Genomic DNA, 144,179 nt, shown 5'->3' on the forward strand with positions numbered 1-144,179 from the left:
TGGACCCCTGTCCGAGGGAAAAGAGGGACGAAAGATACCAGAGGGACAGTCAAACTCATTGATCGAAAACAAACTGACAACGCCATGGCCAAAAATAAAAAGACAAACAGACAAATAATAGTACAGATGACACAACATAGAAAACTAAAGACTAAGCAACACGAACCCCACCAAAAACTGGGGGTGATCTCAGGTGCTCCGGAAGGGTAAGCAGATCCTGCTCTACATGTGACACCCGTCGTGTAAAAAAGGGAAGTTATGGGGTACCCCACATTACTAGTCATTAGAAGTTAACGATAAATATTTTACTCCATTTGACCCTAACGTGGGTACGAAATTAGATTTTACGAATGACGATATAAAATCAAGACTCATTTGACGCTAACGGTAGCGCATAAAGGACATTGACGATGCTGAAAATGACCATCCCCTCCTCTTTGACTGTTTGACACGGATATTTTTCAAAACAGGCTATACTTGTTCACAACTTTCCAGTTAAGGGTCAAATAAACACATAAATAAAATACCAGCCATAACGATTATACAAAAAACAGAAATTTAGCCCATGCAAGGTTTCAGCCGCAGTGATTTTCTACAGTAGCGAGTATTTTGAGATAACCCCCCACTTTGTATTTTACGTGATACTGATAACATTTGGCTGTCTAATATAGTAAAATTTATGTTTTCTTATGTAACGACTCTAGCTTCATCGTTGTCTATTCGCCACTATGTCTGTTATTCCTGTACATGGTCGTATTTATCAGTGCAGTATGCTGCTCGGCAATGGCGACCCTGAAATTTCTGTTGTCCGATTATGGCGCCAAATTAGAGGGAAGCAACTCGCGCCAGACAAAATTACCGTATTTCACCAAAATAATAAAAATTTCGCTTTTTTATAACAAACAGTAAAATGTTAATCACATTTATATTCAGCTATCGTCCATTGATATAATTACAAACATTATTTTATTAAAGACATCAATCAAAACTTCACAAGAAAGTAATTAATGGAGTGAATCGAAATCAGACCTCATGGGGTAGAGGGGTTAAACAAAAGCTCGTAACTTTTTTAAAAGCCTGGTGACCCCCATTTTATTTTACTTTAAAATGCTCGAAAAGTTCATGGCTTTGACATATCTGTTTTTAAAAAAAATCTACCGGGATAATTTTACAAAAAATCGATTTAACCAATATTTTTAGCCTTAAACTGAAATTAGAAAAGGCACAATTTAGACATAAATCTGAAAATAAAAGGATTTTTAAGTCTAAAACATCCAAGGGGAACATTTACATCTCAAATCTAATTGTTTTTTCACATAATAATCATACTGACATGGTTCTAAAAGTCTTTGAATTTGACGTAGTCGTTATTAATGAAAGAGTGGAAAGGTTTGGAAATAGGGTCAAAGTCGCACATTTCGCTTCCATTTGAGGGGAAAACGAGTCTGGTGATCCCCTTTTTTCTTTGCATTTTTGGATTCAGCATAAAAAAATCTACAAAATATATGAAAATAAAAAAATTCTACCGGGGGTCCTTATTGGGGTGAGCCACCTTAATACCTCAGAATGGACTGTTAGACATAAAAGTAAAGCAATTTGAGTTTGTAATTACATTTGTTGTCACATTAAAAAGAAGGGCCAATATTTTCCATTTTGTAAGAGTATTATACAACAGCATTGTAATTTTTATACACAAACTGATTGCTCTATCAGTCCACGGTTATTAATGTTTATGTCGATAAAAATAAAAAATGACAATGTTTCTTTTTTTATTAATTTTCTAGTACCGGCCTGCTAATTGAGTTTGGTTTATACCTCAGGATGGACTGTTAGACATAAAAGTAAAGAAATGTAAGTGTCCGTATGTCTACAGGAATGAACAGGTTTAACAAAATTGACATTATACATCCTGAATATAAATGTTGATCTACTAAAGAAAAATTTAAATGCAGTCAACCATAGACATTATAAATTCCCATTTTGACCGCGTTAACGCAATTGTAGTAAACTAAAAGTAAATCCAGAAAATTAAACATGAATATATTTTTCCTATTTTCTCTATTAATTATGTAGTTTAATGTGTCTATAAAACAAAGTAGGTCGTAGATGTAATACAATTTATGTAGATGATATTCTTATATGCGCATGTATGTAGCTGTATTCATCTGTTCATCTTTGAAGGCTACCAAAGCTACCAGTCAGAACAAATAACAGGAAACCAATGTGAAGCATACATATCAACAGAGACCATATACAGGTATGTATCATGAGCAGAAAAAAAAACAATATTCAGAATCTTACTTAAACATCAGAAGCAAGTATGCAACATACATGACATAAGTGACAATTAAACATGTATACATACCAACATATTTACAGATTGTAGTAATAAGTTCAAAATAATATATCCGACACTCCATTATATAACAGGTTTTCTTTTGTAAGCATAGCAAATGTTGTTCCAAGTAGAATATTTTATTGCATCAGCTAGCGAGTGAAAACCAGACATTTTACTGCCGACGATTGACATTATATACAGTTTGTTTAATGGTTAGGTTTATTAATTGCCATTGCAATAGTTGTAAGATATTGCTCGCTAATGTATAGCTACAATCTACATGGGACGTTACTTTGTTATCAAATACATGAATGCGATGTTTGTACTGAAAAACAAATCAGAATGTTGTTACTTTGTGGTTTTATTTACATTATTGAACTTAAAATTAAAGATACCAAAGACACAAATGTATGTGATTCATACCTTGGTATACACACGATAGTTTTAATGACATTTAGAGTTCACATTCATTATTCGTGTTATTTCAATTTAAAGTAGTTTTGTGCGGGTTTGTATTTTGTTTTAATCGTTTTTTGTACATGTCTTATATCTGATTCTTGGAACCAACAAAAATGCTTTGATCAGACAAAGTTAATGCAAATGAATAAGTCACTATCTTATAAATAATTTGCAATATGAAAGTCTCGGTCTTATACAAGTAATATTTTCACCACTACATATTGCATAAGCTACAAAGTTGTTAAAAAAACGATTATTCTGTGCTTTTGAGATAAACATATATTGTGTGGGAATGAACATGAAACTATTGATAAATTGTAAAACTGTTTTAAAAGAAAGTAAACAAGAATTTTAAAAGGCTTTACAAATCACGTGTTTAAAGATTTCAATCGAGTGTCTGTGGAAGTTAATATCATTGTATAGATTAAGGAAAAACAGAAACGTTAACATATGTGATAATCGATTGTAATTCTTATTTGTTTGCTATTACCTGTCTTATTTATATTTCAGTCATGAATTTTACAGATCAAGATTGGAATTATTGGCAAGTCCCGGAAGACTATGACCCTGCTAACCATTATACTGGGGTATTTCTATGAATTCGTGTATTACACACATACAGACACACACACAAACAAGGAGAAAACAAAAAAAAAGTTATGTTTTTTTGTTTTGTACTTGAAAAATTAAATTGCTAAGTTGATTTTATGCTTGCTGACAAGTGTAAGGACTATTATCATATTAACGTTATGTACGATGATACACAAAAAAACGACAATGTTAATGTACCGTTTTTTTGTTCTTAATTATTAAGTTGAATCATTTCGTGCACCAACCTGTTTTGAATATTCTTACCCTTTTATTTTCCCCATATGCAATTTTTCTTTAATATCCATTTTTTTCAAATGTGATTCCCATTTTCTAAAGTCATGTTCTTTTATATCTTAAAATACGGTATGGTTTTGGATTTTTATTTTTTGACTATACAGTGCCTGATATTTGTTTGCTTCAACGTAATGGTATTGCTATATTAGCAATCATTCATTACCTCATTAAATCTACAATAAGAGATCTCTATTATCCTCTTATGAAGAAAAAACCTGGCTTATTTGAATGCATGTGTGACATTTGGACGTATTTTCAAAAGAAACCAACATTCCTATGTGAACCAACCAAGCGTATCAAAATAGTAGAAACAGAGTTTCAATTATCCACTAACGTTCATTCCGCTTTATCACATTATCCTATAACTAAATTATTCAGATATGACTTTGTCGACTGGATCTACCCTATCGAATTTGAAATAAAAAAAAAACACACAAATACAGTCAATTTCTTTTTATATTGGCTTGAAAACTAGGCTTAACGCCAACATATTTGAGTTCTGCGTTTTCATTTATATTTAGATCCTTTCTATATTGAGTAAACAAGCTGAAGCAATATTCGACAGCTGGTTAGTCTATCATGGTTTACTTAATATTTTGTTGTTTCTCACATAGAAGGTATTGAATAAGGCTCTAATTTTAACCTTAATTTCTCATTTTGATCTTGATATCATCTTAAAATTCTGAACAATACATAATTTAGTCATATTGAGTACTGCAGTCCACTACTGTTAGTTCAGTACTTTCCAGACAATTTGCTTGCAGTCAGTTATGTACTGTTTAGTATGATTTTGATATGTACAGGTAAATAAAACAAGTAAACTTTCTGACAGGAGACTGAGCAGATCTAAATTGACTGCAAGTAAATTGTCTGAACAGTGCTGAACTTTCCGAGGTTGATAGGAAAATTAACCGCGACACTGAAAATTACTAAATTATGTTTTGTTCAGTTTTCTTTTAGCTTTTCAGATGATTATCAGATAACCTCAAATATATTTACACACGAATATGCGGTGGTTAGTCTTTTTTCCATTGTTTGTGCAAATGTATTGACGCATTGTCACTTGTGCATGCTATAAATGTATAAAAATAAAGGTTTGATATTGGTATGCTAATGTTAAGCCTCGATATGAAAAGTTAGTCTAATTCATCGGATATATCATACGCCAAAAACACTACTCCTGAACATGATATATTATTATGTGACAAATGATCGCAAAAAAGAACAAGTTCTTGATGTACTAGTACATGTAGTAGTATATGTACAATCAGGGAATTGAACACAATGATGTAGATAATAGTCATACCAGAAACAATTATCCACTTTCTGGTTTCATTCTAATACCATAGCAACACTGATACCGATAATGCTAAGATCGGTTTGGTGAAGAGAGATGCATTGTTTTTATTAAACACATTGTCTCGATTTGAACCGTTTTATTTTTATTATTAACTTCGTATTTTATTGACAGTGATGCATAATTTTCTTAAAATGTATTTGCAGTCAATTTCTGGCGTTTTAGCTGCCACCAGATGTCCTGAAATTTTACCATTACCTATACAGCTGCCAGAATGGGTAAATTTTCTTTCAACTACTAACTTGACGCTTTCAAGCAACGGCAGTATCAATTTTCTTATTGACTTCAGTAAAATGGACTTAACAGTGGCAAACAAAACATTTCTGCCAAGAAATATAACTACTTATGTAGATATGAGTTACAAGTATTGCGAACCGATGTTTCAAAGTAAATACCTTGTAAACGCTTACATAGGAATGTCTATTTTTTTCTGTAAGCTTATTATTTTTGGTAACATCTTGGTTTTAGTCCTTCCTTCCATTTCGAAAGCATTTAGGTCACCAATATTTACTACACTTTTAAGTTTTTGTATTATATCGTTGATTCATGGTATTGACCTGTCATTTTACAGCTTAGCGCAATGTTAACTCGTGTTCATATTTGAATTAGAATCAGCATTCCAATGTATGCTTATTAACTGTGGTAGGGGATTTATTGTAAATGTTAGGAGCTTACATCTATGTCTTCTAGCTTGTCAACGTATTTATCTGTCTCTATTTCCCCTCAAATCACTTGTGCATCATACAAAGACAAATGTTTGTCGCTGTATTTTCTGTATTTACTTTTCATGTGTACTAATTGAATTATAATGGGGTTTCAAGGTTTAAGAGATTGCGCTGTCAGTAGATCTAATCCTGATTGGTCAACTATTTTCAAAACAAATGCGGATTTCATTGTTCTCAACCTCATTGTAGTTGCTTTATTGTCAGCAGTAATGTTATCCGGGATAGTTCAGAAGTATACATTGCCAAAACTTACCCAGTCTGCCAAACAAAGATCACAATCTCGCATTGCTTCAATAGTTATAGTTTTATATATCAGTTTTTATTGTCCACTTAAAATTGTGGTTCTTGTTCTACAGTTCACATGTGTAGATCCGACGTATGTAGGGCCTATTTCCTTAACTGTTTCTCTGGCAAAATTTCTTCTCAATGCGTTAAATCCATTGATTTTGTGTCTTAGGGTTCCAGAAGCAAAACGTGCTTTGAAGGACAAATGTTGTGTATGCATCGGTAATCAAACTACAAATCAGAAGTAGATGTGCGTTTTTTTCTTGCATAAGGACTACAATTTTATTAAATACATTTTTCCATAAAATAATATTTTTTTGTAAAAATTAGTATTTTTGTAGAATAGTTCTGTAAACTAATGTGTATGTATACTCTAAAAAAAGATAATTTCTTTGTATTTAATCATGAGTTAAATAGCATTGATTAGATGATCGTTTTTGCTTAATTGAAACAATATTTAGATTTTTGAGTTTTGAATGTCCCCTTGAAATCTTTCGCCTTAATTTGTCTCCACAAAGAAAACAATTGATGCAATACTGGTGTCCAAAATGCAAATTGAAAAACAATATGAAAACACACATTTGTAAGTATTACCAATTAGTATTGATTGATTGATTGATTGTTGGTTGCTTAACGTCCAGTGGCAAATATTTCATGCATATTCAGGACGAGAACAAATTAACAATAAACACAATAGGTAGGTTCTGTAATGGAGGCGTCCGGGATTTAGGTCGGAGAAATTTAGACTGCCACGGGAAATGAGGGTATATTGGATAGGGACAGAAATTTGGCCTTGCAACAGGTCACCTACGGACCCCTCAAAGAGTTGTTTCAAGGGTTCTTAACGTGCAAAGAGCGTGGCGATCTCTTTACACGAGGCATCGGATTTAACGTCCCCATTCTGACCGGACGTGGCTGCAAGTTTGTACATCCCGCACAGCCAAACGGACGCCCCACTTTAGCACGGGTTTTACTGCCGGTCGGAGGAAGACCAATAGTGACCATACTTCTATTCCCCAGTCACCCTTGGGGGCTTACCAATTAGTAATATAATCCTCTGTTACAAAAGCATTTTCTTGAAAAATCTCAGGTATGTAAATTTAATTTGCACAATCTCTTGTTTTTCCTTACAAAAAGGCAATCAATGTATACTCGTATTTATTAGAGATGCAAAAATTGTATTTTGGTGTTCGTAAAATATTCGTTCTAGTTGCTCTTACTTTACCGAGTACTAGGATGTTTAACCACATAGTAGGTAACCTGTCGAAAAACTATTATCCGGAGTCAAAAGTCGGTATTTGAAAATGGTCTATAGAGCAATCATCGAATTGGACATTTCCAGGTTCGTTAACCACAAGTTGAACGTTGATAAAATTGTACCTTAAATGCGTGTTTCTATGCCATTTTTACATATTGCGTCTGTTTGATATGCTCACACGTATTTGCTTTTACAATGGAATGTGTATGCGGCTGTCGTACGAGTGAGAGACTTAGCTGGCTAAAGAATCCGTTTTTTTTTCTACATAACGAAATGCCAGAACAAAGCCAGAATCAGGACAGTTCTTTTTTGCATTCATTTGAAGTGTTTGAACATTTGATTTTGCCATTTGATAAGGGACTTTCCGATTTAGAATTTCTGTATTTCTGTTCTAATTTGAGCTGGTAATGAAAAAAAGTTTGCTAGGCCATTGCGTGTGAATTATGCCATATGTAAATGTAAATGAGTGTAAACATGTAATTCATGATTGTTACATTTGTGTTGTATGATAATTATTAAAATATGATATGGAAAATGACGGATGTCAGAGTATTGTCAGTGTGTTTTGTATTTTCTAAACGAAATGAACAGAAGAATACTAAACATGTTGTCCATTGTTTTTTCTAACATTGTAGTACACTACAAATAAAATGTGTCTCATAAAAAAACATATCACAGCAAAATGGCATCAACCAATATATCAAAGAACTACACACACTCACATATAACGCATTGCTGAAAACCAGTTTTAGTTTTTTTCAAAACGTTTTAACGCTGTCAAAGTTTGTTGATACTTTTACACTGAAAACAACGATACAGCGCACACTTACCGTCCAAGCTCACCCAGCATGACATGGTACGTATCAAAAAGTTAAAATCAGTTATCATCATCTGGGTTTCAATAATTTGGATGTTAAACCAACTTAAAAATATAGTTATAGTACAACCAAACAAACATGGCAATAAAAACATTCGAAATCAAATATCTGTGACAAGACACATCAATAAAGTAGGCATCACCTTCTCAGCATCATCTGACTCACTTTTTTTTATTGAAATCTGAACTTAAATTTTTTTGCGAGACTTAGGTTTACTATCTGGCGGCTGCGGCGGCGTAAACTATGTGGATAAAGCTTTATATTCCATGAGGTAGAATACTTGATTGCTTGATATCTTATTCAAATTCCTAATGTTTAGAAGTTTCCGTCTGTCAAATGTCTCTTGTCCTTGACCTTATTTTCATAGTTCCACGATTGCTTGCCAAAAAAATGAAGTTTTTTTATCATTTGAATTTCGAATTTCTTACTTATTGTGAGAAATAAAATAACTATATTATGTATAAAGGTTTCCTTGCAACGTCTACATGTCCGCCAGACAGGATTCATCTGACCTCGAACTCATTTCACGCATCAGTGATCAAGGTTGAATTTGCAAGATTATATTTGCCTTCAAATACTTTAAAGTAATAGGTCAACTATATATATGTTGTGTATGGAATGATTGTAATTAGTTCAAATCAGTATAGCATGCTTTATCTGACCTTGACCTTATTTTCATGGTCCATTAGTCAATGTCTTTTTTTCCCTGTTTTTCAAGTACTACAAGCAATACGTCATCTATAATTGGTGTTTAGAATGATTCATGGTACACAAGTCTGTCTGGAAGGTATTACATGAAATTGATCTCATGTATAGGTTAATTGTTTATTGTCCCATGTTTTACATTTTTTGTGTTTTGGTCGGTTTTCACATACTTCTAGTAAAAGCCAGCTATTGTTGGTGTATTGAATAACTGTAAGGTGACAACGTCTGTGTGAAAGGTATAGTCTTACCTTGACCAAATTTTGATTATGCATTGCTTAATGTAAAGTTTTTGTGTTATCGGTCCGTTTTTCAATTACAATAGTAAACAATAGACGAACAATATTTGGTGTTTTAAAAACATGTAAGGTGTATATGTCTGTCTGTCAAGATTTATCTGACATTGGCCTCATTTTCATAGATCTTTAAATTTGTTAGGTTTATGTGATACTTTTAATAAATCCTTATATCTTAAAGACTTAAAAAATGATTAGTAAAGTAAACAATATATATCAGTATGTGCATCCTTTGTCATTTCATTAATTTGATGTTAAGAAAATTTTACAATGATAGCACAATACATGCACTGTCAACGTATCGAACAAGTCTCTGCTTCGTTTGCCTGTACTTAAATGAAAAATATATGCAGTCGTAGAATTTTAAGAGTTGGTCATCCTTTGTTGCATAAAAAGAGAATTGCAAACGTAGACACAAATATCTTGTGTTCTAGAGAATCTCACCGATGAAAACACAAAATTCTATTAAACTAACATTATATTAAACATGATTAAAAACACTTAGATGAGAGGGTGAAATCATGCGAAGCCCAGGTTGTCAATGTTTTGTCGAGGGTACTAATCTGCTTTATCACCCTTTCAGCTATCAGTAATTTTATCAATAAAATTGAATGTTCTGTCATTATTGTCGTTTACTGTTAAATTTTAGATTTGAGTCACATACATATTACATATATAAGAAAAATAACAGACGGGAAGCATGATATATTTTTCATTTTGACGCCTTGAGGGCAACGCGTAGAACTTGATCATTGTCTTAACATGAAACATTTATTCGAGTTTTAAATTGACTTAGGTTTTGATCCCCCATCCTTTTCTATTGTAATAAAAATGAGAAGGGCAATGGGGAATGTGTTAAAGAGACGACAACCCAACCAAAGAGCAGATAACAGCCGAAGGCCCACTATGCATAATAAAAGCAAAATACAAAAAACAAACCAAGATAATAAGTCACATATTGTTGATTTTCTTTAGGAGAAACTTATGGATTTAAAATTATTTTCTGACTCTTTATATAATTAATTGTTTAAAAAATATAATAAATAAATCTAAATCTAAACCAATCTTAACACATACCTTCTCAAAACGTACAGTGACATAAAAATTGATGGTAGAGCATTATATGTATACATTTTTTTCCCTGCTGGTAATATTTTTATATTTTGAAACTATCACAAATCTATAAATAAGAATATACGTAATTTAAATGTTCCTTTCCATGTTAGCAACCATCGCTTTAGAATAATCGATAAAGAACCAATTTTTGTATGCAATGTAATTAGCAATGAATATATATCCGACTGCTTATTCGTTCCCCTGTTTATAATAAAATAGAGAATAGAAATAGGAATTTGTCATTTCTTTTTTTAAATTTACTGTTCGGAAAAGTATGAATTATTTGAAATACTTAGGATTTTCTTTCCAAGGCAAAGATTACAGTAGTCATATTTGGCACAACCTTTTAGAATTTTAGGTCCTCAATGCTCTTCAACTTTATACTTGTTTGGCTTTTATAACTATTTTGATCTGAGCGTCTCTGATGAATCTTATGCAGACAAAACGCGCTTCTGGCGTATCAAATTATAAGCCCGGTATTTTTGAGAACTATGAAAGAAACAACAAACAGATCAAAGAGCAGAAAACACCCCAAGGCCACAAATGGGCCTTCAACACACCGAAAAAAAATCCCGTACTAAAAAGCCCTCTTAACAAAAATCAGTACTAGTTAAGTGGGAATGAACTTCACACTCAACAAAACATACAAATGAAATGAAATTAAAGCAGATATACATCACTAACAAATACATCAGTGTAATCTTCCTACGAAACATCATTGTATGTGTCTGTTAGTTTTAGATTGTCAATGAACAATTTAATCAGCACTTTAAATATTGACAAGGTATCATATGTATATATGTCTCTAAAGTAAATACTACTAAAATGTGAATTTTATGAAAAGGGAAATATGTAAGGATAAATTAAAAGAAAAATGAAAAAAATTGTTGAAATATTCATAGGACTAAATGAATCTACATTTGGTCTTGTAAGAACTATTATATTTTAACCAATTCTACAGAATATAGACTAAACAAGGACAATTCGTGACATGAGCAAAATCATATGAAATATTCTGGTATAACAACTTCTAAACTGCACAAAATTGATCCAAATGATAACATCTTTGAACGGGCACATCTAAAGTTTGCTTCAAGAAGAAATCGCAATAGATGAGTGGTTGATTGTTGGATGCCTAATTTCCATAACTCATTGATAACTGTTAGGTTAAAAAATGATACCTAATAACTTAATAGTACTGGAATATCCATCTAATATGAGAGATGAAAGATGACAATCGGAAATTCAAACTTATCAATCGAAAAGAAAATGACAATGATACTGAAACAAACCCCGACAAACAACAGAAAACAAACAAAAACCAACATCCAAAACTGACGGTTGAACCTCTTGAAATACAGGAGGCGATCTAAGGTGCTTCGGAAAGGTAGACAGCTTCTCTTGCACTAGTGGCATCTGACGTGATGATTAGGTAATTTCTAACATGGTGAAAACATGGAAAATTCCTATTTGGTAGGTCATCCTCGTGGAAAGAAGAAAGAGATTGAGGTAACGACAATATCTAAATACAGGAAAGAACAGGGTAAGCTGTTTGTTTTACGTGTATTTAAAGTAAGTTAATTTGGTTAAATTGCAGCAGTATAATCCTTGAGTATTACACGAAAAAATATCATCAAGTTAACGGTAGGTGTTGTTGAACTTTCTATTACTTTCGTTCTGTTTCTAAAAAAGTTCATCGGAAGGTACCAAGAACTTGTTGATAGTTATTCCGTATCAACTTCACAAATAATACACGATGTATAGATGTTGCGTACTGACGTTGTTTATCATCTTAATAACGTGTTATAGTATTCTTTTATTTATCTTTATTAATATTACTTTTACTGTTAAGTCTGTTTTTTTGAGATATCCATTTGACGTGACTCTGTGCTTATGTATCCCGTCATACTTTGAACGACAAAATTATTTTATTTATTAATATTACTTTTACTGTTGAGTCTGTTTTTTGTGATATACATTTGACGTGACTCTGTACTTATGTATATTGTCATACTTTGTACCACACACTTATTTTATTTTATTTATTAATATTACTTTTACTGTTAATAGATATAGGAACATGTGGTATGAGTGCCAATGAGACAACTCTCCATCCAAGTTACAATTTATAAAAGTAAACCATTATAGTTCAAGGTACGGCCTTCAACACGGAGCATTGGCTCACACCGAACAGCAAGCTATAAAGGGCCCCAACAAATTACTAGTGTAAAACCATTCAAACGGGAAAACTAACGGTCTAATCTATATAAAAACGAGAAACGAGAAACACGTATGAACTACATAAACAGACGACAACTACTGTAATCAGTTTCCTGACTTAGGACAGGTGCAAACATTTGCAGCGGGATTAAACGTTTTAATGGTACCAAACCTTCTCCCTTTCCTGAGACAATAGAATAACATCACAACACAGAACAACACACTATAAAATATCAATTGGAAGGCTTAACTCAATCAAAAAACGTAAATTAACACACAATAAACGAATAAATTTGACCTGTGACACTTGAATGCAAATACACAGTTAATAAAAAATTATAAGGGATAAATAATTAAAGTCAAAGGTAAATAAACAGGTTTAAACAAAGTTAAAGTATGATATCACTGTGAAATTTCAAACAATTTATAGAAAATCATCACTTTTGAAGAAACCTGCGTCATATTATACACAGGTAAATGAAAATAATTTTGTTGTTAAGTATACTTCTTCTTCTGTGTGTATAAAATCTTCCATTTAGGAATACCAAGAAATTTCTTTAATATCAATAAAACTAATCTAACACTTGGTACATATGGGGTGAATATCAACAATAAAAATATACAATTAGTGCTAGATAAAACTTCCTGTACAGGTCCAAGAACAGCATCTAAGGAAAAATTAAATAATTTTGATGTTCATAGTACGAAGAAGTGAAAATTTGTAGTAATTAAATACCAAATAATCAAAGCTGGTATATAGACAAGATCCATGTTAACATTAAATAACAAAAAAGCATTACAAATAGTATCAACAGGTCAAATGAAAAGTCGGTTTTTTGTTATTTATGTATCCCCTCATACTTTGAACGACAACATTATTTTATGTCTACCAGTGCGAATTTCAAACGCGCGATTTTACGCCAGTACTTAAAACCTTCCATCCTTTATGGGTGGATTTTACATAGATAAATAAAATCGTATAATATAAGCAAAATGAGGATTTTAAATTTGATGTATGCCTTTTTGTGCTTCTTCGTTACATTTGTTTGCTTTTATAGGGTTTAAGATGATAACACAATGTTGACTGCTGTACCCCTATTTTTGACATTTTTACCTATTGTGTCTGTTTGTTTTGTTCACGCATCGTTGTCAATATAATGGAATTTGATGCGACTGTCATACATGTGAGAGGTTTAGCTAGCTATAAAACCAGGTTCAATCCACCATTTTCTACATAAGAAAATGCCTGTACCAAGTCAGGAATATGACAGTTGTTATCCATTCGTTTGATGTGTTTGTTTTTTTGATTTTGCCATTTGATTGGGGACTTTCCTTTTTTGAATTTTCCTCGGAGTTTAGTATTTTTGTGATTTTACTTTTTACTAGTAAAAGGTCTTTATAGAGTTTGCTCATAAACTGTGATTCATAACAGAAAACGACCATGTCTGCTATTAAAGATGCACACTTAGTATTCGTAGGAATACCTACAATATTTCGATAAACGTTATTGCTGAAATGACTATACATGTCGTCAAGGAGAAAATGTAGTTCCTCCAGTAAGCATATCTACCATATTAGCCTTTCTCAACAGAGAAAAAAAAGACTGTACCCTTCAACCCCACCGTACATGTTGCACCTGTCCCAAGTCAGGAGCCTCTGGCTTTTGATAGTTTTGTATGTTTCTTTTAATTAAAGTTGCATTTATATGTTTATGAGTTTAGCGTGACATCCATTTTCACTGAACTAGTACATGATTTTATCTAGGGACCAGCTGAGGACCACCTCCGGTGCGGGATTTTCTCGCTGCTGCGTTGAAGACCCATTGGTGGCCTTCGGCTGTTGCCTGCTCTTTGGTCGAGTTGTTGTCTTATTGACATATTTCCCATTTCAATTCTCAATTTAATTTTGATGTATATGAGTTGCAACAAATAAACTTGCATCCAGGTTTATCGAACGGCCATACATGTGTGTTTAAAAATTCTTCCCTCAGTTATAGTTTGTAACCCCGATTTGTTTTTTTCTCAATCGATTGATGAATTTCGAACAGCGGTATACTACTGTTGCCTTTATTTATACAAATATTGTTAAAAAAAGTAAGCCTGTTTATTGTATTATTTTAATAAATATCATACAACACAAATGCAACAATTAACAATTGCAATCTAACATTTATAAAATGTTTACTGACATTAACATACATATATATATACAGTATTACACACACATAGCATAAAGATTGAGTTACAGTTATAAGTTACTGTATTATTCATGTTCGATTACAGATTCGCGTTACTGAACCTGAAAATGTTGAAACAAAGATAGTTATATTGCATGCAATGCTTTGAACCAATAAGGGAGATAATCCAATAGTCAGTTTTGTATCATTGCTTTATGTATTCATACATAATAACTAAGAAATAAAATACATTGCTGCTGTATTCGCATGTTTTCTGCTCCAAATATGAAAGACACGTTTATTTTGACAATTGACTATGACCATTGTCTCTAACTTAAAACCTTTACACACATTTATGAAAGTAAGACATATATAAATATTTAAACCTTTTTGTATAAGTTTAATAGCCTGCAGTATGAATAAAAATAATTTGCAAAAGGCCTTTCGTTTACATGCGTTGATAAAACATATCTCTTTGGATATTTTTTTTTACGACAACAGGATAATTATGTGAAACATTAGGGTAACCTTATAACACACAAGACAAATAAATATATAATTAAGTAGTTTCCTCAACAATAACGCCAGTTATTTTATCTGCAAATGTATAACAAGATGCATGTACAGTTTTAAATATGTATACTACTGTATAACTTTTCATACATTATCAGTCTGATTAGTAAGGGCAGTTTTGACTGGTTTTGGTGTCTAGATAAACAACAACGAACAATATGTTTTGATTGGTTATGAAGGCTTATTATATCAAATCTGATAAATATACAGATATGCAAATGCCGATCTAATTTCTTGCACAGTGTGCGTGATGAATTAAAAAGGTTGTGTAATGTAAAGTCTGATTGCTACGCAAGATGAAGCAATAGAGGTGGTTCCGGTATGATCTAGCAATCAAGGTTATATGGAACCAAAACTTATGTTGTGTGAACGCCCTGGCATAATTCGAAAGTACCAATGATGCAGATCGTGGGCAGTTAATAGTTAATCGTAACATAACCGGTTGACGACAAAATAGCGGCAGATGTTACAAATAAAAACAGTAAATTTTCAGCAGGGAAAATCTCAATGCCTTTGCAAAACTCAAAACACGATTTCAACACCTCTAACAAAAGAGAGTAAACATTGTTTGACTGTTTTAAAGTTAACACCACAACAAAATAATTTAAAATGACTTTTTTTTCAGAATAACGATGTGGGGAGTATACATACCATTTGTTTTCTCACAGAACTATTCTGCATAATGGCAATACATACGAATGTTTGTTATCCGATTGATTTTCAGTTTGTTTTCTATGAACACATTTTTTTAACCAGCTAGTTTTCATATACAGAAAAACCCTGCACATCTACTTCTGATTATTTTGTTATTTGCGTATACATAAACAGCATTTGTCACTAAAAGCCTGTTTTGCTTCTGGGACCCTAAGACATAAAATAATAGGATTAAGCGCATTAAGAAGGAATTGTGCCAAAGACAGGGGCATCAGAAATTGGTCCTACATACTGCGGATCTGCACACGAGAATTGTAGAAAAAGACCGACAATCTTAAGGGGACAGTAAAAACTTACATACAAAGCTATAACTATTGAGGCGATGCGAGATTGAGATCTTTGTGATGCAGACTGAGTTAGTTTAGATGATGTATATTTGTGAACTATTCCGGATAAGATTCCTGCTAATAATAAAGAAACTACCATAAGGTTAAGAACAATAAAATCCCCATTTGTTTTGAAAATAGTTGACCAGTTTGTTTTCTATGAACACATTTTTTAACCAGCTAGTTTTCATATACAGAAAAACCCTGCACATCTACTTCTGATTATTTTGTTATTTGCGTATACATAAACAGCATCTGTCACTAAAAGCCTGTTTTGCTTCTGGGACCCTAAGACATAAAATAATAGGATTAAGCGCATTAAGAAGGAATTGTGCCAAAGACACGGCAACAGAAATTGGTCCTACATACTGCGGATCTGCACACGAGAATTGTAGAAAAAGACTGACAATCTTAAGGGGACAGTAAAAACTTACATACAAAGCTATAACTATTGAGGCGATGCGAGACTGAGATCTTTGTGATGCAGACTGAGTTAGTTTAGATGATATATATTTGTGAACTATCCCGGATAAGATTCCTGCTAATAATAAAGAAACTACCATAAGGTTAAGAACAATGAAATCCGCATTTGTTTTGAAAATAGTTGACCAATCTCGATTAGATCGATCGACTGCGCAATCTCGCAAACCTGTTACCCCCATAATTAGTTCAATTAAAATACACAAAATGTAAATGATAAAAATACAGCGCCAAACGTTTGTCCGTGTGTGATGTACATATGCTTTGAGTGGAAACAAAGTCAGGGAAATACGCTGAAAAGCTAGAAGACATAGATGTAAACTCCTAACATTTGCAATAAATACCCTACCACAGCTAAATAGCATACATTCGAAAGCTGAATCTAATCTGAAATTAAACACCAGCGAACATTGTGCAAAGCTGTAAAATAACATATCAACACCATGAATTAACGATATGACAGAAAAACTTAAAAGAGTTGTAAATATTGGTGACCTAAATGCTTTCGAAATTGAAGGAAGGACTAAAACCAAGATGTTTCCAACAAACATAAGCAGAAATAATACAACAGAAATTCCTATGTAAGCATTTTCATAGAATTCATTTGGAAACATCGAGTAACAATACTTGTAATTCATGTTTCGATAAGTAGTATAGTTATGTGCTGTTCTGTTTGCCATAAAATCATCATATAGAGAATCATATTCGTAACCATAGTTAGGATCAAACCAGCCGCCAACTGCCATATTTTCACTGCTGTTTTCCGAAATGGATTCAACTTGATCTAACGCTCCATGAAGCTTCATAGGTATTCGAATTTTTTCAAAACAATAGGCAGATTCTAAAACGCCAGCAATTGACTGAAAAACATGAAAAGAGATTTGTACCACACTATCAATACGGGGGATGACAATAACAATAACTAGGTACAAATTAAGGCAAATTTTAAACATTTTAAGATTTTTTTTAAGAAAACAGCAGTTCTGTTTAGTGATATATATTATCATCATCATTATCATTACTATTATTACTACTACTATTATTATTATTATTATTATTATTATTATTATTATTATTATTATTTCGACGCTTTTGTGTGACACTGGAAGCAGAGTTATATCAATTTTCCTTTTTCTTACGTCGTAAGATAACAGTAACATAATGAATCAGATCTGTTTCTAATAGGATCTCATTTTGTTTTGTAAAACAAAAGTGTCAATTGTTTTATACCTTGATTTTGTTACTAAATAACTAACAATATGATGAATGATTACTTATATAAGAAATAGCTACAAGGCATCATCTTACGTAACTATTTCCTACTATTAAACATTATAAATACCACCTTCAAGATTTATCCAAAAGCAGCGGACATTACTGAATGTTAATGGATGTTGAACATTTAAGACATGTCTATTAATGAAACAAAATACACAACATGCTTAACCCCGCTGCAGTTTTGCGCCTGTTCCAAGTCAGGAGTCCTAGGCTTTTGTTAGTGTTGTTTGCTTGTTCATAAGTTTAGTTCATGTATGTGTCTTGGAGTTCAGTGCGACGTCCATTTTCGCTGACCGAGTATACATGTTTGAAAAAAGGCCAGTTGAAAACCCTTCTGAGTGCGGGATTGTGTCACTGTGTTAAAACCTTTTGGTGAATTAAGGCTGTTTATGCTCTTTGACCGGGTTGTTGTCTTATTTACACACTCTCCGTTTCCATGCTCAATTTATATAGGAAACATAAAAGGGTAGTAAAATGTATGTATGTATGTATTTATTCATGTATGTATGTATGTATGTACATGTATGTATTTATGTATGTATGTATGTATGTATGTATGTATGTATGTATGTATGTATGTATGTATGTAAGCTATAAAGGTCCCAAAACATGACTAGTGTAAAACTATTCAATCGTGAAAATCAACGGTATAATCTATATAAAAAAAAGAAACGAGAAATATTTATGAACCACATCAATAAACGACAACTACTGAACATCATGTTTATACATTTATGTATGAATGTATGTTTGTATGTACAATGTATGTATGCATGCATGTATATTGCTATGTGTTTCTTTATTCTACATTGGCTATTGGCTACATTAGAAGTGTGGAGATATCATCAACATGTTTACTCCGCCGCATTTTCGCGCCTGTCCCAAGTCAGAAGCCTCTGTCCTTTGTTTGTCTTGTCTGTTTTCTAAAATTTGTTCATTTATATGTTTTGGATTTTAATGTGACGTCCATTTTCACTGAAGTAGTACACAATTTTATTTTGGGGTCAGCTGTGGTGCACCTGCGTTGGAGACACATTGGTGGAATTCGGCTATTCTTCGGTCGATTTGTTGTCTCTTTTACATATTCCACATGTCCATTCTCGATTTTTATATTGTATATATGTACAATGTATGTATGTATGTATGTATGTATGTATGATATGCACGTAAATATGCAGTATATAGATACCCAAGTATATGAAGCAGCACCAAATATAGATTCTCCATCATACATTTCCCGATAAGTCCAATCTTGATCCGTCATATTCATTACTGAAACATAAAAAAGACAGGAAATATTAAACAGAATTGACGGATGGTCGATATTTAAATAAGTTTAAAAACTTGTTTTCCTAATCAACATGATCAATGCAATGGTTTTGTGTTCACAAACACATGTTTGATATCTTAAAAACACAAAACCATATTTTTTTTAAACCGTATGCAATTTTTTTTTCTCTAAAAAAATACTTTTACTATTATTTTGCACGTAATATCAATGTTCTATTTTCACAATATGCTGTTATCTCAAAATGTGCAACAGATTAATTTTTGATTCATTTTTTGTACATAAATAAGGCCATTAGTTTTCTCATTTGAATTGTTTTACATTTGTCATTTTGGACCTTTTATAGCTGACTATGCGGTATAAGCTATGCTCATTGTTGAAGGCCGTACGTTGACCTATAGTTGGTAATTTATGTGTCCATTCGTCTTAGTGGAGAGTTGTCTTATTGGCAATCGTAACACATCTTTTTTTATAATTATTTATTTTTAACAATTTTCACCCTATAGAACATGAATTGATAAACACAGTACTCGATACAAACTCAATAGACTACTCGTTAAGACTGAATGAACTTTCATAGTGCAAATCGTTTATAAGATTGGTAACATCATTGTATGTCAATAACATAAATATTGTGTTATCAAAGGAAATTGGTGTGGTTCCATAGGTTGCAGATAACAGATTTATAAAAAAGAAGAAATAACACAAACCTAGACAAAATTACTTCGGAAACCAGTAAATGATCACTCAAAAATGCCACCAGAAATGTTATTTGTATATCTAAAAATTTAAAGAAATGTTAAGTGGCGTCTCAAGAGATTATATTCGACTTTGGAATTTCCAAAATGGCCGCCGTTACTGTGGAAACAGCAAACATTTCAAACAAATTCAAAATCCTCAAAACTTAATAAAATTTTACAACAATGTCAATTAGCATGTATACATACACTTTTTGATTTTGGAATTTCAAAATGGCTCCCGTAACCTTGTCAATAGGGAGACGTGGGTGCCATCCCTTATTGCTAGCAATTACAAATCTAGTTGTTATTTGAAATTAACATATGCATGCTGGTGTTTAAAGATTTGTTCAGATTCTGTATGTTGTGTCTTCCTGGTCGTGGTACATACCTTATGGTGGTCTGTGTTCACACGTTTGCCTCAAATTGGTTTCCTGCCTTTACTTGTTCTTATTGTTGGCTTTCAAATATGAAAAGGTGAATTAAACTATATACTGTAAATTCAGAAACTATTGCGTGCATACAGTATTGCAATTTTGTCATTTTAGACTATAATGCAAATTTACTGTTTTTTAAAAATTCAAATTTAGAGTTTAAATTACTACGATTATAACTCTTTCGCATTATTCGCAATAATAAGTACATCGCAAGAAGAGATATATACATTTAAGATAAAACGAATAACCTACACAGTGAAAAGACAAATTAAATAACACCAAACTTATAATGCGTCGAAGATTTGCGTACAAATATCTGGAAGCGCTCCATTGAACTTGCTGTTTTGAAGACCTTTTTGGATCCTATGGTGTTGTTAGAACAATAATCACCTTTAAAAAAGTGATAGATGATGAAATTAATTCTAGAAACCGAAAATAAATAAACTCATAAAAGGTACCAGGATTAAAATTTAGAATTTAAGTATTTTTAGACGCGCGTTTCGTCTGCAAAAAACTCAACATTGAGGCTCGAATAAGAGAGTGAATAAGGCCAAAATAAGTACGAAATTGAAGAGCAATGAGGACGAAAAATTCCGAAAAGTTTTGCCAAATACAGCTAAGGTAATTTATTCCCGAGGTAGAAAAGCCTTAGTATTTAAAAAAAATCAAAATTATGTTAACAGTTAATTTATAATTATGACCATACCAATGATATTTCATGTCAACACAGAAGTACTGGGCTTGTGATACACTCGAGAAATAAACACTTCATTACCAGTGACATCGACCCACTGGTCGTAAATGAACTCATTACAGAAGCCAGGATTACAAGTTAGTATTTGCACCAGACGCGCGTTATGTCTACAAAAGACTCATCAGTGACGCTCGAACCAAAAAATTGGAAAGACCAAATAAGTACGAAGTTGAAGAGCATTGAGGACCAAACATTACTAAAAGTTTTGCCAAATACAGCTGAGGTAATTTATTCCTGAGGTAAAAATGTCTTAGTATTTCAAAAAGGTCACAGATTTGTAAACAGTTAATTTATAATTATGACCGCTACTCTATTAGGTTAACTTCGAAACAAGATTGTCATGAGTTTACTCTGATTTTGAAAACTCACATGGAACAAGACCTGATCTGAGTTAACTTTTGTCTGATCTTTTTAACATTTAGTTGCAAACAGGAAAGCTCTCAATCTATTTCTTTTTTTAATTATTTCTAAATGTCTTTGTTTCATGATATTAACAATACAGATTGAAAACATATATTTGTAAATAACGTACGCATAAAACTGTGCTCGTTATAAAAAGATATCCGTGATCTGCTTCTTTACAAATTGAAAATGATATGGGTATAAACGCTAAAGGGCATTGACTTTATCTTCCAAAACATATATAATACTTTAAGTCGTCTATACATGTTTATTGTATACAAGTAATAATTTGTAATCGGTTTTAAATGTAGCTTTAAACTTACAAACTAGGTTATCAGATACAGTCGTTAAAGAATGGCAATAATGAATTGTACTTAGATTTTATAAAATTATCATGATAAATGAAAACAAATTTGGTAGACATTTACTAATGTTTGTCATGTTTATGGTTAGCTTAAATTTAGAGTGCTTATATTACCAACATTTCTTTTCTGCACCAATTGACAGTGCCAGCATGTCCTCTTTTTATTCAAGTATTGAAATCATCAACAACTATTAGCAGTTTTCAGATCTCAAACTGGTTCAAATGTAACAAAATTAGTTGACCGCAACAACCAATACTGACCGTTTATGTGATTACTACTGTAAATTCAGAAATTATTGCGATGTTTTTATTATTGCGAAAAATGCAACATAGTTATATCTGCACTAATTTAAACTTTTAAAAATAAAATTTTTGCAATCTTTAAACAGATTTGTGTGTTTCCTAGATTATGATCTTAATATAGCAAAAATTTAAATCGCATTTTAGACTGAAATGACAAAATCGCAATAATAAATACAGCAATAATTTCTGAATTGACAGTATTAGCAATGCATGCATTTTTTCCTGAGAAATTATGTTTTGTTAACACGTTAAATTCATTGTCAATCATATCAATCTATGATAAAGGCACTAATTGTTTTATATGGTATACATATTTCAATTGATGCTTTAGATAAAGAAAAACCACACAACATCGAAAATAACTCTAAAGCATCGCGTGGGAAGAGGTAAAACGTCGATTGTTGTAATATTCATGGGCATGAAATTATACACAATTGCTTTCTGTTTGAAAATAATATATATATACCATACGGGAACATATAAATAAATCAAAAGAAAAATCATGGCATTTATCTCTTTTTATAAGAAATATTTCGCCGTGCTTTCTCTACAATTTAATTTTTTTTTTTATGTCAAAAAATGCATCCTTTATTATTTTATGCTCAATTTTAACATACCCAAGCTGTATGTTATATTTGCAAAACCTTGTTAAAAACAAATTTAGTGTAGTTTGACCTAAACATTCTATAAAGCTTGGATTTTATTAATATGATTGCCTCGAGTATGATCAACGAAAGTTTGATTAACAAAACGCATTATTCAATGCTGTAAAATTTATAATATTTTGTTTGTAATTCAGAATACTGGCTTGTAATTAATTATTTTAGTGAGAAAAATTTGAATGTTTTTTTCTATCCCAGGAACAGATTACCTTAGCCGTATTTGGCACAACTTTTTTGGAATTTTGGGTCCTCAATGCTCTTCAAATTTGTACTTGTTTGGCTTTATAACTATTTTGAAATGAGCGTCACTGATGAGTCTTATGTAGACGAAACGCGCGTCTGGCGTATTAAATTATAATCCTGGTACCTTTGATAACTATTAAATCACCAACATGATATAATTTTGAACACCGCTGTTTATGTTTTTATATCTTTGTGCAGACACGGACAACTCATCGACACATTTCGAAATGATTACTTATTGTTAAATAATTTCTAAGCAAACAAAACATTTCCGACTAAGATGTTCAACATTCGAAGCTATTGTTACATTACTTTAGATTTATACAAATAAAAAAAATAAATAATTTAAATATAAACAACTTACAATGACTTGATATTTCCTCTCCTTGTTCGCAAGATCCCTATTAGGGAAAAGACACTTTGCTCATTTTTTTTTATACAATGTCAGAAACAGAAACAGAAAAAAAATTGATGACTTTTTATTCGTGTTTTAATGATTTATCTTCATGACATTTGAATATAATTGGTTTAGAAATAAAGTCGACCTTGAAATGTCTTAGTTCAAATTAACCTACGCAATGCTTATCGTCATTTGAAATAAGAAACCGTTACAGATTTCTAAAATTTGTAAATGTACAGTGTACATATCATTCAAACGTGCGTTATTTTTAATCGGAGGTGTGTGATGATAGATCACAAGTTTAAAAAATGGATACATGGCGTTAAATGAACATGTGTTTTTCAAGAACCATTGAAATGATTTTAATTTTCTCCAAGTACTAATACGACAATTATTCCCGCACAAAAGTAATACAAATAAACACAGAAAAACAAAATCCGTGAAGATAAAGATGGTTGCATATCAAACTAAACACACGTTTATGCAGTTTCATTTGTAAAGTCTAATTTTCGCGTTTACCAGTAAACGCGCGTTTACTACAATTGTGGTAACGCGGTCCAAATGTCAATTTTAAATGTCTACTCGAGTAAACGTGCGTTAACTCTATATCCGTTTTGTCAGTAGTAAACGGCTGTTACTACAGATTTGTCATCTTTACCTTTGCGTGCTCTTAGAAAACACACGATACTGCAGTTTACTATTAGTGGAAATTAAAAATACACTTATTTTCTGGCTAGTTCATCAATTGCAAGTAATAAATAAACAATGTATCGCTAAAAATATTCTTATAATTTAAAACGCCAGACGCGCGTTTCGTCTACATAAGACTCATTAGTGACGCCCAGATCAAACTAGTTAGAATGCCAAACGGTTGGAGAGCAGTGATGACCCACAATTCCAAAAAGTTGTGCCAAAATACGGCTAAGGCTATCTATGCCTGGGATTATTTAGAATAATTCATACTTTTGCAGACAGTAAATTTATAAAAGTGACCATATAATTGACATTCATGTCAACACCGCAGTGCTGACTACTGGGCTGGTGATACCCTGGGAATAAAACGTCCACCAGCAGTGGCATCGAACCAGTGGTGTAAATAGTTATCAAAGGTACCATGATGATAATTTAATACGTAACTGTTACAGATGTATATGAACAGAACAAAACCTAAACAATGGCTCAATTCCATCCAATATCAACTTAATGTTATTGTTGTTACACACCAACCTCAATCAATCCTTCAATTGTCTGTGTATCGGTTATAGAGAAAAAAAAGTTTATGATGGATACTACAATAATAATAAATATAAAAACAAGAAATCAAATTCTAATTAGTCTGACAAAAAACGAGATTAAACTTCATTTGATTGGTTCATATTACTTATTTTTATTTGGTGATAATGTAACTTTTCAGCTTAAAGAGAATTATAAAGTATAAAGAAATATTGTTACATTGACTTTAATGATTTATTAATAAATAATATGAAACAGACAATTAAGATGTATGGAAGACGAAATTAACTAAAACAGATCGACGAAGAAATTGTGTCTGTACGAAAACAACGACAACTCCATCATTTTACGATATTGTCGAATCGTAACGAAATTTGGCACATTAATTTGATGCACAAAACAGAAACTAACTATGACGAACTATGACGAAGGGTTTTAAATCAGAATCACAAGTGTTCATCCGATTTAGGATATATTTTATCGTTTCGTGTCTTTGGAGTGTTTCTCAATAGACCATTTTGACCACTGATATATACCTCTTTTGTCTCGTGATGGAATTTGATTACTGATAGCAGAGCTTCCATATCATAATTCATTATCACTGAACCAGTAAACATTTTTGTTTAGGGGTGAGCTGAAGCACGCCTCCGGGTGCGGGATTTTCTCGCTGCATTGAAGACCAATTGGTGGCCTTCGGCTGTTATTTGCTCTTTGGTCGGGTTGTTGTCTCTTTGACACATTCCCCATTTCCATTCTCAATTTTATCTTCATAATGTTTAATTTGTCTTCTTTTCGTTACTTTCGCTGTGGTAAAATGCGAGACACAGAAAATATAAACCGGCATAAACAGATATATAGAATTGTATATAGCATAAGAGGTCATATCATGCATAACAATATAGATTCATCTTTTTAATGGGGTGTTGATCTAATATGGGAATAATATCTCTAATTTTGATAATCAAATAACTTCTTTTTTTTATCAAAATTGTAATATGAATAGAAATGCCATTAAAACTGTGTTTTTATGAAAAACATTTTTAAGGTATATGTGGTGATATGTTCAAACATATTTATCTCGCTAGCTTAATTTCAATATATAAACTACTCTATTAGTATACCCACAAGTTCAAGAATACATTTCGTTCTGTTTGTGAGTTGAATATATGTGCAATTGCATTCGGCAGTCAGGGATGTGTATGTGAACGTGTATCTAAATGTAAGAAATATTTTGTTATTCTTAAATATAAATATGTATCAGGTATTCAGACTTATTCACTCCTGCCAAATCAGTACTTTCCAGACAATTGTCTTATCATTCAATCACTACTGTTCATCAGCGTTTCGGAAAATTGAGCATGATGTTGATTTGTACAGGTATAAACATTATAATCAACTATCTGAACAGACGTTGATAGACCATAATCAAAGTGTCTGACCTGTACTGATTCTACCGCGGTGAATAGGTATTAAAACTTTCAGATTGACTGAAAATGACTTACCAATTAATTATTTTACATAGCTGCTCAGATCAAAATGACAGTGCTGATCAAAGTTTGATTTCTATTAAATTGTTTTAAGATTTTCGTATTCAATTTGGATGGAAGTATTATTATCTATTACAAGATTTAATTTAAATGATTATCTATTAAAGCTTGTTCAATATCATTAAATACAACTAATCAGAATCAATATTCAGAAAAAAAAACATATGAGTATACATTTTGATGAGGACAGTAAGAATGACTCTAGACGAAATCAAGAAATTGATATCAATAAAAAACTAAAGGACATCTGATTTATTATGTTACTAGATAAAAGTACTGACTATCGTTTCAAACATATTATCTAATTTAAAATTTTAATATAAGCGGAAGGTTTTGATAGACATAAAACCAGTTTCAATCCACCATTTGTTTCTTATAATGGTCTGTACCAAGTCAGGCATATGGCAGTTATTATTTACAGTGCGTTTCCATATATGTTGGCGTTTCCTTGTGTTGTAGTTCAATGTCTGTTGTTCCGTTGTATTCTATTTTTGCATAGTTGATTTGTTTTAATCGGTTTAAGTTTTTTACACGGATTCGTTTTTTGCTAAATCGAAATATGACTATTGAACAGAGGTACAATTCTGTTGGCTTAATTTACAAGTAATTCTGTTATGCCATGCTAAATGTTTATTTTAACATTGACAGTCGTTTAATCTATTCATACCAATCGTTCGCGAGTTGTAAAATGTTGACAAATGCAATGCTTATCCTATCATGAGGATATAACACGGTTAAAAAGAATTATTTCGATTCTCATAGAAATATTTAAAGTCTTTATGGTTTGACGATGGCAAATAATACACTTTCGAAAGGAGTTTTTTCTTGTATAAAGCCAAAACTAGCAACACCAACACCAATATCCAATTTCATCTCCAGTGTTGTACAAATTACAACTGACGTTGTAGTTTTAATTTCACGTCAGTCAATAAAAGCTAAAGATGAACGTAATAGTAGAATTAAAACCACATCCCGATATCGTACATTTAATGGAATAAACTTCAGACATTGTTTATTTGACATAAATACCCTAAGGGATATATTCTGACTACAATAACGAAGTAATACAAATCTAGCTGATTTCATCATGTGGTAAATGAAATCTGTAGTATAATCTAAATACCCTGAATGTTTATAATTGAGAAACACAGTTCATATTACTATACATATTGCGTAAGTGAACAATGTTTACACATGTTGTTCAAACAACGGAACATATAATACACTAGTTATTTCGTATGCAAGTACAAAACTATGTTCAATTATAAAAATCTGTGTATGTTTTACAAAAATACGTAAAGAGGTACCTTTGCCTTTTAATGATACGTCTACATTGTATGTGTTGTGGTAGCATTGGTACACAGAAGAGGCATGAATTGACATACATGATGTTAGTAAATATATGTTTAGCATGAAACATAAACGCAAAAATAAAGCCTTGTAATTCATTAAAATGCATTTCGGTTTGACGGACGTGTTTTAAAAAACAATCGAGATTCTAATCAAAACAAACTTATCTCTCTTTTTTGTCATTCTTTTCCATTGTTCATATCAGTAAAATTTCGTAAAGGAGTTTTTAAATGTTCTATTGAAAAACAATCAGAATCTATCATTATTGTGACATTGTATGTTTATGGTTTCGTAGGTAACATTTAATGAATGGCTAATATTTATTTTGAATTTATTGAACCATAAAATTAATTTTTGACTCTTCACATTGAATAATCCGCGAAGCGGATGATGTAAAATGTGAAAAGTCAAAAATTAAATTTATGGTTCAATAAATTCAAAATAAATTATTGCCATTCATTATAAATAAATTTCTATAAAAAAATAAGGCTCAAAGAACTTTTTATATTATTTATATTTACAATAACAACGTACACACATGTTGGCGTATGAATAGTAAAAGAATTTTCGAATCGATAAAAAAGAAGTTCCGGTAAAAGTGGGCGTGTCGCCATAAAAATTGACAACATTAAAAATAAAAGTAATACTTTTAACCAATCAGAAGACAGTTAATACACCAAATGTATTTATATGTAAGATACTACAGAACAGAATACTATAGCTTATGGATGTACCTGATTATTTGTTTATATTTCTATTTGTGTTTCCTTGAACTTGTAAATCCTGTTTTTATATTACATATAGGCTTAATAACTTAACATTTTGAAACTGTGAGAGAAAAACACCCCTACCTCCTTTAATTTGTGATTTATATTAAATGACAAGAATGATGTGAACAAAGTTTGAAAAAAATCCCGAACTCAAACACAGTTTAATGTTGTGAAAGGTTGGTTTCGGAATTTAGGTAGCATTGTACACATATATGCTTTAGCTGGTTTGAACAAATGAATTTTAAAATTACAGTTTTTACAATTCTTTGACGTGTTGGTTCATGTTGTTTTCTCTGGCTAACTTATTTTTTGTGTTACATTTTGCTTGAATCAAGTGTATAACAATGCAAGACAACCGGGCAACTGTTATTTTCATTTTATTATGAAAAGACAATATTTAATTAACACATATACCGGATTTGCAAAGATATTCAAAATGGACGTCCTTTACAAAATGACAAAATTCGTTTTGAATTCTACTTAGGTTTCGCTTTTTTTTCTTTTTTCAAAACTGCGGCTATTCATATAATTGATAGAAGTAAGCTAAGTTGTTTTTATGTTTTTATTGAGAAAGTTAGAATACATCACAATTCAAACAAATACAAATTTCAAAATAACATTGACAAAATGTTTACTGACAATTACAACACATGTACTGACATTTACATGTATATGTATATCACAACACACACAACGATAGTTTCATTTTGATTTTTTGCATAATCAAGGTACTGTGTTATTCACTATTAATTTTAAGTTGACATTACTAAACCTGAGAATATACTTCTGTTGCATGCATGCAATGCTTACAACCTAAAACGGAGATAATTGTCTATTCAATATCACTGCCTCTTGTATTCACTAAAAACGTTTAGAATTGAAATACATGCTGCTGTAATTGCATGTCTTCATTTCAAAATGTAAATGAAATCGCTCGTTTGACCATAGTCTTACTTGAAACCTTTACATGGAGTTGAGTTTAATATACATTTATAAAACTTGTATTGTTGGGCTGATATTTAGACGAATTATATATATATATGCGGAAGCAAATTTTATTGTTCTTCCCTGACCGAGATTCGAACTCATGCTACTGAAATATCGTGGCACCAAATCGGCTTGCACTGTGCCCGATGCGCTAGACCTTCGACCGACAAGTCTCTACATAACTTTATATGTGTGTTTGTGTTGAATACCATGTGGTATGCATTTACATTTTTTGAAAATGGCCCTTTTCGTGCGTTGATAAACATTATAGTTGGATTTTGTTTAGCAAAAGGATTTTTTTGTGATACTTGATAGTAACAACAACAGAACAACAGATACACAAACGCAATATAGAGGCGAGGCTCCTTTTAAATGTTGTTTAAGTATTTTAAACTAGTCTTGCTATTGTAGCTTGGATTTCAGTGCATGCTTATCTTAATTACATTTTGCGTAGACAAAGGTTGTTTCCTACATGATAAAACCAATAATATTATCTGCAAATATATAAAAAAATGTACGATGCGTTTGAATTATATATGAAGTATACCTATAATATATCTCTTTTCAATGGGACACGTTTGTATGATGTAAGTGTATAAATAAAACATTGACATACAAACTTTTTAAAAGTGTTTAAATAACAACAATTGTCTTCCAGACTTTGTAAATGCAATAATTTTTTGATACGTTTTGCTGCTGGGCATCTGATCATAAGATATGTTATCTATTAAACGGTAGGTTTGATTTAGTTATGAAGGCTTTGTAAAGCTAGGTCTGATTGGTTATGAAGACGTTGTAAAGCCAAAGGTCTGATTAGTTATAAAGGCTTTGCATTGTCAGGGCTGGTTTGTTTATCAAAGAGTGACGAAAGACACCAGAGGAACAATCAAACGCATTTGTCCAAAAAAAAAAAAAACAAAAAAACAAAATGACATCGCAATGGCTTCAAAGAAAAAAAGATAAACAGACAAACAACTATGCAACAAGAACCCTACCAAAAACTTCCTATCTACATTTACAGCTGATTATTGGTTGGCTTGTTGATGCATCTACACAATCTGTCTTTCAGAGCCTTTTTCCCTTTTGGTACCCTTAGACACAACATAATTGGATTGAACGCACTGAGAACAAGGACTACAATTTGAAGTGGACAATACAAAGTGAAATACAGAATGATAACTATTGAGGCGATACGCGATTGCGATTTTTGTGACGCAGACTTTGCAAGTCTTGATGATGCATACTTCTGAACTGTCCCGGATAACATAGATGCTGATAATAGAAAAACTACCATAAGATTAATAACAATGAAATCCGCATGTGTTTTCAAAGTGGTATACCAATTATGATTAAATCTACTTACAGCGCAATCACGGACACTTTGAACCCCCATAATCACTTCAATCAAAACGCATGCAAAGTAAATACTGAAAATACACCGACGAACATTTGTCATTGTGTGATGCACACGTGCCTTCAAAGAAAAAATAGATATATAAATACGTTGACAAGCCAAAAGATTTAGATGTAAGCTCCTAATATTTGTAATAAATCCCCTTCCACAGCTTAATAACATACAATCGAATGCTGAATATAGTCTGAAACTAAATAAGAGCGAACAATGCGACAAACTGTAGAATTACATGTCGATACCATGAAACAACGATACCAGTGAAAAACTTAAAAGTGTAATGAATATTGGCGACCTCAATGCTTTTGAAATATAAGGTAACATTAAAACCAAGATGTTCCCAATAAAGATAAACATACTGAATAAAATAGACATTCCTATGTAAGCGTTGGTATGGTAATAAGTAGGAAACATCGAAAAGCAATATTTGTCATTCATGTCTTCATAAATACTTTGTGACGGAGATGTTCGGTTTGCTGCCGCTAAGTCATCATATTCAGAATCAGTATTTACATCAAAGGTGCCTTCAAATATTATACCAGAACTGCTGTTGCTGAAAAGCTCATCTAGTAATTTAGCATTTCTTGCATCCTTATAGGCAGTCGTATATTTGCAGGACACCAGGCCGAAGCTAAAATACCAGTAATAGACTGTAAAGACATTAAACATGTTAAAAGAAAATGTGTATAACTATGAATAAAGACTAAAATTTAAAAGAACAATATCAACTCTATGCAGCAAACGGACATAATCGTTTTATCGAAATATAATGTCAACAAATAAACAGACATAATCGCGGTATTAACTTTCTACTTCTCTCCATTAATATAACTATCATTTGTTGTATGATAACTATTATTATAATTATTATTGCTATCATTTTTTAACTATTATTATTATTATCATTATTATCATTATCACTATAAATATTATAATAATAATTATTATTATTATTATTATTATTGTTATTATAATTATAATATTACTAGTTTTACTATTACTATTATTATTATAATATTACTATTTTTACTATTACTATTATTATTTTCATTATTCTTAATACTAGTATTAGTATTATCATTATGTTATAGTTATTGATCAAGCAAGTCGGTATATATGATTTAATCTGCACGGCTCTGGTGACCCTAATTAACCCGAACGACGTAGGAATTCGGGTTAAAGGGTCATCCTGAGTGTGCAGATTAAATCATATATACTGATTTGATTGGCCAATAACTGTTTTAACACATGACGCCATCAATTTACGTGAACATTTAGGAAATATGCGGACCATATTCCGCAAACCACGGCTCCTATGGAAGTTTCTTGTAGGGCAAAGAAAGGGGGAAATACTCTTTTATGAAGTTATTAAGATTGGCAAGTGTTTTTTTTTATATTTAGGCTTCTTCCATAATTGATATATTATTTGGAGGATTGCTATTTAAGGTTTTTTTTTTATCATTTCTCTTTAATTTATTCTCAATTTTTATATAAATTAGTGACGATATTGTGTAGACACCTATCTATTGTTGAAAACTATACTATATGTTGCCCTCTAGATGTCCTTTATTGTAATTTGGGTTTTGATTGCTGTCTTATTGACGTAAAATCTATATCTCCTACATTTTTAGTTCCGTTTGGTGTACTTTTTAAAATGTGTAAGAAAAATCAAAACTGAAAGGGTTATTGATAAAATTGAGAATGGAAATGGGGAATGTGTCAAAAAGACAACAACCTGACCATAGAGCAGACAACAGCCGAAGGCCACCAATGGGTCTTCAATGCAGCAAGAAACGCCCGCACCCGGAGGCGTCCTTCAGTTGGCCCCTACACAAATATGTATACTAGTTCAGTGATAATAAGTATAAATTGCTTGCCTTTCTTTCTCTCAAAAATTTGCTTAGAGGAAGATGAACCGAGGAGAATTTAACCTAAATATAAAATGTTAAGTAAACTGAAGTAAAAAAATGTTTCTATTTTCAATCTTAAACTCCCCCCTCCCCCTCCAAATTTTGTTTTCTACTGTATCAATTTTTGAAGACATGTCTCATCTAAGCAAAGTCTGATTGATCTTCTACTTATCCCCCCTTAAATATGATTCACATCAAATTCGATCCTAGTCACTAAAAAGGCGTACTTATCTAATTATTCGTAATAAAATCTATTGAGCACAAAACTTATCCAAATCAATTTTATTTACTTGTATATTCTAAAATACATACCTTTTTGGCAGAAGTTACAAACAAATAACTTTTATCCGGTTTGACTGTGAAACACTGATTTAATATTTACATTGATATTATTAAATATTTTATTTTATGCCCCATCCTTTGATTTGAAAACATATCATGTTTTAGCATAAAACCATCAAAAAATGTTTTTAGTCTCGCTCCACTCGATGATATCTTTTTAATTTTATGGAATTACACACCTTTCAAAATCTAGGGTCCGCCCCTAAGGTCAGAGTACTTTTGAACTGTGCAGTATATCTGAGTTAGTTAATGCACACCTTTGCGGTGCATTATCCAGATTATAGCACAGTAAGAACAAAGAGATTTTAACCATGTCATGTGTTAAAATAATAATAATTATTATCATAAGTATAGTAAAAAAAGCTTGCTAAGGAATAATCTCAGTTCTGATATTGTTAATAACGTGCAATACAATATTTATCCACTATCGACACTTACAATTATCTTTTTTACCTCGCTGACAAGCCTCGCTTTTTGAATTTGAAAATATAGCTGTCTTTAGTGAATAAATATGGTATCACACTCGATGCAGTTGTAGAATCTATAATTATACGAAAAAAAATAAAAAAATAGGAAACCTTCTAGTGTCTTGCGTATTTATTAATTTACAGGGACTATTATTGGCAACGATGTTACAGAGGTTTTGTGACGTTGTGTCATTGTTTATATAGTGTTTGTAGTTTAGCATTTACCATCGGTGTGAATGCTTTAATAAAGTAATGTCTATTACACTTAATGAGCGGCATACACGGTATAATCTAAATGTTCAAATTCCACAGCGATCTAAATGTTCACTTATTATTATCATTATTATTCTTATTATCATTATCATTTTTATAATCATTATTATTAGTATTTATAATATTATGATTATTATTATTATGATTATAATTTTTACTATATTATTATTATCATTATTCTTAATCATATCATTAGTATTATTATAATAATAATAATAATAATAATTATTATTAGTATTAATATTTATATTATAATTATTATTATTATTATTATTTTTATTATTATTATTATTATTAGTATTAGTATTGTATTGTTTTGACGGTAATTTCTATATATTTACACCTAAATATACTATTACTCTAAAAAAAAAGTGGCAAAATGTTCATTATGTGAGGTTATTTGTATAAAAACAAACATATCATGTTCATGAGCGGCATTTTTTATTCATTACCCTCGTGAATATGATATATCTGTTAAATAAAACAAATATGGAATTTTTCGAAATGAATTGCGAATTTGTAATTTGTTTGTTATGAACAAGATCCAGTTCACAGAGCGTTTTACCGGTCTGAGATTTATAATATTTTCTGGCAATCATTCAAGTTATATCACATTGGATGACTCACATGTAATGTTTGCATTTAAACAGATTTTGCTTTTTTTGGTAACACCGGTTTCTAAATAAGTGTCTTCCTTTGAGCAGGATCAGCATCTAGTGTTACAACACATTTTTACTGAAAATTAAATTGAGCTAAACATGCTAATTTAATTGAAGTTTTTGTGTTCAAGTGTTTCTTAGATATGTTTCATTGTCAGCGACTGTTTATCAAATTTTCCTCTTGGCCTTGGACTACGTTAAATTTAGTTTTGTATAAGAAAGATGACATGAATGGAATCTAAATTTTGTTGTGGTTATTTTATCGATTTAAAGTATTTTTTATGGTAAATTTCGGTTGTATTTTATATTTGTTTTTATCTGAGCCATCTTCTCACCTGATTTGAATCGTTTATATTGAAGTTAAAGCTATAAAGCAGAAATGGCTGAATCCTTGCTATCCTTATCCAAGTTCGAAGTGGTAGAATTAAAAAAAAAATATTTGACAAATATGTCCAATAACTAAACTCATCATAAATACCAGGATTAAAGTTTAGTATTTACGCTTGACGCGTGTTTCGTCTACATAATACTCATCCGTGACGCTCGAATCAAAAAAGCTTAAATGACCAAATAAAGTACAAAGTTAAAGAGCATAGGAGTTTCCTAAAGATTTTGCTAAATACAGCTAAGGTAATCTATTCCTGAAGAAGAAAAACCTTAGTACTTAAAAAAATTCAAAGTATTATATATAAATGACAATTCAAATGACGCTAACACTAGAAGTTCATGCATGAACTAATAGTAAAAAATTAGTTCGATGGATATGTGATGTGATAAATATTGAAAACTGCTACATCGGTATGCACATTTATTCCATTATAAAATTGAGAATGGAAATGGGGAATGTGTCAAAGAGACAACAACCCGACCATAGAACAGACAACAGCAGAAGGTCACCAACAGGTCTTCAATGCAGCGAGAAAATCCCGCACCCGGAGGCGTCCTTCAGCTGGCCCCTAAACAAATATATATACTAGTTCAGTGATAATGAACGCCATACTAAACTCCAAATTGTACACAAGAAACTAAAATTAAAAATAATACAAGACTGACAAAGGCTAGAGGCTTATGTATTGTTTTGTTCATAAGATAAATAAAATTCATTTGAGCTTAGCGAATAAGAATGTAAGATTTGGTTACTTTCTTACTGTTAAATGAAATAGAAAATTACTGCCATTACATCAATTATCAAATGATACCTCATTACGTGAATGTAACCAACCATAGGGCATTGTACAAACTCTAATGTTTATCTCAAAAACGATACTGTATAGTGAGCTATAAAAGGACCAGGCATTACAAAATATGAAACAATTAATAAAAGGGTATTAAAGAAAAATGACATATAGGAAAAATTAAAAGATAAATTCAAGAACAAAACGTTGGCACAAATAAAACGTAACAGTGCAAGAACTGATTTAAACAATATTGGTCCTTATTCTGCCAGGGAGCAGATATGAATTTTAAATTTGAAAAATGTAACAGTAATATGCGATAACATGTTGGATAGCCAATAGAAGGATTTCATTTTTAGATGTGTCAAAAGTAAAACTTTAAGTTTAAGTTCAAAAGCAGACGATTACAAGTTTTTTCATATTGGCCATTGAAAATCTAAAAAAGTCACGAACATCGACAAATGGATATCCTCATTGGTGTGTATGTGTGTACTATACAAGAATTTATAAATACCCAAGTGTACGTGGCAGGAGGCAAGTTGCTGTCTCCATCGAAAGTTTCCTTATAACTCCAATCTTGATCCGTAAAATTCATGACTGAAATATGAAATTAGACAAGAAATTACATTAAATTTAATGGACAACCAATCATTACTTATAATGAAACGTCACAAAACTTTCTTATTCTATAAGTTTTCCCAAACACCCGTATCATTTCTGAAAAACAATACTAAAATATTGTTTGTTAAACCGTTTGTATTTCTTCGTTTTTATTCTTATTGAAACCGTTTACCTATCAATGAGTCATTTCATTTCCATGCAATAGTATGGTTTCTAAAATGCCTGTATCTCAAAAATAGCACTTAGAACTACATGTAATGTTTGGCCTTTTTAAGTTTTTTTTTATTCAAGCGTCACTGATGGGTCTGTTGTAGACGAAACGCGCGTCTGGCACAAATATAAAATTTCAATCCTGGTAATTATGATGAGTTTATTTTATAAATTTGTTTGCTTGTACACAATGTATTGCAAAAAATATAACGTTACTTGTAAAAAGAAAAAAAAAAAACGTTCTAAGTGCAAATTGTTCATTTCTATTTTATTTCAAGGATTATCGCCATTGCCTCTGTTTGATAAACATGAATCAGTTTGATTTCAACAATTAAATATAATACATTTGCAGACAGATGAATAAATAAAAAAACCAGACAATTCGACTATCGAAAGTAATGAGTAGAGACTCTTAATGCCATCAACATTGGTATATGAATCCAAATGCAAAAACACATTTATATATTTTAATGCAATTATTCTTTTAACGAGATTATGTTAATTTAGTGAGTGTTTTTATACATGTATGCTATACATACATGTATATCTGGTATTTCTAATTAAAAGTACAACCGTCTACAATAAATCAGCCTAACGGGATAATTTCAACGTACGAAATAAATATATAATATATGATAAGACCAGTAGCGTAATATATCATCAAACTACATGATATGCAAATATCATAGATAGATGTGATTGAGATACATAGAATAATCATAAACAAACATTACAAATGCAGGGTAATTATAGTGCACTTTACTCTTAATTTTAAACTGATCATCTTACCTGATTATATAATCAAAAATTATACACTTCAGTTTGATAATGTTGGATAACTTGATAGGTTGGTAGTAGAAATTGGATTAAAATTTCAAATGAATCAACGGCGTAAGTTTTTGGAAACGATTTTCATTGTATTGACAATGTTAAAGGTGAAAGCATTTAACATTGTAGACTACATAATTGAAATAACAAAGGCTATTACACAATAACTCTGAATTGTATTGCTATGTTTGGAACTCAGAGAAAAAGTTGTCTGCTCACGTCGTCCATATTGTTGTTCAGAATAACGTTAGTACGCATCAATCTTTAATAATTGAACTTTACTCAAATCGTGTTGCCATATTGCTAAATTCTCAACGTTTGTTCATTGTCGTGTTTCACAATAGATACTCCTTGTGTTTACGTCAAAACTATTTTTCCATTTGTATATAAAAAAAACTTGATAATGACAAACTTTAAACTTTTAGATTCTTAATATTCTGTTTAAAATATTTGTATATTATAACACTTTACTTCACTTAAACGGTGGCCTCGGTGGCCGAGTAGTCTAAGTAGTCGAACTACTGTATCACTAGCCAGTTTACACCGAGGTACTGAGTTCAAATTTCGTACGGGGCATCTGCACTCGTCTCCAATCTTAATAGACTAGAATTGTAAGTTTCCTCCCGAAGGTCGGTGGTTTCTCCGAATACTCCGGCTTTCTCCACTAATAAACACTGACCACTACTAAATATCACCATAGTGATAGACATGATGTAAAACACCAAACAATCAATCAATCAATCAACAATTTCACATAAACGGTCATCCACCTTTTCAAATGAACTTTGTTGATTTAACATTTAAAATAAGTTCGTTAAACAGGACTCATTTAGTACATATTATTATTTTTGATTTTAAATGTTATCTTTAAATTATTTAAAACACTTTCAATTCGAAATATTAACTTGTACGTTGTATTAATTGAAAAAAATCAATTCCAATAACTTAAAATAGTGGATATTCTATATTATTTCTTTAAAATTTACATGTAAAAATAATGAATCACAAAATTATTTCATCTATGACAGAAGCCACGTAGAAATACATTAAACCCTTTCTAGATACATTAACATTATATGATCGTATCGACTAATCTATAGCTTCAGTATTTTTTTGCCAGATCTTCTTAAACTTATGACAGTTGTTTTCCATTTGTTTAAGCTTTTGATGTTGACTTTTGATTAGGGACTTTCCGTTTTGAATTTTCCTCGGAGTTCAGTATTTGTTTGATTTTACTCTTAGTTGCTTTTCATTCATTTCGAGAGACTTCATATTGAACTGATAGTTGAGCAATATCATTTACTAGGTTTTTAAAATCTCTATAATATCTAGCTGATACCTTTTTCATGTTATTATATTAGTTTTTAAGGGAGTGTAAAAAAGTTCAAACATATGCACCTGTACTAAGTAAGGAACCAGTTGTTCAGTGGTTGACGATTGTTGGTGTGGTTCATATGTGTTTCTCGTTTTTTTTTTATATATATAAAACCGTTGGTTGTGCTGTTTGAATGGTTTAACATTAGTCTTTTTAGGGCCCTTTATAGTTTGCTGTTTGGTGTGAGCCAAAACTCCGTGTTGAGGGCCGTACATTGACTTATAATGGTTTACTTATTGAAACATCGTACATATCTTTTTATTACAGTATAAGTCATTGATAAAGAATTAGTGCTATCCCGGGAAGAAGAAAAAAGAAAAATGGATAGGGCGAAACCAGCGTTATCTGACATATCTCCCGGCCTTTTCAGGATGAAATTAAACTTAATGTATACATCAGGCCAGGCGCAAGTTGAAAACAGAAAAATGGCTTTAGATACTGCAATAGAACGGGAGCATGAGATAGTTCATGGAGTTGTTCATTTAATGCAAACTTTACTCGATAATCCATTACGCAAACATAGGTACATCGCTCGCAATACTAAAAAGCTCGAACAAAATATCAAAAATAACACAAAACACTTGAACACATTAGCTGACCTAGCAGACTTGTATAGATGCAACAATTTGAAAGAACAAGCTAAAATAATAGAAGATAAAATAGGTGAAATCTTGCAAAGCAGTGATCCAGATGATATCAAAGAAAAGGCAATTTGTATCGTCGAACAAGGTTATGCTGTACTTTTTGAAGAATTTAAAGAAAACGAGCAAGAAGCACAACAAAAGCTAGCGGATTCATTTGAACTTATCAAGGCTGAACAGAACAGTTATATTGAAGAAAGAAAAGATTGGCTCCGCCTTGCCTTGAAATATACGGTAAATGCACGACGGCTTTTGTGTCTTGCGATCAACTGTAAAAGTGACGATAAAGTCGCCGAGGAAAAGAAATCAAGCATGGAAATGTTTCAAAAAGGGATACAGTACCTTAGAAATACATCGTATTCTGTGGACAATATTTATATATGGACTTATTATTATGCAATGGCTTGCAATAGAATGCCAAACAGTACAAACGAAATCGGTATCCATGCGGTTAATATGTTTTGGTCAGTTATTGCGAATTTACCAACAGATAATGAACGATTTTCCATTTATAGAGCGCGTGCATACGCCTATATTGGTCATAAGATAATTACACGGAATGAAGTCTTCAATGCTTCATTGTCGAACAGTTCATTAAACAGTGATGAAAATTTTCTCGCTCTCATAAAGGCCCCTCTTTCTGCATTTGAACTTGCAATTTCTGAGCTCCCATACGATGAGGTTATTCTTAATCGAAAAGGCATAAGTTTGTGGTCGATGTTTAAGTTTCGGTCTGTTAGAACACACAACGAAAAAATTGAATATTTGGAACAAGCTGAGAAAACGCTTTCACTGTCTATATCCCAGAACCCACGTATGCATCTTCTTGCTTTTTCAACAAGAATGAAAGTCTATATGGATTTATCCACATTGAAAGTTTTTTCTGAAGAAAAAAGAAAAGACTTCTTACACAAGGCCCTGCATGACGGAAAAAATTCTATTAAGTATAATATGAGCCCTCGCGATGTCTGCACACTAGCTGAAGTATGTCAGAAACTTGCTAAATTTCCAAACTTTTATAGGTATGGACCTGAAGCCGTTTCAAACAGCGAATACTTAAACGAAGCACTAGATTACCTAAATCATTGTATAAGCGCAAAGGGCCAAACTTATTTCACAGCGTTCACAATTGGAAAAATTTATTTTGACATGACAGAGTATCGTATGGCTACAGAATGGCTAAAAAGAGCGTTCATGTTCTCAGATCGAACGCGTGCTTTTGAAAATGTTAAATCATTATGCATGTCAGTACTGAATCTTGGTGATACATCAATCATTCATGCTGAGCTTATCCATGTCTTAACATTTATTGCTAACAGATTGAATGGTTTAGAGTTTCTAAATTATTTAGTACCAACAGGTCTTTGGAAAGACTATCTTGGAAGGCTTTGGGAATTCATTAAGTTTTTAGAAACATTTCACCTTACAGCACATCAAGTTGAAATAGCAGAGTATTTGAAAACCGTTTTAATTAAGAAAGATTTCTTAACAGCACGACGGTTAAGAATATGCCAGTTCCAACCATCAAACAGATACGAATTAGAATATGACTTAAATGCAACTAGCTTGCTTCAAGCAGATATTGGATACGCAGGTGTTTCACAAAATTGTAGATATGATTATTTTATCATCGTGAGTGAAGTAAATTCTGGTTGGATACAATGCTTTTTACAGCATCAGCTCGGCATACAAATGATCGATGATGACATTATATTTACAGGTAGTGCTACAATAAAGAGCAGTGTAATCTTTTAAAAATGTTTCATTTATAAAATTTCAGTATTTTTTTAAATAACTCACATTAACTACCTGATCTTGAATTTCGGTACTTGTTCAACTGTGCCATAGAAACAGGGTCATTTTTTGTTGTCAACCTCAACGATGCCGGTATTTGTAGAAACATGGTTCTTAATTAATTACATAAAATCGATCTTAATGAAATATTTTGCAAATTATCAAAGGGAACACATACCTAAGATATTCTTTAATTCTTGACATGTATACCCTTCAAATCTAATAATGTCCAAAAATTTGTTGATACTTAGTAAAATCGATTGTTTGGCAAAGGTCATTAGGTCAAATGTTTTAAAAGGGATGCTAGACGTGATAATACTCCGATACCTATTACTGATGACGCTAGTTAAATGATATAACTAGCGGACTGAATTGTGTTACCGTGGGTCATTGTAAACTGTCAATGTGTTGTGTTTGTTTGTTGGTAAATTGTATACATATAAACATATTTCTAATTCTTTTCAGGTTGGCCTGGTATTATTGATTATGACTCCTCTTCCTCGTTATTCGAGACAACAATTGAGGGCATGAACGAATGTAGGAAAAGCTTACTTGTCTTATCCAAAGACTTCATCAAGAGAGATTGGTGCGTCTTAAAGAAAATAATTACAGAAACAATGAAGAGAACAACGAACTTTCTACGGATTATTCTGCTAGAAAATTGCAATATCCCACCGGAAATAGACTGCGACCGTTTATCGTTCTTTGATTTCACAAATGACAAAAACATTCCTACCGAAATTCAACATTTGAAGTTAGCTTTAATAGAAAATTGAAACGTTCCTTAATAGAAAGAAAGAAAATCTGACAATCTTTGCAAAACTTTATGAGTCTTTGCATCTGTACACTTATAACATCATATCATAATTTGAACTCATTTAAATCCATGCTTTTGCTTGCAGATTTAACAAGTATTTGACTTTTTTATATATATAACTGTTCCGATTGATTGCACTGATTGTATCATCTAATAGAATATTATTTAATTTTATGTTTTCACTTTGCTCCATGTATGTGTAATCCTCCAATACAGGAGAATAGTTAGATATGTACGTAGCACAATTTCATTCAAACGTATCCAATCGGTACTCCTTGGTTAGAATGACTTGTAGTTTTATAACAGATGTAGTTCAAATGTGACCATAATCATGATTATTGACACAAAAAGAATGATGCAGCAGATTACCTCAAGCTTTAAGAGCTTAATTTTTGCATATAGGTTTCTACAACATTCAAACGAATTGAGAAAAAAAGATAAACCCTTTTGTCAATCAAAAACCATAAGTCGGAAAAGTCAGAAAAAAACCCTTAACACCTTAACCACCAATAAACATAAAAAAGGTGGTTTACAAAAAATACCACTGTAAACACCGAAAACTAAAGTTGAATAGAATTGTTCGCACAAGAGCTATATTTACAAACAGATTCATTTAAATGTATTGTTGTACTTGGAGGCAATTTTGTATCATACAATGTACTTCGTTAAAGATTAGACACACATGAAATGTATTACGAAAACCTATTGACTTCATGCAAATCATAATTTTCGGTTGCATGTTGTCACAAACAATCTCTAAACTTTGTTAAATATGTCAGCAATCATTGTGTCAATACTTGTTACTGATATCTAAGTTCATGATACGTATTGTACACCAAACCTGCAATTGTGAAAGTAAATTGTTGATTTTCTGAAAAATTTACGCATAACTTTAGAAAAAAAGAAATACAAACACCAGAAAATTAATCATCAACATAGAAAAAGCAAAGAATATCCAATGAATAAACTGGAGAAACAAACTTAAATAGCTGTTCAAAATAAACCTCTCATTTACAGACTGCCTTAAATGATTTTTAATGTTTGATATTCTTGTATAGCAGACTTTTATGGAATCTTATACCTGAGAGAATCATAAAACACTTGAATGAAGCCTTTAGACAAGTTTTTGACACAAAGTCCTAGAACAGATATCTTAAGTTTTAACCGTCAACAAATTCAGAATCTTCTAACCTAGAACTGTTGTTTGCCGTTCGATTCTATGACTGATACTGACATCTTAAACTTAACACAGACTCTGACAACAACAATAAGACTAATGCCAAATGAGGAGCAGTATCTGCTTACCTTTCAGAAACACAAAGGATCAGCATTGGCTTTAGGGTTTTCATTTCATTTTAAGTGTTAACTCTTTAGTTTATGCTATGTTGCATTTTATATACTATCTCTATATCTGTTTACCGTTTACGTTCTTTACCATAGCATTGGCATTTTATTTTCGACTTCTGAGTTTGAATGTCCTTTTATTATAGGTTGCCTCTCTCTTATGAAGTCCTTTGTTTATTGGCCTATATCTCCAAGCGAATTTATTTTATTCAATGTTGTACTTGATGCCACATTTTCTTTGTAGTTCGATATAGATTGAACACAGATGGAATATATATAGTATAATTTATGAAAAGCTAGACTAAATAAAATCGAGAATGGAAATTGGGAATGTGTCAAAGAGACAAAAAACCGACTAAAGAGCAAACAACAGCCGAAGGCCACCAATGGATCTCCAATGCAGCGGGAAACTCCCACACCCAGAGTCGTGCTTCAGTTAAATGTAATCAAATAATATCTATTTGCAGTAATTAATTTGTCAACAATCATTGTGCCAATACTGCTAACCGATTGTAAAACAAAATGATTTTTTTCTAATATAAAAAAACTGCAATTGTGAAAGTAAATGGTTGATTTTTGAAAATCGTCAGTTTATGATTCAATATTAAAAAAAATACACAGAGTAGCTATTAAGTATACAGAAGTGAAAATAAAACGTAGTATATATTTAAAGTAAGACGTCATCAAAACACTGCGCCTTTGATGAATTTAACGGTTTGGTACATCTGCGTAGGAGTCCTCCTTGGAAGCCTGTATCTGATAGAGACACAAACAGTTTAACGAAACCTTTCGAACGGTGTCTTAAAACAAACATTGACAATTAATTTTGAAATCAGTTTATCTAGTATGTGTTATGATCATTTTTTTTTTATTAATTTCCTTTCTTTTCTATCTTTCTATTTTTCGATTTGTTTGATTTAATGTTATTTCATCTTTTTTTTTCTGTGGCATCTTTTTTTTGATAAAAAATGCTATAATAAATGTATTACTTTTAGGATTTTATAACATTGTTGTATTGCATTGTGTATATGTTATATGTACCATAACTTGTCAGTTATTATTTTGCTTAAAAACGTTATGGGCAGTTGAACTAAGCATTTTTAATAGTATACATGCAAGGTTTTGAAATGATATTTAACAATGTTGGTAATCATTACAGAAGAGTGTCAGATGTCAAAACGTTCACACAGATAATAACATGAATCATTTCACACTGTAGGATAAAATAGGTTGCTTGTAATAAACTCTTAAACATAATACTTCATTTAGTGTTTTCTCTCTTTCAGTTACTAATGTGAAAGAAATTCTCAAACGGGAGAAGGTAAATTGTGTTTTAGAGTAACACACAAGGTATATAATTGTTGTAAGCATACAATATGAAAATAATGGTTTATAATTGCAGTAAGCAAATACAAATGAAAATATAAGTATATAATTGTTGTGAGTATATAAATATGAAAAAAGGGATACAAATTGTTGTAAGCATATACATATGAAAATATGAATAAAACGGAGTATAAGATGAACGATGTTTGTTTTCTTATTCAGCCTTAATCAGTATAAAATATACCCTACTCTTCAAAACAAATGTCACTTCGGTTTTTTTATGCAATGACGTAAATGACAACAGTAACACTTTCGTATGTTAGATATTTGTAAGTTATTTTCTTAACATATGATTATAGGTCATACCTATCTGTATTTCAATGTGTACTCATTGAGATGATACGTATAACTGCAACGTAGGTCTAGTGATGTTTTTTATGGTAACATATGTCAGAAATGAAAGTCATTTGTCGATGTAAACATGTTAAATACAATGAACTCTTTTGCCATTTTGTGAAGGTCTTCAAGTTTTGAGTTTCCCTTGGATAAGATTTTTTTTTTTTTTTTTTTACTTTTTCTTATTACTTTTAAGTGAAGGCAATATACTATTTATATCAGTATATTTTTTCTTGCAAGATCTCGATTTTACTTTCAAATGTTTCTTGTGTTTCTGTAGGTCGAGGACATATTTAACACAAAATGGACCATTTTGAATTTGAATTATATCTTATTGTCTTTGAAACACCCTTGACAAATTGTAATTTAAAAAAAAACAAAAAAACTTAAAGTTATTTCATTTAAACACAGATTATGTTTATATAAATTGATTCAGTGAGGACATCACTAAACCATGATTTCTTCATTGTTATGTTTAAACAATATAAAAAATAAAACAAAACAAAAAAAAAACAAAAAAACTAAGACTTAATCAAATAACTGCGGTGTCCCCAATTGTTAAGCCAACCATGATAATACTTATGTTATATATAATAATAGCAATGCTAAACATTTTTTGCGATTTAACTTAGCAAAAATATTCACAACATATTTTTCAAATATAAATTTTCAGATATTATATTCTGATTATTGTTTGAATTTTTCGGATAAGAAGTATATTTAGAAGGACATTCATTTAAATTGTGTGTTGTACTTGACGGCAAATTCCTATTGTATTTCATGAAAGATTAGACACACATGATACGTGTTAGGAACACTTATTAACTTTATGCAAAACCTAATTTTTGGCTGCATGTTGTCACAAACTATCTCTAAACTGTGATAAATATGTCAGTTATCATTGTGTCAATACGTGTAGATGATATCTAAATTCAATATACGTTTTGTATACCAAACATGCAATTGTGAAAGTAAATTGTTGATTTTCTGAAAAGCCAAGTATAAATAAGAAAAAACGTTGAAAAATCCAGATAATTATCAACATAAAAAAAATCAGAGAATATCTAAAGAATGTGAAGGAGAAAACGAACTATAATTACATAATAAAAATGAAATGTCATCTAAAAGATTACCTTGACTGCAAGTTACGTTGTATTATACATACATGAGATTCCCCCTTAAAACCTTATACCTGAGAGAATCAAAAACAGTTAAATGAAACCTTTACAGCAGTGTTTGGCACACTGTGATCTAACATATAACAATTAAAATAAGTTTTGGCCGTCAACAAATTCAGAATGTTCTTAATCCTAGAATTAATACTAAAATTTCAAACACAACACATACCCTGATAATTTAATCTTTATTGAGCAAAAAGACGGATGACATTAGAGGACCAGAAGATTCTGAGGTTAGCTCTGGTTTTAAAGTGGATTTCTTGTAGATCAGTCTTTAGTTTTTTCTATGTTTCATTTCATATACTATGCTACGACCTTTTGATATTTTATATCTTTTGTCATGGCGTTGTCAGTTTATTTTCGTGTAATGAGTTTTGCGGACTATTGCTTTTCTGTTTGACCTAGTGATTTTTAAGCCATGTCATTGCCAGTTTATTTTCGATTCAGGCGTTTCAATGTCCCTTTAATATTCTTCTCCTCTCTTCAAATGTCACTTTGATGGCTTTCGCCTATTTCAGGTGGAGTTGTAGTATTTGTTGTTAGACCTCAGCAAATTCAGTGTAATGTATTGTAGTACGTGGTTACAATTTTCTTTGTATTTTCCTATAGATAAGACACAAAAGACATATATTGGAAACACTTTAGTTAAACCAATTAAGATTAATCGGTTACATGTATTCACATAATATCTCTTAATCGTAATAAATATGTCAACAAACACGAGGTCAGTACTCGTTACTGACAGTAAACAAATTATACTTTAAATATAATTTCATAAAAACTACAATTGTGAAAGTGAAAGTTGATTTCGGAAAATTCAGGTTTTACAGGAATTGTTTAAAAAAACGACATGTATTTATCAATATAGAAAAAACTCAGAATATCTATTGATTATATAGGAGAGTTGTTTATTGTTTTGCTTAAAAGGTTATGGGCAGTTAAAATTAGCATATTCAAATATATACACACAAAATTTTGTAAGGATACTTCACCAAATTTATTAGCATAACAGAGTATTGTCAATTGTCAAAACGTTCAAACAGATAATAATCAGAATAACTGCACACTCTGAAAAGTTATATGGTATCATCACACTGTAGGATTTAATACTGAACTTGTAATAAACTCCAAAAAGGTAGTCCTTAGTCGGTGTTTCCAGATCATTTTACTTCAGAAACATTTCTACAGATTTTACTTAGAACATGTTTATAAAAGTGTCTGATAGTTCATCCTCGCACATGTGTAAATCTTATTAAAAGTATGATTAAAAAACATTATCATTTGAAAACTCTCCAGAATATATAGACTTAAGGCGATATCAGAATCAGAAGTGACTACAAATCAAATCCAATTACATGATCTGATGTCTAACTAATTTTCTATATAATTGCTGAAAGAAACAGACTGTAAGTGATTAAAAAAACCTGTAACTTAGCCAGAATTATAAAATATAAAATTACGTTTAGTAGTTCTGAGTATTTTACTAATTTAAAATAATAAAACGCATTCTCAGGCTAAGATTTGTAGATTATTTTTTCTTCTATTTTAACTAACCGGTTTATGGTAAAATAATATTTCACAAATTTCATTTCCTTATGTATCTTTTTGTGAGATATATCTTACAGATTATACAATGAGTGTTTTATCGTTATGTAAATATTTGAAACTGATATGAACATGAAATGATATTGTGTGGTAACAAACTACAAGTAAATGTATTACTGAAAGCACATTACCTTTATCAAAAGATAAGGGCTTTTTATCTAAATTTACCATGCAGATAGAGACTGTTTACGTCAGTATTTGAGCAGCGTCAGACAAAAATCAACTTCATACAAATGAATATCAATACACGGGTTAGAATATATCGGGTAGAAAAATAAAATATGTGCAAAGTCTGTAAGTTGTTTAAAATTCAGTTGCTATAAGAACCTGCAAAACGGACCAAAATCCATCTGTAATTTTGGAATTGGGATTTGAATTTCAATATTCAATCAAAGTATTAAATAAAAACAACTAAATGGACACTTGAATAAGGTAGATTTTTATCCTACGCAGTTCAATAATTATTGCAGTAAGTAGATAAAAATGTATTTTAATGTTCATGTATATGCGGCAGTTTCTGAAACACAATATCTAAAAATGTTTAAAACAATCTATATATGCTATAACAATGTGTGAATACAATAATCTGATGATTTATGTAAATCAAACTCTGCTTTATCACATTCAATTGCATTTGTGATAGTCAGGGTTGGCTTTCAGAAACTCATATATCATTAATTTGTATTACAATTTTGTACAAACTTTAACTTGTCGGCCAAAGAATGAAAGCATATATGTATTTGATACAAACTTTTTATTATAGTATTCTCAATTCTAGTTATGTCCAATACGTCAAAGGAACAGGGATGCCTACCTTTTCACTGTTTAAAGGTCATCAGAAATAAGTGAAAAGGCTAATATTTAACAGCAATGTCCAAAAACTTACCGAACTGACATCCACACACACGGATACTTATCTATATTATGTATTTGTATCCCGTGATACGTTATGTGTATGGATGTGCGCACTGGTCAAAAAAGAAAATATGAATTCAAAGTAAAACGGGAAAAACAGTCACTGGAATAAGCGTATTACTATCTTTTACTTAAAGCTGTTTTTTTTTCTAAAAAGATTGGTTAACATTTATTTCGTAGAAACTGTGTTATTCTTGGGTAAAATCGCAATATGCATGTATCGCTTAGATCTGCAGATTTTTTTTTATTTTCAATTTATTGTGTTGTTGAACACGGACGCACAAGTTTTTTTCATAGGTAGCTTCCAAGACGTGCATCTTAGAGATTAGAGATATGTTTGCCATATTCTGTAATATTTCGACGACATATACGTTTAGGACAAGTTTTACCGTTTAACTCACTACACATACTGAAACGTTATATACTACTATTTAAGAAAGTTACATTTACATCTGTATGTGAAGGGGCTAATATGTAAACCGATGCCAAACAGTAAAAAATAAAAATATCCGAACTCCAAGGAAAATTAGAACGGAACATTCCTAATATGATGGCGAAAACAATAGCTTGAACACACCAAACGAATGGACAACAACTGTAATATTCCTGATTTGGTACACGCATTTTATTACGTTAAAATGAATTAAACCTGGTTTTAAAGCTACATAAACCTCGCATTTGTATGACGGTTGCATACAATTCCACTACTGTGAGAACATAATAGGTAAAAGAATAAAAAAATAGGGTACATCAATGTTATAATCTTAATCACAAGTCTACACAAAATATCCACAAATAAAACCAAAAAGGCATCAAACAAGGCACATAAAAACGAAAAAAAAAATACAAAAATTTACCATAGAACAATAACACAATGACGAATTGAATAGGTACCATGCCACGTTAAAGTGATTTTACCAAAAGTTGTATATTGAACATGTCGTGAAAAAAACATTCGTCGTAACAAAGGATGCCCTTAAAGTGAAGCCAAATAGATTAGAGTGTCCTCTGAAAAAAAATTACCTTGCCCTTTTCAAACGCTGTATGAAACACTAAGAAACACATTAAATTCATCCTAATTAACTATTGTTTTCTTTTTACATCAAATCGCCATCAATGCAAATACTTAATACAGCGTACTATTTCAGTTACTAAAAATGTCTGTGAAAAACAATAAAAAACCCAGCAATATTTACAATTATTGTACATACATCATTAGTAATTGTGTAAGTACCCTTATCTGATATGTAAAAGTGAAATTAAAATTCTACTTTATAAAATTAACTTGCATTTGAGAGTGAATAGTCGCTTTTCAAAATTACTATAACATGCTATAACTTGTCAACAATCGTAATAAAGGATGTATGTTTTATCACTTTGCTGTGTCTTCTACTCTATCGATGTCTACACAAAATACTTTAAAAGCTTAAATTTAATAGTTACCTGACCTAAAGATTATTACTGGTCAGTCGTATTGTTTTTTTCACGAATTTGGGTGAATCTGGCTTCTTCCCTGAATAAATTTTTAGATACGTTCTTCAGAAAAGAAAGATTCTATTTCTTAATGTCATTACCACCTCTTAAACAACTTCGTTTAATTTTTCTTTTTTCGTGAAAGATTTTGAAATTGTCTAAATCTGTTTATAAATAAAAAATCCTCAATGTTGACCTTTTAATGTTGCCTTGCTGTTTATCTCTGAGAATTGATATAAATCATGATAGATGTTTTCCCATTCTAAAGCATTTACATTCACTCTATTTGTGTACATTATAATCATGACAATATCTAAATTATCTAGGAAGTTTAAAAAAAAAAGTGCAATATATTTCATTGAATACTATTAGAATCTTACCGATTTTACAGTTTGTATTTGTCTTTTATTTGTTTTTTTTTTCATAATGTGACCAATATAAACATATTAATTAATGTCTGAATGCTGAACGTCAAGTCGGTAATACTGAATATATTAGTAAGCAATGAACACATTTACAATCAAACATATGTTATTCAAGAAAGGTCCATTGTGAAAACTTGGCTGAAACTTAGGTGTTAATAAAAATTCAAATGTGTAGGAAAGTGGATGTTTATGGCTAAACCATTTACAAACCCACAGATGTTGAAATGATGCTTAATCTACAAAAAACGTAGATGTCTTTATTGTTCTTCCTTAACAAGGCATCGAATTAAATATTCGACGTTGCTGCGTCTGTTCACCCCTAAAACGGACGTCCCACTTTACCTATGATTTGCTTGCAGGAATTTAAGGAATCCGTGGATAATCAAATTCATTTATCACAAAATTCATATTCAGGTACAGCAAAATATTAAAATTGCGTGTAATCTTATCAAACCAACCTTGTTATCTAGTGTTTATCAATAAAAATAAACACATTTTTATATCTCTTTATAGGCATCAGGTGACTTTAAGGATACATATACCATCAAGTGCATAACATTTTCTAAAAATACAAATAATAATCAGAAACAGATATCTTATTTTTGAAAATGCATCAACTGAATTTTAGACTTTGCTCCTTAAACATAGTAATGTTATATCAGTATAAAAAGAGAAGTGTGTAGTTTATATCGGTGTGCTGATTAGTACTGTATATGTTATGCTAAACAAAACGCGTCTGAAATATCAGTTCAACCAACTGATTCCACATGGTGTGATTACTGGTAAGTCGATGAGAACGCAGTAATAAGATGTGTAAAATATGCAAAAAAAAGGATTGCATGTATTTTAAACGATTTTACTATTTCCTAGTTTATTAAATGTCAACTAAAATCATCGAATCATTTTGATTTGAGCGTCACTGATGTGTCTATTGCAAATAAAACTTTGCGTAACAATTTTAATCATGGTATCTCTAATGATATGAATTACCTATAACATGTATAATAAGATATACGTGTTTAATCTATAATAAATGTATTTCGATTATTGGAAAACGGAAAATGCTGCATAAAATGATAAAATCAACATCTGAATTGAGTTTTGATTTTTACAACATTTTGTCGTTACTGTTGCGATATTAAAAACATCACACATATTTCTTAATTCTCTGTACGTGATGTCAGACACTATTCAAACAAATAAAGTGAGTTTTAGAATTAACCAAAACTTCCGATGACGAGTGATCTTTTTGTTTTGTTGATTTTTTTTCATCTGAAAGACAATCTTTTAGTTAGTAAATTGTCAGAATTTGCTACGGTATTCTTTTCACTTTATATTCACACCAATCTAATGTTACAATGGCATAACAAAAATGGCTGAAACAACACAGAAAAGGCAAATTATATACTGTCCTCACGAACAATAAGTTGCTAATACAATCTTTATTATACTTTTCCGTGTCATTGTTAAAACAGAACAGGCATACGAAAAAATGTAACGTAGTTAGTGCATACTAGGTAATTATTCTAAAATGGGAACATTAGTGTCGTATTTACTTTTCTGATATTCGACCGAGTGTCTCGTTGAATCGTGTGGTGGGAGATGCATACACGCTTTTCTGTCAATGCATTCAATGTAGTGTTTGTTAGGCTTGAATAATTTCTTAATTTATGGTTCTTGACAGGATCTTATAAATAGATGAATTAAATGTTGAAGTCATTCTATGGTTTTGACTGAATCTGAATAATGAATTTAACGACATCAAAATATTTCTGGTTCTTATTAATTTCGTTTTAAAATAACAAGTTGTTGTTATTTTCACAGAAAAAAATAGTTTAATAAAGATTTCTATCCGTAAAATTCGAAACACGAAATGGAGAAACATGGCATAGGACCAGAATTGAATGATATCCAACCTGGTCTTTTCGGGACGAAATTAAACTTAGTGTACATAACAGACAATGCGCAAATTGAAAATGCAAAAACGGCAAAACATGCTGCAAAACAGGAAGAACATCAAATAGTTCATGCTGTTGTAGATTTGATGATAACTTTACTAGACAATCCATTACAAAACCGCAGGCACATATCTCACAATATTGAAAAGCTTCAACAAAATATCAAAATTATTCCAAAGCACTTGAATACATTAGCTGACCTTGCAGTCTTGTACAGTTATACCACTGCAGACGATAAGGCTTTGACGATATATGAGACAATTAAAGAAATCTTGATAAGCAATGATCCAAATGATATCAAAGAAAAAGCAGTGTGTGTTCTTGAACAAGGTTATGCGGTCTTGTGTGACGAATTCTCCCAAAACGAATTTGAAGCTCAACACAAATTGGCTGATTCTTTTCAACGTATGCAGTTAGAAAAAAATGTATCTGTTGGTAGGAAACACGACCATCTTTGCCAGGCCTCGAAACACACAATCATTGCGCAACAATTGCTGTATCGTGCACTCAACTGTAAAACTAAAGACGATGTTTGTTATGAAAAGAAATCAAGCATGAAGATGTTCAAAAAAGGGATACAACACATAAGAAATACTGCATATCCAAAGGAACTTGTTTATATATGGAAATATTATTATGCAAGAGCTTGTAACAGCGCGACGCTCATAACGAGTTGTAACGACATTAAAGCAGTTAAACTGTACTGGTCAATAATAAAAAAATTACCAACACATAACAAACAATATACCGTATATAGGGCACGTGCATATGCTTGTATTGGTCACAGACTCGTTACACCCAATGAGGTCTTCCATCAAAATATAAAGCATAGTAAATTATCACATGAGAAAAGATTCCAAGTTTTTATGAAAGATCCACTGTCTGCTTTTGATTATGCAAATGCTGAACACCCAGACGACGCGATTGTTCTAAATCGTAAAGAAAAGAGCTTGCTCTTTGTGTGTAAAACACCAGAACATGAATATCTTGGATATCTGACCGAGGCGGACAAAGCGCTATCCTTATCAATATCACTTAACACTCGTTTGGACCGTCTCAACTTTTCTACACGAATGAACGTCTACTTCGAAATGTCTTCTTTGAAACATACTTCTGCTGACAGTAGATACGATTTGTTACATAAGGCATTGGAAGACGGAAAAGCAGCAATACCGCTCAATTTGAAAGGCAAAGATGTCTGTAAAGTTGCTGAAATTTGTCAACGACTTGCGAAATTTCCTAAATTTTTCTTGTACGGACCACAAGCTGTAACAAGCAAAGACTACCTTCATATTGCTCTGGACTATCTGAATCAATATATCTGCGCAAAGGGTCAAACATATTTCCTAGCATTCGCAATCGGAACTATTCATTTTGACATGGGAGAATTTCGAACCTCTTTAGAATGGCATAAAAGAGCAGTCTTGCTGTCTGATTACAAACCTGCAATTGGTAATGTTAGAAAATTGTGCCTTTGTATTCTGAGATTAGAAGAGACAGCATCTGTTTATATAGAGTTTATCAATGCATTAACCTTTATTGCAAGCAAACTGGTTGATTTAGAATTCGTGAATGAACTAGTACCGGACAGTCTTTGGAATGAATATCTTGACAAGCTGTTGAGATTTCTTGACTTTTTAAAATCATTTCCACTAACAACGAAGCAGGTTGAAATTGCAGATTATTTGAAGAATGTTTTATTAAAGAAAACTCTCATTTCAGGCCAACAGTTGATACAAATATATAGAAAATGCCAGTACACACCGTCTACAAGAAACGACTTAGATTATGAAGTGAAAACTGCAAGTTTGCTTCATCCAGTAATTATGTCAGCAGGTGATAACCAGGACTTTGAATATGACTATTTTTCCATATTGAGTTATGAAAATTCCGGATGGATTCAATGTTTTCTTCAGAAGCAGCTGAGCACTCAGATGCTTTATAATGATATGACATTTACAGGTATATTTAAGCCTAATTAAAGTATTATGTTTATAAATATTACCATTTGAAATTTGTAAAAGGATATACATTGTAATCTTCGAAATTTAAAAAAAGTATTATTTTTGATGTTTTGAAAGAGTACATAGTAATACAGATCTGATCAACCCACCAACCAGTAATCTTAGTTTAGATAGGGACGACAGAGTTACTTCGTCAGTTGTTTGAATATGCATTGTTTTATTTTTATTAAAACGCAACAACAGGGAGCAGATGTTCATACCTATCTAAAAGGTCAAAGCATTAGTCAGAAAATATATCTTGTAATGCAAGCAGTTCAACTATTGTACCAATCTCAGAGTACTTTAATGAAGGGAAGGTCATTATAAACTAACAAAATTAAAAATAGAAAATCTAAGAAACGAAGGTCCAACCATTAAGTCATACCATCTAAAGAATGTTTGATACTTATTTGTTTATTTGTTACTCGTTTTAGCTTGTCCTGAGGCTATCAAATAGGACTCCTGTTCAACGTTATTGAAGTCGACAATTAACGGTATCAATAAAAGTCGAAAGGTCATACTTGTTCTTTCAAATGACTTTCTGACCAGAGAATGGAGCGTGCTGAAATCAATAATTACAGAAACGCTACAGAGAAGAAATGTCATTCTATTTGTTATTTCACTGGAAAATTGTAATGTGCCACCAGTAATAGATTCTGAACATTCATTGTACTTTGATTTCACCGACGAGAAGAACATTCCGATGGAAATTCAAAACTTGAAACTGGCATTGCTTTCAGTTTAATAACTAATAATGTGAATTATTTACGTGATGTTTTACAAATATTTATCTTATACAACTATGTCAAGAACTAGGACATGTTTATTGCAATATTTCTTTAAGTGTGTTTTTCTTTTATCAACAATTTTGTTGGTGCATTAAAGACGTTTGATTTTCCTTAGTCGCATCTACACATTCACTGTATGATTCAATGCAGTACAGCGACATAATAGTAGCATGTGTACATAGAATACATAACTTCAACCCGAAGTTTTTGGTGTGGTATGTGTTGCTCAGTCGTAAGTTTTCTATGTTGTGTTTTATGTACTGTTGTTAGTTTGTTTGTTTGTCTCTTTTATTTTCAGCCATGACGTTGTCAGATATTTTCGACTTTTGAGTATGAATTTCCATTTACTAGCGACAAGTACTGATATAAGTAAACGCAAAGTCAAATGCTTTACGAATACACTGGTTGGCTGGGCTGTTTTAAAACATTTTTGGATTAAAACATGACTATATATATATATATATATATATATATATATATATATATATATATATATATATATATATGTGTGTTTAAATTTTAAGAACAATTGTTTATGACATCACCTTATTCTACTTTCCAAAAAGCTGTTTTTTTTTTTAATCTGGAATGGAAAGCCAGGCCGTATGTCTTTTTCCTGCTTCATCTACGACACTCAATCTAGTCGAATCGGATCGGAAGACAGCGACCAAAACTTTGTGATTAGAGAAAGTGGTGTATGGTTACAGATATATCGGGTCATGTATGGAAAGATATAGAAAATTATTAAAAGCTATCCATAACGTTCCTCTATTCATAACAAACAACATACCACGCAACTTAATTGAAAACTATAATTGAATTTTAATTGAATTAAAATGATAGTATTTGTTTGCTAGTTCATTCTCCTAACTGTAACTCTTCAATAATCCATTCAGACAGCTGTCTACCCACTTTTTGAAATAACAATACAAAAATGAAACTAACAACGTTTGGGTTATCTATTTAAGTCAGTTATTAGATGATATACGTTTATTAATCTCTATCATATTATCGTTTTGGGATAATCTAATATAATATACCAGACCATTAGTTGTTGTTCAGATTGGTTCGATTTTTTATTCATGACTATGCCTCAAATCATTTCTAAACGTTATTGGTTTGATCCATTGTGACAGTGTTACGTGTAAATGCTTATATTCACGTTATATAAAACTCTTGTGGATAGTAGGCTTATTAGGAATAATACCATGTCTATTAACTTTCATTTTGAAAAAAAATATGTTAATATCAACGTATGCTAAGCGATTGAAAACACAATAATTAAATTAGACAAAACGTTACAAGCCGTGCGGGAATGTTAAATACTCATTGATTTATTAGTGTCTCCTTAAAGACTCAAATCAGGCAGTCCATGCATATTTGATATAGAGAAAGTCATATTGAAACCAGATCTCTATATTAACCCGTCATTATGCTGATCAAAGGTTGAGTCCGAGTTGTTTTCCTGACTGCCACACAGTCTATTAGGGAAAGTGATGTATGGTTACAGATATATCGGGACATTTATGAAAATATATTGAAAATAACGTTCGTTTATCTATAAACAACAACATACTACGAAACTTAATTGAAAACTATTAAATACTGATTTAATTAAAATAATAATTTTTGTTTGTTAGTTCAATCTCGCCAATCTCTGAAGTGTGTGATACATGTAATGTAATTATATCCTAATGCAGATTCCATCGAACAAAAAGTGTAAACTATGTTATATTTGACCTGTTCTTTCGGGCTTGTTTCATTAGTGGTATGCAATACCGTACACAAAGATTCCTTGATCTCAAAACATCTTTATTGTTAAACCCGCCAAAATGTTTTAATGGCGGATCTGACCCCTCATTATGCTTAGCATAGGTTTAGTATTGAGTTTTTTCAGGACTGCCACAAAGTTAAAATCTGACGAGTGTGATTCATATAATAAAATTCTATCTTAATGTTTATTCCACCTATCAAAAAGTATAAACTTTGTTATATTTAGCTTGCTTATTCGGTCTTTTTTTCATATATGGTATGCAATACCGTATATCAAGCTTATTTGATCTCAAGCCAATCTTAGTTGTTAAACCCGCCAAAGGTTTTGATGGGAGATCATACCCGTCATTGTGCTTATCATAGGTTAAGTCCCAAGTTGTTTTGATGACTGCCATGTGTGATAACAGTTATACAATTAAATCTGAACATGTTGAATGTAAATTGCACCGAACAAAAAGTGTAGACCAAGCTATACTTTACATGTCCTTTCGATCTTATTTTATCCGTGCTTAAGGATCACATTATTTCAAATAACAGTGTCCTTGTTTCTCAAATTAAAAAAAAAATAAATATTATGAATTGAAATCAAAATATGTTGACGTAATTTTTAATTAAAAGAAAATTAAAGTTAACTGAAATATAAATATTTTTATGAGACTTTTAATTTAAAAAAAAATAAGTTGTTCGGTATACTGTTTCCAAAAACCTGTCTAACCTTTGCGTTCAAAGGTCTTAAGACACCAGTTATATTGACTGGTCGAAGCAAAATATATGTATATGTTGTGTACATGTTATTTTTTTGTACACATTATTACTTGTACGAATACAACTGTACGTCAAGTAATTACTTGTCCAGTTTATATTGAGAAAAAGATAATAACTTGTACAAATTATTATTCTACCTTGGTCTATTTGCTGTTTACAACAACACAGTCCCTTTAACAATTAATCTTTTACTAATGGCAAAAGTATAAACTTGTAGCATGTAACACGTACTTTTTTTTTGATAAATTTTATGGCAAATCTGTTCAGTTTAGTAGGCATTACTAAGGTGTAAAGATGGAAAACATCGTAAAAAAGAAATTTCATGACGAAATAGATAAGTTGTAAGATAACAATAAAATTCTCTTATAATTCAGTATTTAAGAATTGAATGCTTCTTTTTGTAAATTCATTGGGGGTGTAAAATCGTTGACCAAAGTGCATTGTGTATGAAGTGCGACAGCACTTCATTCTAAAAATGTGCGCACGCTCAACGCTTTTACAACCCTATGACATTTCAAAAAGGAGTATTCAATACTTATAATTACATTTTTTAGCTAGGATCATGAAAACACGATTTCTATTAAGTGTTTCTTTAATTTACCTGTACACTTTATTTTGGGAGCTCGTATCAGCATGAATGTTACATTTCATTGTGGAATGAATGTTAATATCAGAAGGACGCGATATTGCTGTTAGCCAATCAAATTAACGTATCATAATGAAACATAAATGTAATGTAATTATTCACACATGAAAGATGAAAAGATACTATAAGTAATGTAAAGGAAGCAAAATTCAGTTCCAAAAAAACAGCTCATCAAAATAAATCTTAAGATGGAATGGTGTTTTGAATGTAGCAGGAATTGCAAAGGAGACGAAAGTATTTGTTATTGTATAGTTGATGAACTTTACCCTCTGATTAAAACAGCACATTCTGGAGTTAGTCATAGAGGCATACAAAAAACTAAAAAGGAGTTAAAAAAAAACAATTTGCCAATATAAGCAGAGAAATTATCCGGATCACAGATGTGTGAACATTTTGAAAAAAAGTTGCTCTTCCTATCACTACTACAGTCTGTAATCCTCGTTGTCAAGTCAAAGGCAAATATTTTATTGTCAGGTAGACCTTGTTTACTATCAATCATGTCCAGATGGAAAATATAAGTGGATCATGTACTTCCAGGATCACTGTACCAAATTCAGTGTACTGTGCCCTTTAAAGACAAAAGAGCAGCTAAAGTGGCATACCAGCTAACTGACATTTCGTTTTTTACTTTTGTGAGCTCCACATATCCTGCGAATTTATAATGGAAAGCAATTTACGGCTAATGAAATTATAGAAATTAAACGCCTTTGACCAGAGCTTAAATTGGTAGCATGGTATACCACGTCACCCTCAAAGTCAGGGGTCTGTTAAAAGAGAGAACGCTGACATAAAGAGTATGATGATTTCATGGACACACGAGAACAAATGACACTGGTCTGAATGATTAAGATTTGTGCAATTCAATAAAAAAAAACAAGTATTATCATAATCATAATCATGGGCTGGCGATACATGATAATAATAATTTAACCAAACTGTCGGAGAACAATTGAATCTATTCCTCAATTGGAAATATAATAAATCAAAATAATTGGTAGTAGTCCGTATTACATGTTAAGCCCAATTTGCCTAAGGTGTCATGTTAGCTGAAGTTATTACTTAAAAAACAGAAGGAAGAAACAAATATAACTCAAATATAGCGTGTTGTACAAGTAATTATCTATTTCTCAACAAAAATTGTACAGGTACTTACTCGTACAATTATATTTGTACAAGTAATTACTTGTATGAAGGCATCGTACACGTAATTACTTGTACAAAGTTTTTGTACTGGTAATAACCTGTACAAAATAATAATATGTACACGACATATACACTAGCCACTCTTAAAAATCAGACATATAGTAAAGATGTAAAGATGTAACCTGTGTTTACGTTCAAGTTTTACATAAAGTTAACATTTAAAGCAACAACATATCAGAATGAATATATTATACATGCATGTATAACGAAAATTTATGAAGTTCCAACATAGTTAAATCAAAATTAAATTAAAGTTAAATTAAGAAAAACTCGAATGTGAATTGTGGACGTAGAATAGAAAATTAGATCTTTCAGAGATAATATGAGAGTTTTTTTTTGTGTTTTTATTCCTAATGGTTGTGTTTTTTTATTAAAGATGATCATCCGGAATGATTGCTAATAAAACAACTCTCCACAATTGCCCATATGACACATACATTAACAGCTATATGTCACTGAACGACCATCAACAATGAGCAAAACCCATACCGCATAGTCATCTATAAAAGGCCCCGAAATCACATATGTAAAACACGAGAAAACTAATTGTTCGTTACTAACATCATGAAGATGTAGAAAAAAATGTGGTTAAAGTTTAAAGAAATTTCAAATATTAAAATATAATGGAGTTGAAAATGAAACCATCGTATTTTACATGTTAAACCATTCCGAATTTCCTCCTTCAAAATTAATATTGTTACCAATTCGTGTCCTTGATTAAAACACGACATAATTCATCATTTAAATACCTGAAGAAAATCAATGATATGAATGCAACGCATTTGATGAATTGGAATTATTAGGGAAATGTCCAATGTGCTTTCCTCGTCTCTTTGAAAGATTGGGTTTAACCTTGGTTTGTATTACATTTGACAAGTCATGATATAACATATTTGTTTGTTTCAGGAGTGTCATTATTAGTACTGTATTAAGTGCATGTCAAGCTTGGCAACGAATTTGTATTAGTTTTACTTTCATAAGATAAACGTCATAGTTCAACATGTTATCATTATGCAACACTTGACACATATACGTAATTCGAACACTAGTTTATGATAACAACGTACATACATGAGAGTAAGTTAATGCTTTCTAGAAATCAAATTCATTACATTGAACTTCACGTGATATAACATGTGTATTTCTTCAACATTTACCAAAACTGCAACCATCTGTGTTTTGTAACAAGCCTGTGCTTACCTGTATAACGAGGACAATATTTACAACAGATTTAATTAACTTTGTGATTGTTTGCCCGAATTTATCTATCATGTTTGTCCTTTACGGTTTCAAACACTTTAATTTTTAGCAAGTTTAGGGTTTTTAAGACGTTCGTCCTCAAGCATCACAGAGGATATATTATTTTTAATCATTTCAACATATTGAGCCAAATAATTGATTATTTACCCGACTTTGGCTAAACAATTTGTCCTTTTTGGTTTTATCAACTTTTTATTTTTCTAATAAGCTTTGGATGTTTAAAAACGTTTGTCCACAAGCATCACCAACGAAACATCATGATCAGCTGTCACCATAGTACAGTAAACGTGATAAGATTTATGATATGACAGTAATTTTGAAATATACCTATCTGTCTTAAATGACACAAATGATTATTTCGTGCATCAACAAGATCACAATGGTTACATTGTTTAACTTCTTTAAGTTGTTTTTACGTTTCCACAAACTTTGGACAACCATATGATAATCCAATGAAAGATGAGAAACTTACAAGGCATATCTAAAGCGTGAAGACAGATTCAAATCTTGTCTATGAATTCAATAAACGTTGTTCAATTTGGTAGGTAGTATTCTGTCTAGTGTTACATTGATTTTTCTTTCTTTCTTAATTTTTTATGCCCTCATGGTCACTTCTACATTCCGTTTCGAAATGAATATGCAATGTATTGCATATACAGTATAAAGGACAATACAATTAAATTCGATTAAAATCTTAAACATCTGAATTATAAGAAAAATATTTATGAGTAAATGTACAATCTACATCAAGCGCTCTAAAATCTTTTCATACTTTTCTTTTGCATTAAAAAAAAAAAGGTAAATACAATGAAAAACTACAAAAAACTAACTTGTATTTCTCAAATGCACATTTGTAAATATTCAATGACGCTCTCCTCCCCCTCCCAAAAAAAACAATAAAAAAAAAAGAACAAACAAAAGAATAGAAAAAAATTAAAAAATATACGAATATGACACCTGTTAGCTATATAACAAGGTTTAAACCTTAATTTTCTACATTAAGCAATGCCCGTAACAAGTACGGATTACATGTTTGTCAGTTGTTTTATATTTGTTTGATGTGGTTCAATGATTCGTTTTGACATTTAATAAAGGAAATTCCGTTTTGGTTTTCACTTTGAAAACTACGGTTAACCCCGCAAAACAATTAATTAAATTAAAACAAAATGTTGTTTGCTATTAGTTGACAATCAATATTGAAAATACACTTTTCATATTATTTGTTGAAATGATAGTCTTATAATTCTGTCGAAACATAGGTTTTCTTTCATAAAATGCAAAAATCGTAAACGGCAAATTCATACGTACAGACTAGGCGAAATGTTTGTTTCTACCAAATTTATAAAAAGCTTAGTATTCATTCAACAAATGACCCCATATTGAGTACACCATATCGTTTACAAAGAGAAGACTTTTGGATAAGAGAATTGGGAACAGCCATTCCCTATGGATGCAATGACAAAATTGATGGTGTAGGTATTTTGTCTAGTCCCAGATGTAGTACTGTCAATACATTACAATTATTTGATACTTCTGCTCGACGAAATAGAAGTCATGGTCACAGAAAATATATACCACCTGCTGTGTACACCGTGACAATTGATAGTCTGTTAACGTCTGTTCAAAAACCTTTAGGAATTCATCATATCAGAACTAAATTATACTCCATTCCATTGTCAACACTTGTTTTACTATTTCAAGGGGCCCAAAATACTTCCGTTACTGATTCTTGTTATGTTTTGTATAGATTAGTTGCAATAATCATGGACATTGCTAACCATAGACTATTCAAACCCGTATCGACTACATCCAAAAATGAGGAAAAACGTAATGTTTTTAAGGTAGAATTCGCCAATAAAGCTTAGATGCTGTAAATATTAGCAAAATTTTCCATCAGAAATCTGTACAAAAAACTATACCTGATTACTTCAAAAATAAAGCTACACCTGTTATTTCTTATACTTACACCAAGTCTATTGAATCCAAGATTTTCAACCACAAGAGAGTTTTGGAGGCCTTTAACCTCAAAGATGTGAAATCCAAGCCTCCGGATTGCTTTTGTGCATCGTCACAATACAAGTATAGTCCAGCTGGTCATGTTATTACTGGTGACCTTGGCATCGTTACCAATGAACAACTAAGAGAGTTGTTAGCCAAGGGACCAAAATATAGAATTCCCCAGCCCATCAACTGGAAAAATAATTTCAAGTTACTGATGGATGCAGTTGAGGACTATGCAAGAAAATGGGTAAAGCGCAAACCAGACGAACCAGAACTGGATACTTTGTCTGAATGGATTAAAGCTATTCGATCATGCATTCAGAAGCGCATTCAAAAACAACGACGCAATATGAGCACAAGAGTTACTAACCCTTTCAAAAATCAGGATGTTGTGGATGCTTTAACCTCTTTGCATGACAAATATGTCGTTGTTCCAGCAGATAAAGCCTCCAATAATATTGTCTTTATATGTAAAAACCATTATTTGCAATGTCTCACAACAGAGCTTGGAATAAATAGAACTACTGGTAGCCCTACATATTCTTTAACATCATTTACCAAGGACGAAATTTTACAAAATCACAAATCTGTCCTTCTTTCTTTTGGTATCAACATCAAAGAAAACGAAGAAAATTTACCATCATTATACTGGATAACAAAACTACACAAAACTCCACATAAAGAACGATACATAGCTGGGTCATCAAAAAGGTCGACTAAACATCTTTCAAAGTACTGACTACTATTCTTTTTACAGTTAAAGATGGGCTTCAAAAATATTGTGATGAGATATATTCTACCAGTGGTGTTAACCAGATGTGGATTCTCAAAAATTCGAAAGATCTACTGCTTAATCTTCGATCACAATCTTTGCAATTTTGCAGCAACATGAAGACTTTTGATTTTTCTACGCTTTACACTACTATTCCCCATGCTCAGTTGAAAGATCGACTTCACCATCTCATTAAACAGCGCTTTTTCTATAAAAATGGGAATCGTAGATACAAATTTCTTGTTTTGGGTTACAATAATTCATATTTTGTGAAAAACCACACTGAATCTACCAGAAAATATACTGAAGATGATATTATTAAAATGCTGGACTTTTTGATCGACAATATATTTGTTGAGTTTGGAGGATTTGTATTTCAACAGACAGTCGGTATTCCAATGGGAACTAATTGTGCACCCCTACTGGTCGATTTGTTTTTGTACTCGTATGAAGCAGAATTCATTCAGAACCTTCTAAAAGACAAAAAGAAAAAGCCCCTTGCGAAATTCTTTAATTTTACTTTCCGATATATTGATGATGTTCTATCATTGAATAACCCATATTTCAGCCAATACTTACATCTCATATATCCCAGTGAACTTGAAATTAAGGATACTACTGATACTAGAAGGACTACATCATACCTTGATCTTTTCCACGATATTGACACAGATGGACGACTTCACACGAAAATCTATGATAAACGGGACGATTTCAACTTCCGAATTATCAATTTCCCATTTCTCAGCAGTAACACACCCTCTGCCCCTTCTTATAGTGTTTACATATCTCAATTGATACGTTATTCTCGTGCTTGTTCGCACTATACGGACTTCATATACAGGAGTGTGCTCCTTACACAGAAACTGCTCCAACAAAGTTATGAGGAGGACAGATTAAAAATGACACTCCGTAAATTTTACGGACACCATCACGAATTGGTTAGTCCATACGATGTGTCTTTGTCCAAACTAACTAAGGACATTTTTACCACGTGTTAGATTGTGGTTTGTCACTACGTCGTCTGATCTTTTAATTACCGAACGTGACTTATTCCCGATTGTGACTGTTTTGCTAAGTGTGAAACCGCATTGCTAATAGACGTGTCACGGTACCTTTCCATCCCAAATTCATGTATTTAATTTTTATGTTATATTTGTTATTCTCGTCGGATTGTGTCAAATGTCTTAACGTCTTTTCTGTTATTTTCGTGTGTTATGGTAAAGATAATTAATCACCCCCTTCATTTATTAGATTTTAGTTTGGTTCAACAAAATTTATACGATATATTTGGTTTACAGTTTGATTCAGAAGAAACACCGAAATAGCTAGATAATACGACTAATTATCTAATTACTACCACAATTTGATATTAATAAGTATTGTAATGTTCATTGTTATTAATAAATGTAATGTCAGTATTACAAATCTAATCTTGAATCAATCCTAATCCTATTTTTTTTTTGGGAAATATTTTTACCAATTCAATTGTGACGTCACTTTGTGTGTATTTTTAGAATTTCAAATGTGACGTCACTTTGTGCGTTGATGCTTTGGCTAACTCGGCTGTGTATTTTTATATGTTTAATAAAGTTGTTTTATGTAATGTATCCGTTTTTATTCTGTAGTTAGTCCCCACTTCGGTTTTATCATGTATATCTATTATATAGTCATTTTATAAAATTTACTGTTTGCAAAATTATAAATTATTCTAAATAATAAGGATATTCTTGTCCCAGGCAGAAAACCCTGGCCGTGTTAGGCGCAACTTTTTGGAAGTTTTGGTCCTCGGTGCTCTTCGGCTTTGTCTTGTTTTGACTTTCAAGCTTTTTTCATCTGAGCGTCACTGGATGGTCTTGTGTGTACGAGACGCACGTCTGGCGTATTGAATTTTAAGCCTAGTACCTTTTGTTAGCTATTATTCGTGTGTTTCTTTGTCCTAAATGTTATCCCATTTATTTGTATTGTGGTCCTGTCATGTGATGTTGTCGTTTTGGTGTTGTGTTTGACGTTGCCATTAAAGCGGGAGGTTTGACATGCCACAAAACCAGGTTCAACCCACCATTTTTTTCTTAAAATGTCCTGTACCAAGTCAAGAAAATGGCCATTGTTATATTATAGTTCGTTTCTGTGTGAGTTACATTTTTAGTGTTGTGTTTTTGTTGTGTCGTTGTTCTCCTCTTATATTTGATGCGTTTCCATCAGTTTTAGTTTGTAACCCGGATTTGTTTTTATCTCTATCGATTTATGAGTTTCGAACAGCGGTATACTACTGTTGCCTTTATAAGTGTAATAGTTGCAAATACACACTACGTATGATATTTAATTCCATTTCTTTACTATGACATTTTTGTTAATTTTAGTTTTCAAAGTGTAAGCCAAAAAAGAAAACAACTCTTATATTCCTGATTAGTACGGACATTACCTTTTATAGATAACTAAAGATTCATTATAGTTGTATAGCTAACATGTACCACAGTCGTATACATTTTGAAGATGCAGTGCGGACTGACAAATGTATAACAATCCATACGAGAAAACTAACGGCCTATTTTATGTACAAAAAATGAACGAAAAAAAATATGTTACACATCAACAAACGACAACCACTGTATTACAGGCTCCTGACCATACATACAGAATGTGGCGGGGTTAAACATGTAAGCGGGATGCTAACCCTCCCCATAACCTGGGACAGGGGTGTAATATTACAACAAAAGAACGAACTATAAAAATCAGTTGGAAAACAGTTGAAAAAGGCTTAACTCATCAGATGGATACAAATAGAAATACTACACAGAGTGGACGTGGCCGGGTACTTGTATATCCCAACAACAAACAGACACTACGTACAGATCTGAGAGTAATTGCAGTTACTGATAGCTAGTTCAAAGCCAATAAATACTAATTAAAAAATCATGCATCTAAGACTAAATAAACCCTGTTTGCATTAATTAATCAACGTCGTTTCATAAATTTAAAAAAAAGTAACTCAGATTTTCCGAAAATACAAAGTGTAGTCATAAATAGATAAGGACTAAAAATGCCGGCTTTCTACTGTTGATTTAGTATTTCCCTCTACTACGTATATAAATTATGGTGAGTCAGATAAGAGGTGTAGATATACTTTGGTCTGATAAATAGTAACATAAAGGACAAACTTTGTAAAGTGATTCATATTGATTTGTGGGAATAAACGTTACGTAAGTTCTGTTGATCAATTATTTCAGGTTTGGTTAATGTCGAATGTGTTAAACTAAAGAAATACGCTATTTAAATGAAAATATGATTAACAGTGAACATATTGAATTTCATGTATTGAAGTAAAAAAATCATTTGACAATTTCTTACGTTCCTGTACCATAATCAAAACGCTGACTAGATATGTGAAAAATACTGATATTGGTAAGTACTTATTGTTATTCAGAACAAGTCTGTCTAATATCTAGTATCTGATATATATATAAGTTTATGTTAATATCATGCTTTGAAAGTCTATACATGTTCTTGACCAACGACCATCATACATGTTTGCAAACACTTTTTTTTTGGTTAAATCCCGTGAAGCCAATTACATCGGAACGTTTGCTTTACTTTTCAGATGTTGGTAATTTGTACTTCTTTTTGCAAGCTTTATGTTTAGTTACAATAGCTGTTGTTTGACACTCTGCTTTATATCTGAGACAATTAAAGAATTTGTTTTACTAATGAGTTTAAATATCTCTCCGGTATTGTTTGCCTGTCTTTTACATGATATTTTCATAATGTTCCATGCCACTATTGTTTCTTGGTTGACTTACTAAACAATAAGTTATCTATTCTTTTTTCCCACTTGATACCAAAAGTGTTTTGTCTCGTCAAAAATGCAGAACAACAAAAACGATATTTCTAGCTTGTTCATGATGCCTATGATACCATATTCAGTAATCTATGTGTTGAACAATTATTTCATTTATTGTTTTTGTGTTTGCATCTCAAAATATATATTCTGAAGATGCAATTTAGAAAAAAAAATGTTATGTTTGTTAAACAAATTGTTCGCTAGGAAGAAAATAATAGATATAAAGAAAACGAAACTTCATTATTGAACTAGTGTTTTAACTAGAAACATTGGTATGGCTGTCTAATATCGTTAGTTGTAAAATGTATTATATTATGATGCTTATCGAGGTTTAAGTTTCTATTGTGTTCATGAAATATCTTTATTGTTTAAACAAAGAAAAACATAGCATGCAAGACGGAGGAAGCTAACGAGCTTAATTAACATTTTTTTTTTATAAAACATCGATGTACATTTTGTATATCAACTAATTACATATACCATGATTAAGGACGTCTACGTCAGACGCCCCAATTTTTTTGTCAAATACAGCTTAAGTGAGGTGTGGTGTTTTGATATAATAAATTTTGATTTATTGTCCTTCATTTTTGCGTATATACTTAGTCCATATGTAATTTCGTGACTCTTTGTTATAAGAGTTGTTTCTTTTTTTTAAGTAATTACGACTTTATTACAAAATTGACTGCTGTGCAAAACATTTTGCGGCTTTTACCCATTATGTCTGTTTGTTTTGCTGGTGTTCAAAGTATTGTCAGATGTGTAGCTACATGTAGCTTTATAATCAGGATTAAATCACCATTGTCTACATAAGTGAATGTCTATCAAATCAGGAAAAGACAGTCGATTTTCATTCTTTAGATGTGTTTGAGCTTTTGATTTATTTCATATAGAACCTACCGTTTTGGATTTACCTTGCAGTTCGATATTTGTGTTATTTTACTTTTAAAGACAACATTTAGTCCTTTAAGGTAGTATGGGTGTCTTTCGCCATCTTGAATTGCAAATAACAGAGAACATTTGGATCTGATTTTCATTTAAGTACTGGTATGCAAAATTTGATGAAGAATGCAGATAATTAATTTGAATGATCATTTAAAAGAACAAATTTATAGGATATTAACTTATAAATATTAAAATGGTTACAAGCGTAGATTATTTTTGTTTGATTTTTAATATTTCTAAAATTGGCATTGTAAGGTGAGGTACTCTCAAATAGTGCATTTTCTGACGGAATCTACATGGAATTTTGCTATCTATATTTTAGACGGAAAAAACGTACGGTGATCCTTTCATTTCTTTTCATATTCTCAAAACATTTTCTAAAAGCTATCTTGTCGTATTTTATTTCAAAGTTGTATCATTTAGTTTAGCATCTAATCACACAATGATGTTTTTTCTTGTATAATCCCTACAAATTGTGTCGTTTTGTCACAACATGTAGCTTGAGAAAATGCTCGGTGACCTATTTTTTTTTATTATAATTTGGAGCATATCACAATATATATACTACGTTTTGGCAAAGTATGAACAAATTCTATCATTTTTAATAAAGACACCCGTACCACATGAAAGGTTGCAATTTGTAAATACAGCTGTTTCACAAACCACGCATCTTTGGAGGATATATATACTTTGGTTATATTTACTTACATGTACTGCTTCGCAGATATGATATGTATAATTCATTTCGTAGAGACATAACTTAGAAATGTAAACCAATAAATATACACATGCATAGCGGTCAAATTAATATCTGTGGACATTCATAAATGAATTTAGAGTTATTACAGAATTTTTTAATATAATAATATATATTTTAACTCTAAGAAAATCAGGGCATATAAATGTTAAACATATGCCTATATGTCATGTATATTGAGAAAAATGTATACCCTTGAACAACAATTAGTGCATATGAGCTTTCCATTATAGGATATACATTTGTACGGATCTTTAAAGAAAAAGTAGTACAGTTTTAGCCGTAAAAGGAGTTCTTATGGGAAATTGCACTGTATACATTTACATAATTGCAACCGAAAGCTTTGTATGTCAAGAAATCACATTACGTCGTTTAACGTTTTTTCATTACCAGGCAATACCAGGTTGTGTTGTTTTTGTTAGTTTGAATATTTCTTTCGTATCTTTCTAATTTCTATAACATAATATTGAATTATATCTTTAGCCATGCCTTATATACAAATATGTTATATATTTGTTCTAAGTAGCAATCGGTTCCAGGTCGTTGTTCATATACAGTGTATATTATACCATAAAGTATCAATGCATTCTATTTATGAAAAATACAGTTATTCGAATTATGAACCCTACCATTTTCCAAATCGTTGTAACTGAACAGGTGTGCTTCGAACCATACAAATTATCCTGCAGATACATTACGCATACCTTTTTTTATTTTTTTTTTGAATTCACAGTCTTAACTCATGTTTAACTAATCATGCTGTTTTATATATAAAATCATATACATTTTATCAAGCTGATCTTGCTACAGATTACTATACTATTTTGGGTTTGCTCATTATTCTCTATAGTTTGTTTAACTGTAGTAAAATGATGGTTGATTTATGCAAAATATGAAAAATTATGTACTTTTAATTGTGTCATCCCTACGATTTTGTTTTTTGTTTTTGTTTTAATAGATCAAGGATGTTTACGAGTTTTGAATATCGAGCTTCTGAGAAGTTCAAATATTTCCAAAACACCGAATGTAATACCTAAATTGATCAATGACGTGCCTTCTGTTTTTTTGGAACGTTTTTAAAAAAGGGACGAAAGATACCAGAGAGACATTAAAACTCATAGATCAAAAATAAACTGACAACGCCATGGCTAAAAAAGAAAACAAGAAACAGACAAATAAAAGTGTATAAGACCCAACATAGAAAACTAAAGACTTAGCAACACGAATTCCACACAAATTAAGGGTGATCTCAGGTGCTCTGGAAGAGTGAGTAGATCCTGCTCCACATGTGGCACCCGTCGGTTGCCTCTTGAATGCGATACCAAAGTTTAGTGTAATTTCCACTCTTTTTTAATTTGATATGATATGTTTTTAATACCTATACATTTTTTTTTTATTGCAGAGGGAATACTCTTTACAGGCTGCTGCTTCTATTAACTGAAACGGAAACGGCATGGAGACCAAGAAACCAGAATTGAACGACATCTGTCCCGGCTTATTCAGTATAAAATTAAACATGATGCATACATCAAATCAAGCGTGGATTGATAATCGGAAAAAAAAGCGTTACACAATGCGAAAGACAAAGAACATCAAATAGTTCAAGATGTTGTTGATTTAATGCTGATTGTATTGGATAGTCCATCACAAAAACGTCGAAACAAAGCGAACAATTTTGAAAAGCTTGAAAGTAAGATGAGGCACAACGAAAATCATTTAAATACATTAGCTGACCTTGCAGTATTTAATAGAAACAGCAATTTACCAGAAAAGGCTGCAATTTTAGAAGAGAGAATAGATACAATCTTGAAAAGCGGTGATCCGAATGACATTATTGAAAAAGCTATTAGTGTCCTTGAACAAAGTTATGCTGCTTTATTTGAAGAATACACAGGAAGCGGAATTGAAGCACAGCAAATGTTACTAGAATCTTTACAACTAATCAAGGTTGAACAAAGTACTGCTATAGGAGAAAAGAACAATGTTCTTCGTCAGGCCTCAAATTACACACAGGATGCACGACGACTGATGTTTCAAGCACTAAACTGTAAAACAAATGACAGTTTCTTTGATAAAAATTCTAGTGTGGAATTGCTCGAAAAAGGATTGCAATATCTCTCAAATACTTCGTACCCTAAAGAAAAATATTACGTTTGGAAATTTTACTATGCAATGGCTTACAGTAGAATGCCTGACATTGAGGTGGCCACAAGCAACAAAACATCCATAAGTGAGACAGCTGTAAATCTATTCTGGTCAGTAATTGAAAACGTACCAAAGGACAACGAATGCTTCACTATTTATAGAGCTCGTTCATATGCGTATATTGGCCATATTCTTATTTCCACACATAAACCCTCCGATGCCTACCCAAGTTACAGCTCATATGAAAATGACAAACAATTTCAAGCCCTTCTTAGTACTCCTCTGTCTTCTTTTCAATGTGCTAATAATGAACTTTCTGATGATGAGGTTGTTCTTAGTCGAGAGGGAATGAGTCTTTGGTTATTGTACAAGTTCGGTCCGGCTAAAAACATCGAATATCTGGAAAAATCTGAAAGACAATTATCGTCTTCCATATTACAAAACCCCTGCTTGCGCCGGTTTGATTTTTCCACCAGAATGAAAGTCTTTTTGGAAATGTCCTCTTTGGAAGGTTTTCCTCTTGGAAGAAGGGAAGATTTATTAAAGAAGGCGTTAGCGGACGGGAAAACGTCAGTTAGGCTAAATTTGAACGCAAGGGATGTGTGTAAAGTCGCTGAAATTTGTCAAAGACTTGCTAAGTTTCCGAAATTTTACAGGAATGGACCAGAAGCCGTTTCAAACAATGAGTACTTACATGCAGCCCTTGATTACCTTAACCAGTGCTTTAACGCAAAGGGTCAAAATTATTTCACAGCATTCACATTTGGGGCAATTTATTTTGATTTAGGAGAATTTAGGACCGCATCAGAATGGCATAAGAGAGCATTCATGATGTCAAATTTTACGTTCGGAAATGGAAATATCCAACAATTAATATTTTCAATTTTGAGATTGGGAGAGGAATCAAATATGTACGAGGAGTTCATTCATACGTTAACATATATAGCTAGAAAACGAAAGGACGTAGAATTCCTTCGTAAAATAGTACCAAAAGTTCATGGGGATGACTATCTAAGAAGTCCTTCAAAATGTTTGATTTTCTTGCAAACCTTCCCACTCACGGCAGAGCAGGTTAAAATAGCGGAGAGTTTGAAAGCTAGTTTAATCAAGAAAGGCGTCTTAAAAGCTGACCAGTTAGGTGACAGTCAGTACAAAATATCTACCACACAAGTCGTTGAATATGACGTAAAACCGAAAATTGTGTATCAACGTGTTCAAATGGAGACGGAACCTGTGGATGTTCAACACAACTGGAGATATGATTTCTGTATTATCACGAGTGGAGTTAATACTGGTTGGGTTCAATGCTTTCTACAACATCAGCTGAGCATACAAATGGTCGATAGTGACAAGATCTTTAAAGGTAGCAATACAATATTATATTATCGAGCGTATCATAAATCCCCATTCAAATCACAGAAAGTATCAGACAATTTCTATTTTAACACTCACAACGCTAGTATTTATGGTATAGACACATGCTTACTTTGTTGTTGATTCTCTAGCAAACAAAACTGTCACCCATACAGTGTCCATTTAGCAGTGAGAAATGCAGTCGTACATACTAGGACAATATGATTTATATTAAAAGCCTTATGTAGGTAGCCATTATGTATGTCTCACACTACAATTGCTTTCTCTTAGTGATCGGCACTATTATTTTGGTTTATTCTTTGAATTTCTAATCCTTCATCCCTGTTCACAAACGTTGCAAAACACAACACACTTTTACAATGTGATTTAAACCAGAAAATCCCTGAATTATTTGCCGTTAGGAAAAGTACACTCTATCATGTTATGTGATTAATGTATCCTTTTGAGTGAAAAAACAGATTTATAACATGTTTAATGATTTGTTTGTCAATAGAATTATTCAAACATATCTTCATTGATTACTATAATTGAAATAAAACACAAACGCATATATTATTAAGTTGGCTTATTGCCAAATAATTGTAATTCGTTTTAGGTTTTGCTGGAATTGATTATGACTCTTGTACAACATTATTGGAGACGACCATGGAAGGTATAAAGAAAAGTCGGAAAATCATAATAGTTCTATCCAAAGACTTTCTGACAAGAGAATGGTGTCTGCTGAAACAGATAATTACTGCAACAGTACAGAAAAGATCAGAATCCTTATTGATCATTTTACTTGAAAAGTGTGATGTGCCGTTGGAGATAGATGGTAACCATTTATCTAATTTTGATTTCACTGATGAAATGAAGATTCCTTTCGAAATTCAACATTTAAAGTTGGCTTTACTTGAAAACTGATTGATTGAAGACAAAATCATTTGTTCGCTCCATTTCTAATATTATGAATTTTGAAGGCGTCACTGTGATTTTGATTTGAAGAACAGCTACACAAGGCGCTGTTCCTTTGCTCTTTTGCTGTGCAAATTTGACTGATTGTGTGTCCAGAAGGGATACCCTTTATCATTGGTTTCTAATTAGCATTACTCACATGTAGATTCTCATCTTTTGAAATATCTTAATGTGATCTGCATGTGTAGTCAATGAGAAAGTGTATGGAATTTATCTGATGGAATCTTAAAATTCATAATAATTGTCGCTTGCTTTCATTATTATTGTTTACTTTGAAGGAAGGCATTCATATTTGCAATGCTTAAGATGATTAAAAAGACCTTCTTGGAAATCGGCTTACCATCAAATCATTCTTTTGCATCTATTTTTTTTACATTGCTATCTTATATAATAAGAAATTGCTCATGTTCAAAAGGTTTATTATAGAAGTATGTCGTACCATGATATGCAGATTTCAAAGTTTGTATTTATCTTTGACAACTCATACTCAGTAAAGCTTAACAAAAACGTTCAGCTATTTCTATCATCGTACAACATGGACAATTGACCTAAAAGACGGTAGACATGATTGGAATTATTTTGCATGTTAAGGTAAATTATATAGTGATATGATTATTTATTTGTGTATATTTACTGATGAAGAGTTTAAGTGTCTTTTTTAGCTCAAGTTTGACTTTTTGTGTTAGTGTATTTTAGTTATTTTTTGGAAAGCGGGGGAGGGGAGTAAGGTGCACTAAAAATTCTGATACACAATACATTGTATTGTAAATCTTAAAAAAAAAAACCTGTGAAAGATTTAATAAAACCCTTTTCTTCACATGACTGTTGTTTGCCGGTATAAACCATACATTTGGTCTTTAGATCTTACTTACAGACCTTGTATTTTTTCAATAAATGGTACTCAAACACCGTGTAAGTGGTCATTACTTGTTACTTTTAGACAATTTAATTAGTCAATAGATTTGAGTAAAATATCATGTATTTTTGTGAATAGAAGTTGACAACATACCAAGTATATGGTTATTAAATGCTACTTATGGACCATGTATTTGAATGAATAGATGTTAGTAACATACCATGTTTATGGGGCTATTCATGCTACTTGTATTTGGTCACTAGATCATTATTTGGTTAAAATATGCTGGTAACAAACCATGTATTTTGTCAAAAGATACTACTGACAAACCATATTCTGATCAATGATATACATGTATGGTTATATACTAGATAATTGAACTGTAAATTTTAATTATAGACTGTGTATTTGGTCTATATACCATGTAAACGGTCAGTAAATGTTGATAATATACAATATACGTTATATGTATAGACCTATTATAGACCACGATGTATCTGATCTTTACATGTTGGAAATATACCACAAATATCTGTTACTAATATACCAGGTGTTTGGTCAAACGAAAGTGATAATTAAATGTACATTGTATATAGACATTTTTTGGCCGCTGAATAAAAGTAATTAAACGAGTTGTTATTTTATTTCAAAAATAGTATTTGTTTAATCATAACAAAATCTTTTTTATTGTCAAGACATGAATAGGTCATAGCAAAAAGATAAGATATCACTATAGGCCGCTTGAGGAGCATTTTGTGTAGTTGTTATCGTTTGTTGATGTAATTTATATGTATACATCGTTTTTTTATATAGATAAGACCGTATTAGTCCGTTGGTTTTCCTGTCTGATTTTTTTCATTCTAAATACATTGGTTGAATTTGAAATAATATAGGTAATATAGAATTTATGTCCGCATACAATTTTTTTAAACAGCAGTTATGGTCGTATATAGGTTTGTCTTTTTATTTTTAGCCATGGCGTTGTCGATCTATGAGTTTGACTCGCCCACTTTTTCAATTAAACTCGTGTTTTCTATTTTTGCAAAGCACTTGGTGTTTGTTTTGTAGGAAAGATTGATTTCATTACATCTTTTCTGTAGGATTAGTTGACCTCTCCATAGGGTAGCAATTGTATTCTGTACTAGTTTTCTATCGTTATTCATTATTATCTTGTTGTACACATTTACATGACTTGTAAAAGGAAAATATTGTTTTTTTTTTAATTGAAGAACAAATTGTACATTGAATAAGTTACATTTCACAAATAACCTTCTTGATTATCTTTAAATTAATACATTGTCTAATAGAATGTAAATTACACAAGATATTCCTTATCTCGTACAAGTGAATGTGATATATCTGACGGTTTGTTTAAGTTGTAAGAGGACAGCATTAATATTTTTTTTTATCAGACTATGAAAACCATTCTATATATTATTGGTATACTTATACGCCCTTCAATCGTACTACAATAAGAAAGATACCAAAGGGATATTCAAACTCGTAAGTTGAAAAGAAACTGATAACGCGTTGGTTTAAAAAGACATAGAGACCCACAGAAAAAAAATAATGCACAAAAACTATCTTTAAAACTAAAGACTGAGCATCACGGACCAAACCAAAATTAAGGTATGATCTAATGTGCGCCACATGTTAGTACAAACCTAGTAATCAGTCTAATTCGGTAGGTCACATTCGACAAAAAGGAGAACGACATGAGGAATATATCCGCTATCATCTGTAAAACGGACATTCAATAACGGTCTACCAACATGTTATGCCGTTCGTAAGATTTACAAAGAAATAATATCAGCTGGAGCACTTGGAACTCTGGGTATGATAGCTTCCTTGTGAGCAGCACCGTTATACTGTAATCGTCAATATGCCAATCGAAAATGACCAGATGGTCATTTAATTTTGAAGTACCTTATCATGTGATATTTAAGGTCAGTATATCCATGATACGATGGCAATTTGCGTTAACGCGCGTTTACTTCAAACAGTAAAGAAGACGCCTTATTTCACATTAATGCGGAAGTAAACGCGAAAGAAAACGCCGGTTTATTCTTTACAAAATTAGAAGACGCGCCGTTTTTGCGTTAACGCGGAGGTAAACGCGAAAGTAAACGCCTGTTTACTTTCTATGTCTACTGAAATTTCGGAGTTAACGCACAGTTAACGCAACGTTTACATGAAGTGCACGCGAATGACATCTGTAGACTTAAGCCATTGGATGTTGGATGTATAGTGATGGCTATTTTAGTGTAGAAGCATGATGTTTTTATTAATTGTTATTGGCTTTGAAATAGTTTTCAGTACGAATACTCTCAGATCTGTATTGTGTGTGTCTTTTGTTGTTAAGTATGTATAAATACCCTGCCATGTCCAGTCTTTTTTTGCTTTGGTTTTTTTTTTTGGCTTCGTATCGATGTTATGAGTAAACCTCTGACTTTTCCAAAAAACTAACGATTTTCTTATTTCAGGCATAGATAACTTTAGCCGTATTTGGCACAACGTTTTGGAATTTTGGGTACTCAATGCTCTTCAACTTTAAATTTGTTTGGCTTTTTAAGTATTTTGATCTTAACGTCACTGATGAGTCTTATGTAGACGAAACGCACGTCTGGGGTATTAAATTATAAGCCTGGTACCTTTGATTATAATTTACACCACTGGGTCGATGCCACTGCTAATTGATGTTTCGTCACCGAGGGTATCCCAAGCCCAGTAGTCAGCACTTCGGTGTTGACATGAATATCAAGTATATAAATTTACTGTTTGCAAAAGTATGAATTATTCAAAATACTAAGGATTTTCTTATCAAAGACACATATTACCTTAGCCGTATTTGGCGCAATTTTGGGTCCTCAATGCTCTTCAACTTTATATTTGTTTGGCTGAAAGTCAATGATACGTCTTATGTAGACGAAACGTGCGTTTTGCGTACTAAATAATAAGCCTGGTACCTTTGATTATAATTATAGATAAAAAGTATTCAATAAGCTCCAAATGGGCAAAACGTGCAATATTACTATGAAACGAATGTAATGTTTAAACGAACGATATTTTGTATTTCAATTAGGTTAACAATTACTTTACGCAGGTCATTTGTTATGCCTCAAATCACATTTCATTTAAACTTGGTATCGTCTGGATTGATTCTTTTAAATGAATGACCTATCATACTATACTCCGTATAGATATAACTTATGATGAACATGTTATAAAATAATTCGGCTCATCCTTTTTTTTACCGTAGGCATTTGTCGTTTAAACCCGATGTCATGCTCTTAATCCGTCTTTTGAAGGTACTATAATTTCACAGCATCTTATAGTGTACCGTATGCGAGTGTGTTTGCTGCTTGCTGTTTGCTGTTTCTGTTTAAATGTATATATTGCATAAAATAATCTTGCCGGCAAAATACATATTGTCTGTCAAGATAGTAATTTTTGCCGTTACCATCTTTAGTAAATCCGGTAGAATATTCATAACAGCTAAGTCTTGTTCTATAATCGCCTAGTACCTGTCTACAACCTTACTCATATCGCCAAAATTTGTGTCCAGCTTACTAACTTCATGCTTTGTAATAATCCATGTCCACCGCACGAAATATATTGACGATCTAGGTACACAGTGTTTTGAGATCCGTCATAAGTGAATGAATTTGTTTTTTTCCTAGTCGAAAACCTTTTCAGGTTAAAAGGACGAATAAACAGAGCGCAACATCTATATTTATATCGAATTTTGTTACCTGAACGATCCAGTTCAAACATATTCAGAATACCGTTACCATGACAGTAGAAGTGGTGTCGATCAAGATATGCAGCATTTCCCCTTCCAGCGTTATTCCAAGATGTGTATTTAATTGAACAACTCTTTTTGCAGTTTTTTTCATCTTGCCAATTTCCACAATCATTATCATAATCACATACCTTACCTTTGGGTATACATTTCTTGTTTTTTAAACAGTTATAAGATCTTAAGCAACATTTGTTAAAGCAGCTTTGATTTTCAATCGTGTTACCAGCACAAAGTTTACCTCTACCCTTCTGTGATATTGCTTTTTTACGAAATCGGGTCATTACGCCATCATAAACACAGCTTTTACTACAGGACCCCATCTGTCCGAAAGGTGTCTATTTGCAATGTCGATCCCCACATTGCTTGCCAAAATAATGGTCTTTGCATTTACAATGTCCATCGCTAACATTGCATTCTGTTGATGTGGACCCCGCTGGGTTACATTTGCATTCTAGACAATAGGAAGTCCCACTGTGACACGAAATATTTGAATCTCTTACCCTATAATGTTTCTTCTTGCATGTATTCCGCAGTTTTGTTTTGAGAAACAGGTAAAAGCCACCTGAACAATTCAAATTGACGGAGTTTTCCACAATTAAATCACATGTATTATTCTAAGAAAATGTTTGTTGGTTTGCTCTTGTTAATAAATATCGAGAAGTGACAGCATTTGATGATTGTTTTAAAATTTCTTTCGCTTAGGCCCATAGTATAAACGCATGACTTTGTAAAACACAAATTTAGCGCCATACATTGTCAAGGGCACTTTTAAAGTCTAAACTACAATCATTATCAATATGACTGCTACTGATAATCTCCAAAAGTGATTTGTGTTTTATCAAAATATCTGTACGCCCGACTATCAAAAGATTTAATTCAAAGGTCCATTTTGGAACATTCCCGTACTGTAAAATTGAAGTTGCAAGGGCACTGCTTTCATTAACAAACGATGGACTTGACGAATTCAGAAACTTGAACCAACTTATATAATATGCTAGTTGTCGTATGTCGTGAGCATATTAAATTAGTCCATTGAAACTCGTTTGTCAACTTTCTATTCAATTTGTCGTACTTCTCCTGTAATGAATGGTGGATACTATTTAAAGATACACTAACAACATCGTGCATATCTAATAGTTCATAATATATATCTGTTAATTTTGGAATACGTGCAGAAGCTACAAGCATTTTGTGTACATTATCTGCCAGATTTACTCCGCTGTAATGTTGGCAATTATTTCCTTGTAAATAAGTGTAACATCGACAGTAGCATGATGACGAATTTTGTTTTTGAACGGGAAAACCTTCACCACTGCAACTGAATGGACATGCGACTCCTTCAAACTGTTGACTTGATTGAAATGAAGCCCAGACAAAAAAGTTAATTTTTTGTACCCCTAAATTTTTTCTGATATGGTATATCATATTGAACCGTTTGCTTTCATCAGCTATCTGCAGATCAGTTGGATTCCGTAAAACAATAAAGGCAGACAGTATTGGCAAAATGTCTGTGTTCCTCTTTAATTTCTCCTAAATCATCTTGAATAGTAGTATTGCACTATAAAACTCCATAACATTAATATATATTTTAAAAAAGACATCATCAAGTGCATCGTGCATTTCTTTTTGTAAATTAATATATGTTCCCTTGTCGTGTGCAATAACTCATAGAACCGGTTTTCTATTATCTTTTGATTTTGGCATATTCAGAAAAGTTGAAAATCCCCGATGCTTGTGTTTTCCATAAGATCCGTACGACAATACCGTCCAATTAAGCCAAAAATACTTTTTTTCTAATTTCTTTTTCAACGAATCTGCCGCTTTTCTGTTTGATTTCATGTTTGTTTGGTAAATTGTATCTTGGAAATCATCTTTAATATACTTATCAATATTTTTTTATAGCATTCTATCTTGATATCCTCGACTATGTTCCTAATACTGTACATCAAATCTGACCATTCCTTTTCAGCTTAAATAATACTCGTGTTATTTCCGGTAAGCTGTTCATGTGCAATGACAACCTGTTGCCCTTTGAAGGCCAGCAGTATTACTCCGTTAGCGAACTTGATAATTTCACCAATATCGCATTTGTGTGTTCTTTTAATCAGATCAAGAAGTGGGTCGTTAAAAACCGATATAGACTCTGTTGTTCCTTTAAGGATCTTTTGCAAATGATGTTTTATGTTGAAGTGCTTTAGGTAGGATTCGGCAATCAAAAGTCTTTGTTTACGACAGTCACGTTGTGTTGTGCAGTTCAACTCACTTATTTCTGGTATGTAGTTTTCTGTAAGTTGTTTATATCTGTATAGTATCGCGGTAGCGTCGTCAATGTATGCGGCTCTTTGGGTTTCAAGTGTAACAAGATTTTTCACATCGTCAAACTCATTGAACATCCTGTCTAGCTTCATGTTTACATCGGCAAACTTTTTTTTTCTCACAAACTTCAGTTCTGCGGATTCCTGCCCAGGAATGAATATCAATAAGAATGACAGAAAGCTCCCTGCTACACCTATAAATCCGGAAAGTTTTGTAATAAAGCCAAGCAATTTTTCCCGTGTGACTATTTTTTCTAATCCTAAATAAGCACCTTTAATATAATCAATTCCTTTCGATATCTTATCACTTGTTTCTGATCCATTTCCATTAGTTACGAGCATAATCCAAAAAAATATCCACAATACCAGTATTCGTAAAATGTCCATTATACAACTGTAAGAAATATCAATAAATAAATTAAATATGAGAAAGTACAGTTTCAATTAAACGTAGATAGCGATTTAAAACGTAATCAGTAAGGTACATACTTACTCTCATATGTAATGTTTGTTATTCAGTTGGGAGAAAAAACGTTAGACTATGTAAAAAAATGCATGCAACCCTATTTTGTATCGAGGCAATATATGTTTTTTATAAAACATAAATATCAATAAAAAGCGTCATAGTCATAAAAACTAAATTTGATATATAGCCTTCAATTGCCAAAATTTATTCAAAGACAGTTTTGCAATATAGCAGGCCTCGATTATATATGGATATTGATTTTTTCAAGTCATTCATCGTGGGCATATCCCTTTCGGTGTTACTTAAACCTAACACTCATAAATGAACTTAATTGTCTTAACAAGAACATTTCCGTTTTTCATTATTTTTTATTAAAAAAGTAAACGCGTTGTGCTGAATCGATGCAGTAAGGAAACAACAATTAGGAATACAGATATTTATATAAGGGCAACAGTAGTATACCGCTGTTCGAAAGTCATAAATGTTTTATATACCAGATTTTGCGTCACAACTACAGTGACTCTTGATTTGTATACATATAAAGTTTGCACCATGATAAATCATACATTCTTGTAGGCGTGTTTAGTACACAATTAAAGTACACACAAACACAATGGACGACGTTACCTCTACAGGATCGGGAACACAGTTATCGTCCTTAGGTTTCCGTTGTCTACAAACATAGTACATATTATTGACAGTATGTTACTTGCTATTTTCTTTATTTCTATTCCAAATTTATTTCCTCATACGGCATGCCTCAAAAAGCGTGTATGGGATGAAAATACTATGTAACACAATTTGGGTTGGATTTTTCGGACGTCCCAAATATCATTTATAGTCAGTAAAGACAAATCTGACAAAATTGACGAGATTGTTCATAATTAAACAACAGCGTATGTATTCGAACACTGTACAATTTTCGTTTGAACTTTTTGTCGAAAACAGAATCGTAAATCCAAGGAAAACAAAGTGAATTACGATCAAATGTTCATGTATAAATGCGTATAGTTAAATTCAGGAAGAGACTTTCAGTCCCCGGATGTTCAATAAGTTCTGTCGTCAGAGTTTTCCGCTTTCATTTCTTGTATCAGTGTATAAGTCGAAGTATATACAGACCTCATATAATTCAAACTGACCACACGCACGATACACGCACGTACGATACACGAACGGTGAATGCACGATGAATGCACGGTGAATGCACGATACGCGATACACGCACGATGAACGATGAGCGTTACAAGGAGGATTAACGAAAAATGAATGATGAATGATGAACGCACGATGCACGGTGAATGATGAACACACGTTACACGCACGATGAATGATGAATGATACATGCACGATACACGCACGGTGAATGATTCATTGACGAATAAACGATAAGCGCATAATACACGATTCTCAAAGCCATTTTTTGGGGATTTGCATTTAACATTTATGTATGATAATGAAAATATATAAGGGTATACAAATTTTAAATATCTCGCTTTCCGTGTTGATTAGTCGACACATTTACTAAACATTCCATGTCTTAAATACATTAATTATCGTATATCGGTTAGTGTATTTCCAATATCAATGAATGTTGTCAAATTATAAAACTCATCGATTTTTATAATTCTACTTAATACTGAATCAGATAAAAACAAAAATATTTATAAATTGCTACATTTTAAAGAGTTTCGATTCCAGCAATTTTGAAAAAAAGAGGGTTCTCAACCCAGGATAAAAGGGGTGGTTCCAACCATATGTCCCCATTCAAAAGCATAGATCGTCCAAAAAAAGGGGTTGCAACCCCCAGGACCAACCCCCCTTTTTTATCTGCATTAATTTGTAACCTTAACTTATTTTTTTTTTATCAATTGTTTAATTTTAGAAACTTATGAAATATTTGTATGTTTCGAAGTTTAGTATGACGTCCATTATTACTTAACTAAAATACATTTGTGTTTAGGGGCCAGCTGAAATACCCCTTCGGGTGACGGATTTTCTCGCTGTGGTGAAGACCCATTGGTGGCCTTCGAATGATTTCTGCCGGTACGTCTAAACACTGCTCAGGACTCCTTAGTGCACTAAGGACTTATAATATGCCAATAAGGACTAGAAGGGTGGTGTTACTTGTACACTGTTTTCATATTATGGTAGCGATAGATTTTTAATACATGAATTCCATTTTTTTATAGAAAAAGAACCACCAATAAAGGAGTTAGTTAAACAATATTTGGAACGTGCTGGTTTTTCCTTGATATTGCCGAAAATCAGTGATCCGACTGACACGAGCAAAATTACATTACAACTAATTAAACAATCAAAATCTTAAGTTACAATGTTCCTTTCATTATCAGAATCGTTAGTGTCAATTTAAAGCAAAAGATATAATTTTGTCAGAAAAATATGATTCGTACTAATTAATTAAAAAATAGCTAAGAAAATAACATTTACCAAATAAGGAGAAAATTTTAACATTTGTAATACCTAATACTTCATAATATACTTCTGAAATGACATCTCGTTCTGAATATGTATGAAATTTTTGCCACTGGACGTTTAAGCAACCAATAATCAATCAACAAAATTTTGCTCTCAGTAAAAATGAATTAAACAATATAAGCCACAATTGTATCCATCACTTGGTGTCTTTTGTTTGTTTGTACAGTAAACATATATATACTGAATTTGTGTATATGCCTTATACAAGTTCAAGTATGTAAATAGATTTATACATATCTTCGAACATCCTGGCACTTTAAATTTCTAGGAGGTGAGATTCTCGGGGTTTAACCTCAAACTCTATGGGAAAATAAAAATTTTAATTCCAATTTAAAATTAAACGGTAAAAGATATCACAAAGATTTTTAAAATGCATGTCTAATATGATAAGTATATATGGAAAAAACGATCTCAAACTAAATTTTAATCATTAAATTTAAAAAAAAAATGAGTTTTAAGTTTGTGTACCTATATAAGGTAAATCCCGAGGATTTGCCAACTCTTCAAGTCCAATATTCAAATAGAATCATGTTGTAATTAAAAGTATTCAGTGCAATCATTTTGTGTCCGTAGTCGTCTTTCATACATATCAATTTCAAATGTTAAATCCACTGTTTGCTGTTCGTCATCTGTTGTTTATGGCAGTCTTGCCTCGCGATCGGTCTCCAAATTTAAGCCCCCACTTAGGTAATGATCATTCATAGGAGGAGATGCTATTTTTCTCGAAACAAACATGTTTTCCTTTCTTAAAAAACACTTAACAATTGTCCATGCTTTTTCATTTAATTATTAACCGATGAATATTAAATGATTTTTAACAAATCAAAAAATTATTTTTATGATAAATATATCTTATGTCTTGGTTATTTTCTTATGCAAATGAGTATTTGTTTTATTTTTTAAGGTAATAGTGTGATCAGTTATGTTATTTGACACGTGTCTTATGGTTCAGTGATTTTCGGTAAAATCAAAGAAAAACCGACACGTACCTAACATTGTTCAATATTATTTGCGATTTTTTATTGATTAAATTTGAATGTATGCATTATATATCAATCTCTATTATGATATGAATTTTTTTTACATGGTATCGCAGCCATTTTAGTCCTTAGTGACATGTTATAAGTCCTTAATGCACTAAGGAGTCCGTAGCCGTGTTTAGACGCACCCTTTTCTGCTCTTGGGTCGGATTGTTGTCTCACATTCTCCATTTCCATTCTCCATTTTATTCAATTGATTGTCATTCTCTTTATCTCTCATTATGATGTTTTTGCAGACAAAAACAATGCGCAGAATTAATCTAAATAGGCAGACATTAAACTCTTTCTTCTAAAACTTTTAGCATTAAAACCTAATTGCATGAAATGGAATTAGTACGTTATTATCAGTTCAACTAGATAAATATACAAGAAAAATGTCGTTTTTTTTTCTAAAATCAGATTCTTTTAACAAAAATGAATCATTAACAAAGACTTGCTACACAAATGTAGAGCCCAATTTTGTAACGAAGATATAACTAATCTCTTTACAGTAATCCGCATATTTTTATCTTTTGAAAGAAAAAAAAAGTTAAGGATGTGTGTTCAAAGGACAGAAATGTTCAGGAAACATTCAAACCCATTTATCTTTTAAATTTAGCACATGAAGATAAAATTTTTATTACACATTCAAATTGATTTTGTAAAAAATAGCTGGTATGTGAACTTTCGTAAAAAATCACTGTGGGTTTAAAACGGGAGAAATCCGTTTTCGCCAAAAATGCGTCCTTTTGCGCCTCAACCTTTTTCTCCTATGCTACGTTTGCGCCACCTGTTAAAATTAAATAGTATTATTTGCGCCAAAAATAAGGTATACGATTGGGCCAATTAAAAGAAAATGACTTTTCCCCCTCTTTTATCCGGGCTTGGGACAGGCTGTTTACACTGGCAGAGATAAAGTCATTTTAAGTCAATTAATAGAATACTTTAGAACATAACACTATGTACAGTGGGACAACATATATATTAAAGGCTGGAATTTGAAACTCATTACACACACAAAGTCTCTGCGGCTGAGTTCTCATTCTGCATATTTCTCACACTTTTTATATGATGTATGCATCTTACTGCTGCTGCATGGGTACTTCGCTATGTATGGCCATCTAAAACAACAACCGGCTCCCCTCAATTCGATTATAATTTCTGTATAGTTATAGCCATATTATCCAAGCAAAGACTTCTCTCAAACTGATATTTTAGTATTCTTCACTTCAAAAAACTTTTTATAATTAGTGTTCACCTGTTGGTTTAAATAAATACTTTTAGTATAGTGTAAATCCTATTATTTATACTAATTTTTTCACCACCAAGAGTAACGTTTATTTTAAGAATGATACTTTATAAGCCAAAATAATAATAAATATACATTCATCATTAATATGTATGATAATTATGTGTACAGGTAAATTGGCGCAAATGAGTTCCGAATATTGGCGCAATTGATAAATTTGAAGAAGAAATTTAAAATTTGGCGCAAATGATACCCCTGAAAAACAGTAATTGGCGCAACAGGACTCTGTATCGTTTACCCATAATTCGCCGTTCCAGATTCTAATGCATTCTGGGTAATATTTTCAAAAGTGTACACCAAAACTTCGTGATTGGTTGAAAACGTCAAAATCAATGGAAATTCAACCAATGTCGTAACGTTATTTTCATTTTGGGGTACGAACAATGAAATTACCCATAGTCCTTTAGATTCTGAAACGGCCAATTGCCCTAAAGCTAAATGTCATCGTCAGTGTCTGAATGGGGATACATTATTTCTGTATTCTATCATTTTAGGCATTTTTTTTCTATTCGTTATACATGTACTTTTGGCCGATCATTCTTTATTCCATATATTCCAGTACCTCATCATTCTCTTATCTATATCATGTATATATTTGTCTGGTTATTTTCCGTATTCTTTGTTTTTTGTCAATAAAGTTCTAATTTGTAAACCCCTATTCACACCCTCATGTATAATGGAAGACGATACACATTTTAGTATACATACCACCCGTTGTCACTTCTCACCTGACATACAAACCACATGTTGTTATTTCTCACCTGGACACAGGACTTATACATATATTACGTAATAGTAACGAATGTAAAATTATCGCTATAGTAAAGTCAGTAGAATATAATCTGTATCAACGCACTGGCTTGTTAAATGTATTTTGATCTGACAACAAGAATACATTTGTTTATCATATTTTTAGTTTATTTAGAATTGAGAATGGAAATGGGGAATATTTCAAAGAGACAACAACCCGAAAAAAGCAGATAACAGCAGAAGGCCACCAGTTATATTTGATCATGTTTTAGTTTCGAAAAAAGCAAAAACCATCGTATTTAGAAAAAAAATCTCTAAAAGGATGATGAAAGTTTTAACGACCTTGACTGGCTATACAGACTGAGCCTTTGCATGGTCGGTATCTAAAAGTTGCCGAATTTAAGAGCATATATCAACAGATAGGCTTTACCTAGCTTTAGGGGTTTTAAAGAATATCCATTTAGGAACCAAATTGTGGCTTCTTTATATTCATATCAAAATTTAAATTCAAGGCAGTATTTTGTCAAAGAGAGCAATTACCCAAAGTGCAACCTGCGATAAGAGGTCACATTTTCCCTTAAAAAAGTGATTGAAGCGACTAATCTTTTGATGTTACGCCACGGAAATATATTTTAAATGAAAAGGTGCAACTGGATGCATCCCTAAAAAAACATTAAAAAAAATATATATAAAATGATGGGTATTGGTCAATTAGACAGCAATCCAACATAAACACAAGTAGGTTTACTGACATCTAGAATAAGAGGTTTAAGCATTACCCGCGCTGGTATCAACTTTCTGAGTTCTGAGTAAAATTCAATATATATGTAGGACTCTGAAACGCGAAATATACAAAAGTTTTTTTTTACGTACGATGCATGGAGAGTGGCATTCCCTACATACGGGTCCACAAACTATTATTATTATAATATAACGGTAAATGAGTATCTCATTAGAGGAACAAAGTAAAAATACATGTTGAAGCAAGTATAATTTCCATATGCAGAACATCAAAAGGACAATCTCTCAATTAGTATGCAACTGTAACTAATGCATATACAATAACACTAGTAAATGCTTTAAATACTGACATTGAAACACATATTTTACTCATAATAATTGCACATCTGTAGACTTTAATATATGTATCCCGTGTTATATAAATCATCGCACACCATCGAACGGCTCATCGCACTTCGGCGCAGACCTGCGCACTTCACGCGTGATCATCAAACTTATTGATCCCCATTGCACCTCCAAGTCGTACGTCATATATATACACTTCTTTTAATTCAATATTAATGATTGCAAACACTTTTATACCAATTTACGGATAATGGTTGTTATTGTATTAAAGTAATAATTTTAATCCCGTATGTATTGCCCAAAGAAATCAGGTTTATTTAAGGGTTTACACATCTTCATAGCTAAAATATTTTGATAATTATGTCACGATATTATTGTCAGTATATACATTTAGATATTTTTTTAAGAAACGTAGTTTTCAGCTACAGCAGACTAAGTTGGCCTTTGATGGATTGAAGGTTTATGTAAAAATAAGAAAACGTGGTATAATTGCTAGTGAGACAACTATTTAAGAAAGTTCAAAGTAAGAGGAATGTTAACAGTTATATCCATACGACCTTCAATAATGAAAAAATACGGAATCCGTAAAGTCGGTAATTAAGGGCCCCGCCCCGACATGAAGAAATTTGAAACAATTCAATTAAGCAAACTAACGGCCTTCTTTATAACAAAGCAATCTTGCCACAAAAAAAGCCCAAATATATAACAGAATTGAAGTTACGAAAACCACTGAACTACGTGCTTTTGACTTTGGACAGACACATGTATACAAAGAATGTTGTAAATCTGTAGGTCCTTTATTGGTCATATAGCTCTACACTCCTATATATTTTATACATTCTCTGGCTTTCAAATATTTAGCAGTGAGCTTTTCTAGTGAAAGTAAATCCAGAAAAGCGTTACTGATGCATGAAATTTATGAAGTTTTGTTTTGTGAGGGGATCAAAACGTAGGAATGTGAATGAGTGTTTTATATGTGCAATAATTTCGGCCTCATTTTTCATGTATTTAATATGCAAATTATCATATTACTAAAAGGATAAGATGGAAGAATTAATAGTTGATCATTCAACGTCCAGTGGCATCTATTATAGATTCATTATTAGGGAGAGAACAATAATTATGATATAATTATGAATATTGGCAATCATACCACATCTTCTTTTTTATAAGGACGTACATTTGAAAGTCTGAACATATATACACCTTTAACAGATAAGATATAAGCTTTGATGAGCTCTATAACCGACTATCATATAAAAACCACAATGAATGAACGTTACACGATTAAAGATGAACGATTCACAAATGCACGTTACTCGGTTATACACGACATTTTATTCAATTGATTGTCATTCTCTTTATCTCTCATTATGATGTTTTTGCAGACAAAAACAATGCGCAGAATTAATCTAAATAGGCAGACATTAAACTCTTTCTTCTAAAACTTTTAGCATTAAAACCTAATTGCATGAAATGGAATTAGTACGTTATTATCAGTTCAACTAGATAAATATACAAGAAAAATGTCGTTTTTTTTTCTAAAATCAGATTCTTTTAACAAAAATGAATCATTAACAAAGACTTGCTACACAAATGTAGAGCCCAATTTTGTAACGAAGATATAACTAATCTCTTTACAGTAATCCGCATATTTTTATCTTTTGAAAGAAAAAAAAAGTTAAGGATGTGTGTTCAAAGGACAGAAATGTTCAGGAAACATTCAAACCCATTTATCTTTTAAATTTAGCACATGAAGATAAAATTTTTATTACACATTCAAATTGATTTTGTAAAAAATAGCTGGTATGTGAACTTTCGTAAAAAATCACTGTGGGTTTAAAACGGGAGAAATCCGTTTTCGCCAAAAATGCGTCCTTTTGCGCCTCAACCTTTTTCTCCTATGCTACGTTTGCGCCACCTGTTAAAATTAAATAGTATTATTTGCGCCAAAAATAAGGTATACGATTGGGCCAATTAAAAGAAAATGACTTTTCCCCCTCTTTTATCCGGGCTTGGGACAGGCTGTTTACACTGGCAGAGATAAAGTCATTTTAAGTCAATTAATAGAATACTTTAGAACATAACACTATGTACAGTGGGACAACATATATATTAAAGGCTGGAATTTGAAACTCATTACACACACAAAGTCTCTGCGGCTGAGTTCTCATTCTGCATATTTCTCACACTTTTTATATGATGTATGCATCTTACTGCTGCTGCATGGGTACTTCGCTATGTATGGCCATCTAAAACAACAACCGGCTCCCCTCAATTCGATTATAATTTCTGTATAGTTATAGCCATATTATCCAAGCAAAGACTTCTCTCAAACTGATATTTTAGTATTCTTCACTTCAAAAAACTTTTTATAATTAGTGTTCACCTGTTGGTTTAAATAAATACTTTTAGTATAGTGTAAATCCTATTATTTATACTAATTTTTTCACCACCAAGAGTAACGTTTATTTTAAGAATGATACTTTATAAGCCAAAATAATAATAAATATACATTCATCATTAATATGTATGATAATTATGTGTACAGGTAAATTGGCGCAAATGAGTTCCGAATATTGGCGCAATTGATAAATTTGAAGAAGAAATTTAAAATTTGGCGCAAATGATACCCCTGAAAAACAGTAATTGGCGCAACAGGACTCTGTATCGTTTACCCATAATTCGCCGTTCCAGATTCTAATGCATTCTGGGTAATATTTTCAAAAGTGTACACTAAAACTTCGTGATTGGTTGAAAACGTCAAAATCAATGGAAATTCAACCAATGTCGTAACGTTATTTTCATTTTGGGGTACGAACAATGAAATTACCCATAGTCCTTTAGATTCTGAAACGGCCAATTGCCCTAAAGCTAAATGTCATCGTCAGTGTCTGAATGGGGATACATTATTTCTGTATTCTATCATTTTAGGCATTTTTTTCTATTCGTTATACATGTACTTTTGGCCGATCATTCTTTATTCCATATATTCCAGTACCTCATCATTCTCTTATCTATATCATGTATATATTTGTCTGGTTATTTTTCGTATTCTTTGTTTTTTGTCAATAAAGTTCTAATTTGTAAACCCCTATTCACACCCTCATATATAATGGAAGACGATACACATTTTAGTATACATACCACCCGTTGTCACTTCTCACCTGATATACAAACCACATGTTGTTATTTCTCACCTGGACACAGGACTTATACATATATTACGTAATAGTAACGAATGTAAAATTATCGCTATAGTAAAGTCAGTAGAATATAATCTGTATCAACGCACTGGCTTGTTAAATGTATTTTGATCTGACAACAAGAATACATTTGTTTATCATATTTTTAGTTTATTTAGAATTGAGAATGGAAATGGGGAATATTTCAAAGAGACAACAACCCGAAAAAAGCAGATAACAGCAGAAGGCCACCAGTTATATTTCATCATGTTTTAGTTTCGAAAAAAGCAAAAACCATCGTATTTAAAAAAAAATCTCTAAAAGGATGATGAAAGTTTTAACGACCTTGACTGGCTATACAGACTGAGCCTTTGCATGGTCGGTATCTAAAAGTTGCCGAATTTAAGAGCATATATCAACAGATAGGCTTTACCTAGCTTTAGTTAGGGGTTTTAAAGAATATCCATTTAGGAACCAAATTGTGGCTTCTTTATATTAATATCAAAATTGAAATTCAAGGCAGTATTTTGTCAAAGAGAGCAATTACCCAAAGTGCAACCTGCGAGAAGAGGTCACATTTTCCCTTAAAAAAGTGATTGAAGCGACTAATCTTTTGATGTTACGCCACGGAAATATATTTTAAATGAAAAGGTGCAACTGGATGCATCCCTAAAAAAACATTAAAAAAAATATATAGAAAATGATGGGTATTGGTCAATTAGACAGCAATCCAACATAAACACAAGTAGGTTTACTGACATCTAGAATAAGAGGTTTAAGCATTACCCGCGCTGGTATCAACTTTCTGAGTTCTGAGTAAAATTCAATATACATGTAGGACTCTGAAACGCAAAATATACAAAAGTTTTTTTTTACGTACGATGCACGGAGAGTGGCATTCCCTACATACGGGTCCACAAACTATTATTATTATAATATAACGGTAAATGAGGATCTCATTAGAGGAACAAAGTAAAAATACATGTTGAAGCAAGAATAATTTCCACATGCAGAACATCAAAAAGGACAATCTCTCAATTAGTATGCAACTGTAACTAATGCATATACAATAACACTAGTAAATGCTTTAAATACTGACATTGAAACACATATACTACTCATAATAATTGCACATCTGTAGACTTTAATATATGTATCCCGCGTTATATAAATCATCGCACACCATCGAACGGCTCATCGCACTTCGGCGCAGACCTGTGCACTTCACGCGTGACCATCAAACTTATTGATCCCCATTGCACCTCCGAGTCGTACGTCATATATATACACTTCTTTTAATTCAATATTAATGATTGCAAACACTTTTATACCAATTTTCGGATAATGGTTTTTATTGTATTAAAGTAATAATTTTAATCCCGTATGTATTGCCCAAAGAAATCAGGTTTATTTAAGGGTTTACACATCTTCATAGCTAAAATATTTTGATAATTATGTCACGATATTATTGTCAGTATATACATTTAGATTTTTTTTAAGAAACGTAGTTTTCAGCTACAGCAGACTAAGTTGGCCTTTGATGGATTGAAGGCTTATGTAAAAATAAGAAAACGTGGTATAATTGCTAGTGAGACAACTATTTAAAAAAGTTCAAAGTAAGAGAAATGTTAACAGTTATATCTATACGACCTTCAATAATGAAAAAATAAGGAATCCGTAAAGTCGGTAATTAAAGGCCCCGCCCCGACATGAAGAAATTTGAAACAATTCAATTAAGCAAACTAACGGCCTTCTTTATACCAAAGCAATCTTGTCACAAAAAAAAACCCAAATATATAACAGAATTGAAGTCACGAAAACCACTGAACTACGTGCTTTTGACTTTGGACAGACACATGTATACAAAGAATGTTGTAAATCTGTAGGTCCTTTATTGGTCATATAGCTCTACACTCCTATATATTTTATACATTCTCTGGCTTTCAAATATTTAGCAGTGAGCTTTTCTATTGAAAGTAAATCCAGAAAAGCGTTACTGATGCATGAAATTTATGAAGTTTTGTTTTGTGAGGGGATCAAAACGTAGGAATGTGAATGAGTGTTTTATATGTGCAATAATTTCGGCCTCATTTTTCATGTATTTAATATGCAAATTATCATAAAACTAGAAGGATAAGATGGATGAATTAATAGTTGATCATTCAACGTCCAGTGGCATCTATTATAGATTCATTATTAGGGAGAGAACAATAATTATGATATAATTATGAATATTGGCAATCATACCACATTTTCTTTTTTATAAGGACGTACAATTGAAAGTCTGAACATATATACACCTTTAACAGATAAGATATAAGCTTTGATGAGCTCTATAACCGACTATCATATAAAAACCACAATGAATGAACGTTACACGATTAAAGATGAACGATTCACAAATGCACGTTACTCGGTTATACACGATTGATGAACTCACGATACACGGTTAAGGATGAATGATTGATGAGCGCACGTTACACGGTTAAGAAAAAACGATTGATGAGCACACGATACACAGTTAAGAATGAATGAACGATGCACGCACGTTACACGGAAAACACACGGAATAATGAATGATGAGCGCACGATTGGTACACGCACGATAAACTCACGATACATGCACGCAACACGCACGATACACAATGAACGCACGGAAAAATTGTCAGTTTGAATTTTAGAAGGTCTGTAACTAGTACATGTAATTTTTGTGTCATTTAATTTGAATATAAAATGTTCATGTTTGGAGGTATTGGCTAAGCTTCTTTTTTTTTATATCTCCATCCCTTATTATTAATACCAATGGATCTTCTTTATCACCTTTGTAAAATGGTAGAAAATCCTTTCTCTAATTCTTCGTCAATTTATCCCTTTCTGCACCCATTGTATAAAAAAAATAATCAAAGTGTGGTTCTTTGATCTCAGTCTTTCATTGGCTAAAATCCGTTTATGACGTCGAATTTTCTTGCTTTCCTCTGAATTTCCTATTGTGACGGCACGAAAAAAGACGACCATGCCTGATGACGTCACATAGAAAGAAGACACTTTTTTCATATCATTTGAAAAGAAGGAATAAATGTGCCTGCGTATTGTTTGAAAATCATTCGAGAAAGAGATTCCACCACCAAATCTCGTGTAATACGATATTTATCCACTCTCGACAGTTAAATTTTAAATATTTAAAACGTTCGGCGTGCCTCGCGTTTTAAATTTGACAATTTTACTGTCTCGAGTGAATAATATCGTATCACACTCGATGCACTGGTAGTATCTTTATTTGTCCAAACCACAACTCATCGGTTGAAAGAAGAAGTAAAATGTTAAAAACGAAAACGCATTCAGTCAGTTTTTGACCGAAGAAATAAAAAAAAATATCAATTTAGGAAGTTTTGATAGAAAATATATTTGCAAGCTATTACAAATCTGCCGGACAATTATTACATTAGCGTTATTTTTCGTATAGTGCTCACTCTAGTAGTTTGTCAATTATAGTTTGTTTCGAACAATCTTGGAAGAGGAAAACGTTATTAGATTTCTAGTAAAATGTCGTTTATCGCTATTTTACGAAATTGTCCTTTGATCTTGCTAATTGCTAATTTCTTTTCTCAGCGGAGTCGAGTGATATGAAAAATTATCGCTAGAAACTAAGGGAGAACGTGGCGTTGTCAATGGAATTGACATGAAATTGACAACGCCATCATAGGTAAAATAGCGATAAACAGATAAGCATTGGTCATCTCAACTCGATTGCTTTTTTCACGTTCGCCGTACCGGCTCAAGCGAAAAAATGAATATCGTTGAGATGATCAATGATAATCTATAAATAGAACAGATCCTAATGATGCACTGGAGTTTGTGTTTCTTGTTTAGCATGTTTAGTTTTCATATTCTAAAACTATTGTTGTTGTCTACTTTGAACGGATCAACCTTTTACTAGCATTAATTTTTGTTGTTAAAGTTATGCAATCAAAATAGCCCATCAGAGGATGTTAGAAATGTCTGTACCTTGTAAACCTATCATGCCTATTTCAATTTAAACATTTTTTTTTTGGCATTTCAAATAATAATTAAGTAAAATCATTTATCATTTCGATATGTCAAATATGTGCAATTACTAGCAGACTTTAATGAAAAAGTGTCCTACATCCAATAGTCTTTGTTACAGCATTGGCTTGTAGTTTATGTAACATTATTTTCGTATTTACTAAGTTTAAAATTTAAGCCTATAATTACGGAAGTGTCCTCTATGTTTATGATAGACAATGACTACTAAATGCTGATAGAATGCACTAATATAATACAAAGGATTTTTTAATGGCAAAATAAGTGTAGTTGTGTAGGAGTTCGAATTATGTAAAGCCTATATAACCTATTTCAATGTTCATTGCACATTACAAATTATATGTAAATATACACATGTTAAAGTCAAATTTTTATCACAAGAAAAGTAAATTATTTTGAGTATGTCTATTGTCAACATACTCATTAACATATACACTACATAAAACATGTACTTTACGTCAATCTTTCGAAGAGATTTCACGTGACTTTTTATTTTCCTTTATGACAATTTTACCCAGCTGCGTAAAATAAACATGTCGATGATTCATACAAGACTGCCTTCCTTTCCGAAAAAAAGTATTATTTTGCATTTATTAAAAAAACAAAATCATAAATATATCTACAGTATTGAAAATAACCAATTTATATATATATAGCACTATTTGGATGAATGAACGTTTTAAATGCGCATAACGCATATCAATTACAACATGTCCGTTGTGTTTATAGTCGGATATCCTTGCTTAGACTGACACACGTTACCGCTAATTTTGACTAAATACTTAAGTGATTTAAGGTAAATGAATATAAATTGATCAATTGGACTTCGTTTTGTACAAATAATTGCTTGACATTAATTATTTTCCGAAGGTTAAATCAATAATGACGTTATACAATTTAGAGAATATGGGACTCAAACAGCAATATAAAACCAAACCAGAATTATATAGTATATAAAGATTTAACCTTCCGATATTCTCTCAATTGTATAATGTATTTATTTAACAAACCAGTTTTTTTCAAATATATATAATTATTATAGATTGGTCATCATCGATGAAATACATCACTAAAAAGCCATTCGTTACGTCTATTGTTTGCAATGACTAATGATATAATTTTAAGATCATTCACCTAGCATATTGTAAAGAATGTGAATGAACTATTCGTGTAATTCAGTTTATCAAATGTATCAACGTTGACCATACTATAAACAGTTATCATTTTTTAATTTATTATTATCATTGTTATCATCATAAATAGTATTATAAGTATCATTATTATTATTACGGTATAAAGTTGTTTTTGTTATAATAATGAGGGGCCTCGGTAGCTAAGTGGTCTAAAGAGTTCTACTACTGTAATCACTACCCAGTCAACATTGGGGTGGTGAGTTCGAACCCCGCTCGTGTGAGTGCACTAGACTCCAATCTTAATTGACTAGGATTGCTAACTTTCCTGTCAAAGGACGGTGGTTTTCTCCAGGCATTCCGGACTCCTCCACTCATAAAAACTGACCACCATGATATAGCCCAAAACTGGCGCTTAAAAGTGGAATAAAACACCAACAATTGACCAATCATTATAATAATGCATTTTGATCTTTTGTCGTTACAGCTATATTAAATTGCATATCCTCCTTCCAAACATTAGGTCCGTTTGATCACGGAAACATTCAGCTACATATAAGAAAATACATGTTTGTTTATTTAAAAATAATCATTTTCTTTTTAATTCACTGCATTACCTACCTTTATATTTATTTTTTTCAGCATCAACTATCATTCCGAATATGCATCATAAAAAGCAAGCATAACAAGGTAATATTTGTTACAATAAGTACTGTTGAATGTATCACCTACCCTAAGGTAAAATGCTTACCTGGCTCCTTGTGTTCTGTTAAATCATTTCTTTTGTTAATAATAATGTCTAATCTGGAGTCTACAAGGTGCTGTACACCGACTTATATATACAAACCCACACATTGGTTTTGTTTTCTCTTTGTCTTCTGGGAAGTGTTTATTACTAAACACATATTCTTGTGATTGCTATATTATGTTTTCCCTGAATATGGACATGCACATGTAAAATTAAAATAAAGCAGCCCACACATGTAAAACTCTCATACCTTGTAATTTGCATTTCCTACTTGTCTTCTATGAACTATTTATATATAGATACATATTCTTGTAATTGTTATTTCTACACCTGGTTTTACCTTACAATTGTCATACATTTGTACTAACCATAGTTTAAACTAATGTATCAAACCACACATGTAACACTCTGATACCAAGTTTCTTTCTTTTTCCTTTTTCGTCTGGGAACTCTTAGATATATAACCTTGAAATAGTTCAACTGGTTTTTCCTTAACATTGGCATATTTTAATACTGACTGATTTTTTTTATAAAATCTACCAACCCATGCATGTTTATCAATGCATGTATTTTCTTGTAAAAGTTACTTTTTACCACTATCTTTATCTTGATATGGTCAAACTTTTGTATTTCAGTTGTGTCCTATCGTCCATCGACACGACATTATACCAATACCAACAATATTACGGTATGACACAAGTACACCACTGGCAAGCTTGATGACGCGTGTGTGACGGGGTCAAATCATTATCATAATGTATCTCTATTATTCTTTTTTTAAGCATGTCAATATCGATACACATTATTCATTTAATTTCTGGCGGTACAAAAATATATCAACAAAAATATTGATGTTTAAGGAAAATTTTAAACGTGAAGTTTGTAATCAAATGGTAAAATCAAAAGCTCAAAGACATCAAACATACGATAATAACTGTCACATTCCTGACTTTGAACAGGCATTTTCTTAGGTCGAGTGCGATTGTCAGTCATCAGTAACTATGTCTGAGGAAAGCTTAAGTATTCATTACTGCCATACATTATCTTTGAAAAGATTAGAAAAAAGAAGAAAACCTACTCAGTTAAGGAAAACAAACTGTTAAGTAAGAAACTACCACTCGAATTTTTGTTTTGGATTATTGAAATATCGTTTACTTGAATTGCATTCTGTTTTGAGAGAACAGTGCTTATCTAAAATCTGTGCAACACTTACAGAAATACTTACATTAATGAATATGTTGAAAATTGACGCAGATAGCACTCATTGTAAAAGAACGAACTACACGTAAAACATTACCAAATCCAACGCCAGTATATTACATGTACTTTTCTTGAAGGGAGATATGTTTTGTCGAACACAGTGACACAGCATAGTGTGTAATCATGTTTTGCGGATTGATTATTTTTGCTTTTGTGAAATACATTAAAAAAGTACAACAATGAATTCCTTTGGTAGATTGGTTTGCGTCTGTAGTTTCTATTTAAAATGATGAGTTTTTAATCTGAGAACATGAGTGATTAATTTCATTTGAACAAAATAAGGTTCGGTAATAATGTTACCCAAAAGTTGAAACAACTTAATTTCCGTAAACGCTTCAATATCAAATAACTATCTTTCAATGCTAGGAAAATGTTGCTTTGAAATTTGATGCAACACATATTAACGGTTCATAGAAAGTGACATGCATATCGGTTGAAAGTTAAAACTAACCTACGTACGTAATTGAAATGTAGGTTATGTTATTCTATATTTCAGACTTCAAATCTTTTTAAAGCTCGTTTTTTTTCCTATAGCGAAAATAAGTGCTGATGACGAAGGCAGATTACTTTATTAAAAAGTGATTATTATTATAAGAAAAACTCTAACTTCATATACTGCTTATCAATGATACATACACGCATAACTGAGAAAACTATTTTCCCCTCAAACATTGAATTTGAAGATAGTCACAAAGAAACAAATGTTTATTTCTTATATTATAAATGGACGTTCAGTTTCAAACAAGATTCTAAATTAGACTTTACTTAAAATACAATTGCAGACGGAATAGAAGACACTTTTTAAATTTTGTACAAAATCCTATCTTTTTTTTTTATCATTTTTAAAGTTGAATGTAGCTTTTACTTAATCTGATATAAATAATAATAATCGGGTCGTGATTGTGCTTAACCTTTTGCCTATTCTCCAGCAATAAGTAACATAATATAACAAAATAAAACAGCACAATTCGTACATGACATTGTTTGATCTGTTGTATGAAAAGGTTGAACTATTCCTCTTTCAGTTGTCTAGTCATCTAGGGTGTCAGATATGGGTCAGGATCTGCATACTCTTTTGGAGCACATGAGACCAAACCTTAGCTTTTGACCCTGCTTTACAAATTATGTACCGTGTTTTATTTTCTTGTCATGTCAGTAGTATAGTCCTCTTGGTGCGTGCTTTGTGCAGTTTTTCTTTGTTGTAATTTTTAGTTGTATGACATATGGTCTAGGTAAGCAAAAGGGGAGGTTTTTGCCCGCGTTAAATACGCGGTGTATCAGGTTATCCGGAATGATACAGATGGGTCAGGTTTATAACTTAAATTTCTGATCAGAGTCATTTTTATAACATGTAAGCTGTTTTGAGACAGCGCATGAATATTTGGTTGGAAGAAATAAACCAAAGTTATCTCTCAATTGTGTGTCTATTACTATCGGGGACGATAACTCCCGGAGACACACACAATGAAACACATTTGTATCTCAAATTCCGTTAGATACTTTTTGAAAACTTCGCCTTTAAAGGTGTGCAATAATTATATTAAGTTTTGAAGAAAAACAAAATTGAAGGAAGACTATTGCAGAAACTAGGGTACACACCATATTTTTCTGACAAACGGATTGCATGACGGACACTAAAATGGAGCAGATACCTATATATGCCCTCGTATTTAGCAACGCATTTCCAAGTAACAATGAAACTATATCAAAAAGTGTTTGCTGTTTATCAATCCGATGAACTTGAGTCTTTGAAAGATTTTTGTTGTTCCATCTTATGGGTTTTTTTTTGTGCTGAATGCGCCACTCTGATTTTAGTATGTTTATTACTGCTTTGTGTATTTTTTTTTATACACATTTAGACCAACTAAAAAATGAAAACATATTATTTTCAGTTGAACACATAGATTTATTCAAAAATGAATGAATAACAATTATCCTCAGTCCAAAAGCATAACTATTTTCACATTGAACAACAAGTGGCTATCACCACTACCAAATAAAAGTGAACTAGTTTAAATATAATCTGGACAGATACTGATCCATTGCTACTCGTTTAACGTCATGTGACGGAATGTAATGAATGTTCAGGACAAAAATAACTGAACTATTATAAGACAGGTTGGCTCTGCAAAGTAGTAAAGATCAACCCTGATACATGCATAAAACGACACCCGAATATTTCAATAAAGTAGAAGAGAAAACGAAATGAAATTTTTTTACCAAATTAGCAATGAATATTTTCGATAAGATGCCGTCAATTATTATGTAATCATTTGGCAAATACTTGACACTGTTATGTACAAACAACTATATCTTAAGGTTACAAAATGCAGTTACGATAATAAATGTTACTTAATAGAGATAATTTCAATAATTTATCATAAATGTAAAAATTATATTAATTTATCGGATTGTGCGAACTTTCAATTTCAAGCATGTTAAATTGTCGATGATACGAAGAGGCGAAATTCAAAATCGCAATAATTTCGAAAAATCGATTTCAGTGCAAATTTCAGAGAATTTCTACCCAATTACGTTACAACTTATCTGGACACGGGGCAATACACATCAACAGGTTGTCTTTATCAAACACTAATGAGATTCTGTCTACTTTTAGCACAAATTGTTTCCTGTTGATAATTAAAAACAAGTTCTATACCTGACCTCATGGGTTTATGCCCACGCAAAATATATGTTATAATGGTGGTCTTATACTTAAAACAACATTATTTTTTAGGTAACAAATCCTAAGTTCTACTGTGCAAAACCCCTTTGCCAAAGTTTGTTTAGCAGAAAATAACTAACTTAATCATCTTCAGGAAATAGTAATTATATTATCATTTATTCAATACAACAATTAGATACACAAGAAATATGTTTTAAACGGTTTTCTGTATATGTGTTTGTATGTCAAATCTTTTACCTATATTCTCTGATGCTCAGTTCGAATTTGTTTATACATTTCGAAATACCCCTTTTATAAGCCCAAAGCACACTTATCATTGCGTGTAAGAAATATGTCACTATCGATCAAGGTTATTAATGTGTATTACTCATGTTACTGTCAGCGAGTACATGATTATAGGATCATATAAATGTAGAAAATAAGCACGATTAATCCGTTTTAACAGCAATTTAGCAGCAAAAAGCAGGTAAATTGCAGTAACTACTGAAAAGTAGGATTAAAAACAAGTATGAAAACGAAAGATGTTATGCGTATGCAACACGTTGGCGAAATTTCGTAACGCAGAATTGGAAACTGTCAAAATTGCCGGTAACAATATTTACGGCTAAACAACGCTATCAAAGTACAATTGAACGTGCATAACCACATGATTAATTAAAAGTGATATAGGCTTCATTACCAGTTTTTGTTGAAAAATAGCTACTGAAAACTAACACAAGTTAAAATGTAATTAAAATATTTCGTATCGTAAAGGTGTCATACATTAGACACAGATATATTTGATATTTCCGCTAACTCTTAATAATCAATCAAAAAGTGTATGTCCTTCCTAATGAAGACAACTAATCAATGAATCTGTAACTGCTGGGTGAATTACGGAAATTTGCAAATCGACATTTGATAATCACTTTGTTTTACTTTTGTTACTTGGTTTCTGTCTCATTGGTGTATACAATTGATCTCTTTTAATCCATACAAAGCGTAGATGTTAGTATTTTGACAACATAAGCGTCACATTTAAAGGGCGTATTTTCAAAAACATTCGACATTCCCATATGATAACCAAACGTTCTCCTCATGTTGACCTTGTCCTTTATACGTACGAGCCAGAGATTGTGCAAGGGCTTATCCTTACGAATGCAAAGAAACTAGCATCATCCGTCTATATCACATTCCGCCAATTAGATGATAGATCTGCACTAAATGATTTAATATTCGATGACAATGTTGAACTTATCTATCCATTCGAACTTGAAATAAAAGATACTTCAAATGCAGTTCAATCTGCCGCATATCCTAACTTATCTCTAGAAATGAACAACGAAGGTTGGTTGTTAGAAAAACTTTACATCAAAAATTCTGATTCAACTTCAGAATTTTCAATTTGTATGTAGCACCATTCCAGCAGCGTATGCATATACGGTTTTATTCAAAGTCGATACGAAATTTCTTGATATATATTTCGAAATTGACATATTATATATTCACCTGCCTTTTAATGAAAACTGTATGTTTTCTCTAGATTTCTCTTAGTTAGTATTAATGTTTCATTGGCGATGTATCATAATAAATGATACAAGTGTTGATTATTATTTCATGAACAGTCAGTTATTGTACTGTAAATCTCAAGGTAAAACCAAATAACCAATCATGTATACTTTTTAATGGAATACTTCCTTTAACGAATCTCTGTTAATTTAGTTTGTGGTTTTATACATGTATGCTATTCAAACATCTGGTATTCTAATTAATATAAAAACTATCTACCAAAATTAGTTCAACAGGATAATTTTAACTCACGACATAAATTATCTAATGTTTGATTATATCAGTAGGGTAAAAGTCTTATTATCAAACGACATAATATGACTAGAGCTATACGTTATTGATATTTTTATAAATTAAAAACAATAATCATAAAACCAATGCGGGGAAATTACGGCAACTTACTGTGAATTTGAACTTTGCTCATCGAACTTTGCTATGTTGTATAAGCGTTCATTGCACGGATTCAGTTTATAAATGTTGAATATACTAAACTTGGCAGGTTGATAGTATAAATTGGATTATAATTTCACATCGTTTAAATGAATCATTGGCGTAAGTTTTTGGGAATCTTATTCATTTCATTGTATTAACCATGTTTAAAGTTGAATGCATTTAGCATTATAGATTACATTATTGAAATAGCAAAGGCTATCACACATTAACCTTGAACAAACTTACTATTTTTGAAACTCACAGGAAGAGTCGTTTACCTCACATCGTCGTTCAGAATAACGTTAGTTCGCATCAATCTTTATCTAATAAGAATTACTTTCGGCATCAAGATTTGGCGATAGGTTGCAAGTATTTCAATTTTCTTTCAGTTGGCAGCAATTGCAACCCATAATGACAGACGTGTTGCTTTATTGTTATGACTCAACGTTTGTTGCTAAGCTTAGCAAAGACTGTTATAAATTCCTTTACATTGATAAATTCAACAACACTTACCGTTATATGTATGGCATGTGTTTGTTGAATAATCAAGAATTTTTCAAATGAACTGCCAAAAGTTACACAAACGAACTTACTTTTCAATCATCAACTGCTAAAAGTAAAACGCTGTTCTTTCGTCGATTTATATATTTTAGTTTCTCATGAGAAACGCTAAAAAAAATATTTCAACATAAGGACGTATTTTTTTATTCACTGTTGTCCATCGTCTCTTTTTGGAACTATAATGTTCCATTAACCCCATCTTATGCTATTTATATATTCCAACGTATTCGCTATTCTCGTGTCTTAAAAGATGTTTTATGCATTCTATGTATCACTGGTAAATAATTAGGTCAAGAATTTCGTTACCACACATTACTTAAAACCTTAACTAATGTTTTTCATTGATACAACAAATTGTTTTGGGAGTATGGTTTTTCTTGTAGAAAACTAATTACGAACAGGATACCACCTTTATTTGTTACGATGATGTTGTTTATAAACCGTGAAAACATTACAAGTAACCTCTTTCTTTTTGATTTGTGTTGCCATTTTGCTCAATTCGCAACGTTAGTCTTTAGCCTTTTTTGCAATAGTTGTCTCTTGTGTTGAGTGATATAGTTCTTTTTATACTCAAACATTGTTTTTCCCTTTTTATCTAAAAAAAAACCGGATAGTGACAATCTTTAGACTTTTCCATTTAGGAATGACTGTAATATTCTAGGAATAAATAACATAACAAAATGTGGTGCACACTGAATAACCCTCGATGCGTGTTATTTAAAAGTGTGCACCACATGTTTAGGTTATTTCGAAGAGACAGAAAATTGTTTACAGTCATTCCTTATAATTTGATTCTAAATTCTATTTTTAAGGAGTAAATCATGGAAAAAAAACGTTGATGACGTCACGGTCACATGACAAAATTATGTCTCTGAGCTGATAGACAAAAAATTTCAGCCAACCAGAAGACGTGTTACATCCAAAATTAAATTATTCTGAATTCTATTTAAAACGTTTGTTCAGTACTACATCTCACTTCACTAAGATCCCACCTCCTTATCACAAAAATCACAACCAGCACTTTGTTATTTAAAATTTAAAATATATTGTCATACAATATTCGAAAACCAGATTCATCCCTTACATATTTATATGTTTGCTATCAAACTTTATCTCTAAAATTTTAAAATATTTCTTAAGCGATCGTGTAAATAATTTTAACTGATATCTCAATCAAACTTTACGATGTGATAATACACTGAAATTGTGAAAGTAAATTGTCGCTTTCTGAAAATCTAAAAATAGTGAAGAAGCACTTAGATGTCATTGACCAATTTACACGGAAAATAATATAGGATGAACTCAAGACAAAAATCTCATAAAATATGCACATTTTTAAAGTGCTTCTTTTTACAGCATACATACACTGAGTGTACAGAAACAATGAGAAAATGTTGATGATTCTATAGTCTTATTCATACTTTTTTTTGTCGAAATACAGCTTCAATGATTCATCTTTAAACGATTATCAAACACTTTAGTTTATAATCATTCTAATATTTCAAAGATCATTTATTTACACCAACAACATTACTAATTGAATAAATTTGTAAAAACAGCATAATGACAAAGTTTAAAACTTTTGTTCAGTATTAATCTATTTTCCTAAAACATCCCACCTCCTCTAAAACAAAATCAAAAACTAAACATTTAATTAAAAAATAAGAAAATATATTGTCATACAATATTCGATAACAAGGATTTATCTGTTACATTTTAATACTTGGACTATCATTCTTTATCTCTAAAATGTTTGAAATATATTTTAATCGATTGTGTAAATACTTTAAGCTGATATCCTAACCAGACTTTACGATCTGATAATAAACTGCAATTGTGAAAGTTAATTGTCAGTTTCCGAAAATCCATGTATAGGTTAACAGCACAATACTTATCATTAAATAATCGACACGAAAAAAAAAGTGATGTACTCAAGACAAAATACTTATAAAGTATGCACAATTTTTAGGTGCATACTTCATGTGTACTTCTTTTTACAACGAAATATTTTGTGTGCACAGAAGGTGTCCTTCTAAATGTTGATGTTTTTATAGCCTTATGCATGTCTTTTTTTTAAATGAAGCGTAAATGATGACATACTCATAATATTAGAAAACACTTCTAGTTTATAATAATTTATATATTGCAAAGATCGTTTATTTACATCAAAATTAAATAACAGACTACGACTACATCTGTTTTTTTTTCAAATGACGCCTTAAACAGTTTTCTGAAAACCAATATGTGTTTTTTTTTTTCGTTTTGTTTAGGATGAATACTTATAGTTTCGCAAATGGGTTCGCAATACATCGAAGAATAAATAGTAAATCTTTCTTTCATAAACTCCTACAAATAAAATGAAATATCTGACGTATGACAGTGACAACAGAACTATTCTGTAATCAGACGACATCATATGATTAGAAGATAGGTTTTGCGTATTTTACGAAAATGAAAATAAATAAATACAGGGATTAACATTTTGAATTTTACAGTAAACTTGAACTTTCATCAGGGAATATATCAGTGGTGGAATTTCATAAATAACAGGGATAAGTTCCCAAGTGGTTATGATTCACATACATAAATGGGTATGAACTTAGTTAGTTTTTCAATAATATGTAAACGATTGTAATTTTAACGCTTGTGATTATCGAAACGTTAAAACACTGTTTTTATTGGTTTACTTAACTTAAGACTTTGATATTCAAATTGCAACTATAATCTTCATTAAACTGCGATCAGTCGCATTGGATTTAATATCAGCAAAACGACATTTTGTAAAGTAGGAAGCTACTCAAAATAATTTTAGGTTTGCAATAAAATTGATAACTATAGTACTGTATGTGCTCTGTAGGATTATGTTTTACATAATTGCAGTTTACTTAAACTATACAATATTTAGGAAGAACAATTTCAGGAAAACTAAAAAAAAAAAATTTTAGCGGGATAAAAATGTGATTTGGATGGACAAGGAAGAATTATTTCCCTATAGGAAAAAAATGTTCATCTGGCACTTTTTTAACATGCCTAAATTGCAGCATAATCATATACACAAGCAGATTATACACGGCAAATGTCCTTTGAACATTGATTTTAATTCAAATAAGTCTATAACAAACAAAATATTATATTACATTTGTAAGAAATGGACAATAATGTCCTCTGATGTAATTCGATGAAAGATATTTGGCTAAACATTGCTTTAATTTGATGGAAGATGTTTGGCGCTAAACATTGCTTATTCGACTTGTTTGTTTAAAAGAATTAAACGAATCTATGAGTGGAATTGAGTACTCATATTATTTTAACTGTTCAATATAAAACTACGTTATGTCTATCTTACGTGTAATCTCCCATTTGTATATCATCAATCACAAAAATACAAGACTTGTGATATATATCTGAATGTGATTAACTTGGTATCGGTTTTTTTTAAAGTAGGTTATATATTTTTTTCATCAAAGATAGCATGCAAAGCAGTATTCACGTTTCAAACAGCCATATAAAGATATGAAGCATATATATAGTTTGGCAATTTTAATGAGACTTGACTATTTCTTGTAAACTACTCGTTTCATATTAATTAACTACTCCTAGACTTTTTATTTGCATTTTGACTATTTGAAAATAAAATGATCAAATCCTTTTGCAAGATAATCCTTTAACGATGGAATTTAAAACTTCATAATCAATCACTGATTTTATCCTCGAGCTATAGTTTCAATTTTACACAAAAAACTGTATTTTGTTTTTCCTAATTAAACATTTCAAACCGCTGAAACTTTGCTAAATGGTATACTAATGCAAATAAGATAGCAGAATTTTGTTACACTTGGTAATTTCATAACGTCTTTTCTTGACCAATTTGTTTTACATTGAACAAGCTTTTGTTGAACAATGTCAGTCCAAAATTAGATTTATATACTTACCATTGGCCATTATTCAACTTGCAAGTAAATTAATCAATAATGTAGAAACATTTTGAACAGCATGTCATTCAGGAGGACCGAAGAACAAATGCTGACTTTTCGTGCTTTTATAAATAATATGATTAATGATGGTATAAAGAAGGTCTAAGAAATCCCTACAGAAATTCCTCACTTTTCAATGTCTTATGCTATCTATATTTTTAATGTATTAGCCAAGAAATGATAGCACCACAAAAGACATACATTCTGCTGATTTTGCAATCAAATCACTGTTTTGTAATCCGTTCATTGATCTGTATGAAGTCATCAAAGGCACTTCTATGAGGATGTTTTCTTAAATAAAAACTATGAAAGTGTTTTATTTATGCATTAATATTTTTATATGAATAAAAGGAGAATAGGGTATGCGTTAATAAGACATCAACCCGACGACACTAAAGAAATTTAGAGTTCGACAAAAGGTGTTTAACAGTGGACAGTCGACTTTCCAAGATGTCAAAATCTAAATTGACCCGATTCTAAAAAAGTGGTTATTATCTGTCAACTACATGGAATATCCAAAATGTAAAAATGAAAATGAAAATAGATCATTTTAATGTTAGTTTATTTTGTATAAAGAAAGGACAAATTTTTTATGAGTTAAGGAACATCTTTCTTTTTTTACATTTCTCTAATTGTTTACAATTGCCGTTTACAATTATCATCGTGTTATTTACCTCAAGAAGTCTACCAAACAAAACGTGGACCTTATATATTAATATGAATTTTCTTTATATAAACCCCAACTCCATGTATAGGAACAATAAATATATCTGTTATTTCTTTCATTTGCTTACAGCCCATTTGGGGTTAAATATTGTTATATTCCGCGTGTAAGGGGATGAAGTAATGAGTTCGAACCCGGCCCGATGAAAGCTAAAACACTTTTAAATTAGGCGGATGTTGATATTTCATTCGGAACCGTTTCATTTAGTGTTTTTGTATTTGTAGTCTTTTGTATTGTATTGTATTGTATTATTCAAATATTTTTATGTGTATTTTATCATTATTCTTATTTATGAATGCATGAATGTTAACTCAAGCTGCCAAAACTAAATGATTACTGGTTTACATTTACTTTATTTGAAAGCCCCGCAATTTGTAAACTGTGTAATCGTGGTCAAAACCGTAATCTGTAATATAAAATGAAAATTTCACATTAAATTAAACAATTGTCATTAATTTCAAGTTGATGAGACCGCACATTCATAATAAATTACCTTAACCAAATACGGGACGGAATAACAGACGGCGGGACACAACAGAAAACATAAGACCCCTTCTATTGTAGACGGGCTTAAAGCCTCTTCCGAACATTTGAAAGTCCCTACCATGTACTGGTTACCGAAATTACACAAAAAACCATTTAAATTCCGTTTCATCTCCGCATCTAGTTAGTGTTCTACTACTAATATATCAGTGCTTCTTACAACCTCCCTTACTACTATCAAAGAACTGGTTATTAACTTTTGTAATAAAGCTTATGAAAATAATGGTATTAATTATTTTTGGGGTGTTAAAAATTCTTTAGAGGTTTTAGATAAAATACATGCTTTCGATGGTCCTTTTGGTTCTGTTCACAGTTATGATTTTTCTACTCTCTACACTACACTTCCACACAATCTAATAAAGAAAAAAAATTCATATTTAATAAAATGGTGTTTCGAAAAATCTCATTGTAAATTTATTTGCTGTAACTCGTTTAAAGCCTTTTTCTGTGACGAAAAAGGAAAGTATGCTAGATACACTTACTGGAAATGTGAGGATATGATTGAAGCTTAAAATTTTCTCCTAGATAACATATATGTACGTGTCGGCGATAAAGTGTATCGTCAGGTAGTGGGTATTCCTATGGGCACTAACTGCGCCCCTTTAATAGCAGATTTATTCCTGTATTGCTATGAATCTCAGTTTATGACCAAACTCAGTAGAGACACATCATTGTTACATTTGGTTGATTCATCCAACAATACCTACCGTTATCTGGATGATATTTTTTCGTTAAATAATCCTGAGTTCTCTAAATATACTACCGAAATTTACCCAAAAGAACTTACTTTAACTAAATCTAACATAAACAGCAGCAGTTGTCCTTTTCTAGATTTAGACATTTCAATTTCTAAAGGGAAACTCCATACTAAAATTTACGACAAAAGAGACGATTTTTCATTCCCTATTGTTAATTTTCCTTTTTTAGACGGCGATGTGCCTTTGGCTCCATCTTACGGTGTTTATATATCCCAACTCGTTCGGTATGCCCGTGTGTGTAGTGATGTCATAGATTTTAACGAACGTAATCAATGCATCAATGGTAAATTATTAAGTCAGGGATTTCGTTACCATAAATTACTTAAAACTTTTACTAAATTCTTTCATAGATACAAAAATTTGATTAGTAAATTTGGCTGTACCTGTAGAAAACTTATTAAAAATGGTATTTCACATCCTAAATTTTATGGTAATATTGTACTTAAAGCGCGGAAATCATTATGTGATCCGTGTAATCTCATCGAACCTTTAAACAAACTTATTAGTAAGGGTTATCGTACCAATGTTGTAATTAGATCTCTGAATATAGTTTACATTGGCACTAATATCGATTTTGTCATTAGCTAATTAAAATATAACTGAATTTGTATTTTCTTTTCAAACGGGATGTATAGAGATACACACACGTTCATTTTTATCTATAAAGAAGTCACTCCTAACTATCCTACTACCTGTCGATACATTTATTTTTGGCATTGCACAAGTCATGTCTTCTTTGACTGTTCATGACGTTAAAATACTAAATCCCTAGGATGTATTTTAGTTGATTTTAGTTGATTTTAGTCTCTGATGCATGATTTTTTATTATTAATTGTTTTGGTTTTTAACTAGCTGTCAGTAACTGCGAGTACTCTCAAATCGTACTATCTTTTTAATTTGACCTGTTGATACTATTTGTAATGCTTTTTTGTTATTTAATGTTAACATGGATCTTGTCTATATACCAGCTTTGATTATTTGGTATTTAATTACTACAAATTTTCACTTCTTCGTACTATGAACATCAAAATTATTTCATTTTTCCTTAGATGCTGTTCTTGGACCTGTACAGGAAGTTTTATCTAGCACTAATTGTATATTTTTATTGTTGATATTCACCCCATATGTACCAAGTGTTAGATTAGTTTTATTGATATTAAAGAAATTTCTTGGTATTCCTAAACGGAAGATTTTACACACACAGAAGAAGAAGTATACTTAACAACAAAATTATTTTCATTTACCTGTGTATAATATGACGCAGGTTTCTTCAAAAGTGATGATTTTCTATAAATTGTTTGAAATTTCACAGTGATATCATACTTTAACTTTGTTTAAACCTGTTTATTTACTTTTGACTTTAATTATTTATTCCTTGTAATTTTTTATTAACTGTGTATTTGCATTCAGGTGTCACAGGTCAAATTTATTCGTTCAATGTGTGTTAATTTACGTTTTTTGATTGAGTTCCAATTGATATTTTATAGTGTGTTTTTCTATGTTGTGATATTATACTATTGTTTCAGAAAAGGGAGAAGGTTTGGTACCATTAAAACGTTTAATCCCGCTGCAAATGTTTGCACCTGTCCTAAGTCAGGAATCTGATTACAGTAGTTGTCGTCTGTTTATGTAGTTCATACGTGTTTCTCGTTTCTCGTTTTTATATAGAATAGACCGTTGGTTTTTTCCGTTTGAATGGTTTTACACACTAGTAATTTTTTGGGGCCCTTTATAGCTTGCTGTTCGGTGTGAGCCAATGCTCCGTGTTGAAGGCCGTACCTTGACCTATACTGGTTTACTTTTATACATTTTAACTTGGATGGAGAGTTGTCTCATTGGCACTCATACCACATCTTCCTATATCTATTAAAAAAGAATGTTACAACCATACTAAGCATTACTCTTTCAGATAACACATATACGCTTAGGTTACTGCTTAGTTAAAAGTTTAAGTTAATACATATAAGCTCAGTACTTTACTTTTACATATCATGATTTAATTCGCTTTTTTTGTCTTTCATTTAATATTTCCGTGTATCGGTACTATCTCGTGATTTCAATTGATTTTCTATCATGTGGTTTTTGTTTTCGTTTGAATTAAACATCTGTTAAAGTTTAAGTATTTCCCACAATTGTTGTGAAATTGTTAAAGTACAAAGTAAGAAAAACAAAAATCTAAAGAATTATTTCCGCACCAGTTGAAATTTCCTGTTATTAGTTTCGCATGGTTTGATTTGGTGCAATTTAGAGCTTCACACATTGCAATGATGCACTCTAGATGTCTTCTACTTATTTGTGTCGTTTAGTTTCTGTCTCGTTATATACCCCACATCTTTTAAAGTAATCATTTAATAGGTTATCATTCAAGTAATCAGTCTCAGACTAACAAGTCTGTTATATTGTATTATACTATGGAGTTCCCTTGTGAATATCGTTTGTCGTTCGATACATTTAATGCAATTTTAAGAAAGATGAGCTAGTAAAAAAATAAACATTCTTCAAAATAAAGAAATATACTTTGAAAATTTGTACAAGAGAATGCCCAACATTAAACAGCAGTTGCATAAAGAATCTTTGTCTTTTTTTTATATCTTATATAACAAATGAGGTTAAATCATGCATCTTTATATACTAATTCTCTGATCTTTCAAACCAAATAGTGATAAAGTGTTTATTATACCGAAAAACAGAATTGCAAATATCCCATCTCGCCTCGAGCAATAGTTGGCATCTCAGGGATAACACACTTGCTATTACATGTATCATCATAACCAATCAATACGTGTATAATATTACACCGTTTTTTTATGTCTCATAGTTTTTTAAGTTTCTTGCTTTTAAATCAAAGTTGAGGAAAAGTATAAAAACAATATCTTATCATATAGACTTTGTTGTTCATATGAAAAAAAGACAGTTACGATGCCAATATTACTATTTCTCAAACAATTTCTCTTCACTTCGTAGTGGGTTGATCACAAACGTATGTATATATTTGGTAAAAAAACCTTAATACAAATGCATTCAAAACATGTTATATTAAGCCAGGGCTGGTCATTTCAAATGAAGTAATATTTATTATCCATGATAGCATCATGATTTCCAGTAATGCTCGAAATTGGTATGACCAATACTAATTTCTTTTGTTTTTAGAATAGACGAAGCAATCTTGTAAAAAAGATGACATAATACTTTTGTTTAAGTGATATACCAATCGTAAACTAGAAGCGCGTTTTGTATAAGAATAATCTCTATAAACGACAGTCCTAACTGAAATTATTTTATCTGTAGAATTGAACGGGACTAATATAAACAGCGAAATTTTAAGCAAAAGCCTATTTTGTAATTTCATACCCATCTTAAAAGAATAAGGGTATACAATGCTTTATATCTTATGTTTTCTCATATTTAAATTTATGCATAGAAAATAGCGAAATGGTCCAAGTACGATGTGTTTTTTAGACTACGACTGCAAATTCAGAACGTTAACTATACAAACGTTACAATGGATCATCGAAATTGGACTTCGTATGCTGTTTTGTCGAAAGATATAGTCGACGATCACTCTGTAGAATATTGGTTTTCGCTATTTATAGTTTTTAATGGTTTGGCTTGGAGAAAAAGCCATTTTGTTTTAAGTATCAGGAAGAAAGGGTTTGCCAAAATTGCACTGTGGCAGATATAACGTCGGTAACGTCAGAATCCAAAAGGATCTCTATCTATAAGCGCAGGAAGATGGTAATTAAATTCTTAAATGTGCTATTATAAAACAAGTAAAGAAACTATCAATGTAAACACCTTCAAACTGTAATTTAAACGTTGTTAAGTCTGGTCCTGTTGTTGATGCGTGCAGTCACACAAATATTGAATATAAAGAGCACTATTGTTAGATCAAACCAAAACACAATTATCTAAGGGATGTTTTTGCTTTTCATACATTATACAGTTCATATTGAATTAATTCTTGAGCTTACTAATAACTAGCTTTACAAATGTTTTCTCATGTGGTGCTGATATATGTTGTACCAGTTTTTAAGTGATTGTTAAAATTTTAATTATCTCTAGCCTCCATACATGTGTTATGTTCCTATCATAAAATATCATCAACTATACCAGGTAGGAGTTTGTAATTCTCTAATTGTCTTTGGTTGCTGTTTGCCATATTTGTTTTCTTTTGCATGGTTTGATGTAATCACCTCATTTTTTTTTCTATTTTTAGTTGATACGGGACCTTGTATAATTTACTATATGCCGTTATGATAATTGTTTTAAATCCAGTGTCATTGCTGAGTCCTTGCGTTTTAATTCTAAGAATGAAATCTCTAATGATTTTCATCTATAGATAAAGACAACATTAGTACACCGCTATTCAATAGTCATAAATCGATTTAACTGAAACAATCCGGGTCACAATCCAAAACCGAGGGAAACACATCAACCATAAGAGGAAAACAACGGAACAACATAAACACTGAACTGCTCCAAACACAAACGCCAACATACATAGAAACAGACTATTTGATAACAACTGTCATATTCCTGACATGGTACAGGACATTTTAAGAAAAAATAGTTAGTTTGATCTGGTTTTAATACTGGCCAAACCTACCGCTTATATTACAATGTTTAAAATACCGTTAAAACGAAAACATTACGTGAAAACTAAACGCAAGAACACTCAGGGCATAATTCTGGTGAAGAATTTGTTCTTTGTTGAAGTTGTGAAAACATTGTCTTTTGACTCACTAGCTTTGATACTGCATTACTTCTTTTGCTTTGCATCTAACACCGATCCGTTTGCAAGATGAGCTTTAATATAAATTTACATATATCAGCACCCCTTTTGTATTCGATTGTTAACATCATCAATGGGATTTGGTTTTCTCAATCACAATTGGACTCTTTAACATGAATATTTTTGTAACAATTAATTTGCATTTATTATTCGCTGTTTGCTATCTACAGTTAAATACGTACTTTCATTTTACAGAATACGTAACTGGTAAAGACTGAGCGCTATTGCAAGAAGAAAAAGGAAAGAAAAAATGGAAGGGGCGATACCAGTATTAAATGACATATATCCCGGCCTTTTCAGAATGAAATTGAACTTAATGCATACATCAGGCCAGGCTCAAGTCGAAAACCGAAAAATAGCTTTAGATACTGCATCAGAACGGGAGCATGAGATAGTTAGTGGAGTTGTTGATTTAATGCGAACTTTACTCGATAATCCATTGCAAAAACATAGGTACATAGCTCAAAATATAAAAAAACTCGAAGGCAATATAAAAAAGAACCCAAAACACTTAAACACATTAGCTGACCTTGCAGAATTGTATAGAAACAGCAATTTGAAAGAAAAAGCTAAACTTATAGACGATAAAATCGAGGAAATGCTAGAAAGCAGTGATCCAGATGACATCAAAGCAAAAGCAATTTGTACCGTCGAAAAAGGTTATGCTGTTCTATTTGAAGAAATCACCGAAAACGGAATGGAAGCACAACAAAAGCTTGCTGATTCATTCGAACTTATAACAGCCGAACAGAACATTTCTGTGGGTGAAAGAAAAGATTTGCTCAGCCGTGCCTCAAAACATACGGTGAATGCACGACGGCTTCTGTGTCTTGCAATCAACTGTAAACGTGACGATTCAGTCGCCGACGAAAAGAAACTAAGCATGGAAATGTTTCAACAAGGAATACAATGTCTTAGAGATACTTCGTATTCTGTAGAAAACATTTACATTTGGACATACTATTATGCAATGGCTTGCAATAGAATGCCTGACATTACAAATGTAATCGGTGTTCAAGCAGTTGTTTTGTTCTGGTCAGTAATTGTTAATTTACCGAAAGATAACAAAAGCTATTCCATTTATAGAGCTCGTGCATATGCCTACATTGGTCATAAAATTATTTCATGGAAAGAAGCCTTCAGTGATGACTTGAAAAAAAGTTCATTAACCAGTGATGCAAAATTTCAAGCTCTTTTAAAGGCCCCTCTGTCCGCCTTTGAATTAGCAATTGCTGAGCTTCCAGACGATGAGGTTATTCTTAATCGTAAAGGCACTAGTTTGTGGTCAATGTTTAAGTATGGATCTGCTGGAACAGAAAATACAAAATATGAATATTTGGAAGCAGTTGAGAATGTATTATCATACTCCATAGCACAGAACCCACGTATGCACCTTCTTGCTTTTTCGGCAAGAATGAAAGTCTACATGGAATTATCCTCTTTAAAAAAATTTACTGCAGAAAGAAGGAAAGATTTTTTACACTCGGCCTTGAATGACGGAAAGATTTCAATAAAGTCTAACTTGAGCGCCCGTGATGCCTGTACAGTAGCTGAAGTTTGTCAGAGACTTGCTAAATTTCCGAACTTTTACAGGTATGGACCAGAAGCCGTTTCAAAGAGCGAATACTTAAATGAAGCACTTGATTTCCTTAATCAATGCATAAGCGTGAAAGGACAAACGTATTTCACAGCGTTCAGAATTGGAACAATTTATTTCGATATGGGAGAATATCGTATAGCTACAGAATGGCTTAAAAGAGCATTCATGTTCTCGGATTACACGCTTGCATTTGAACATATCAAAAAGTTATGCATGTCAGTTTTGAAACTTGGAGCGGAACCACGTGTTAATGTTGAGTTCATCCATGTCTTAACTTACATAGCCAGCAAAATGAATGATTTAAAATTCATTCGTGATTTAGTACAAACAAGACTTTGGAAGGACTATTTTGGAAGGCTTTGTGAATTTACGAAGTTTTTAGAAACATTTGATCTAACAGCACAGCAGGTCGAAATAGCAGAGTATCTGAAAACCATTTTAACTGAGAGAGACTTTTTAACAGCGCGACGGTTAAGAAAAGGCCAGTACAAACAATCAATCAGATATGACTTAGAATATGACTTGAATGCAGCAAGCCTGCTTCATGTAGATATTGGATCAGCGGGTGTTCCATACAATTATAGATATGATTATTTTATCATAATGAGTGGAGTAAATTCTGGTTGGATTCAATGCTTTTTACAGCATCAGCTAGGCATACAAATGATCGATCATGACACATGCTTTACAGGTAGTGATAATATATCAGCTAGCGTATATTTCAATCTTAGAAGAATATTTCATGTATTAAAACTATGTCATTTAAAAAAAGCAGTACATCAACTGCCCGATCTTGAATTTCGTCAAATGTTTAAATGTTTTATACAGACATGATCTTTTTATTGGTGGTAGTTTAAGACAAGGCCCGCATTTGAAGGACCACTATCCTAAATCTATAGATATCCAGTTGCGTGAAATCGATCTAAATAAAATAATTTTCAAATCAGCAAAGGATGAAGCAGACGCTTTGTGTTTTTCCTCTATTCATGAAAATATAAAGTTTATAAATGCCCAAACGTGTCCATTTTTTAATAAACACCCAAAACGTGCCCAATCCCCCAAACGTGTCCATATCAACCTTCATTTTTTTTCTTTTACTGGAACTATCATTCGTGTCCATATTATAAATACGTAGGTTATTTAGTTATTGCTTTTTCAACCCTCACGTTAAACTCATTTGACTATTTCATTAAAAGATAGAAATATTTTGTTTAGATTAAAATCCCAACTAGTGTTAATCCCGAATAACCGTAAAAATGTAGGCCTAATCCTAAATGATAGTATGATAATAAAACTTTACTACAGTATTTATTGTGAACACGATGTCGTTCAAATAATGCATGAAATATTTGGCACTGGACGTTATGTCTCTTGTTCGTGTGTCTTTAGTGATGCTCGAAACCTAAAATTTATTAAAAAATCTGATAACCAGTTTATGATCTATGAAGAGCTTTAAAATACAAGAACTGTTGAAAAAGGGAAGTCAATTCTGCTGAAGGCCCACCGTGCAATATTCGGATTAATATAAAAGGCATCATCGAAGTTTATTAGTACAAACAAATTCACTTAATAAACAATTAATTGAACTGTACTAAAATTATGTGTATGTCTAAATGAGCATGAAATACTTGCAACTGAACAATAAACAATTTCAGTCAAAAGTTAATTCATATGTTACAGATTAAATTTGAAATTATGATCATCATTAACAACCGGCATTGAACAATCTAATGATAATAAATGACCACTTCATCAACTGTGTCCCCCATCATAGAATTGCTTAAACGTTATTGATGTCATTTAGGACATACATTTATTAGCGCTAAAAGACGTGAGACGTTCTGGCGTTTAACAATAGCCACGTTTTCGGGAATAACAATTATCGGACACGTTTGGGGGTTATGAAATCAGACACATTTGGGTAACATTGAATATAACGGACACGTTTGAGGGGAATAGACACGTTTGGGGGAATCGGACACGTTTGGGGGAAAGGACACGTTTGGGAGTGTTACATATGAATGTCCATATATCATTTGACGATAGCGAGCAGAAGGCGATCAATTGGCAAATGTCATTAGGTCAATGGAATTAAAAATGATGTAAGACGTGGTAAAGTTCCGATACTAAATATCGGTGAAGCTAATTAAATACATATAACTCGCGGAATGAATTGTCTTAGAGAGCAACAGTTGATTGTCTTGCAAAATTCATTAGATCAACGGATGAAAAAATGAAGAGGTGGTATAGTTTCGATAAAAAATATTTGTGAAGCCAATTAATAAATACCTTAAACACGATGACTGCACCGTTCAACCGTGCGTCATTGTGGACTGCCAATGCTTTTTGTAAATTTTTGGTAAACTTTTTGTAATTCTTTTCAGGTTGGCCTGGTGCAATTGATTATGACTCCTGTTCATCGTTATTAGAGCCAACCTTTGAGGGTATCAACGAATGTAGGAAGAGCATACTGGTTTTATCCAAAGACTTCCTGAAGAGAGAATGGTGCGTCTTAAAGACAATAATAACAAAAACATTGAAGAGAAGATCGGACTTTCTACGGATTATTCTGCTGGAAAACTGTGATATCCCTCCGGAAATAGATTTCGAACAGTTATCGTTCTTTGATTTCACAGATGACAAGAAAATTCCTATCGAAATTCAACATTTGAAGTTGGCTTTACTTGAAAATTGAACAAATTCTAAATCAAACAAAGAAAACATGCATGTCATGTATATTTCTTTTTACAAAATTTGACAATTTTGCACAACCTGTAGCGTCTGTGCATGTGTTAACCTTTATATTCATAAAATAATTTGAAATAATTTGAATTTGTGATTTCGTTTGGGAAAGATTTCAAATGTTTTTGTTTGAAATATTCATAATTGTGTCTTAGTATTTATGTATTAACTTTAAACTGATTTTATTTAATGAAATATTACTAAATTATGATATTTACATTTGCTCCGTGTATATAGGGAAACACATTCATTACATAACAGTAGTAACAAATGTACGTCGCGCCATTAGATACAAAAGTATCCAATCAGTGCTCTAAAGTAAAAATGATTCTTGTACCTGTGTATTATCAAAAATGAAATAAAAATAATCTGTTATCTATTTATCTATATCGTCTAAACCTATCTATTTTATTTTGACGTGATTATCTGCATTAAATCTGTGCCAAGTACAGTGATCAGACTGCTTGCCTCAAGGTCAAAGTGCTTAAAGATACTATTGGGGCCACAAAAAAGGTCGATTAACATGATAAAATCAGACTCCACCAGGACAAAACAAAGAGACAATTGACAGACAATAATAACAAAACATTACAAAAAAAAACCTTACAAATTAAGCAAAACTAACTCGTACAACAAGTTTTAAAACCACTGGCTAATCATTTATGGATTGGATAGGTTTGTCTATCCTCAGGCATAAATAGCATTAAAGGTATTGGACAAACTTTTCAGATTTGTGTGGTGTGTAATTCTCTTCAACTTCGTATTTGATTCGTTTGGTATCTTTGGTGAGTTTAAGAGCCACAGTGTCATTTCCAATACTGGTGGACGTGTCGTTCATGTGAATATCACCATCCTAGTACAATGTAGTAGTCAACACTTGTTTGTTGACATGAATAAAGTCATTTTGTGAAATAATCGAATAGGGGTTTTCTGACTGGAGGTCATAACCAGTCAAGTAGTCAGTTGTTTGTGTTGAGATACTGTTCACATTTTTTCTGTAAATTTCTATTTGTGAAATCTTGATTTATTCGAAACACATTTTTGTTTTGTTAACGCAGGCTCTTTACAGTCGCATTTGATTTGCCCTCCCAACTGTTATGATTCGATCACTTCTGATTCTTTTTATTTAGACATCAGTCGAGTCTGGCGTAGCAAAATATTACTGCTGAGGCATGTTTGGTCCCTTATGATATCAACAGATCCGTAGTCATCACCGTTGTGTTGACATTGCATAATTGAAAAAAATTTTTTTGTAAATTTACTGTGTATGAAATCTTCAATAATGTGGGTTTTTTGTACTGCCCGTATAGACGGCTTCCATAGTTTTTGACAAACATTTCAAAATTTACGTTGTCCACTCCTCTTTAATTTCGTATTGAACTTGACCTTTTGATTGTTCAACTGATAGGAGTACCACTTAATTTCTTTATGTAGACAAATTTTAATCATTGCATATTTGACTTGATGTTTTTGATAAGTTTTATAACCCGAGGTTTGATGTCGCTGCTAGTTGACGTTTGCCATTGAGAGGATCACCAGATTAATAGTCAACACTTTTGTATTGACATGAAATGTTTCATATTACTGTTTAGAAAATCGAAATATTTCAGACACTAAGATTTTTCTAACATGAGGCTCTCACCAGCCCAGGAGCCAGTATTTTTTGTGCTGACATCAAGTTGCATTTATTTTATATTTTGTTTGTATATTTACTGTGTACGGAATGTTTATATATAAAGTTTTTTCTACCTCAAGGCATTTATAGCTGCAATCGTGTTGTCACAACTATCGAAAGTTTTGGTTTTCAATGTTCTTTCAATTCACTTTTTTTAGCCTTCCAAAAGTTTCAAAACGATTGCAAATGTTAAGTATTATGCAGACTAAACGATAGAATGACATTTGAATTTTCTTTTATCAAATGTCCCACTTGACTGAATTTGGATAGTGTCTTTTAATTTCAAATGTCTAAATATCCTTGAACGGGAAAGGATTAATTGGGTTTAGGAGTAAAACAAATAATGTACATAGCTGGTGTAAGTTTATAAATATAAACGTATGGATAAAATAAGCGGTAAACGGGTCGATGTTGGTTAACTTGTTCAACTCTAATATGCATATACAGTACCTTCCTGTTTAAAACTAAATTAACTACTATATAATATGTATTAAAATGATACAAAAATTATTCATAATGGAAATTCAATCAATGTTCTGTTCCCAACTGTCCGGAAGAAAGGAGTCTAAATCAGACATACATTTTGTTAAATATAAGATATCGTTATATCACGTGAAAACATGAATTTGTCAATCGTTTTAGGATGTGATTCAACAACCTACCACGTATTGAAAACAATAGAACGTTCGTCTGTTTGATATTTGTAACTAATTGTAATAGTATTTCCAAGATAGGCCATATGAAGTTCATCAGAAGATACCAAGACCTTGTTGATAAATATTCCGTATCAACTTTACAAATAATACATGATGGTCTTGAAGTATAGATTCTAGGTACTGGCGTTGTTTTTCATCTTAATTACGTGATAAAGTTCCATTTTGTTTTGTTCTTGTATATTTTTAACCTTGTACTGTTTAGTCCATTTTAGATTATATACTTATGACGTGGCTCGGTACTTATGCATCCCGCCATTGTTTTATTGTGCTATGGTCAATTCAGAATTATTGTCTTTCATTTTTGCATAATATGTACTTTGTCTTGATGCCATGTTATGTTTCTTTGTTGAAACAGTTATTTCTGAATATTTCTTTCAGCATCTTTTTTCTTGTAAGGTCTTGTCTGTTGTTTAAAATCTTCCTTGAATATCTGTAGGGTGCGGAACCATTTAAAACAAACTTCGCTAATTTAAATTTGAATTATACCCAATTGTCTTTGAAACACCCAAAACAAATTGTGATTTGAAAACATAGCGTTACGGTAATTAAGAAACAAAAACAGATTATATTTATGTCACTTGATTCAGTTTCACATAACCAAAACATGAAATATTTAATTATTTTTTTATGAACAAAAATAGACTCACAAATAATAACTGTGATGTCCCATGTTGCTAACCTACGCCATATTAGTATGTAGTATATACAAATTTATAATCCTAAAAATCTTCATTGGTTAAACCTAGCAAACATATGTTTAACAAATATTTCAGAGAGCGTTCTTTTTTCTTTGAATGTTGTTGAACTTTTACGCGTTAGACATATTTTACAAGCAGGTTCATTTTGATTCATTGTTGTTCTTGGTGGCAAATGTTCATTGTAGTTCGTTATAGATTAGACACGCATGAACTGTATAAGAACATTTTATGAAAACCTGGATTTTTGGTTATATGTAGTCACAAAATATCTCTAAACTGTATTAATATGTCAGCAATCATTGTGTTAATACTTGTAACTGGTATTTATTTCACAAGATACTTTCATTATACCATCACTGCAATTGTGAAAGTTAATTGTTGATTTTCTGAAAATCCAAGTGTAACTTTACAGAAAAAGTTTAAGAAAAACGACAGTTAATTATCAACATAGAAACAGCAAAGAATATCTAATGGATGCACAGCATAGAAACAAAAAATCTAATTAGATACTAAAAAGAAAACGTCAATAAAAAGACTGCCGTTAATGGCTTTTACGGTTTGTTATACTTGCATAAGAGTCCTGTTTAGGAGCGTCTACCTGAGAGAATCAAAAAGAGTTGAATGAAACCTTTAGAACAGTGTCTGACACAAACTTCTCTACACTAGAGCAGTTATACAAAATTTGGACCGTCAACAAATTCAGAATGTACTACCCTAGAACTGTTTTGACAGGTCAATCCTTGAACTGTTACTGACATCTCAAACCAGAAACACACTCTGACAATTTTGTTCTTACATGAGCAACACGACGGATGCCAAATGAGGATTAGGATCTGCTAATCTTTCAGGAGCACTTGGGATCTTCCCTGGTTTTATGGTGGGATTCGTGTTGCTGAGTCTTTAGTTTTTTTCTGTCTATCGATCGTTTATAATTTTTGCCATGGCGTTGTCAGTTTATTTTCTACTTGAGTTTGAGTGTCTTTTTAATATCTTTCACCTCTCTCTTTTGGAGCTTTTTGTTGTTACACCTATATTTACAAGTACATTTATTTTAATTTATTGATGTACTTGATGGCAATTTTTCTTTGTATTTCGATATAGAATAGACACAAATGAAATGTATTGGGAACACTTTATGAAAACCCAGATTAATCGGTTACATGTACATGTAGTCACAACGTATCTCTTAACGGTATGTCAGCAATCATTGTGTCAATACTTGTAACTGATTTTAAAACAAAATGTACTTTTAACATATAAAAACTTCAATTGTGAAAGTAGATTGCTGATTTCGGAAAATCCAAGTATTGATTCGCCGAGATTTGTTTCGAAAAACGCCAGTTATTTATCGATATAGAAAAACGCAGAATATTTAATAAATCTACAGAAGAGAACAAAATCAATTAGAAAATAAAAATAAAACGTCAATTAAAAGACTTCGCCTTTGATGCATTTTACGTTTTTTTTTTATACAAGCGAAAGAGTCCACCTTAGAAGCCTTTATCTAATAGAATAAAAAAAAACAGTTAAATGAAACCCTTAGAACAGTGTCTGACACAAACTATTCCACCCTAGAACAGTTATATAAAGTTTTGACCGTCAACAAAAATCAGAATGTTTTACCCTCGAACTGTCTCGGAAAATTCTATCCTAGAACTGATACTGACATCTTAAACTTAAAACAGACCTTAACAATTATATTCTGAGATCAGCCTATCTAATACGTTTTATAATGTATTCGTTTTATTCTTATATATTCATTTTTCTATCTTCCTTTTTTTCGATTTAATGTTATTTTATCTTTCTTTTTTTAATTTTTCAGTTGAATCTTATTTTCAATAAAATAATCTATGATATAATTATTACTTTCATGAACGTTTTGCATTATTCTTTTGTTTTTTTTTTAATTACATATTGCATAACTTGTTGTTTATTGTTTTACTTAAATAGTTATGGGCAGTTGACATAAGCATGTATTCAAAAATATGCATACATCGTTTTGTAATGATAACCAAATTTGTAATCATAACAGAAGAGTGTCAAATATCAAAACTTTCAAACAGATAATAATAATTATAACTTCACAACCTGAAATAATAATGTGGTTACATCACACTGTGGGATATACTGGTAGTTCTGAAAAAGGAGGTTAGAAATGATTCTGGTATTGGTAAGAACTTAATTGCATTATACAACTGTTGTATCCCTTACAAATATGGTTTTGTCCTCTGAGACAAAGCACTTTAATCATTGGTATAGTTGTAAATCACATTTACAAAATATGCTTGATAGAAATTATTCATTAACAGTTCACTAGGAAACAAAATAGAAATAAAAAATATATGCGATGTCTTTCTATATTGAATACAATAATTATGTACGTATCCTAGCACACAAAAGTAAATTGCTGTTTCGCGTCAACTGTCCACGGAACCAATTTCACAACATGACCATCAAAACAGGGCTTCATTGTAGGTGTAAAATATATGGTCTAAGGGTGATGTCAGAATCAGATGTGGATACAACATGCACAAACCAAATTCAGAAATCTGATTCAATCTAAGAGATATTATATATGATTTTTTACCCTTTACAATAATTGTTTTCCGTATTATAAACTTTCATACAAATTGAAAGCGTCGGTCGAACTTGTTTTCATAAATAGAATAATAGGTGCGTGTATTAAGTAGATACAAATATCTTCTTTTGTGACGGGATGAAGCATTATTCGTTAAAAACAAACCTGTGTGATTGATGACCTACATGTTTTTGTTACGTTTGAAGGGCGTTTTCTTGCAACACATCGGCATTCTTACGGCAACACACTGTGTTTCTGTTCTTTTTTTCTCGAATCGCTACTTTATTCATTTTATGCAGAATTAATATGTAAGCTATCGGTGAATATGCTAATTATTCGGTAACTTCACGTCCTCTCAGTAAAGGATTCGAAGTTTGTTGACTATTACTATGTTGAACGTACATGCATCTTTTCCATCGAACTTGAAAATCGACAACAGAGGTTTGTCTGTACAACGAGGATTCACAAATGTTATTTTTGATATGTATTTTTCATGACAAATATCTTAACGGTTATGTATGAGTGCTATTTTTGTGTCAATATTTAATTTGAGGCTGATATGAAAGAGAATATGAAATTATCATGTATGATAAAACACTGACAATAAATTGCAAAATAAATATCCAACTATTACTTTGCACTTGTAATGTAAATCAATATGTCATTTGTTATCATTTTATAATCTGTAATATTTCCTGGTTTTCCAAGTACAATGTACATTGAATTGCCTCTTGAATTATAGTTTCGCAATGACTATATTTTTTGTCATACTAATTAATATATATCAACAACGGGTAAAATTCGTTTAGCAAGTTTTATCTGTGCACGTTTCAGGCTGTAAATCTGAACACTAACAGATTACTTTGCCAGTGAAAATGGTAACACCATTAGGTCTTATATATGTATATGTACATACAATTTCTAAACCCCTACTTATGATTTAGTACGCAAGACGCATGTTTAGTCTTGAAAAGACTCATAAGTGACGCTCGAAAAAAAATTGTCGCTCCTAAATTTCGAAAGGTTTTGTCTGATACAGCAAAGGTTATCTATTTTTTTATGTAAACAATTCTTAGTATTTTGAACAATTTAAATCTATGGTATACGCCGTAAATGAATAATGATTATACAGTTTAGAGTTCCTTAAGAAAAATATCTTGTGAAACAGATAGCAAATTGTAAGATAGGTACCTCCAGTGCTTTTAATTTGAATTGAGAAATTTTTGGCGTTATCACTATTCTTTTTCAATTAACTTACTAATACATGATCTGCATGTGCTTTATTCAAAGTCAAATTCGAACGAACAAGCTTTTAATCTCCTTTATATACGCCGGTTATCCGGACTTATATAATGTATAATCTCAAGTTATTCATCATGTTCATGTTAAGATATACCAAACACAAGAAACAACTGATTAGTATATTTGCTGTACCACAATAACGACGGATCACATAACCTTCATCATTAAATAAGGCATGTTTACTTCAAATCATTATCCTGATAGAGGCTTCTGTCAGTATATTATTCAAAAACCAAACATGCATTTTCAAAAATGCATATAATCAATGTGTGCATATCTTACAATTTCAGACACACTTTATCTCCGAAGATTTTAAATAAAATCTATAGTAATTGTGTAACTACCATAAATCAAATTCAGCTTTATGAATATGTGAAGTGAATTGACGCTTTCAAGATATCATACTCTAGCAATGCACTAAGAGTTAGCACAAAATATAACTTGTCAACTTAAGAATTAAAGGATGAATGTACTTACCACACTTACTTACTTATACACCGGTATAAATCATTGGTAAGATTTCATAAGTTTCATTTCCTTATGTAACTTCCATAACACACATCTTAAAGATAACACACGAGTGTTTTATCGTTAGGTAAATATTTGAAACTGATATGAATATTAAATGATATTGAATGACAACGTACTACAAGTAAATTCACTGTAGGTACATTACCTTTTTAAAATAAGATTATTCTATTTTAATCACCATCCAGATAGAGTTTTACGCCAGTATATGAGTAGCGTCAGATAAAAATTAATATCAATTCACCTGTTAATTTATATCGGGTAGAAAAAATTAGTGCAAAGTATGTAAGCGTTTGAAAATTCCATTGATATAAGAACCTACAAAACGTACCAATAATTATTCTAATCAATAGAAAAAAAAAATCAATGTTCATATATCTGACAGTTTGTGAAACAAAATATAAAAAACAATCTATAACAGTTGTGTAATTGATGTAAATCGAACTCTGCTTTTTCACATTAAACTGCATTTTTAAATGTCAATCTTTGCTTTCATAAAATCCTACAATAACTTTACATTACAAGTTTGTACTAACTATAGCTTGTCGGCCAAAGGTTTAAAGCATACATGAATTTAATACACACATCTCATAAGTATCTAGTAATGGTCAATAAATCAAAGGAACAAGGCTTTATTTTTTTTAACTGTTTGAGGGTACTGAAAGTTAAGTGTAAAAGCTAATATTTTTTTGAAATATCTAGACCGTTACCTTACTTATATTCACAAACACGAATACTTATTCATATAAATAATGTATTGGTATCTTTGATACGTTAGGTGCGTTGATGTTTGCACAATTCAAAATAGAAAATATAAGAGTCAAAAAGGCAAAATCATCGCTGAAATAAGAATTCTACTATCATTTACTTAAAAAGTTTTTCCTAAACAGATTGGTAAACTTTTGTTCCATAGAATTTTTTAAAACCGCAAAATCACTTTACGATCTGCAGATTCATTTTTGTTCTTTTATTATCAATCTGTTTTGGTTTTTTTGTTAAACGCAAATCCACAAGTTTCAATTTCGTATGTATCTTCATGAAGTACATTTTAGAGATTATAAATGGGTGTTATTCGATAGGTAAATATTTGAAACTGATATGAATTTAAATGATAATTTATAAAAACAAACTACAAATACATTGCTTGTTGGTATCAAACATTTTAACCACATTGATATAATATGTCATTCATCAACATTTAATAATATATTTGTTTGTCAAATTATTTAATATCTCAACGACAGGCAAATAAGTTTTACCGTTTAATGTTACATCTGTATATGTTAGTGCTTATGTGTAAACCAATTCCAAAACGCAAAATAACAAAAGTACTGATTTCCGAGGAAAATTCAAAACGGAAAGTCCTTAATCAAACGATAAAATCAAAATCTAAAACACATCAAACGAACTATCATATTCCTGACTTGGTACATGCATTTTCTTATGTAGAAAATGGTAGATTAACATGGTTTTATAGCGAACTAAACCGCTCACTTGTATGACAGTCGCATAGAATTACATTATATTGACAACAATATGTGAACAAAACAAACAGACGTAATAGGTAAAATGTCAAAAATAGGGGTACAGCCGTACCATAGCACAATAACACAACGACGGGATGTGTAAGTACCGAGCCACATCCAAGGGATATTACCAAAACTGTGTACATTGAAAATATCGTCATAGTACCAAAACACATAGCATTCATCCTAATTAAGTTTTGTGTACATCATATATAGATATAAGAAGATGTGGTATGAGTGCCAATGAGACAACTCTCCATCCAAGTCAAAATTTATAAAAGTAAACCATTATAGGTCAAAGTACGGTCTTCAACACGGAGACTTGGCTTACACCGAACAGCAAGCTATAAAGGGCCCCAAAAATTACTAGTGTAAAACCATTCAAACGGGAAAACCAACGGTCTAATCTATATAAAAAAACGAGAAACTAGAAACACTTATGAACCACATCAACAAACGACAACTACTGAACATCAGAATCCTGACTAAGGACAGGTGCAAACAATTGCAGCGGGTTTAAACGTTTTAATGGTACCAAACCTTCACCCTTATCTGAAACAATATATAACCATCATGACAAAGGCTTAATTCTGCGTATTATTTCAATTACTACAACATGTACAAACACCAAAAAACACAATATTTACAAGTATTGTACATACACCATTAGTAATTGTGTACGTACCCTTATCTCATATGTAAAATGTGTAAATCAAATTCTGCAAATTTGCATTAACTAAAGCTTGGCAACCGCTGAATTGAGGGATGCATGTTTTGAACACTTTGTTATTTCTTTCATTGTATTAAGGTCTACAGAGATTAATTTAAAGGCTCATATTAAACAGTTACCCGGCTTAAGGATGATCCCTGGTAATGTAGGTCGTATCATGTACATGGATTTTAGGTGTATCTGGCATTTGCACAGTTCAACACAATAAGAAACGTTTGCCATGAGTTTTTTTTTTTCAAATTTCATAACCACATCTAAAACATTTAAACTACATCTTTTTTGTTAACGATTTTGAAAATCTACATATAAAAAAAAACAAGAAATATCCTGTTTCTCCAGTGTATAGTAAAAGATTACTTTGTTTTGGTTACATTTTACGTCTTCAGCAATTGTATTTATTTGAACAAATTAAGAAATAATTCTTTCATGCTATGCTCTATGCTCATTTTAACATGGGTAGGCATTATATTTGTCAATATCTTACCACCGAGCGTGAGCGAGGTGTTAAATGTTGACAAATATAATGTCTACCAATGTTTAAATGAGCATAGAGCATGGCATGATAGAATTATTTCGATTTTATTTGTATTTGTGCTTCATTTGTTTGTTCAAAATGTTCAAAATGTAAACGTATTAACTAATGTTTGAATTCTTAACTACCAGTGGGTAAAACTGCATATATTTTCAAGCAATGACCACATTTTCAATGAAACATTCATATTCTTCAGGGAAGGTCGATTAGGAAAAATTGCTGAAAACTTTGATGTTATTTGCTTAGTTGGATATGTTGGACAGATGATACTTATTGCTTGCAATAAACCATTTACTAACCCTCAGTAGGATGATTAAAGATGTTTTAATTTACAAGAAACATAGCTTTCTTCATTGTTCTTCCTTCTTCAGGCATCGAATTAAACATTTCAATACCTACTCGACGTTGCTGCGTCTGTATACATCTCAATCACTAAAACGGACGCCCAACTTTAGCAATGATTTGTTAACGGGAATTTGAGAAGTCCATGGGTAATCAAATTTCCATATCCACAATTCATATTCAGGTACAACAAAATAGTTAATTGACGTGTAATCTAAACAAACCAATCTTGTTATCTAGTGTTTATTAATAAAAAAAAAAAGTACACAAGTGTATATCTCTCTATCGGCATCAGGTGAATTTTTGGATAACTATACTATTAAGTGCATAACATTTTCTAAAAACACAATAATAATCAGAAACAGATATCATATTTTTGGAAACGCACAAACTGAAATTTAAACTTTGCTCCTTAAACATAGTAATGTTTTATCAGTATAAAAGGAAAAAAAATCAGTGTTGAATATATATCGGAATACTGATTGGTACTATATCCGTCATTCTCATCAAAGCGTTTCTGCCATATCTATTGAAATAACTGATTACACATGGTGTGAACACTGGTAAGTCGATAAGAACACAGTTATAAGTGGTGTAACATATGCGCAAATACGGAAGTACATGTATATTGAACAAAATAACTATTTTCAAGTTGATTAAATTATCTAACCATTTTGATTTGAGTGTCACTGATGTGTATTTTGCAGATAAAAACTTCCCGTTTTGAGTAATAATTTTAATCATGGTATCTATGAGGATATTTTTACCAGTAATAGGATTTACGTGGTTAATCTATAATACATGCAATGCGACTGTTAGACAATCGAGAAAAATGCGAGTTTAATTATTGCGATTTTAGAAAATGCTGCATAAAGTAATGTAATCAACATCTGAACTGAGAGTTTTGATTTTTACGACATTTTGTCGTAACTGTTGCGATAATTGAAAAATTACAAACATTTCTAAATTCGCAGTACTTGATGTCAGACACTATTTAAACGAAAAGTGAACCTTAGTATTAACCATGTTCCTTTTCATTTCCGATGATAAGTGACTTTTTTGTATTGTTGTTTTGTTTTCATCTGAAAAACACATTATTAGTTAGTAAATTGTCAGGAATCGCGACGGTATTCTTTTCACATTATATTTCTACCAATCGAATGTAACAATGGTAGCACAAAAAATGACAGAAACAACATAGAAAAAGCAAATTATATACTCTCCTTACGAACAACGAGTTGCTAATGCAATCCTTATCATGTTCGCCCGTGTCATAGTTTAAACTAAACAAAACAGGCATACGAAACAGTTTAACGAAGTAAGGGCATACTAGTAAACTATTCTAACATTGAAATTTATTGTCGCACTGACGTATACAATTCTGACATTCAACCGAGTGTCTAGTGGATGTACGTGGTGGGAGATGCGTACAAGCAGGACAAGCTTACCCTGTCACTGCGTAGCTCCTTTAAGGCTTGTGCAATGTCTCCAAATTATGGTTTTTGACTGGATCTTATAAATAGATATATTAGATTTTAAAGTGATTCTATGGTTTTTGACTGGATCTTATTAATAGATTTTAACAACTACTGCTTGCTCTAATTCATTCCGTTTTGAAATAACAAATTTTTTTTTTTTAACAGAAAAAATATTTTATAAAGATTTTTATCCTAGAAAGAAATCCGAAACACAAAACACGAAATGGAGAAACATTGAATAGAACCAGAATTAAAAGATATAAATCCTGGTCTTTTCTGGAAGAATCTGAACGTGATGTACCTAACAGACCATGGGCAAATTGAAAATAGAAAAATAGCTTCACATGCTTCAAAACAGGAAGAACATCACATAGTTCATGCTGTTGTTGATTTGATGATAACTTTACTGGATAATCCATTACAAAAGCGTAGGCACATAGGTCACAATATCGAAAAGCTTCAACAAAATATCAAAAATAACCCAAAGCACTTGAATACACTAGCTGACCTTGCAGTCTTGTACAGAACTATCAATGCAGATGACAAAGCTGTGGTGATATATGAGACAATTAAAGAAGTATTGATAAGCAATGATCCAAATGACATCATAGAAAAGGCAGTGTGTGTTTCAGAACAAGTTTATGCGGTCTTGTGTGACGAATTTTCCCAAAATGGATTTGAAGCACAACACGAATTAGCTGATTCTTTTCAACGTATGCAGTTAGAAAAGACTGTATCTGTTGGAAGGAAACACGATCTTCTTTGTCAGGCCTCACAAAACACAATTATTGCACAACAGATACTGTATCGTGCATTTAACTGTAAAACGAATGACAATGTCTGTTTGGAAAAGAAATCAAGCATGATGCTGTTCACGAAAGGGATACCCCACCTTGAAAATACTGCATATCCCAAGGAATATGTTTACATATGGAAATATTATTATGCCAGAGCTTGCAATAGTGTGACGCTCATTACGATTTCTAACGTATTAAAGCATGTGAACTGTATCTGTCAGTTCTTGAAAATTTACCGAAAGATAACAAAATATATGCCGTCTATAGGGCACGTGCATATGCCTGCATTGGTCACAGACTCGTTACACAAAAGGAAATCCGCGATGCAGATTTAAAGCATAGTTCATTATCCAAGGATAAAATATTCCAAGTTCTTATGAAGGATCCGCTGTCTGCTTTTGATTATGCTAATGTAGAACATGCAGATGATGAGATTGTTCTAAATCGTAAAGGAAAAAGCTTGCTCTTCATTTGTAAGTTTGGATCTGAAACAACGGAACATGACAAACCTGGATACCTGAGTGAGGCGGACAAAGCGCTATCCTTATCACTATCACTTAACCCTCGTTTGAACCGTCTCAACTTTTCCGTACGAATGAACGTCTACTTTGAAATGTCCTCTTTGAAATATACTTCTAATGACAGAAGTTATGATCTGTTACAGAAGGCATTGGAAGACGGAAAAACAGCAATACTCGTCAATTTGAAAGGAAATGATGTCTGTAAAGTTGCTGGAATATGTCAACGACTTGCAAAATTTCCAAAATTTTTCTTATACGGACCAACAGTTGTTACAAACAAAGATTACCTTCATATAGCTCTGGATTACCTGAATCAATATATCTGCGCAAAGGGTCAAACGTATTTCATAGCATTCACAATTGGAACAATTCATTTTGACATGGGAGAATTTCGAACCGCTCTAGAATGGCATAAAAGAGCATTCCTGCTGTCAGATTACAAACGTGCAATAGGTAATGTTAGAAAGTTGTGCCTTTGTATTTTGAGATTAGAAGAGACAGCATCTGTTTATATAGAGTTTATCAATGCATTAACATTTATTGCAAGCAAACAGGATGATTTAGAATTTGTTAATGATTTAATACCGAAAAGTCTTTGGAATGAATGCCTTGGCAAGCTGTTGAGATTTCTTGACTTTTTAAAATCATTTCCACTAACAACAAAGCAGGTTGAAATAGCAGAGTATTTGAAGAATGTTTTATTAAAGAAAACCTTTATTTCAGCCCAACAGTTTAGAAAATGCCAGTACACACCGTCTACAAGAAACGACTTAGAATTTGAATTGGCAACCTCAACCTTCCTTCAGCCAGTAATTGAGCCAGTGAGTGATCACCAGGACTTTGAATATGACTATTTTTTTTGCTATCATGAGTTATGAAAATTCCGGTTGGATTCAATGTTTTCTTCAGCAGCAGCTGAGCACTCGGATGCTTTATAATGATATGACATTTACAGGTATGTTTAAGCTTAATGAAAGTATAATGTTAATAAAAGTACAATCTGTAATTTGTTTAAGGATATTTTCTTTGAAATTTAAAATAAAGTAATATTCTTGATTTTCTGAAATGGCACATAGTGATACAGATATATGATCAACACATCAAACAGTAACACTAATTTTAAAAAGGGACGTCATATTTACTGTGTCACTTGTTTTCTTTGGATTGAAATACAATAACAGGGAGCAGATGATCATACCTCTCTGTTAAAAGGAAAGCATTAGTCAGGATGTATCTAGTAAAGCAGTTCAACTAAAGTATCGATCTCCGAGTAAATTAATGAAGGTAAAGTGAATATAAACTGACAAAATTAAATACAAAATTTAAGAAATGAAGGTCCAACCATTAAAATCATTACGTCGAATGAATGTTTGATACTTATTTTTTTTTATTTGTTACTCCTTTAAGCTTGTCCTGAGGCTATCAAATATGACTCCTGTTCAACGTTATTGGAGACGACCATTAACGGTATCAATAAAAGTCGAAAGACCATACTTGTTCTCTCAAATGACTTTCTAACCAGAGAATGGAGCCTGCTGAAGTCAATAATCACAGAAACGCTACAGAAAAGACATGTCATTCTATTGGTTATTTCACTGGGAAATTGTAATGTGCCGCCATTAATAGATTCTGAACATTTATTGTACTTTGATTTCACTGACGAGAAGAACATTCCTATGGAAATTCAAAACTTGAAACTAGCTTTGCTTTCAATTGATTAACTTCCGATAATTACAGAATTATACATTCATTTCATTTTCCAGTTTAAGCAATATTATTATCATTATCATTATAATTCATGTTTTATATTAAATACGCTTGTGGGCTTACCTTACAACAACAATATAGTGAAGTAAACATGAACTTATGATTAAAACAATGTTTACTGTTTTAAATATTTTGATTATCAAAACCAATAAAATTTTAACAACAGATACATTGATAAACGGTTTCAATTGTTTTTCAAGGTTTTCATCTATGATATCTTACATCATACATGCAATTATTATGATTATATAAGTTTATAACTATGTTTAGTGATTTGAATTAAGGTTTGAGTAGTTGAATGCACAACACATTTTAGTATGTATACAATTCAATTTCATTCATGCTTATATATCTTATATATTACAGAATGTTCATTTTAAGTTATGGTGCTCAACACACCAGTCAATCAATCATTCAATCAATCTATCGTATCGGAATTAAGTTCAAATTTTAATTGGAGTCTATATTGGTTAAAAAATTTCACCGTACATTTCATTTTGAATCGGAGTCAATTTCCATCATGACTTTGAGAGAAAGTTAAAAGTTTGATAAATATCAAAGTTTACAATTCGAATTGAACTTACCGACGTAGTTTGAGTTTAACTTAGATTTAGAGCACCATCTTTGGTGACATGTAGTGAGTTCCATTCGAAAGAGATGGATATTAACAAACGAAAAGATTACAATATAGAACGGCCATATATGGTCATTTATCTTTAATCATGATTATATTGTATCGATTACAATTGAACACAACGACTATTATCAAATGATCAACATTAACCTTAACCCTTTACCTGATGGTTAACAAATATTTATCTAATAAAATGTCAAGAACTTGGGTGGCTTATTGCAATAGATGATTACTTATCTACTATGTTGATTGTGAATTAAGGGCGTTTGCCTCTTCGAGTTGCATCAAGAAATTCACAATATGGATCAATTCAATACAGTAGCATTGTAGCAGCATCTGCATATAGAATACGTATCTTCACCCCCTAGTTTTTGTTGGGATCCGTGTTGCTCAATCTTTAATTTTTTATGTTTTTTATGTCTTTTGTTTTTTGTCTGTTGGTCTTTTTTTCTAGTCAATGGCGTTGTCATTTTTTTTTTTTTTTTTGACCGATGTGTTTTAAATTTCCCTTTCACATCTTTCACCTCTGTTCTTCGAGAAAATACGATATTCCCGGGTGTGTATTTATTAGAATGATTTCCCTGATAGACTAACATCCATTTACGAGTGACAAAGACTGATATTGGTAAACGCAAATGTATCCGTTCAAATGTTTTAAGAACACCATGGTTGACCGTTCTGTTTTATTGGATCAAAACCTGACCATGTATATGTTCAAATTCGAGTTAACACACTGGATTATGACATAACCGTATTCGATTTTTGATTTTGCCATTTGCTTAGGGACTTTCCGTTTAGAATTTTCAACGGAGTATTTTTTTTATTTTAATTTTTTTAATTATAATTACATGTTTTATTTATTGTGTTACCTTGATAACACGCTTGTCGAATGTTGAATGCCATTTACCACCTTTAAGATACTGACTTTGTGTTTGATTTGTTTCGATCAGTTATGATCCTATTGATATATTATAGCATGTCTCCAACGCATGTTCTATTCAAATGTATTAAATTGTAGATATATATTATTTCTTGTGCCCGTCTTTGTGAAAAAAGGGATGCATTACAAATGCATACATCTATAAGGCAGTTAATGTTGATGACAACACTCAAAAAAGGTGTTAAGTAGAAATGAACAATTGAGTGAATGAATAACATTTAAATCACGGGCTTTATGATTGACTACTGTCGGATAAGTGAAACACCATAAATACATTCTCACACGATACTGATTGTAATACAGAAATTTTATATATAGAAAGATAGACATGTTGATATAAACCGTATCCTTCATGTGTCCGGCTCAAATATCAAATAACAAATGTAACCTCTAGAAATCAGGATTATTGGATGTATGCTGCATTTGTATAGCAAAGATTAGACAGGTTACTGCGTTGAAATATTCTTTAGATGTTTAATTTTTTTTGGATTTTATTAATTATTTTTAAATAATGATCTGTATAATTTTAATATTTGAGATATCCCTGTAAATGTCTTCGCTTTTTATATTTGCATGACATCAATTGATTTAAACATGCAATTTTAGGATTTCAAAAATAGGCATAATATTTGTATCTTTTACCTGATAAATATCCCTCAAAATATTGGTGAATACGTATATAAGCAAAGATAAATTGACAAATTGACGCAGTTGGGGAGATATTTACCTTCCATCTCTTCGTATCGAACACTAAATTAAATGGTATATGATTGTTCATGAAACAACTCTCCACCAGAGACCAAATGCTATAGAAGTGAACAACTATTGGTCACCGTACAGCATTCAACTATGATCAAACCCGATACTGGAAAGTCAGTTATACATTGCCCCGACATGAAAAATGTAAACAATGTAAAACAATAAAAAGGAGTAAACCAATGATTTATGGAAAGATATGGACAATTGATAAAAATAATCTATAACTTTTGTCTATCCACAATACTACGCAACTTACTGAAAGAAAAATGAATATTCATTTAATTAAAATGCAAAATTTGTGTGTGTTAGTTTTAACAGTTACTCTACATTGATTCACAACTATAATTACTTTTTAAAATATCAATACAAAAATGAAACTGATAGAGTTTTTGGAAAACTACATTTTCCAGTGAGGAAATCCTGCTGAGATGCCTATAAATAACTGGTAAACGTTGGTTCATATCTGTCATTTTTGTTTTTGTTTTTTTTGTTAATTATTGTTATAAATCAGACCGATGGTTTTTTCGTTTCAATTGCTTCACTTTATGTCATGACTGGGCCTCATATAGCTGTCTTTATGTTATTAGTTTCGGCCTTTGTTAACTAATTACATCCACGTTATTCGAACTCTGAGGATAGGAGGCTTATTAGCAATAATACAACATCTAGCAACTTTACTTTTGAGAAAATATTAATATACTCTAACATATGCGTAATAATTGAATGCAAGATAATTCAAATACCAAAAAGTACAAACGTTGTGAGAATGTATGGTAACCATTGATTCATTAGTGTCTCTTTATATTTTCAAACCATATATTTCCAGCATATTCGGTATAGAGCAAGCAACAAATTAACCTGAGTATAGTTTTTTTTCAAAGTTATACCATTGCTATCTAAACTGTTATCTGAGAAAAAATGAGGACAAGTATTCAAACTTGCAAAATAGAACACTTAGACCCTTTATGAGTTATTTTAACAATGGTCCGGGTAGATGTTTTACAACCTTCCCGATTAATATGGCGGATTAAAATTAAAGTGGAAGTTGACATAAGTTTTGGCATATTTATATATCAAACAGAACGAGAGACACTCTACCTTAGCAAGGACATTACTATACATGTGAAAATTTGAAATCTATTACAATTATGCCTCAACTTATAACAAATGTGAAAGCTTATCAGAACTGTAGTTTACAGTAAGTTAACTTGACTAGGTTTTAATATGCTACTACATTTTGAATGTACGATGCTGTAAACCAATTTCAGTTCGCGTTTTAGGACGTCTATTCAAAATTCGCGACAATTGAATTTCGCGATTAACAATATCTCTTACGTGTATCCTATAATGACCATACAGAACTCTTACTTATATTCAATTTGTCAATTATCAACATGTGATCGATTTTGAAGTTTATTCACGCACCTTTACTCAAAATTCACAGAAACATTAACAAATAAAGCCACTACACACTAATTGGATTATTCAAGCAATTCAAAAGTTGAAAACGGACCGATACGCAACAACAACGAAAGTACATGTAACACAAAAATGATATACACAAAAAATCGAAATGAGAGAACTCGTAGATGCTCAAAGCTAGTTCAAAGCGAATCACAACTAATGAATAAATCATGTAATCTCAGATTTCCGTACTAATTAGTACATATTAAACGCATTGAGTGTAAAGACGCCATAAGCAATCTGAAAAACGCTTTACCTTATGTAATGCCAAAACATAAGTAAAGAAAAATCGACAGGATATAGGATAATAAGTTCCCATAACTGTACATATATATCATGTATATCAACATATATGTAGTAATGTTTAACATCTTTAAGTACTTTTTTATATCGCTTCGTTGTTTTTCTTTTTTTTTATTGCCATGCTATTGTTTTCGTTTTAAATAAAGTTTGTATTTAATATAAATATTCAAACAGTGTCTTTGTTTCTCAAATTAGAAAAAATAATGGTATAATCAATTGAAATGAATATATTTTGATGGAACTTATATTTAAAAGAAGTTAAACATATTGGTTATATTGTTAACCAGAAACTGTCTAACCTTATAAGTCCACAGGTCTAAACAAACCAGTCCTGTTGGCTGGTTAAAGCAGCAGACATGTAAACACTGTAGCTAGTCTTAAAAATCAGACCTATAGCATGTAGAGAATTAACCTGTTTGTACGTTCAAGATCTATATAAAGTGAACTTTTAAAGCAACAAAAAATGAAAATGAATGGATTGTGTAAAACTAAAATTATGAAGGTCCAAAATAGTTAAATCAAAAAGAAATACTCAAATGTGAATTGTGGACGTAGAGTAGAAAATTAAAACTGTCAATGATAATATGACAGATTGTAGTCAAAGTATCTTTCAACGTTGTGAAATTGACTGTTTTGTTTTCAATTTTTTGCATTGTTCGTTACTAACATTTACTAAAAAAATGTAATAAAAAGTTCAAAAATTTCAAATATTAGAATATATTGTAGAGGAAAATGAAACAATCGTGTTCTACATGTTAAACCATAATCTGATAGATTTCCTCATTAAAACTAGTATTGTAAACAATTCGTGTCCTTGATTAAAAAAACAAAGTAATATATCATTTAAATACCTGAAAGAAAATCGATAAAATGTATGCAATATATTTGATGGAATAATACATATAATAGTTAAATGTCCAATGCGCTTTCCCCTACTCTTTCGAAAGATCGGGTTTAACCTTGATTTGCATTGCATTTGATTAGTCATGATTTAACCTATTTGTTTATATCAAGCGTCTTGTTATCAGTACTATATGAATTACATGTCAGGCATTGACAATGAATTTTTATTAGTTTTATTTTCATAACTAAATGTCATAAATCAACATGTTATCAGTATGTGACACTTGACACAGATACGTAAGTCGAACACTAGTTAATGGTTACAAACTGAAGAAATGAATTGCTTTCTGGAAACTAAATCCATTACATTGAAGTTCACATGATATATAATGTGTATTTCTCCATCATTTTCCAACTATGCAACCGTCTGTGTTTTGAAATCAGCCTGTGTTTTTCTGTATGACGAGGACAATATTTACAACATATTGAGTCAACTTATTGATTATTTGACCGACTTTGGCTAAAATGTTTGTCCTTTTTGGTTTTATCAACTCTTCAATTTTTTAATAAGTTTAAGATTTTCAAATAGTTTGCCCTCGAGCATCACAAAAGAGACATGAATTGTCATCATGGTGCAGTAAGAGTGGTAACGTTAATGTTATAATAATTTTAAATATACGTTTTTGACTTTGAGACCGTTAACACAAATGTGTTTTCATGCAATACCAAGCATATGATGGTTCCATTGTTTGATTTCATTAAGAGTTGAAATGTTTTTACCAATTTAAGAAATTTGGACATAATATGATCAACCAATAAAGATGACAAACTTACTAGGCATATCTTTAGCGTAAAGACTGATTTCAATCTTGAGTCAATGAGTTCAATAAGTGTGCTGTCTGTGTTGCTTAATTTGATAGTTTTCTGTGAAGTATTACATTAATATTTGTCTGTTTTGTTTTATTTTTTTTCCTGAGATCTTTTATGTTATTTCGACTTTTCGCTTTGAATTGAGTATACAATCTATATCGAGCGATTTCAGTTTTTTTTTTTTTTATTCATTTCGTTCGGATGTTAAAATGTAAATATAATGGAAAACTATTTACCTTACATTTCCCATATGCACATGTATATTAAGGTTCAATGACGGCTATTCCCACAAACAAAAACAAAAATTGTGGTTTGCTATTAGTTAGAAATCAGTATTGAAAGTACGCTTTTCATATTATTTGATGAAATGCAAGTCTTCTAATTCTGTTAAGACCATATTTTTTCTTCATGAAATTCAAAAATCATAAACGGCAGAGGCATACGTACAGACTAGTCGAAAAGTTTTTTTTTTTTAAATTTAAAACAAAGCTTAGTGTATACGTTGCAAATACATTCTAATTAGGGTATTCAATTCCATTTCTTTACTGTGACATTATTGTTAACCGTAGTTTTCGAAGTGTAAGCCCAAATGAAGTAAAATAACAAATTCAAAACGAAAATTCCTTTATAAAATGGCAAAATTAAAAGCTCAAACACAAACAAACAAACAAACAATATTTTATTTGCCAATCACGGCGCCCAAAATGAGCAGAATAATTACAATATAATTATAAAAGTAAATTAAGAATAGGTTAAACAAAGTAAATAACATGATTAATTTTGATTTAATTGAATAATATATAATATCAAAGTAACTGAAATAAATAATTTGTAATAATAAAAATATATAATGTGACCCATTGTTTGTTATTCTGGACCCTTTATTGAACAGCACACCTCATAGTATACTAATTATTAATTACATGTAAATAATAACTATCGTAAATGCATATATGATTATATATATCTATAACTCTATATAAAGTAATCTAATTTATTAGTCTATTCCTGTTTGTTTTATTTAAAACCTCTAATAGTTGACAAATTATTATCAAAATGTTTTAATCTTCATTTCCCATTAACCAAATAAAAAAGATTTGTTATCAAGTTTTGAAATATTTTTATTTTTAATAAATATTTTGCTAAGAAAGGGAATCCTAACATTAACCAAAGCATTATATGTTAACAGAAAATATACTCATCTTCTATTTACTCGTTACATAGTTTGCATATTATATTTCGAGTTTATATCAAAGTGACGACCTTTTTCTATTTCAAGTTTGTGAGCTCAAATTATTAATCTTGTTAAAACACAACTTTGAAGGTAGTTTCAATAAGTATGGCGCAAAATTAAAGTTTGGTTTGAATAATCGATAAGTTCTAAGTTTATTTCCAAAGGTCGTATGTTGTCTTTTATCAATGAATAATTCTTTCTTCCATATCTTACAATATTTTAAGTATAATATCTTTTTCACCGTATTCTTAATGTTTGTTTTAGGTAAGAGGACTTGATATTCTTGTAAATCAAGCAATTTCAGGATAGCATAACTACTACTAGTCCAAGAATTCTTCCCTGCCTTCGATAATGTATTTGAGAGAGAATATGCATTTGCTAATAAAATGCTATTTGTAATATGAATTTTTTTCCAATATTTGATCATGTTTATTAAAATATCTAACATTAGAGGATAACGACCTAATTCACCAAATATGGCCGAATTTGTTGCGTGCTTATTCACTCCTAATGTAAATCTGCAGAATTGTGGATGCATGTTTCGTTTTTTAGATCTTTACAGATTCTATAAAAATAATTTAGTTTTGAGTCATTCTTTAACTTCTTTGAAATAAAACAACCCCATATTTCTGACCCATATAATAATACGGGTTCCACTGTGTGATCAAAAATGTGCATTAGAGTGGAGATATTAGGTTTATAATTAGCAAAATATTTAGTATAATTAAAAAAAGCTTTCTTCTGAAAAGCTCCAGATGCAGTAAAATGTATGCCAAGATAAGTATATTGTTGGGTATTTTAGATGTATGTGTCTTTATTTGAAAGCTGTTCATCTTTAATACGGCCAGATTAACTTCTTATCCAAAATTATCACAATAGATTTCCAGCTTATTTAATGCAGTCTGTAAGCCTTTTTTAGACTCAGAAAGCAGTCCAAGATCATCAGCATAAAGAAGATAATTTAATGAAATATTTGATAGTAATACTGGGTCACAGGTTTCATCTAATAAACAAACACATCAGACGAATAGAAAACAACTGTCAAACATGACTTGGTACAGGCATTTCCTTATGTAGAAAATGGTGGATTAAACTGATTTTATAGCTAGATAAACCTCTCACATGTATAACAGTCATTTAAAGATGCACTGCGGACACAAAGCGTCGGAATATTTTGCCAAATACTTCGAAGAAAATCTATTCCTGGGGAAGAAAGTCTTGAGTATGTCGAACAATTCAACATTTTAGTATAACCATGTCAATGATAATTCATGTCAACACAGAAGTGCTGACCACTGGGCTGGTGATACCATCGGGGAGAAAAACTCCACCATCAGTGGCATCTTTGTTGATTTAATCTGCTTGTTAATGATTTCACTTTTAAGATAAACGTACGACCCAAGGATATTGACAAACCCTGTTTCCATAAATTATTCAACGTCGCATTATAAATTAAAAAAAAAGGTAATTCGCATTTTCCGAAAACCAAAAATCTAGTCATAAATTGATAAGGACTAAACCACCTGATTTCCACTGTAGATTTAGTACTTCCTTCTATTACGTATATAAATTACGGTGATTCAGATTGGAGGTGTAGATAATCTTTGGTCTGATAATTGGTAACATCTAGGATTAAGTATGTGTAGCGGTTCATATTGATTTGTGGATCTAAACATTGCGTAAGTTATTTGAATCATTTATTTTACATATTATTAATGTTGCATGTTTAATTGGTACAAAAAAAAGCGATCTAAATAAAAAATGATGCTGATATTTGTATATATTTATTGTTTTCAAAACAAATCTGTCTAAAATTGAGTTTCTGGTAATTACGCTTTGCGTATCTGGTAAAATATCATGCTCTGACGGTCTTAACCTTATATAGTAACTATGTCCATCATATATGTTGGACAAAAGTGTTGTTTACGCACGTGAGGTCATTTGCCTTGCAACGATTGCTTTACATTCCAGCTGTTTTTAATTTATTCTTTTATTTTACAATCTTTATTTAAAGTTACGATAGCTGTTGTTTGACACACGGCTTCATGTTGAACACAGTTTTAGTCTGTTTTCGATTTATAAATTTAAATATCCCTCTGGTATTTTTTGCCTCACTTTTACCTATGATATTTTCATAAAGTATGAAGTAATTATTGTTTTCCTTGTTAGCTAACTGAAAGAGGAAACATATTCCTTTCACCACTTTGTGTCAAAAGATTTTTTGTCTTATCAAAAATGCAGGACAAAGGACGACTTAGACGAAACCTTCAAGAAGGCCTTACTTGGTAGTGACGCTTATTATATCAACTGCAGTAATATATTTGTTGAACAATTATTTCCTTATTTTTTTTTTATTAAAAATATAAATGCTAAAGATGTTATTGAGGAAAAACTGTACTTTTGCTGGTAAAATATCAAAAAAAGAAACTTAATTATATGTAAAAATAGAACACGGAAAACACATTATTATCAAACAAATTGTTTACAAGGAGGAAACTTAGTGAAGGAAATAATATGAACCTTCATTAATCAAATAGTGATTTCACTAGCAACATTGATATCGTTAGTTGTTAAATGTCATATATTATGGTTTTTATTGGGTTTTTGGTGACTGTGGTGTTCATGAAAGATCTTTTATTGTTTTCGTTAAATGATAATCACAGTTTTAAGACCGAGGAGGTTTACGAGCTAAACATTTTGTATAAAACATCGTCATATAATAAACTGATCATAGATACCACCATTAAATTGTGTACGCCAGAGGCGTTCTCAAAAACTGTTGTGTCATCGCTGTTTATCCCGCATATCCTTTAATGTGTTTCATTAATACATTTATTTTGTGTTGATGAAAATTGAAATTTTATTCATTCATACCCAGAACATGTTCTAAAAATATTATATTTTATTAAAAAGTTAAACATTTGAACCATTATTTCTATACCCTTGTTTGAGAACATTTAAGTGGAAATACGTTATTTATAAAGAAAGGCAACAGTAGTATAATCTGTTCAATAGTCATAAATCGAGTCAACTGAAACAAATCGGGGTCACAAACCAAAACCGAGGGAAAATGTGACAAAGGATCTGTTACAGAAGACTAAGATTTTTGTTGAAGATCGTGATCGTTAAATATGGTCTTAAAACAGCTTTAAAAATGGAAGTACATTTTCAGCCTTGCTGTGATGTAA

Source organism: Mytilus californianus, unplaced genomic scaffold, assembly GCF_021869535.1.
Source record: "Mytilus californianus isolate M0D057914Y unplaced genomic scaffold, xbMytCali1.0.p SCAF_6, whole genome shotgun sequence".
NCBI lineage: Eukaryota > Metazoa > Mollusca > Bivalvia > Mytilida > Mytilidae > Mytilus > Mytilus californianus.